This window comes from Lethenteron reissneri, chromosome 52 (genome assembly GCF_015708825.2).
Source record: "Lethenteron reissneri isolate LAM-NWPU_2019-01 chromosome 52, ASM1570882v1, whole genome shotgun sequence".
Taxonomy (NCBI): Eukaryota; Metazoa; Chordata; class Hyperoartia; order Petromyzontiformes; family Petromyzontidae; genus Lethenteron; species Lethenteron reissneri.
Genome location: NC_083830.1, coordinates 9,387,219 through 9,493,625, shown reverse-complemented (window position 1 = coordinate 9,493,625; position 106,407 = coordinate 9,387,219). Strand labels below are relative to the sequence as shown.

Sequence of the window (106,407 nt, the reverse complement as noted above, 5' to 3'; positions counted from 1 at the left end):
CCAATTACATTACGTGCAAAACAAAACGCTGCAAAAAGAAAACAATATATTCCATGCAATATACTGACGGATATGCCTAACAGGGTTATGCGGAAGGGCTGAAAAATGTCCTTTATAAGTGAGTGTACGCCATCATTGATGTTGCTCCCTTGAGTTGTTGCAGGTGTCGGTAAATTTGATGAGATGATTCAAACACCCATTGATAGAGCAGGGCAGGTGAACATCACTGCCCTGATGAAGACAATGAAACCCGATCTACCCTTGTAAGTGTTACCAGGAAGCTACTGGAGCTACTAGGAAGTCACTGGAGCTATAGACTTTTACATCTAGACTGAATAATTATTGCTTTAGAACTGTTTTTGTGTTTCGTTTCCACACCTCCGATTAGCACGGTTGGCTACTTACACGATAGACGAAGATTGCCCAAATTCCATTTGCCAGACTACCAATCGATTGGGGTGTCCCATCCAAGGGATTTGAAAATTAGTAGAGTTTCACACGCGCGCACGCACACGTAGGGTGGAGAATTACAACGACAAAACAAAAACCCAGGGGGTGTAAACCATGCGGAGTTCATCCTCGTAACATTAACGACGAAGGCGGTCAGTAACCGTGTTTATAATTTTTAATTAAGTTCCTCCTAATTTAGGAGGCGCATGCAGAGATGTTCACACTGGGGAGGGGGTACGCATTCCGAGTCGACGGTCATTTGTGAAGAACAAATTTGTGGAAGTGAAGGAGGCTCAAGGGGGTCACGTTGAAACACCAGTCTCGAACACAAGCGGATAAGTGGAGAGGCACCGCAGTCAAATTCATACCCACCGCCGATCATAGTTTTTTTTAATCCTTTATATTAAGTTCACTTGCTTGCTTGCTTGTGCGCTTAGGACCGTGCAAATCTTTCGGTCGTTTTTTAACCCACTTCCCGTGGTCCAATCGAGCTGACATTTTGCACACAGACTCGTTGTGCGTGACAATTTATTTTCGTGAAATTTTTTTTCCAAAATGTTACACTTTTTAGGATTTTTTTTTTATATTTAAATACCAATTGCTTAATGGTGGAAGGCAATCATCTGACCCATAGGTGGCAGCCATCTCAAGCCAGAGGACGAGAGGACTCTAGCCGCCACGCATATAAAGGATTTATAGTGAAAAACTTAGTTTTTACGGGTTAATTTTTTTTCTACTTACACATGGCAAAATAAAACGTTGCCAATGGTCGTGTCGGGAAACTTGACAACACTTCATGGGGTGCATCGTTTTCGTAGCAACGTTTCGAACGCTTCAAATGTTCTCAATAGTGTTTTTTTTGTGCGAAAACGGCAGAGCGAACATATTCACTCGCATGTAAAATTAAAGTGAGCATCATTTTACAGTGTTCACTCGCAATGTAAAATTGAAGCATGATCGTGGGTTTAAAGCGTTCACTAGCATGTAAAATGGCAGAGTGAACGTGGTTTTAGAGCGTTAACTCTCATGGCAAACCGGGGAAAATGCTGCTAAACAAATTCCCGTTTTGCTGCCCCTTTTCAATCAAGCCCAGAGTGAGAGCCTTGGCTAACCCGGTGGGGCCTATGGGGCCTGCCTAAAAAAGCAAGCCCTGAAAAAACGCAGGAGAGCGGGCCAATGTTTGCTTACATCCACACTTGTGTTCATATACAACAACCGCCATTCGCCACAAAGTGGCGGGGACGTCACCACGACGCTTGTGCCAGGCTATGTGCACCTTGAGGCCACGCACATTTGTGTATAGAACGTTAGCTCGGTGGTTATTTAGAATGCACTTTTATGTAATCACCGACGGTTGGCTACGTACGGTGCAAAAGAGGTTCAACATATACAACAGGTAATAGGTGCTCGCTAACAGCACTTGCCCCAGCAGTTGCTCAAATGGTGGATGCCGTAACGTTTTGTTTGCGTATGTCAGGGTAAAAACAAGTCGTGCCTCTGCCAAATTGATGTTTTGTTCTGCCCCTTGTATAAGCCTCCTGTCCTGCTAAGGCTTGCATTTAGGCAAGCCCTTAGGCTCCACACGGTAAGCCGGGCCCTGGGTTCAGGGGTCAATTTGAATTGGTGGCCGTGTAGAACATGCAGACAAACATGCTATCATTATCAGAGCACGTGGTTTGCACGATCATCACAGCAAGTACTGTGTGTGGTTAATGCAGTACTTCATTCCTTGAAAAAGGTTTTCTATTTGGCGTTTGGACATCTTAACACCTCCTGTTTTATTGCCAGAAAGGGTAAAAACACCGATTTTTTTTTCCATACGTGTAGGCCTCTTCGTGTATTGTGGATGTGTTAGCGTAAAGCAAGTTGCAGACAAACCAGGTCAATTCACACACATCGTGTGAATCCCCAAGCTGCCGCGAAAGATCCTGGAGCAAGTAATATATCGGTTATTGTGGTGAGCAAAATGATCTCGAGCGACTAAACACCAAATGACTGCACACGGTATTACTTAAGACACCAATTTAACCATCGACAGGGAACACCGCTTCAAAATAGCCCTTCAAACAGACAACAGGGGAAACACCATACATTATGGGATCCCCAAAAGGCTTTGAAACAAGCCAACATCCTCTCTCTCTCTCCAGCCGATGACAAATCTCACATCAGCTGACAAAAAAAAGCAAGCTAAGATTAACGTGTTGGATATTAATGATACATGCAGAGGTGCGCGCGACGAGTTCGACAACGAAGCATCGTGGGCAGGGTTTTAATTTCTCAACTCAATGTTTTCCCCAGGGCCGCTGTTGGACAGGAGTGAGGCGTATGACGACTTTGCAGTGGCCACAACCGCAGCGAGATGCGTACTCGATGTTGGTGGTGGTGGTGGTTGTGCCGGGTGCGGGGATAGATTACGGGTCGCCGACAAGGGCAGGTCCCAGCTGAAATTCAGCCGGAATCGTGGGGCTTAAACATCACATCGGGGTTTCTTGGCCGAGACCCTTGGCAAAACCACACAAGACAAAGATTCCGCGTATAGCCTTGGAAGTCTGTTGGAGCAAGTGCTGTTAGCGAGCACCTATGAAGGCCTGAACGGCACACAAGGGGGTGAGTGCCCAGCACCACGCCCGGCCGCCTTTGTCTCCCCAGTGGCGATATTTACCACATCGCACCAGATACTCATTTGAGGCAGAGTCGACCTAGGTGAGGCCCAGGACCGGTTCAAATAATCGTCACTGGTGTTGGCCGTGAGCGGAAATCGAACTCGGGTCGCCGGGTTCGTATAGCAGCTCGCTAACCGGTACACGACCGCTCTCCCCACACACACTGCGACCGCCAGGCAGGGCACTTGAATAATAATATCGATCTCAAGTACCCCAGGGGTCTGTGCAATCAAAATGCTTCCCATAGTCGAACAGCCACGCGAGGTTTATACAACGACCGCGCGTCGTGGAAACACGCGCGATTATCCGTGGCGTTCCTTCCTTCGAGAGACACGTCTTGTGTTTTACTCGACCGTGACGAAACACTGAATGATGCATCAACGTAAGTGGAGGATTCCTCCTCGAAAGCAACAGGCGACACCGAAGCACACCGAGCGTGCTCCACCGCGTGACTTCTTGATGCGTCGATCGCAGCTTTTGTGAACGTTCTCACGCTGATAAACAAAGGTAAAAATTGCTCTTGCGCGTCTCTTAAGCCTGCGTACGCTATAAACTATTAACGTGATCGTGTCCTCGCAACCAGTTAGCAGGCTCGGTCAATTCGTGGGATCGGAGATGGTGGGACAGACATCTCTCTGGATTTGTGGGTGACACCCCACCCCCCCAGTCTGCCACCTCAACCAAGAAGCACGTTCTAGACTTGAAGTTTTCGTGACTGCAAGGATCCATATTCTTGGTTCTTTCGGTAAAGTCACGTAGGTAAAGAAAATAAGCACGTTGCAATATTCACAAGCGAACGGATGTATGAGCGTGGCCTTGAGGGACCGATGCCCGACTCTGGTTGGCTGACGAGCTGCCCATTCTGTTTATCGCAATGAACCGCTGTAACAAAGATGAAACTGCATTGAAATAAGATCGCACAGATTGCGATGCTAAATAAAATGGAAATAATGACTGAAAAAAATACTATTTTGCTGGATTACAGAGGGTGGCATCCGCATTGCGATCAGCCTTGGCACGGCAACTTCTGTAACTTCATGCTTTATTTTTTTTAATTTAGAACATTACAATCAAGTTATGTACTTTCATGATTAATGCAAGTGGAATATAATTGTTTCAGCTGGTGTGTATATATATCAGGTATGTGCAACATGTAAAGACTTAATTGGTACTTGAATGGAACATTGGTAAATGTAAAAAGTCACGAGGACTGGGAGATTGAGAAACTTCTGGCCAATTTGATCTCAATCTTGGCACACCAAGGACCAGTAGTAGTGAACATCCCTATGGCAATCAATGATTAAACCATGGATGTTTACTGGATGGAAATTTACGAAGACGTCTATTCCCAGGGAACTGAATGAGAAACACGTGGCACCCCCATGTGCAACCGTGTCGTGATCCGTGCGAGTGACGACATTAACCACGAACAGAAAGAAAAAAAAATCAACTAGCATACATATAGTTTTCAGCTGTTCCAGAACGAACATTTCATATATACGTTTGAAAGGCCAAACACAGCACAAGCTGCCAGGTTCCGATGAAAACGCAAGTAAAATAGCACGCAGTTCGTCAACGCTGCGCGTTCGAATGTGATGAGCAACATCAGCGGAGGTCGAACAGACTGAGCACACCCCATTGCCGTGTTCGCCCTCGAGTGCTGCCGAATCTGTTTCGTGTCAGCCTCCATCCGAGTGTTCCCCGCTGCGATGGATTTGAATCTGGCCTTGACCGGAGGCAACGCTGCTCATCCGTGCGTTGACCGAGCACGAGCTGAAACCCGCGCGTGGTGAAATGGGGTTACCCAGTCTCGTCAATTGTCGCCACCGTTCACGTTGACTGTGCAAAGGTTCCCGCTCCAGTTTGGTTAAAAATTTCGTTAGCGTACACATATTACGGCGAGGAAATTCCCACAGGAACGGTCTTAGGCGACTCCTACAATTTCCACTCTGCGTGGTTTCCAAGTAGGAATTGTGATACTTCCACAGATTCCCGTGTTGAAAAAGCCTTAATTTGTTCGGACGGGATTCTCACGGGGATTCTGCCACGGAACATGTGTGCGAAACAACGGGGTTCTATTGAAATTTCATTACACATCTAACTTCTCCCAGCAATCGGCTATGCCGATCTCGACTAATTATTGCCAAATGCAGCCCACCAGAATGGCGATTACGGCGAATTACGGCCAACTGGAATCTCCACTGAAAACCTTTGTCAGTGATCCAATTCCACCCCGATTACGGTGTGCTTAGGCAAGCAAGGAAGGCCTGTGGGGTCTGGATAGCCGAGTGGAGGCATGGGTTGGTCCTTCACTAAGCTATCAACTAGGCGATTACCTCTGTCCATGTGACCGGGATTTACAGAGCTGCCTTAGATATTGCCAAGGCTACATATACACACAGTTTCCCCGTGTATACGTCAGGACACGTATTTTCTCCATGTATAAGCCTGCCCGAGGATATTCACGTGCCACAGGACCAGCTGGCTGGTACCGGGGTCGACACTGGCTGGCCCAGACTGGGTGACATCGTCATGGAAATGTGTGGCTGATGCGCACGTAATGTGTGGCCCTTCAACCCACCTTGTGTCGGGTCAAAGAGCCAGAGACCCCTTAGAGCCATGTGTGGAACTCTGGGCAAGGTGGACTAGTGGGATTATTGCTCGTGTAACATTTAGTTGTTACTGTATTCACTTTGCAGTGCCTAAAACATGATATAAAGTGCAAATGACCGAATTCAGAAATTTGCTTTGTGGAGCCACGCGGTGAGACCGTCACGTGTTAGTAGCACCTGCAAACACCACCAACCGTGACGACCCGAGGGACACGAACACAGCCTCTGAGCGGTACTGCCTCAATATCCCGATCAACACACCGGTGCCCGTCCACCGTCTCTGCAACTGCTTTGTTCAGCAGGGATCTATCTCGCACCTCGAGCCCGAATGGTGCAACCCCGGCAAGGGTTTGATGTTGGTGTGGATCCCTCGCCAACATCAAACCAAAAAACTCGGGGGCAGAGATGCAAGCACGGCGGAAGGTTCCCCCCCGTCAGTAGTTCTGCTCTGTAGCAACAAAGCACAGGCGCAACTCGACTGCTCCCAGCATCGCACATCTCTCAACTTTATCCCCACCGCGCCGGAGGCGACGGAGACCATCCCACACACAAGCGCACGTTGCTGCCTGGCACGAAAACAAAGACGCCTCGAGGGAGAACGTGACGCGCGACGAAGACAAACACAACAGACGCTGGATGCCGGACGACCTTTTTTTTTCAGAGGGGGCGCCGCGCCCACCCTCCCGTGGGGTGATTGTGACATTTAAAAATTTGTGGGAACGTCCACTGTCAATCCTTGCCACCACGCGGTGGAGTGGCGGCGCAGTCAGCATTTGGCACGAGCAGCACTCACTGCAGGCGGTGGGTGTCTGTGCCGAAAAGTTTAAAATATTTCATTGCCCGTACAAGCCGAGACGCAGTCTACACATATATATATCTTCCACTATATGTATATCGTCAACTCTAGCCGTTTCGACCAATTGGAAGTTTTTGAACGCACGGTTTCCCCGTGCACAGGTTGCCGTTGGCCCGGTGAGTTGCGTTACATAACGGATCTGGTTTCATGGATCAAACACTTATGTCACTGCCACATTAAAAATACTGAATGGGTGCCCCTGTCCTCATGCAATACTGTTCTACCCCCCCCCCACCCCCCGCAAAAGGGCAGCACCTTAAATAAAACTGTGCAAGCTCACAACCTTCGGCATACATTAATATTTCATTTAGAAGGGGACGTGGCTTTCTTGGCGAATTCGGACAGCTCCTCGGCCTTACTCTGGGGCCGGTTCATCGGGGCCATCCCACGCAGAGAATCAGTCCACCCCTGTCCTGGGTCAGGCTGCCTAACTGCAGTTCCGGTTTGTGTGTTGCTTTTATGTCTCTGTGTCGTGCTTGCGTCTTTGTGTCTCCGTGTGCGGAACCGCTGAACGCAGCGAACCTCTCAAGATCTTCGACGGCTTCCTCTGCCCAATTCAGCAAATGCGGGGTTCGGCAAAGAGCGCAGAAGAGTAGCGAGCAGTAAAGGACGACATTGCACAAATTCCGTGCCGATTTTTCCAGTTCCGAGGAGCGGCGGAGAGAGTCCGCTCGCGAATCCGAGTGGCTGACGCGCAAGAGCGCACACGAGCGCACACATTTACTTCGGTCACATCCCAAGTTTCGGAAAATTCAAAGCACGCGAAAATATTTCGGCGGGTAGTGGGGCATCTTGGCGTGGCGGGAGTCAAAACGGCTCTCGTCACAGGTCCGAGGGCAAAGCGCTGCTCCTGCCACTCTTCCGTTCGTAATTGACGAGCCGCTGACCGACGAGATACCTGTTTGGAGAAAAGAAATAAAAGTGAGTGACGAGACACTGACTGAAGGAGAGTGGCAGCCAACCTGTACGGATCGCGTTGCAAAGCCTAAACGTTATGGTGCAATTTAACAGCATATATCAAAAGCTCATACATGTTAAACTTTACGAATGTTTTCACGTCAATCGAGAAATCAGACTTTGTTACTTTAAATATACCAAAACAGGTAATGTTACATTTCAATAAAGCCACCAGTATGTGTGAAAAGTACGTTGAACTTCTTTCGCACCATACATAGCCAACCGTGCTAATCCATTGGCTATGTACGAGGTGCAGTAATCGGTAATCAGTGACCAATTACTTTTAAAAGTAACCCAACACTTTAAATTACTCATTCTTTATTATTTGTTCTTTCGGTAAAGTCACGTAGAAGGGAAATAATAAAATAATAAAAATAAAACAATACAATTCTCACGACGTTTCGATTGCAACACAAGCAATCATCATCAGGTGTGAAAACCACAGCAAGAAAATTAGAAAAAAGTGGCGTTTTTTTTCTTGCTGTGGTTTCCACACCTGATGATGTTTGCTTGTGTTGCAATTGAAACTTCGTGAGAATTTTACTATTTTATATTTTTATTATTTTATTATTTCCCTTCTACGTGACTTTACCGAAAGAACCAAGAATATGAATCCCTGCAGTTACGAAAGCTTAAAATCGATGCTCATTCTTTATTGGGAGAATGGTTAGTGTTGGGGAGTGAAGCACATCACCTCTGCAGTCCATTACTCTAAGAGCGATCGCAATCCTCAACACGGACTGGCTATCTCGAGATGCAGCTCACTGAAGTCTGTACCACCCATTGACCTAACATTCATCACAACGCCCAAATTACTGCCGAGGCGTTGTGTCCACAATGTATGCAGCGCCGAGGTCTGTTCAGTGCCCATTGGTCGCGACGGCGATCGTGACCACTCACTTGTCATTCTTGATGTGCTCGTAGAGACGGCGGAACTGCCGCAGCTGAGCTCCCAGCACGCCGAGCAAGAGGCAGCCTCCGAGCAGGCACGGGTAGACGCGCCGCTCCGCCAGCGTCTGCGTCTCGGCTGACAGGCCTGCAGGGGGCGCGCGGCAGGGGAGGTGGGGCAGCCGAGGCGGGGCAGGGGAGGTGGGGCGCAAACATCAAAGATGCCGTGGGGTTAAACGATGGCAAGGAAGAGCAAGACTTACACGGAGAGTCGGCAGACGTAATCGGCTTGCAGAATCACTCGCAAATGAGCCCCACAGGCTCCAGATGTAGCCACTAGGCACGTGATGAATTGTTTCAAAAATTATCCTTACGCATAAAATACATCCTATTCTGTGCTATAGAAACTGAGCATTTTCGTTTCATGCACGTTCTATGCAACCGTTTCCTTTGATAGACGCTTGGAACGGGGCAGAACGCGAGAGATCGGAACAAGATGGAACGAGTGGGAACAGAAGAGGAGATAGGCAGTGCAAAGAGGCGTTACCATTTTAAAGACAGTAAAGACAAGCCAGACAGGACAGAAAGCCACACAGGAGCCTGTAACCATGAGAAAGACGATACAAACAAGACAAATAAAGCATCCATCCTCGAATTGACTCGTGACTCCGAATCGTGACCAATTCATTGCATTGCAGTGGCGGCGGCGAATCGAGACGTTCCCCTCCCCGTGTGACGACGCGAGAGAGCCCGGCCGCCAAGCCCTCACCGAGCAGTGGCACGAGCCCAAATGAGACGGCGTAGGGCACGCAGAGCGCGAGCAGCAGGGCGGCCGTCACGGGGCCCGTCAGCTCCAGCAGCAGCACGCGCATGTCCAGGTTGCGCAGGCCGTTGGCGTACACCTGCGCGGGGCCCACGCACGCACGCACGCACGCAGGGGGGCGGCAGGTGTGCACACGGGGCGGTCAGCGCCTGCCCCTCGAGGTGGCGGGCGCAGTCAACAGGAAGCCGCCGGGCAACAACAGGGACTGGCGCGCACGACAACGCAGCAGCAGACTACTGCCGCGGTGCGGTGGGCGAGGTCACTCACCCAAATAGTCACCCACCCACTCATTACACACAGCAGCATACTGCTGCGGTGCGGTGAGCGAGATCACTCGCGCAACTAGTCACTCACTTGAAGAGTCACCCACTCGCTCACTCGCCCAACCACTCACTCGTGACACACAGCAGCATACTGCCACAGTGCAATGGCTAGTTCACCCAACAAGGCTTATGTGGAGATTTATAGCGGCCAACTATTCTCAACGCATGTTGATGATAAATTTAGAGGAAAAAACCAGAGGAACCGGAGAAAAGCCCACGCAACCACAGACAGAGAACATGAAAAACTCCAAATATGTAGGTGCCAGGCTATGGATCGAACCCACGACCTCCTGTATACGAGGTAAGGTAGTTCACATCTCGCCGCCGTGGCGCCCCTGGAATGATTGCAAATTCACTGTGTAACAAAACATTTTTTTTTTGTTCCTGGGTAGTAAGTGTTGTTTCCTAATTTCTTATGCCTCAAAAGTACAAAAAGTGGCTATTATTCCCCACAAACTTAGCTTTTGTGACCAGGACAGTGATATTTTGAAATTGATCTATTTTCAATGAAAAAACGTGGTGTGCATTTGTGTCATTCCTTCACATAAAGTCCTGGTCACAAAAGCAAAGTTTGTGAGGAATAATATCCATTTTCTGTACTTTTGAGGCATAAGCAATTAGAAAATAACACTAACTACCCAGGAACAAAAATCGTGTTACAAAGTGAAATCATTCATAATTGTCAATCATTCCAGACAAGATGACTCCACACACTTTGGGCAGACAAGGCAACCGCGCTGTACTTGGTGAAAAGCGCGAAACGGACGCTGAACGAAGGTGCCATTACCTGCTCTATCGCAGCCTTGAGCCGCCACTGGGGGCCCATGAGTGTGATGGCGGCGACGATCTTCGTGTGCAGCACTCCGAGCGCCCAGTCCTGCGCAAAACACAAAGCATCGTCCATAAGAGGCGTTTGTGTTAGATCGCGTAAATATGAACGTGTCGTCAAACCTGCCGCCACCACCCGACACGGCCAATTAGTAAGGGTTGTCACGTAAACAGAACAGAAGTCGTCCTTCCCGCTCTTCTAGAGCAGCGAGCGATTGCGGTGTGGACGCGAGTCGAACTGGAACGTTACAACGCGCTAGCGCGTGCGACCGTCTCACGAGGGCCAAGGGGCACGTGCCTGCAGGGGAAAGAAGAGTGGCGTCTGGTGCAGCGGCACGCGGAGGGGCACCACGACCACCAGCTCGAAGAGCAGCCCGACCAGCAGGGGCACGACGCCCGCCAGCAGGAACGCCGCCAGCAGGGTCTTCAGCACCTGCCACAGCCGCCGCCCGCACGCGGTCAACGTCATGATCGGAATCCAGCGTCACCAGCTGTAACGCCAGCACCAGCTGTAACGCTAGCACCGGTGTCACCAGCTGTAACACTAGCACCAGTGTCAACACCAGCACCTGCGTCACCAGCAGTAACGCTAGCACCAATGTCAACGCCAGCACCTGCGTCACCAGCTGTAACACTAGCACCAATGTCAACGCCAGCACCTGCGTCACCAGCTGTAACACCAGCACCAATGTCAACGCCAGCACCTGCGTCACCAGCTGTAACACTAGCACTAATGTCAACGCCAGCACCTGCGTCACCAGCTGTAACACCAGCACCAATGTCAACGCCAGCACCTGCGTCACCAGCTGTAACACTAGCACTAATGTCAACGCCAGCACCAGCGTCACCAGCTGTAACGCCAGCACCGGCGTCACCAGCAGTAACGCCAGCACCAATGTCAACGCCAGCACCAATGTCAACGCCAGCACCACCAGCAGTAACACCAGCACCTGCGTCACCAGCTGTAACGCCAGCACCAATGTCAACGCCAGCACCACCAGCTGTAACGCCAGCACCGGCGTCACTAGCTGTAACGCCTGCACCAATGTCAACACCAGCTGCAACATGAGCACCAGCGTCAACACCAGCACCAACGTCACCAAGTGCAACACCAGCGCCAATGTCAGCATCAATGGCAGATTCAGCATCGACCTCGTCTTCCAGTCGGCATTTCTTTACACGTTGTAAAATGATTGATCTCCAGCAACGCGGTAAAAGAGGGGGTCCTCGCCACAAATCCGCTCGCGTGATGTCGCGGCGCCTCCCCCCCCCCCACCACCTGCGCGAGGCCGCTCACCATGAGCGTGCGCTCCTTGAGCCGCTGCAGCAGCACGCGCCGGCCTTGCGGGGCCCACGATGCCAGCACGGTGGCGGCGCGCGCCGCCAGCCAGCACGCGTACAGCCCGCACGCTGCCGTGTACAGCTCGTGCAGCTTCAGCCCGCCCGCCCACATGCTCATGATGTAACGGCCTGCCAACACTACAGAACGCGCACGGGACACGCACGGGACACACAGAGGCAACAGTGACGGATAGAGCAAATGCTGTTAAGCGAGCGCCTACGAAGGCCGGCACGGCTTGCGAGGGCCTGGTGTGACTCTAACACCACCAGATACCGCATTTGCCTCTCACAGCGCCTACCACGCCAGGTTACCCATATTCTGTGGTGTCAACCCAGTGAAGGACCAAGATGGGTACTATAGGTGGTACTGGCATTATGCATGTCTAGCAAATCTTACCTGGGATTGTCGAGATCGTGGCCGCAGTGCAATTAACCACATTGGCAATGCTAATACGACACGCACGCGAACGAGTGACCGAGCGCGCACGCTACAACACAATCGTAAAATTATGCGCTTGTGTTAAATTCAACACATGTCCTACACATGGCTGTGAATCTTGGACACTCTTCAACAAGTGATTAGAAGAGAACAGGCTTCTGAGATGCTGTGAATTCCATACGTTCCCATCGTACAAATGGGGTAATTCACGTATGTTGAACTTATTTTGCACCGTACGTAGCCAATCGTGCTAATTGGAGGTGCGTGGAAAGGACAACAAACTAGACTAAAAGATGGGGGTAAAGGAAAATTATGTCAAGTCCAAGTCAATTTAAATTTCGTTCACACACGTGGTGCTTTTCTGGCACAAATCCCGTCCCCGTCCCACGTCTCCCTTCGCTCCGTCATTCCAGCTTCGGTAGGCGGTCGGCAACGCAGCCAAGAGGCGTGCACGACGCTGCCGCCGCCGCCGCCGCGCGACTCACCTGGCACGACGAGGCACGTGAGGCTGGAGGACAGCAGCGTCAGGCAGATGCAGCCAATGAGCAGGAAGATCTGCAGAGCAACACGGCACAAAAGTACTTGTGATACATTCTGCGTCTTAATTATGGACACATTTTGCCGTCCTTTCCCCCACACCTCCGATTAGAACGGTTGGCCACGCACGGTGCGAAAGAAGTTCAACATACGTACATACACGCATATTTGAGGTTCTGCCGACTGCCATCATCGAGCTCATCACAGTAAAACAGAGTTGAAAGTTGTAGCTCTCTTGCATTGTACATGTAGAGCCCTTTGTTAATCCACCGCTGGATGAGGGCTTCCCCATGCCATGTGGTTCGTGTTCGGGTTAGGCATATTACAAGGGGTGCCAAGGTGGCGAGATGTTACCTCGCTTGGTTTGCAGGTCATGTGTTCGATTCTGACACCTGTGTATTTGGAGGGTGCGAGTCTCTCTCCCCGTGGGCACGTGGATTTTTCTCCGGGTCCTCCGTTTTTCCCTCCACATTTAGAATTAACATCACGCGTTTAGAGTATTCGGCTGCAATACATTTCCACGCGACGATAGGCCACTTCGTTGAGCTATCATTTGTGATAGCCAGGTCGCTTCTGAAAAAGAGCGATATAGCTCAGTGGGCATTACCTGGTAAAATACAAATAGTTTACTTTTAAGTTTAACAATGTTTTCTCTACTCCGCTTTTGAATGAGCGGTTGCATGATTGGTTGAGTGAGTGAGTGAGTGGTTTCGAGAACTATTGGCGGGGTGAGTGAGTGGCCAGATCGCTTCTGAAAGAATAAATCGCGGGGTGGGCATTAACCTCTAAATAAAATAGCTTAGTTTAATGAGCCAGTTTATTTCAGGCCACGGGCTTGCGGATTAACGAGAGTGTCCCCGTGCAGTGACCCCGCTGCCGGTCCACCGCAGGGTTACAGCCAGCGCAGCGCTGTCACAAGCGCAGAGCAGCGGCAAACGCACACGCAGGGGGAAGTGCAGGGGCCGCGTGTACGGCTGGAACTCGGTCGGGCCGCCCTGCTGCAGCATGGCCTGGTGCGCCGCGTGCAGCCCCTCCACTATGGGGACGGCGATCCCATTGCGCCCGGCAGCAAGGAGGGGCGGCAGCAGCTCCTCCTCCTCCGCCACCTCCTCCTCGTCGTCGTCTTCATCGTCGTCGTCATCGTCATCCTCCTCTTCCTCCTCCCCGTCGTCATCGTCCTCCTCCTCCTCGCGCGCGTTCTCGGCGTTGTTTTCGTTCTCTTCGTCCTGGTCTCCGAGGAGGTAGGAGTGAAGGTCCCTGTGGGTATTGGAGGCAAGCGGAGTCAATTTGCTTTCATTTCAACTCGACGCGAGCCCGGTACGTAGCAACGAACACAGAACCAGAAGGGGGAGGAGGGCGGGGGCATAAATCTCGCAAGCAAAAGTCCGAGATCGACACAGCCGGGCTTGTTAAAGAGGGGCGGATTGGGCTCCCTCCCCTACCCAGGTGGGGAGCTCCTAGCAGAGAAGCGAAAGTTTATATGAGGGGGGGAAGGTAAGGAAGAAGATAATGAACATAAAAGGGAATAAGGGGAAGAATTAACAAATTTAATTTGAACGCCACGTGACAAACACTCCTTTGCAGCTCTGTGTGCGCTGTGCACTACGGTGTGTGCTGTGCAGTGCGCAATGTGTGCTGTGTGTACTGCGTGTACTCTGTACCGTGTGTACTCTTATGTTTTTTCGGTAAAGTCACGTAGGTAAAAATAAATAATAAAATAAAACTAATTTGAAATTATAATAAAAATAAATTATAAATCACGACGTTTCGGAGGCAACACAAGTCTCCGTCATCAGGTGGGACCGTCACAGGTGATACAGTAAATCTAGCTGTGACGGTCCCACCTGATGACGGAGACTTGTGTTGCCTCCGAAACGTCGTGATTTATAATTTTATTTCTATCATTTTTATTTTTACCTACGTGACTTTACCGAAAAAACCTAAGAGTATGAATCCTTGCAGTCACGAAAGCTTCAAATCTAGAATGTACCGTGTGTGTTGTGCAGTGTAATGTGTGTGCTGTGTGTACTGAATGCGTTCTGTGTACCGTGTGTGCTGTGCAGTGTGTGTTGTGTGCTGTGTGTACTGCGTGCACTCTGTGTGTGCCTTGTGTGCTGGGCAGTGCAATGTGTGTGCTGTGTGTACTGCGTACGTTCTGTGTGCCGTGTGTGCTGTGCAGTGTGTGTTGTGTGCTGTGTGTACTGCGCGCGTTCTGTGTGTACCGTGTGCAGTGCAACGTGTGTGTTGTGTGCTGTGCAGTGCAATGTGTGCTGCGTGTAATGTGTGTGCTCTATACCGTGTGTGCTGGGCAGTGCGCTGTGTGTGCTGTGTGTACTGTGTACGTTCTGTGTGCCGTGTACACTCACAGCAAGTATGCGGCGGTGCGCGTCCACGCTCGGAGAAGCCCCTTGAGCCAGTGCCGCGTGTGGCCCTGCTCCAGCAGCGCCGGCAGCACCACCTGCAGCAGCAGTAGCTCCAGCGACAGCTCGCTCACAGGGGCGTCACTGCACATGCACGCACACGCACGCACGTGAACCACACACACACACGTATAAATACACGGGCACAACAACCGCCATTCACCACTAAGTGGTGGCGACGTCACCGCGGCGCTTGTGCCATGCTAGGTGCACTTTGAGGCCACGTGAAGTGTCGAAGGCTCGCTGGCAGGTCACTGAACAGACCCAGGTGTCATGGGTTGACCAACTGAGATGACTTGAAGATGCACCACCTGTGCTCCCCACTGTGCCAATTTCTGCGTTTTAGCCGCCCGGCGTTGTAAGCGTCACTCCTCTGCCCTCCGTTGTTGCGACTGCCTCACACGAGCACACACAAACATGCACACACAGTAACCACAACTTTACACAAACCACAAACAAACACACACACGAGCAAATACAACAAACTAATCTGGAAGGTGGCTATGAGGATTTGGTAAACCGGCTGCTTTTTACGAGACCAACTCTTGTCTGCATTTCACAACGACTCGCTTTGTCATCTTCAGTCTTTCCCTCGCACCGTCGCGGCACCCATCAAATTAACTTGTCACGCACGTATGTACGTTGAACTTCTTTCGCACCGTACATAGCCAAAACCGTGCCAATCGGAGGTGCGGTTTACGCGTACTTCCCCGACGTTACCTGTACAGGGTGACGTTGTAGGGCAGGAAGCTCGGCAGGGTCCCCTTTATGATGCGGATGGGCAGCCACAGCATGAGCACGACGATGGAGCCGAACACAACCTAAGTGTGGGAGCAGCACACCAGAGAGAGAGAGACACACGAGCTGACACGTGCGGTCCCCGTGACAATCCCGCGGCAAGTCGCGCCGTCGTGATCCCACAACTTCTGTGCGGCCGCTGCACCCTGGCGTTCGCATAACGCCGTCTCGGTTTTGTAGCGAGCGAGTGAGTGTGCAGGTGTTGCAACTGCATCGGGGTTCACGATGAAGTAGGCGGTGGGGGGGGAGGATGGAATAGAAACTATAAACTATTTTTCTTTGACCACGTAAGGCCCACTGAGCAACATAGATCTTTTTCAGAAGCGACCTAGCCACAAATGAGTGGCTTATCACGTGAAGATATACAGCAGCCAAATACTCTTAAACGCACATTGAGAAAAATGAATGCGACCACGGGGAGAGGGACATGCAGACTCCAAATATACAGCAGGCGTCAGGGTCTAAATCGAACAAACGACCTGCTGAATACGAGGCGAGGAAGTAGTTACCATCGCACCACCGGGGCGCCGTCATTAAGGCAGGTGGCCCCATTTGATTTTGTTGCACCAGGGCCAGAGGCAACCACGCTACGCCACCGCGCTGCCGACGCAGGTGCCACTGACCGTGGACAGCAGGAAGCGGCGAGCGTGCCGGAAGAGCGGCAGGTGGATCATCTCCTGCACGGGATTGAAGTCCGGGTCGTTGATGTTGCGCAGGAACCACAGCACGCCCGGCCGCAGCACCTGCGAGAGGCGGGCGGTGAGAAGGACGCAGTGACAGGGGGTCACAGGGCACAGCCGACTTGGTGACGTCACGAGGTCCACCGAACGACCGTCCACCGCATCCGCACCGTCGCCAAGGGACACCATCCCCGCTTCAGCGTCCAAAACTGACCAACTGTGGTGAAATATGGTCAAACAACCCCCCACAACCAACACGGCGTGGCGAGGCCTTCACCTAGCAGTGGATTGACAGAGGAGTGAAATTTGACAAAATTGAGATCAAACATTTCACAAACCAGTGCAAACATTCCTCCACGTGCCGCTATGGTCCCAACACAGCCGTCGCACATCCCCCATCCCACCACACCTCCGATGAGCATGGTTGGCCTCGTACGGTGCAAAAGAAGTTCAACAAACGTAGATGTTGAGGCAGGGCCCTCCCGCACCTCTAAACTCACGAGTCTCCCGCACCTCCGATGAGCATGATCGGCCACGTACGGTGCAAAAGAAGTTCAACAAACGTAGATGTTGAGGCGGGGCCCTCCCGCACCTCTAAACTCACGAGTCTCCCGCACCTCCGATGAGCATGATCGGCCACGTACGGTGCAAAAGAAGTTCAACAAACGTAGATGTTGAGGCGGGGCCCTCCCGCACCTCTAAACTCACGAGTCTCCCGCACCTCCGATGAGCATGATCGGCCACGTACGGTGCAAAAGAAGTTCAACAAACGTAGATGTTGAGGCGGGGCCCTCCCGCACCTCTAAACTCACGAGTCTCCCGCACCTCCGATGAGCATGATCGGCCACGTACGGCGCAAAAGAAGTTCAACATACATACATAAAATACTGTGGCAGGGCCCTCCCTTCCCTCTAAACTCACGAGTCCCCCGCAACCGCCTCCTCCCCGCACCTCTCGCAGCAGCAAGACGAATGAGGCGAAATAGAAGACGTAGACCATGCCGACGAGCCAGTGCAGGAACATCGTGGTTCCGGGCGCAGACTGGAAGCTGGCCTCGCGATCCTTCATGGTGGCGTCGAACATCTCCTGAAAAGGCGCACAGTGGCGGGAGATTGGAATCAGAATCTTTATTTAAGGACTGCAGGAGGAATCCGATGAGCTATGAAGCCATTTTCAAACGATGTCCAGTGTGGGGCGGGTCAGTAAGCTACAGCGGCAAACAATACAAAAACACACGATAGAAGTGAAAAATATAGAAAATTAGTAGCAAGTCACGAAATATAAATAGGTAATAAATACTTAAATATAAGTCCGATTTATCAAGATTTGGCAAGGAAGCAAAAACAGCAAAACAGTCCCAGACCACACCAAGATAACACACAGCAGGAGTCCCTCAATAAAATGGCACATTAACACTGAACTATCGACACACAGGTATCGATCAGATGCAGTCACAAGGCTGACAGCATTGTACACGCGATGCGATGAGCACATGGTAAAGCCGTGCTGGCTCGGCAGAGCCCGAGCACGGCCCGGACGCGCAAGTGGAAACGAGGCGTGAGAGAGCGTGGTCCCACTCTGGGACAAAGTTGTGGCGTCACAGGGTTAGAGCGCCGTAATGTCACACACAGATGACCGAGCGAGCTAAAATTAAAAACACGATGTTTCCAGGTCAAAGATATCCCAGACGTCGTGCCTGATTAGTGCACCTACAATGCTTGCAGTGTCAGATATTATTGGCAAGACATCTCGAAGTGTTAGGCCTCAGGCCTTGGGTCATATAAATTGAATGCGGCCCACAATCCCCAGATTCCTCCATCCCTGCTCCAACACCTCATTTCCACGGCACGCTAAATGAGTGTTTCTCAAACTTTTTTGGCGACTGTATCCCTTTCATTTTGTTTCAACCGAGTACCCCCATGCCTGACCCAACATGGTTCTGAGAAATAATAGTACGACTAATTAACATCAATATTGCAACCAAATAGTCCATTTTGTGAGGTATCCTAACTTGCTAAGTAACTGCAAGCGAATAAAACATTTTCAACGGCCACTCGCGCGCGTGACGTAATGTGTTCGTGCTCGCTGGTTACTCTTGGTAACCGCATTGTTTATAATCAATGAGTCAGACCCGTACCCCGAGACCAAGCTTATAATACCGCGAGATTTCCACTTGCACATCTGAGCCGAGTCAGCAAGGGGCCAGCCAGGCACGGATAATTTTCCGACGGCATTTTACCGAGCAGAGCCGAAACCGAGCCGTGCTCCGCTGCCTCCACAAGACATTTCAATCTCGCTGTGGCGTCAAGACAAGGTGGCTATGAGATGTTAACTACCTCGTCTGGTATGCAGGAGGTCGTGGGTTCGATCCCAACCCTGACGCCTGTATATTTTGGCTACTGCTGTAACTTTCCTCGTGATAAGCCACTTCGCTGAGCTATCATGTGGCCAGGTCGCTTCTGAAACATAATTAAACAGCTCAGTGGGCCTTACCTCGTAAAAGAAAAACGTAGTTTCTAGTTAAGTTTAAGCCGTGCTAGAGGCGGGGCTAATGGTGTGTTCAATGCGTGTGACGTGAGTCAATACGACCGCCCCCTCCTGACCTCACCTTAATCCCTGTCCAGTAAAGGATTCATAAGTTTCTCATTAATTACAGAATTGCTCTTCTGGGGTCGGACGCGAGGTTAGCGTGTGGCAAGGGGTAGGCGTTTCGAGGTGGGAGGCAGGGGGTAGGAGTTTGGAGGTGGGAGTGTGGAGGTGGGGGTGTGGAGGTGATCAGAATGGGATTAGGTCACGTGGCCTCGTACCAAAGAGCAGATGTCAAGCCACCATCCGCAAACGAGAGGGAACGCTCCAATCTCCATCACCACCAGAAGAGACACCTGCAGCGTCAACAAACAAAAAGGGCCCATCTATAGATTCGACATTCATATCACAAGACATCCACCGTGCTCAAAAAGTGGCAGCAAAAAGGATCCGATTGGCCCAATGCAATTTGGGACAATTCGTAGAGTCGTGGAGGGAGCGAATCGTCGTTGTGCGCGTGCGCGCGCGCGCGCGCTGGCGCTGCCACCTTCACGACGATGTAGCAGACGCCGAGCAGTCGGCGCGAGCGCTGGAACCGCACGAGCGACGCCAGGCCCTGGAGGCGCCGTCAGGGAAAAGGGGCGAAGTGAGGGAGCGGGTGGGCGAACGAGCGGGGCGGGCATGCACGGGCAAAAGGTGCGTCGGTGTCAGGAACCAGTGTTGCAACTAGCGAGCGTGCAGGTGGCGCAACTGCACCACGCTTCACGAGCCAGAAGGCCCTCAAAAGTGATTTCCTGCTCAAAACGAGCATCGAGGCAGTGCTCATCTCTTGGTGACAGCCCTGAGCCGGCAATTGAAATTCCACATTCCTATGGTGACGGTGGGGACTATCTTGAGGACTAATAATATGAATTCTAGATTTGAAGCTTTCGTGACTGCAAGGATTCATATTCTTAGGTTTTTTCGGTAAAGTCACGTAGGTAAAAAAATTTAATTAATAAAAGTAAAATAAAAAATAAAATAAAAATCACGACGTTTCGGAGGCAACACAAGCTTCCGTCCTGAAGTCTTGAAAATGGAAGCTTGTGTTGCCTCCGAAACGTCGTGATTTTTATTTTCTTTTTTATTTAACTTTTATTAATTTTAATTTTTTACCTACGTGACTTTACCGAAAAAACCTAAGAATAACTAATATTGACTTCCCCACACAGTTGGTTCCCATTTTACAGTATCTGGAGGGCACGAGAGGCCGAGTGAACCACCAATCTAGGATTTGAAGTCGCAACCTTCCAACCGCGTGCCGCTCGGCTCGACCGATGAGCCGTCTGGCTGGGATCTAAGTGTCAGGTTACGACGAGAGGGGGTGGGGGTCATTGGATAAGGACTCCCCCGCCCCCCTCTAATTTCTTGCACCAGGGCCCATATAAATCATGCTACATCACTGTAAGGAACGCTTGCTTTATGGCAGTGTTCTTCACTCATGTTCAGAGGGGGGGGGGGGCGCTTTCGCCGATAAGACATCAGTCAGTGTGAGGGCCGCCACACATTCAAAACCATTGGGCGTTTGACAGCAGCTTGATGATAATGGGGGATGTTTTCACCATTTGTGTATTGTTGGGGGCTGCACGTTAGGGGGCGCACTAAAGGCCACCCAGGGGCTGCCTGTTGTCTGCGGGCTTTGCAATGAAGAACACTGCCTTATGGGGACACAACATGCAGACTGTCGTAATTGTAATACAAATCTAGAGTTGTTACCAAAGCTGATTAATGAGCCAGTGTCCTTTGCGTGTAAAGTGAAGACCACAGCTTTAACCAAGGACGCCAAAGTTTGACAACAGAAAAAGGTTATTGGTACTGTGCTAATGAAAACCTAAAGACGACACACACAACCGACGCAGACATTGACAAAGACACGGCACTTGCTGCTACGAGAGAGCCAGCGGCGGCTGAGCGAGGATACGTGGCAGAGAATGAGGGTGAACGCCAGCAGCACGTAGCCCACGATGGTGGTGATGAGGCCCTCAAAGTGCGACGCCTCCACCTGCCGGCAAAGCACATTTGCGTCGTGCCACTCAGAGCAGGGTTCCTTTCGTTCGGAGCGATGCCGCCTCCGTTTGCAGGAAGATACGACCGACAAATAAAAAAAACAGATCGTCACAAGCAAACGCACCCTTGGGCTGTGCATTTCGGGCTGTCTAACATGAGTTGCGCCACGGTGCAGAGATGTTAACCACCTCGCCTGGTATACCGGAGGTCGTGGGTTCGATCCCGACTCTGACGCCTGCTGTATATTTGGAGTTTGCGTGTTCTCCCCGTGGTCGTGTGGCTTTTTCTCCGGGTCCTCCGGTTTTGCCCCTCCACATTTAGAATCAACATCACGTGTTTAGAGTATTTGGCTGCTATAAATGTCGACACGATAAGCCACTTCGTTGAGCTATCATTTTAAGCCAGGTCCCTTCTGAAAAAGAGCTAAAAAGCTCAGTGGGCATGACTGGGTAAATAAAATAAAATAAAGTTATGTTTTCAGTTTAGTTTTAAGCACTGATAGTAAAAAAACAGCCTTACAAGTTGTGCGGCAGCCATGGGCTGCTCTAGTGACGTCACTACACTGATGCATTCAATTTAGGCCTCTAATTCACCGCCCGTCCCCCCAAAAGGTTGCAATTGTCATTTCTTAGAGTGGCGACTCAATTTAAAGAATCGAGTCTTGCCTTGATTTTCTGTCTCATTTGTATTGGTGTTTTCTGCCTCATAATTACTGTCTGAATTATTCAATCGGCCAAAATATAACATTTGCAAAAATGGTGCATAAACAGCAAAAAAAACATACATATGTTTGCCATCACAATTCTAAGCACGTATGTATTGTGAATGTAAGAATCGATTGTAATGACCGAATCATTACATGCCTGATCACAACGTCCAATTCACCATCTCGGATGGGTTTATTTTAAAAGTTTACAGAGAAATTAATGAATGTTAATGAACGCTGAGGTGACTTACAAAGTCTTTAAATCCCAGGCCGATCACGGAGAAATGGCCAATGTGGTAAGGACAGAATGCTGTTAACAACAACAAAAGCACACATTAGATTTCGTTCGTATATACACACACACACATACACGACACTTACATTAATGTATAGGCCAACAAAATTCAATGTCAAGCATCTCAAACAAGCGTAGGGCGACGCTAATCACCATTCCATAACAAACCGGTGGTGGAAAATCCACGTTACTATGGTAGGGTGCAATGTATCCGCAAGACATCCCTGCAGCTTTGCCAAAAAACTGGTACTGTACATATGTGGAACTTCTTTCGGATTTTATCGAAGCAGAAAGATGTTGAGCTGAGTCAACTTTCGACCTGGATAAAAACTTTTAACTTTACAATTGAAAGTTTGGTGTTTTAACCACAAATCACCACTTCCACAAGATTGCATAAATAAAGTATTTACATTTACACTGGTACACACTCATCATCGTTTATTTTATTAATTAAACAAAACTTTGCCATTTAGGTTTACTGTATTTTGGGGAAAATAGTTAATACGCAGATAACAGTGTCTCATCCAAATTGTCGTTGCCTTTTAATTGCATCTTTGTTAGTTATAGTGATAACTTCATTTTAAAATTAACATATTTTAAACATCTATGTAAAATTCGGATAGCACGGTCAGCAAACACATTTCGACAAGGAACCTGTTCGCAAGCGCTGCACTCACCGAAGACCAGAATAAACAGAGTGTTGAGCGACACCACCCAAAACACGTGCTCCTGCGAATACAGAGAGAGGAACAAGGTTCAAGTCGACAGGGCCTGTGAATTAAAACCTGACGAAGCTGAACCACCACTCAAAGCACGGATGAGAGCCCAGAGGGAGAGTCACTGCTGTTTGGTCACCGACACAGGAGAGGATAAACTTTGTGTTTATAATGACGTGGTGGGAATCTTTCCCAACATGAGGACGAGCGAGTCGGTCTTACCAGGAATATGAGTGACCCATCAAGCCCCAGAATCTGCAGATAAAAGCAAACAAACAAACGAGTCACAGCAATTTCCTGCTCAAATGAGCATTGAGATGATGCTCGTTTCCTGTGCAAGACCCTGGTGCAGTTATGACAATTTCATATTCCTATGGCAAGGGTAAATCTACCCATGTGGCAACCACTCTTGACTTCCCCACAAAGTGCTTACTAATTTTATCAACCACGGAGGGATGATGGGCCGAGTCAACCGGCCCTGGACCAGGATTTGAACTCACAAAATTTTGATTGAGATTTGCTCGCTCCACCGCTGAGCCAACTTCAATAAAACACTAATCTCAAATTCCTTACACATGTATGTATGTATGTTGAACTGAATAGGAGCAACCTCGGGCCAATTCACTTGGAACGCACCCGGATATTGTGGGATCTTTTAGGATCTTTTATGCTAAGCTGGGTTGAGTGGATACTCCTTGGATGTATGTACGCTGAATTCTTTCGCACCGTACGTAGTGAACCGTGCTAATCGGAGGTGCGGGGGGAGGACAACTGAACACAACAAGCAATTCTAAAGAGATCAGTTTGTCAATGTAGGTGATTTATAAGTGCATCCCTCCCAGTGGCTTCCTAATATCGGAAGGAAGAACGTTCCATAATCAACGTTTTTGGGTTTAGATCGCGTTATAAATGTGTCGTAACCCTCCACCACCCGACACGGCCAATCAGTAAAAAAGTGTCACGTTGACAAAAGACAAATAGTTCACTGCTTTAGCCCACCGGTGTGTTGAAGCGTGAAACCACAACAATTACAATTTGAGTACGATGTTTCGCTGGTAATTGCATCCAGCATCATCGTGGTTTTACGCTTCAACACACCGGTGGGCTAAAGCAGTGAACTATTTGTCTTTTGTCAACGTGACACTTTTTTACTGATTGGCCGTGTCGGGTGGTGGAGGATTACGACACATTTATAAATAACGCGATCTAAACCCAAAAACGTTGATTATGAATAATATTGGTCGCGAAAACCTACGTGTTAAAGAGTGTTCCAGACGGCCACAGAAGTGTGCATCTGAAAGCGCGCGATGCAGTGACTTGTCTTTGTTTGATGGTTAGCCAAAAGCCGCTGTGAGGATGACCGGAGTTTGCGTGATGGCTTATGCTTCTCGACGTCATCAGCAATGATTCAGCCGACTTAATATCACGTCATCTTAGTCACGATTTACATGATCACCTGGCGTAGCACTTTTTACCTATTTTTTGCAAGGAATTTCAAACTCCAAAACCCAATGACAAGACAGCACTCGTCTCCATCAGTAGCCCCGAGCCAGCAGCGGAATTTCCACATTCCTATGACTAATCAAAAGGATGGCCACGGATGATTTTTCATAAAAATGTTACTTATTTTAATCACCCGGATACATGTTTCAATATTCCATATTTAAACGAGTGGGAACAGAGTGACATTCACTCTCTCAAAAAGGACACGTGGTGGTTTTACTTGATGCAGGGACCGTTACTCATTTGTTATTTTAACAGATCTCATTTCTTGCTAATTTTCACTTGTGGGATCTTACTGGCTGCTGAATTAGTTAATGCGTTCGTTCATTCATCTGAAGCAGTTGAAACAAGTTTATTAACCCCCCCCCCCCCCACCAACAACGCCGTCCACCCAGCAGTAAAAATCGGTACACCACGGTAGTTTAATGGCAGGTCCCATGTGGAAGGCGAAAGTGTGGGTACACCCGCCTCTAGCCAGCAAGGAACAAAGAGCTCAAAATATCCTCTCTCTAGAGAACTGCACCTTACCCGTTCCCACGTCAGCTCTTCGGCCGCTCGATCCCACTCCAGGGCGTTCCAGTTCATGTCTTCTGTGCAGCACACAAGGAAAATCCAACGGCGACATGACCATCATCGATTCGCATACTCGGTGCCATCACCTTCCCAGGTCAACAACGAGCTCAAAGGTCACACAAAAATTGGGAAGGCGGCCACCCACCCTGCGCATCGTTATTGGCGTTGTCGCCCGCCTGCTCTTCCTCCTCGTCCCCTTCGTCCACGTTGTCCTCGTCCTCCTCGTCCTCGGCATCGGCCGGCAGAGCCTGGGCGACCCGGGCCTCGTCCGGAGGCTCGGGGTCGAGCTGGCGAGAGAGGACAGCGTGAGTGACGGCACTCGCGGGGCGTGGAAGGCGAGCACGCCGTGCCCGTCGTGGCTCTCGCGCCGATTGGGTGGGCACATCTTAATTCATCGATCACGACTGGAATTGTGCCATTGGTTATTAATCGGTTGCCACGGTGGCGAGATGTTAACGACCTCGCCTGGTATGCAGCAGGTCGTGGGTTCAATCCAAACCCCAACGCCTGTATATTTGGAGTGTGCGCATGTTCTCCCCGTGGTCGTTGTGGATTTTTCTCCGGGTCCTCAGGTTTTTCCCTCCACATTTAACATCAACGTGCATGTAGAGTGTTTGGCTGCTATACATGTCCACGTGATTAGCCACTTCGTTGAGCTATCATTTGTGGCCAGGTCGCTTCTCTATAAAAAGAGCTATATAGCTCAATGGGCCTTACCTGGTAAAATAAAGTTTTCGTTTTTATATTTTTCATTACAATTATAATTGCAATAATAATGTGTTCGACCACCACAATGCAAGTGGTTACAACGCCTCTCTTCCTGTTTTTTCCCCTCGCATTGCCCCACTTTGGAATTCCCTCCCATCGCCTTCCCCCCCCCAAAGCTCTTCCAATAAACTTGCTCAATTCAAGAATGGTGTGTGAACTGTTATCCATCGCAACTTTTACCATGCTTTTCTTGCTGGCTGCTTAACATGTTGGGTCTCTTTGGGCCTGTGCTCAGCAACAGAGTTAAAAACTATAATTTCTCATTCTGTGTCCAATATTGCTGCAGATCTATTTATCATTGGCCCTGGGTGCTGCGGGCGACGGCTAGCGCACTCAACCTGTTGTCCGTCAGGCTGCGGCTGCTGCTGCTGCTGCAGGTGCTGCGGGTGCTGCGGGTGCTGCGGGTGCTGCGGGTGCTGCGGGTGCTGCGGGTGCTGCGGGTGCTGCGGGTGCTGCGGGTGCTGCGGGTGCTGCGGGTGCTGCGGGTGACGGCTAGCGCACTCAACCTGTTGTCCGTCAGGCTGCTGCGGTTGCGGCTGCTGCTGCGGGTGCTGCGGGTGCTGCGCGGCACGTGCGGCGAGGTGGTTCTGCTCGAGCCAGGGAGGCGCGCCACCGTGCATTATCTGCTCACGCAGCCACACGAGGCTGATGAAGGCGCAGAGCGTGCACGTGACCACCAGGCAGCCCTGCAGGCAGTCCACCAGGATGTTCTCCCTGCAGGGGCGGGAAAACATCGGTGAGCGACGGGAGGGGGGAGGGGAAGGTATTGCATAAGAGGCAATTACGTTTCACGTGTCTCAACGGGATTATTTCATCTCCCGGGTAAATAAATTGAGTCACAGAATGACCGCCGGAAGAGGACTTCGCAAAACGCCTTCCGGAGTTGAGCAAATTTGTGCCTCTTGTCCACACAAGGTGGCACACGTGATAAAATGCACTGCAAAGTGTGTTTTTTCCATGGCAACCAGGTGGCAATTTGCCTACGTGGTCATTGTTTTGGGAATGGTGATGAAGTGATGAACCACGGCTACACTCACGTTGACAACATGTCCATGGGAAGGGTGAGCAGCGAGCTCACGCAGCCCGTGAAGAGGCACTTGTATATCCGACCTGCAGACACACCGAGACAAAGATCGCCCGTGTAGCCTTAATAGACTGTTGGGACAAGTGTAGTTAGCGAGCAGCTATGATGGCCGGCACGGCACACAAGGGGGTGGGTGGCCAGCACCACACCCGGCCGCATTTGACTCCCCAATGGCGATGTTTACACACCACACCAGGTATTCATTTGAGGCTGAATAGACTTATGGGAGGTCCAGGACCAGTTCAGATAATAGTCACTGGTGTTGCCTGTGAGCAAGAATCAAACTCGGGCTTGTAGTGCAGCGCGCTAACCGCTACACGACCACTCCTGACAGAGACAAAGACACACACATACACACGCAGCATGAACACTTTCCAGGAGGTTTGCACAGGAGATGTTTTAAAGACTGCTTGTGTAGTATCATGTTGTATTGTGCATGTAGTAGTGTGCACGTGGGATGAAGCTGGATTGCACGTTTTCTGTGGTGCTAGTTTAGTAGCTTGTCATTGTTTTGCATTAAATTTCTCTCTTAAATCCCACTGCGATTGTCTTGTGTGTACGTACATTGAACTTCATTTGCACCGCACGTCGTCAACCGTGCCAATAGAAGGTGCAGGGGAAGGATAAGGTCTGTAAAACACTACGGCCATTTTGGAGACCTTGTTTGTATTGACGGAACGCCCACCTAAGCCTGGATAGGGTTACTTTTCCCTGTCCGTATTCTCATGTGGCTCTCACTCATTTCCCATTCATTTAAACCATTCATCATCATTTACTGTAATCAATTTAGCTTTCACCGATTTCACGCATCACAGGTTTGCCCCCATTGCGTCACTCTCATCTATTTCATACACCTAATCTCCACCATTACATTCATATGTACCATTGTTAATTCTGTGTAAAGCGCCTTACATAAGGCGCTATATAAATTATTATAAGATCAGGTTTGAACCTGGACAGTGCTTGGATGGGTGACCACCACACACCATGCATGGGGGCCTGCCATGCAAAACCAGATTGTCATAGGGCTGCAGGGTTAGGTGGTGGCAGCAGAGGGCAGTGTAGAAAATCCATTGTCGTACTGTGTGGTTCTATGCACCTATGTCTGTGCACCCCACCCTCACCAATTTGCGCTAACCATTGAACAAAGACGCACGCTTTCAGATGCCTTCTGTGGCTGTTCTTCCTTCCGATATCAGGAAGCCACTGGGGCCATGCACTTTCAAATCTAGATCGAAAATGCATTCTTTACAACTGATTATTGTGTTGGGTTTGTTGTCCATCCCCCCGCACCTCCGATTAGCACGGCTGGCTACGTACGGTGCAAAAGAAGTTCAACAAACGTACGTTCTGGCCAGCGTGGTGAAGTATGTTCACATAACCCCACAACATGTATGGCCCACGTAGACTGTTGGGGCTAGTGTTGCATGCGAACACCTATGAGGGCTGGCATGGCGTACGAAGGGGAGGTGTGGTCGGCTCAACGCTTGGCTGTTTTTGTCTACCCAGCGCTGACCTGTGTGGTGAAGCATGTCTCATTAACCCCCATTACCTGCACGGCACGGGGAAGTCCCTCATCCAGCTGTGGATTGACAAAAGGTCTGCACGTGTACACAGTTGTTGCGAGCGTTTGTTCTCGCAGTCGCTGCGTAGGCTTGTGCCGCGAGTTGTGCGACCGAGCATGGCGGCGCGTGCGTGCGTGCGTGCGTGCATGCGTGCGTTCGTACAGGCGGTGAGCGGCACGACCCCGAGCCACGCGAAGGCGACCAGCGTGTAGTGGAACCAGAACCGCAGCGCCGTGCCCACACTGGCCAGCAGGCCCGCCACCACGTCGCCGACTGGCAAGCGCGGCGGCATGTCCGGAGAGTAAACTGCACCAACGCGGGACACACACAAAAACGTCTCGTAACGGGAACAATCTATTTGAATTCGATTCATTGATGCGTTGTCGTAAGGTGGATAATCACCCCTGGACTAACGTGTAAACCGTATCGATTGTCCAGAGGCTACGCTTACTTGGCGTGAACGTGAAGCGGTGCTTGCACAGTTCGCAGTACTCCTTCCTGCTGTGCTTGAGCCATTGTAACAGGCTGCAACCACACGAAGACAGAGAAAGACAAAGATCACCCATGTAGCCTTGAACAAAATGATAGGTCAAGTGCTGTTAGTGACCACCTATGTAGGCCGGAACGGCATATGAGGGGGTGGTGTGGCCTAAACCATGCCCGGATTTTTTTCTCCCCTGCACCAGCCAAGCATCGACTTAGGGGAGACCCAGGAATGGTTATTCGTCACCGATGTTGGCCGTGAGCGGGAATTGAACTCACGTCACGGTGTCAGTAGCACAGTGCGTTAACCATTTCACTTCCCCTCCCCACACACAAACAATAAAGACAGAGATCGTCCCTTTAGCTTTGCAGATTGTTGTGTGCCGAGCGTAGAGACACAGAGGCACACATGAGCTCTCATGAGGTCGACGTGGCTTTAATAACAACAGAGTCAGGTGCAAATGTTTGTGCAGCACACAGAGTTACTGTTGCAGGCTGCAACAGTAACTCTCCGTGTCAAGTGTACATTTTTTGGAGACCAGAAAGAGGCCTCCCGACCTACCGCGTGCAAGTCGTGAAAGTTATGTGACCACACTGCATCATGCTAATTAGTGCGGGTTGGTAAAGGTGGGAAGCGTAGATGTGGGAGCATAGAAATACAGGACAACACTAGATATTGCTGCTCTGCCCTCTGCTGCCCACCACGCAGACCCACAGATGCCCACAACAACCTGCTGTGCATGGCGGTTACTCATACTACTGCTTTTTGTGTTTAGTTTGTTGTCCTTCCCCGCACCTCCGATTAGCTACGTATGGTGCGAAAGAAGTTCAACGTACATATATCCAAGGAGTATCCACTCAACCCAGCTTAGCATAAAAGGTCCCACAAGATCCCACAAGATCCGGGTGCGTTCCAAGTGAATTGGCCCGAGGCTGCTTCTATTCAGTCACTCGGGATAAGTTCTCCAGTACAAAACATTCCCATATCTTGACCAGGCGATCGCACAGAGCCTCGGCCCACACATCTCCTCATCCCCCCCACCACGCTCGGTAAAAACTCCCCAACGCCAAAGGCAGCTCACCAGTCCTGGTGGATGAACTTGATGCTGCCCGTGCACACGCAAGGGTGAAAGAGCGGCTTGTCCACAGTCCCCTCCGACCGGCACACCCGGCAGATATCTGTCGCAAACAACACAGCCACCGCTCATCAAAATGTTGATTCATCCTGAAGAAATCCGATGAGTTATGAAGCTCTTTTCCACAGCTGTCCACCAGGGTCAGAAAGTTGCAAAAACAAATACGATAGGAGTGCAAAGTATAGGAAAGGTAAGCAAATGAATAAACGAAAACTTTACTCTTTTTGTTTTACCCACTGGGCTATTAGTTCTTTTTCAGAACCGACAAAGTGGCTTATCGCGTGGAAATTTATAGCAGCCAAATACTCTAATCCAAATCTGCAATGCGGATGTCAACTTGCCGAGCATTACGGCACCACTTAGCCCACTTGAAAAGTGCTCCATCCCACAATTAGGTAGCCTCGTTAAACACGTTTTCTCTCACCGGGTGTCAATACATCTCAAATTCTGTCAAAACGTGTTTCTAAAATACATCACAGGAGTCCCTCGGTTAAGTTGACGTTTTTTTCGGTTGATGTTTCGCCTCCCATAGGACCCCATAGTTTCGACTACCGTTAACATTCTGACTAACGGCATGTTTACGTTCTGCACACGTGCGCTAATTTCGGCCAATTCGAGCGCTCGTAAGTGGGGCTGATCCAGGCCCTCAGCCAAACAGCTGTGTCCATTTATGAGCGTTCAGACCTCGACTGGCTTTGTTAACATTAAGTTTTCTGTTTTGGCAGTGGAAACAGCTCCATTGCAGACTCATCTAATTCCTATATTCAATTAACAGTTATTTGGGTTAACAGCAGTTTCCGTGGAGCGGATTAAAAAAAAGTTAACCGAGGGACTACTGTATGTTGAAGTGTGTCTCCCTGCTCCTCCTTTTGTGGCCTCGAGACAGTAGTACAATTTCCACATTGGCATTACTGGGCTCAGAAAGACTTTTGAGTTTTCACAAATGTGGACTCTTTTTGTCATCCTCAGCGGGATGATGATGGGCTGAGTTTCCACCCCAAACAGGCCTGAACTTGCACCTTGACAATGTGAGTTAAGCACTAAACATGGCGAGCAATCCTGTACTCCACACTGCATGCTGTAGAACTGGAGTCCCCAACCCCCGGGTCGCGGACCGGTACCGGTCCGCGGCCTGTTAGGAACCGGGCCGCACAGCAGGAGGTGAGCGGTGAGTCCGTGCGTGGCCCGTCCATCGCTAAATTTACCACTTCCGTCCGCGTCTCTTTCCCGCACTGCGTACTTGTCTCAGTTACAGTTTTGGTCAGCCCACAAGTTCTAACCCCTAGCAGCCAAAATGAGTAAAAAACAAACGTCGCTAGAGAGCTTCTTTGAAAAGGGGGAAAGACCCAATGATGACCCCCCCCGTCCGTCCGTGAAAAAATTGTCTTGCACAAAACCGGTCCCTGGTGCCAAAAAGGTTGGGGACCGCTGTTGTAGACTCTATATTCTCTATACTGTAAATACCAAATTCAATGTATTGCGTGCCAAGACTATTTATTTGAAAGGTCACTGTTTGGGATGTTTGGCCAATTGTATTATTCAGAACAACTGCATGTGAGAGGAAAGCAGTGCCTGGAAGAGCCATGTGTTTTATACTGTACAGAACAACAGACACTCTATCATTCAGAAACAGAGCTGCTTTAACATGGAACAATCTTCCACACGCACTTAGCCAGTCTCAACATAGGGTGCCACGGTGGAGAGATGTTAACTACCTCGCCTGGTATACAGGAGGTTGTGGGTACGATCCCGACCCTGACATAAATATATATTTGGAGTTTGCATGTTCTCCCCGTGGTCACGTAGTTTTTTTTCTCCGGGTCCTCCGGTTTTCCCTCCACATTTAGAATCAACGTGTGTTTAGAGTATTTGATTACTATAAATGTCCACGTGATAAGCCACTTAGTTGAGTCATCAATTGTGGCCAGGTCGCTTCTGAAAAACATCTATATATCTCAATAGTTTTTTGGTTTATATAGTTAATATTTTAGTACTGCAATTAAAACACACTTCCACAACACGCACAACTGTTCCAGCTCGAGCACATTCTATGTGAACCACTTAATTATGTATGTATTTATTTATGTGTTTGACTGGATGTGATGTTCATTGTAAAAATGTAGACTGAACAAGTTACAACATATGTAAACGGCTTGTGTACGTGTCGTTACGTGTTCGCTATGTTAAGTGACAATCAACACCCTAAGACACCCTTGAAAACGAGATGTTTCATCTGAAGGGATTATTCGGGTGAAATATTTTCAAGTAAAAAAAATCAGCTGAAATACCGATTGCACTGACGTAACATACGAATTAAGTTAAACTTATTTTGGATATCCCTTTCATGTTCAAATTAGTGATAGATGCCTTGCTAATTATATTTTAAAGCTACAATGGTTGGTTGACACTGTTGGACACGCACATCAACACAAAATCGAAAGGTCGTGAGTTCAAACGTCAAATGGAGGTCAACTCCACCCATCATCCCTCCACAGTCAACATAATGGGGCACCCGCTTTGTGTGGGGATAACTCCAGTGACTTTAAACATACAGGCTGACCCCTGCCACAGCAAAGTGGAATTTCCATCACTGGTTCTGGGTTTTCAACGGAGAAAAGAACCACCCTATGATTATTTGAGCTTTGGGTGACTTTGAGGTCATATAGAGACAACTATATTGGAATGAAAGTAAGAAAACAATGAAGTTGAAACAATTATGTAACAGTTAAGAGTATTTCATCGCAGGTGTGATCTCAAACACAGCATCACAACAATCATAATCTTAACCAAAAACCCATTCGCATGATGCACAACGCTTGCCGTGACTTAAAAGTTTAACGTCGTGCAGTTTCATAAATCCTGCGCGTGTCATGTCACACAAAGAACGGCACAGTTTCACAAATCCGTCCCGAGGTGAACTCGACGGTCTATTGCGTTGTTTGTAAGCGTTCCAAAGTCCCCTCCTGCAGAACACGCAGCCGAATTTTTAAGTTGTTAAATTCCCATTAAGTGGTTTTATGTAAGAATGTACAATGCCCTACAGTTTTGGTGCACAGAGGCATGTGCTCAGTCAGCGGGGCCACTGTGCCAATCAGCTAACCGACCTGTGGTTTATTGTCCAGACCCTGATGAGAATCAACTTCATGAACATGACATGCCAAAAGGCCAATCTTTGAGCCTTATGATGCTGGCGGTCACGTCGAGCCTCTATGCAGGGGTTTGCAAGACCCTGAGGGTTTCCCCCATGATGTCATCGTCATCAGCCACTGCTAATCCACTGCTGGTTGGAAGGCTTCCGCAAGCCTCCGCTATCTCCCACGATCCTGCCGTATATAGTAATACTGTATACTCGACACCTGCACACGAGCTCATTTCATAGTTCCATCTCCATGATGTTGTACGACTCACATATCGTTACCACTTAAAAGTACACATGCCAGACCCTTCCAGTGTAGTCTGCATGCCAATGTATACATCCCTAAGAGTTCTGCAAGCATGCTTGTGAAGTCACACGTGTGCTTACCGTTAGATATTTAACAATTCCATTTGAGTCATATATCGCGGCCAGATTTTAATCGGAGGCGTTATTTTGTGTTTGTTGTGGCAAATTTGTTCTGTCGTATGTTGTCTCATTTGTGCCATCAACCTGAAGGAAAATTGTGCGTACAATGTGCATACATTGCTTTTATCACAGATAAATGAGCTTTACATACATGACATGCAATGCAAGTGGGAAAAAAGTTATTTTGGCAGATGAATTATTATATGCACAATTTCGTTACCACTGTATTGTGGGAGTACACTTACAGGCACACCCACACGCCAAGCTTGACATTATTCTGGTCTATGATTCATCAGAGGCTTACACGGGTACTGGTAGATCTACACAGTTGCGTCAGTGGACTCCTCTGGCAAGGTGAGGATGCATTGGCTGAGTCATGTCGTCTGTGTACACAGCTATTGCACGCCTAAGCAGCTTTTATTTGGCTGGTTAAAAGTGTTTCCATGCTCAAATGGGGAGAGGCGATCATCTGGTGGGACGTCTCTCTATAGAACCACTGTTGACCTTACACAAACTATATTGTTGCACGCCTTGTGAAATATGCGTAGAGGGTGTGCATTGCTGTTGCAACTACATCCTCGGCTTGATTTTGCCTTACTGTACATCCGCAATGAATTGGACAGTTTGGTAACTTTATTTTAACTTTTTTTGTAAGAGATAAGAGGAGTTAGGCACTACAATTGCATTGTTATCCACTACTGTCTACACAGAACAATGGTTCTGGTTAAATTAGTAAAATGACTCCTTGAAGTTTAGATGTGTGTTATGATTACAGATGGGGTTAGAAACAGCATTATGGCAAATGGTTAACGTTATTGTGCCTTTTCACAGCAGTGATCAAGTGTACTTTAGTTGAATGCGTTTCAATATCACAAATATGGTCGCAATGCCATTTCATCTCAATTATGTTTTACAAATGCCAGTTTCATTCAGATCTGGGACAATGGCAAGTATAGGTCCTGTTGTATTGTTGGGACATTACCACAATAGGCTCCAACCCCTTATGCAATGTAGATATTGTCAAGCAATGTCAAGCCAATACCACCAAATGTTCCGACTTGTTCGAACTCCGCCTTCCATCTGAATTATAAATGACGCAATTCAAACTAACTCAGACTCCCACGCTGCAAGGCATTGGGTGTCAATCTTCTCCAGTCTATGGGCACACGCCAGACATTTCACTTGTTTGGGTACCACTTGAATTGGCAATACTGTACTTTCATCATCATTGATAGCCGTGTTGTCCATCTCATGCTGCATTGAGGCCTCATCAAGTCCACGCCATCGCTCGCGAGCCTACGGACGTTGACATTTGTTGATACTCCGACTGATGCTCCTGCTGTTGTGGAGTGACACATGCAGCCAGCTATGGCTGCAGGGTTTAGTGGTACATGTTGTTTATGTCGTTTATTGTGAAAAATTGGTCACAGTTCCTATGATCACTGTTACATTGCTTTTATGGCTTTATTTTGGTGATTTCGAAAACGTTTTTTGGTTTGGCCATGTCTGCTTGTTGTAGTACGGAGTTAGACTGATGGCCTTAATCTACATTGTCTTGTGGTTGTTGTTTGACTTGCATCCCACTGGGATTTTTGCACACAACGTTGGTGTACGGTGCTTTTTCTGCAATATTTTGTTGTCTTTTCTTAGATTTTTTGTTTGCCCATAGTCACATATTCACTTTAAGATGTTTTCTTGTTCATGTTTTTTGTTTGTTGCGGTTGCACCCAATTCAAGAGCCGAATGGCTCACAGGGCTATACCACCAAATAAATGAAACTAAAATGTGGTTGTAAACGTTGGTGCAACGGTTGACGTCTGCGAGTATAATTACGTTGGTTCTGCAATCTTTGTTCAAATGTAATGTTAAGCGTCGGAATAACGCAGTGGGAAACGTTCACTCTGCCATCCCCACAATCCGTCCACACCCATTTAACGGCTCCATCTCCCGTATGTTGGTATTTTGGGACGCGTTTCCATCCCAATCCTTGTGTTTACCTAGGATTTGTCGGTTTGCACCGATACATTTTAAAATGTCAAAATAACACGTCGATTACAATACCGGAGACGGTGTGAAACATCCCACCGTGAAATACTTTGACGTTTAACTTAAACACGAACCAAACGTATTGACAATTATCCGCTACAGCACAACAACAACAACTCACAAACTAAACAACCGTCGTATAAATAATAATACGCTCAGCCGTTCGTAACACTACAAAAAACACACACTTAAACAAAACAAGGCCGCAAATTTAGAGAGCGCCACTTTCCTAGATTGTCCGCCGGGGAAGGGCGATCGAAGCCGGCTGAGCCACGAAGCCGAGACCGGGGGTCTCGACAGGGCCCGTGGAGGCCTCAGGGGGCGGGATTGGGGGGCCAACTCGCTCGCACGAAGCGCGTTAATTTTAAGAGGTGCCTCTAACGATAGTTTGTTTGTTTTACTTTACAATAAACGTGCAGGGGTGGAGTGGAACCCCTTCGAGGGCGCGCCAAGGTGCCGTTGATGCCCGTGAACGACCGTAAGATGTTGCGAGGCGCCGCCGCTGAAGGTGGTCCTCACCTTCGTCGGAGAGCTCCATGTCGAGACGTCGTCGTCACCTCGACGTCGTCGCCATTCAAAAAAAAACACCTCCCTCGACGTTACAAAAACCCACTCCGGCGATAACCGCGACCTCTCTTAAAGCGGTAAACAATACTAGCCGTGAACACAAAGGCCAACGGCCGAGGTGTCCGTGCGGGTCATGTACATGACTGACTGACTAAAACCCCCCCCACCACCACCACTACCACGAACCCCACTCGATCTTCCCAACTCTCCCGAAATGCGCCACGTGCTGGGCAAGCGCGCTTCAAACGCGAGCGCCGAAACAAGACATCGCACAATATAATCCTCGCAGTGGCTCCTGAGCGTTATCTGATGCTACCGATTACATTGTTTAGTAACACACGAAGGGGCAGGACGTGGGGTAGGTGGGGGGGGGGCGAGTTAGAGATATAAGAGAGTGGGCGACGCAACCCGGCAACGGGTGGCGCCGTGGCTTAGATGGTTAAAGCGCCTGTCTAGTAAACAGGAGATCCTGGGTTCGAATCCCAGCGGTGCCTTTTATTTTATTATTATTTTATGCAAAAATAAGCGACGCTTTTGCAACAACTATCGGTTCCGTTTTTGCTTTTGGAAACCCTCCACCATGACGCAATGTTATCTGATTTGATTGTAGTTAAGGCAGCTGTCGTCTGAACTCTTGTTCTGTTTCCATCACAAACGAGAACATATTTTAATCAATCAGTCTTATTGGCTTTCAATAACAATAGTTTCCGAACAGCATTTGTTTACGTAAGCAAAGTTTTCTGGAGTATATCAACGCCAACGTTCGTTAAATGCTGTCATTTGCACAACACCACTCCGTCTAAACTATGTGAGCATTTTAATGCAAAAAAGCAATATAGTACCGTGCTTATTGTATATGATTATTGTATATGATTGTAGCCATTATTAGGCTCAGCGTCAACGTTGAATGAGTTTGTATTGTATCTCATATCGAACCACGAATCCCCTTCTCCGTGGCTTCATGCTAATGATTGGTAACTTACGCCACCTACTGACTAATGTGTTTACTATTTGTTTTGCGTTGTGTCACGTTAAACTGAAACTTTCCATTACATTCTTGAATTGGGGCTTTGTAAGATGTTTTGCAGGGCCGGATTAAGGTTCATCTTCTTGGTTCTTTCGGTGAAGTCACGTAGAATGGAAATAATAAAATAAAACATAATAAAATAATTATCACGACGTTTCGGCCACAACGCAAGCAGCCGTCCTCAGGCCGAAACGTCGTGAGAATTATTTTATTTCTACCTACGTGACTTTACCGAAAGAACCAAGAAGATGAATCTCTGCAGTCACGAAAGTTTTAAAACGGATTAAGGTTGTTTGTAGGTCCTAAACACTTCTATTTCGTAAGCCTCGAGTGATAACTTTATATAGTTGCTACTGCTGCCCCATGTCACTACTATCAACGCTGTCACTTGCTGAAGATGATTTAAAACAGCATAGAACAACGCTTGTCTGCCCTTATTAATCTCTGTAGAGAATTAGATTGTGGGAAAAACACCGTTTTTAACACGCTATTGCTAATTTTTCAATGAAAAAAATCTCCGATGTTAATTTGTCTCACTTGAAAAAAAAACACATTAACATGACTTTGCCTCGTATATACACTGTGCCTTTCCTTGCTATATGAATATACAGTATTTATACAGTATTTATTCAAGAAGATATCTTGGTTATATGTTTTACTATACATACCGTATTGTGCCTTTTGGATAATACGCCCCTGATGTTGTGGTATCGTTCAAATTTGTGATACTGTGCTGGATTGTTTACAATAAATAAATCAATAATCACCGAAGACCTGTGCGTTGAGATTTTGTTAAGTTTAGATTTCCATTGAAAAATGTGACTTCAAGGGGTTTCTTTTTAAATAAATAAGCCCCATGGAGTGCTCATGAAACAAACAGCAGCATTGCCTCCCTTTTGCAAAGGCGGTCCTGGATTACATTAAGCCATTAGAAGTATACTGTAGTAGGCGGATGTTTACATTGCAAACGTGTCACTTTACAATCATCTGGGGCAACCCTTCCAAACCGAGATGTTGCCCCTCAATTTTGTTATCTGGATGAAGCTATGAATTGTCTCCTGAAGCCCGTAATTTGTTTTGCGATACTTCTGCTGGATTGTTCCAATATAAATTCAACGAAGACATGTGCATAGATATGTTGTTCAGTTTAGATTGACATTTTGTTAAAGTGACTTAAACGGTTTTAAATAACCCCGTGGAGTGTTTGGGGTAGATCGCGTAAATATAAACGTGTCGTTAAACCCACCACCTGCCGACACGGTCAATTAGTAAGGGTTTTTCACGTGAACAAAACCTGCCAATTAGTCACTGCTTCAGCACAATCGGTGTATTGTTGGAGAGATAAACCCCGAAGCCCCATTCGTGGTGGCTGGCAGACCTCTAGACATTAGCATACAGTCACGTAAAAAAAAGTAAAATACTTTAATTTTAATTTTTTACCTACGTGACTTTACCGAAAAAACCTAAGAATATGAATCCTTGCAGTCACGAAAGCTTCAAATCTAGAATTAGCACACAGCTCCTACAAATTGTGCTGCCACAAGCAAGAATATAATCTGGGTGAACTATTTCCTTGAATAAATACGCGAGGAACACATATAGATGAGAGAACATACGCTGGGTTAATGTCATCGTCCAAACCTAAAACGTAATGTTTTTGTAGCCAATACAATTATTGTCATGAACGACACGACTTTTGTCATTGAGCTTCCACGTGGCTGGATATGCGACAAAGAGCTTCATAGCTCATCGGATTCCTACAGTATAAATACATATTCTGATGCTGATGGCTAAACCCCAAAAACAAATATGGATCATCCCCTCCAAGTCAGTGGTGCTTGACTGATGTTCAAGACTCATAACGGGGTTGGCAGCCAAGGAATGAAACTCCGACATCAAGGAGATGGAGCAATGAAATCAGTTCATGTGTGGGCGCTGGATGGTTGCATCGCAAGGATCGAGGTCTTCATCCTGTAGTGTATTTGACCACGGCTGATATCAATGATGATCTCTCTAACTCTTCTAAACCGACATTATTGAAGTCGAAACAAATACAAATGCACGTAATTATTTTGTAAGATCATTTGGTTTGTTAATCTACTTTACATTTGCCGAGCCACCCTCGAAAAAAGAGCCGTGTTTTGCCCAATGGGTAATTTACTCGGATAACAATAATAAACTTTTGATTTAAATTTCGATTTAAAGCTTTCGTGACTGCAGGGATTCATAAAGCCCTGTGAGCCGAATGGCCGAATGGCTCACAGGGCTATACATAATAAATGAAACTTAAATAAATGAAACTTAAATAAATGAAACTGAAACTACAAAGTCCCATCACAAGGAAGAAACAAACACAATTTGCCCGTATTGAAAATGGACCTGACAACTCAATTTCGCTGTACAAGAACACGGGACTAACCCGTATGAGTCGACTCGTTAAAGCTTGGTAGTACATGTTATGTATAATGTATATCGTTTATTGTAAAATTTTAATCACAGTTCCTATGATCACTGTTACATTGCTTTTATAGATTTCTTTCGGTGATTTCGACAACGTTTTGGTTTAGCCATATTTGTTTGTTGTAGTACAGAGTTAGACTGATAATTTAATCTAAATTGTATTGTGGTTGTTATTGTTTGATTTGCATCCAACTGGGATTTTTGCACAGAAGAAGATTTCTGGAAGATTTTTTTTATGTTTTTTTCTGTTTGCGCATAGTAACTTTAAGATGTTTCTTGTTCCTGTTTTTGTTTGTTGCGGTTGCACCCGATTCAAGAGCCGAATGGCTCACAGGGCTATACCGCCTAATAAATGAAACTGAAAACGCATCAACCCATCGAGCAGTTGACGGAGCATGGCGAGCACGTGCCTTCCACCAAACGCGAGGACCAATCGGGTGCGGCCAGCTGCGGTGACGTCACGCGTCCTCCCGCGCTCTGATTGGCCGAGCGCGGGTCGAGCGCGAACTTTTAAAATCCCGCCATTTTCTGCGGCGAGGCGTTCGCTGAGGCGGCGGCGGACGGGGGTTGCCTCAAGTTTTGTGTTTTTATCGGTCGATGTCTCGGGTTTAAACTAATAAAACAAATCGAAGTCACGTTTTTAAAGCGAGCTACGTTTTTTAGTTCGTTTGCTGCCGCCATGCCGGCCGTTTATAAAGGTAAGAGTTGCGTCGGTTACTGCGAGGCCTAAGCGCAGGCTTTCCGTGGCCTCCGGAGATAACAAATCGAAAGTTAATAGTTTAACTTGTTTTGTCGTGAGCACAAATAACGAGAACTCTGCACAATCGTTGAAACGTCAATAGGTATGACAAACAACGTTTAGGGAAATTACCTTGCAGCACCATAAATAATCGTACACGTTCAACGATAACCGCTTTACGACGCCCGCTCTGTTGTTTAAGTGTTGCAATGTGAGAGCAAAAGATACAACTTAATTTTTGCTCATAGCGTGTCATTTGTAGATGTGAGGGTGTGGAGCGGTGGTGCAAGATTAGCTCGCCGTACCTGTTATCCCGAACGATATCTGGATCTTTCCTGGTCTAACACCTCCACCAAAAACCCCCTTCAATCTGAGTTGTTTTCACAAACGCGCACTGACTGACCAGTGTGGTGAAATATGGTCACATTCCTTACGAACGACACGACATGGCGAGTAATTCATCTAGCAGTGGATTGCTTGTCACTATCTATCTCTAAATGGCCTTAATCTAAGTTATCTTGTGGTTGTTGTTGTTGTTCGACTTGCATCCCACTGGGATTTTTGCACACAGCGTTGGTGTACGGTGCTTTTTCTACAATATTTTGCTGTCTTTTCTTGGATTTTCTGTTTGCACATGGTCACATATTCATTTTAAGATGTTTTTTTGTTCATGTTTTTGTTTGTTGCGGTTGCACCCGATTCAAGAGCCGAATGGCTCACAGGACTATACCTAATAAATTAACTTGAACTTGTCCGCGTCTCGCTTGTTTGCCTCTGATGTCTCACTCTCTTTACTTATTTATTTCTACATGTGCGTCTCACGTCTTCGTGTCTATATATCAGTGGCTGACTACCAGGGTGTCTGTCTCCGTGTCTATTCGTGTCTCTGTATATGTGCCCGTGTCTCCGTATCTGTCCGTGTGTATTTTTGGTCGGAACCTCCGTCTGGGTCTTATTTGAAACTCATGCACACCACTGGGTCGTGTTTTGTGTTAATCAATGTATAATTCTGACATTGTCATTCTGTATGATTATTTTACAGGTGAAGTACCGGGTTCTTGTAACCTGAACCAAAGGTGAGGCAATATCATCTTTCAATCTGCACGTAGCAAACCAAAATTTAACGTATTTTGTTGTACAGTATTACTGGTGTTAACAAACTGAGCAATTGTACAACACCGGTTGTTGGTGATAAACTAAAAAAACGGACAAACATCTTTCATTTACGTGAAATAAAATCCTATTTAGGTGCAGTCGCATGTAAAACTTCTGGATCAGTGTTTTCAGCAGCATTTGTTAAAGTATGCAAATGCTGGACTGGTTTCGGCCCAATAAACATGCTGCTGGGTTGTCTGGTCTTACAGGGCAATAACGTCCCAACGCAGCAACATTGTTCACAACGCATGTACTGATTATGATGTTAAATGTTGGTGAAACGTTGCCATGTCCGTTCTATGCTTATTGTGATAATAGTTGATTAAGCTTGTCTTCACCAGGCAAACGTTTTAAATATAATCATTAACTTACTGCCATTTTTTTTAACAAATTTGACTTACGATCAGACACTAACTATCCCATGAATTTCGATTTAAAGCATTCGTGACTGCGGGGATTCATAGTCTTGGTTCTTTCGGTAAAGTCATGTGACTTTACGGAAAGAACCAAGAATATGTATCCCAAGAATGTTTATCAGAAACCGCTCAGTTTCAAGATTCCTTTTTTTTTATTAGACAGAACAATTCCTGAAGTTACTGAGGGGAAGCTCCAATCTTCTACCATTTTTGAATTATTCAGGTTTGAGCATCATAAAATGTAGATGTATTCTTTCAAAACGGCGTGAATACGAAATATCTCAAAAACAATAAAAGATAGAAAAATAGTTCTTGCTTTAATTAAATTTGTTTAAAGCTCTATCAAACGAAAAAACCTGCAATCTTGCATTCTTAACGGTTTCTGAATGACATGCACCAGCAGTCACGAAAGCTTTAAATCGAAATGCACCAGCAAGTTTATGGAACACTTAAAATCGAGATTTGGTGGCCTTAAAATGAAAAATCTCAGATTTTCTGATTTTTCCTGTGTCCTAAAAGCTACCTTCGTACCAAATTACAGCTTTTTGCCTTGTCGGGAAGTACCCTTAGAGGTTTTTGAGACATACAGATGAAGGTCTTCATATACATTGTGGGAATGTCGCACGGTTTAAATGCTCAACGTTGGCACTCTTCCACAGCTCGTGTTCAGATGGCGACGCAATCCGTGTGTGCGTGCGCGTGCGCCCACCGACCGAGGGCATAGCGTTGAACGAGGGCGAGTCGATGGAGCATGGCATGTGTGTGACGGTGGTCTCGCCAGACACGGTGCGGGTGCTCTCACGGCCCGAGCCACGCATCTTCACCTTTGACTATGTGGCCAGCATAAGTGCCACTCAGGTACGGTGTCATTGCGTCGTTGAATTTTTAAACATTTTTACACTTCTTAACCTTATTTGGGGTGTTAACATTGCACACGTATAATCCGGTCTCTGAACACATGTAAGCAGAACAATTTTTCCGTTTCGACGGAAACGAATTACCTCGCCTGGTATACAAGAGTTTGGGTTCTATCCCGACCCTGACACCTGTATATTTGGAGTTTGCATGTCTCTCTCCCTTTGGTCATGTGGATTTTTTTCTGGGTCCTCTAGTTTTTGCCTCAACATTTAGCAACATGCATTTAGATTATTTGGCTGCTACTATAAATTCCCATATGATGAGCCACTTCATTGACCTATCATTTGTGGTCAGGTTGCTTCTCAAAATAGCTTATAGCTCAGTGTGGCTTTACGTATTAAGTACAATAGTTTAGTTTTTAGTTTATCATGTGAGCATCAGCAGCTACTGTACGTGTGTATGACTTGCCGTTATATCGGTCTCAACAATTGCTATTTGAACCAAAGCTCTATAGTTGCACTCATTTATATTGTGTCTTGTTTGCATTTTCAGGAAGAGATATTTTCCGTAGTAGCAAAGAACATAATTGAGTCATGCATGAATGGCTACAATGGCACCATCTTTGCCTAGTGAGTATCATACTTGCACAAATCACAGACGTACAAGAATGTATTCATTATAATCCATCAAATACAAATGTTCTAAACCCATTGGTGACATCTCCCTGGTGGGCGCATGTTGCGAAATAGATACCGTGCAGGAGAAGTTACTTCTATAATATTTTAATTACTCGTAACACTTTACTGTAGACTTAATGATTTGTCGCTACTCTCCATTATACACTCGGTCAAAACATTTATGTGTATTGAGTTGAGAAGAACATGCCAGCACTTGTGGTGGTTCTATATGCAGGCAGTTCCGCTATTGTATGTGATGTAAATTCTATACTTAAAAATAATGCTTGCAGCATCTTCCACTGTTTTAAGTTTTAATTTCTAATGGTTGGCTCTTTGCCAAACTTGCCTCCTTTTAAGAGTTAACAGCTACTTTCCAAGAATTCTTTAGTATTTTCTTTTAAGCTAGGATAATGGACCTTGAGGGGTGTTTAACATTGTGTACTATTGCTGTACGTCCATCGTAAAGATTAAAGTATCCTAAAATACAAATAACACTGTAGGTATATAATGGGTGGATGACACCTTAGCTGTCGGTGCATTTAATACGGAGCCAATTCATGTGGAGTCCTCAAATTGGCAAGTAATGTCCATGGATTTCTTAAACGGCACAATTTGAAAGAGAGTGGGCATTTAAAGGGTCTTTTAGCATGATAAGCAAGAGTAGGTCACAGCACCCTTGTAATATCCAAAAACTCAATTTGAAAATGATGGGACAATTTGTAAGATGTATGTCCATGACTTCAGTCACAAGATCTTGTGAAATAAATACAAAGTTCTAATGGATATTTTGTGTATATGAAAATAAAATTAACCTATGTTGGCTGCGCTGCTACATTGGTGCCAATTGAGTTGATTGTTATTTTTTTGATGTGCTTAACAATGACTGCAAAATAACTGTCTTTATCTTGTCTTAACAGTGGCCAGACAGGTTCAGGAAAAACATTTACCATGCTTGGTGAGTTTTAAAGTCTCAAAGCGTATTTGCTGTCCCAATTAAATGTTGCTTAAAACACCTTGAATATAATTTGCATACGTTTGTAATGTAAAGCAGTAAAATGTAAAATTACACTTGACATTTTTTTGAAACTAGCTCTGGGCCTCCTATGAATACATTTCTCCTAGCACAGTCACCCAGAGGTCCCGCATAGGTTTATTAAGGTTGCACTTTTTTGTGTGTGTGCAGGTGCCATGGACCAAGTGGACATTTTTAACCACAACCTCCGTGGGGTGATCCCACGCAGCCTCGAGTTCATTTTTTCGCTAATCTCTCGCGAGAAACAAATGGTGAGAAGCAGATGCTTTAGTCCACTGGCTGTATCCTTGCCACAGAGTAAGTGGCAGCGTAAGAACAATTGCCTATATATATGGATAGTGCTTGACTCGCTATCAATAGGTTGTGTAAATTAAAATCTTGAGTCCGGTGCCAAATCGTGTCATCTGGAGTTGATAAAATGAGCACCGTCCATCGAATAGCTTTTTAGTAGACAGTATTCCCTCGTTATTCACGAACTTGCTATCCGCGATTTTGACTATCCGCGAATTGCATCTGGACCTCTACACGACTGCATCGAGGGAAAGAGCGTGAGAAAGTGAGACAGAATGTGATATGAAAAAGTATCACATTCAGGCCAAACTATCCAGGTTTGCCCTTCTCTAGCACATACCATGCACCCTTCACCACGCACTTCTGTCCCTCGCCACACACCGTCATCTCACCATACCACTTGCGTAAAGGACACAATGGTTGTCCTTGGAAGACATTGGTCAATGCCCAGTGAGACACTGACTTTTTCAGTTTAACAAAAGTATGGCACTTGTATAGCTGTTGCAATAATGCATGTTATTTTCCATATTCACAGGCAGGAGATGCCAAAGAGTTCTTATGCAAGTGTTCATTTCTGGAAATCTACAATGAGCAGGTAATAATTACTTTATTAATGATTCGTTAACTGTCATTCATTTTTCAAGATGGGAATCATTGAAATGAATTAGCTCTTATATAGGATACTTTTTTCACCTGGGCTGTAACACTGGCACAATTTCCTAACCTTGTAAATGGAATAAAATTGTCTCAATGCACACTTCAGAGCTAAAGGTACACTTTAGTAATATCTCGCCAACATTGGTGGCCAGTTATACGACTTAATTTGACTCTTGTGTTGTGCTCTGACGACTTGACTAGGGAACCTCAATAATAAAGCACTGTTAAGGTGGTGTTGCCAATATAATAGTGATGCTGATGGCGATTAGTATTATCAAAGTGATAATTTGTGCTATTGTAATGTGACAATACGTGGTAATGGTGTTTGTGTGATTTCGATGGTGGCTTTGCCCACTGAAGGTGTTTGATCTGCTGGACCCAGCTAGCACCAGTCTCTTCATCCGGGAGAACATACAAAAGGGCGTGTTTGTGGAGGGCGTCATGGAGATGTCTCTTTCCTCGGCTGCAGAAGCCTACCAGGTGGCATGCCAACGCACCCCACCAGTGTCAGTTTCCACCTGCAGTAGCACAACCTCCACAATCTTTAAATTCTCAGATTCCACCAGCCCCACCATAAGTAATGCCTTCACAGTATCACCATTAACAATAAAAACTTTACCACCACTTAAATAGCATACCTACCACTGACACACCCGCCACAATACCAGCACTTTCCATTCCCATTATAAGCACCAAAACATTTAACCAGTGACACACCATCTGTACCTCTCAACACTAGCATATTTATCTCCATTACCTGCACTATCATCACCTTCACCACCAGTAACATTTTCAGTACCTCCAAATGCGAGCGCCAGTATCATCTACATCATAACTACCTTTCCTAACAACACCGTCATCACCGCCTAACACCTGTGCTCCCCCCCACCTTTTCCATCCGTTCCTCGGACAAAGGTGCTGTCCCTGGGCTGGCGCAACCGGCGGGTTGCATCCACGTCAATGAACCGCGAGTCGTCGCGCTCGCACGCCGTCTTCACGCTCACGATCCAGTCGAAGGAGAAGCGCAACGGCATGGTGAACATCCGCTCGTCGCAGCTCAACCTTGTGGACCTCGCGGGCTCGGAGCGGCAGCGCGACACGCAGTCGGACGGCATGCGCCTCAAGGTGTGAATCCCGGCACGAGGCCCGCTCGTCATGCATTTTGACACTCAAGATCGCAAGATGAAGATGTCATCGTGGCCAAAGCCCGTTGATGCCAGCACACCTCACCCAGTGCCTTCTGTCCTCTGGCAGATCCTGCAGCTCCTGCACCGTATAAATTAATCGATCTTTATTTTACGTGCCAATATCGCCCTCAATAAAGCAGGCATCGGTGCACATTACAATGAAACGGGGGGCATATAGCAACAGGAATGAAAAGAGAAACCTATCATGCCCTCAGCGTCTAACACCGACTGAGTAAAGTAAATTGCAACCGTGCACAAAAAGTAAGTAGACGCGGATGTCCGCACCACCGTACAGAATGAGACCACCACAAATAACAAGCTCTTGTATATACGCACCTAGGCAATGCTTCCCATGGTCTGTCCAATATAAGTATAAAGTTTCATTTGAGAGAATAAAGCCCCTGGTGTACTGAACTGTTGGGTAGAATCAAACACTCCTATGATCTATAACTCTGCCATTCTAATTGAGGTAATATAAATTAATATCTGCGATATAACCCAAAAAAACTATATTATGGATGCTGTTTGTTTATTGTCTTTTCAGGAAGCGGGCAGCATCAACCGCTCGCTGAGTTCTCTGGGGAATGTCATCAATGCCCTGGCAGAAATGGCGCATGGGAAAGGGCGGTTCGTTCCCTATAGAGACTCCAAGCTGACTTTCTTGCTCAGGGCAAGTGAACACTCGCCCTCACTCTGTGATGCTGACAACCTAAAATGACTGACTGCACAGAGGGCACCCTCGAACTCCACACACGTCCGATACACAGTGGTCGTGCGCTAAGATGGCACTTGTTGGCACTTTAGTATAGGAATGTACAATATTCAGTGATGCACACAGGTGAATGATTTAGGTTTCGCTTGGTTAAGGGAAAAACAATGCTGTATAAATCCAATAACATTTTAACAGTGACTAAAGGACAGAATTTGTAGTTTCATAGAGCATTGAAGCACCCACCATAATTTCAGTGCTGCCAAGACTTTCAAAATTGCACATTTTCATCAATCACAAGAATCAAATTGGTTTTTTCTCAAAAACATTCTTAGCTTGCACTCCTGGAGATGAATTTCAGGACATTTGATCCCATCGAAGTAGCTAGCCATCCCTGAGAACTGACGACTCAATCCTCCATATTGCTCTTCCATCAGGACTCGCTGGGCGGGAATGCTAAGACCGCGGTCATCGTCAACGTGCACCCGGGCGGACGCTACTTCGGGGAGACGCTCTCCACACTGCAATTCGCGCGTCGCACAAAACTCATCAAAAACAAGGTGACTGATCCGCCCTCCTTTATGCGGTTGGTTCAGTTGCGTCGGGACCGTTTCCTTTAAATTGTGCTGCATCGGTCTCGTGTTTTGTTACAATCAAAGCTGCTCGTCACAGCCTTGCCCTCTCCTCTCACCCTCTGCTGTAAACCGTCCGCTGCACGGCACGTCCCCTGTGATTAGTTGTGTGCTTCACACAGGCTCACCTCTGCCCCCACCCCCTAGGCAATTGGCGGATGTTTCATTCCGGTTTTTCAAGCTTTCCCACGAAGGTTGAAAACGTTAATGTGTAAGCTCTGTCTGTTCCTCTATAATCGTTGGGCGGGGGAGTACACGGCACATCTTATAAAGAGGATCTGATATATGTTGAAACTTGCCTGACAAGTCGGGTATTACTGTTAGGGATTGCCCCTTTTGAAAACTGGCCTAATGGATTTCAGGTTTGCTCAAGACTTGAAGACAAACAGCGTTAATAAGAACTGTTTGAAAATATGAAATTAGTGTTTGTCCTGACCGCTTCCCCATCGGCTTCTGGACTGCTAATTAAATACTTCCGAAGACAATCACATGTTGGAAAGTCTTACAAAATCCATGCGTGCGTATGATAGGTCTTGTTTCCTTTACGTCTACTGGTATTATTTGTCCCTGGAGTGTGAATGAGTAAAACAATAAGATCAACCTTGAAGCAGAATATTCACCCCATGATCCATCAAGTTCTACGTAGCTCGCCAGAGAGGGGCTGCGGAACAGATGTAATACAGTATTCTCTTGTTAGTCGCAAGGGATACATTCCAAAGATGCTTGTGAATATCACATTTTGTAGATGATGATATTGGCCTATGAAAACCTTGAAATAAATACATAAATAGGCTTTCTTTCTCATCACTTTATTTCGTCACTTTATCTCATCACATTTTCTCTCATCACTTTTTCTCTCAATGCAGATTTGCATATAGCCAAAATCGCAGATCGCAAGTTCGTGAATAACGAGGGTTATATCGTACAGTGTGTTCTTCTATATCCGCGTGTTTTCATCATGCAAATTGAATATAACACGATGAATATATGAATACACATTTTTTATAACTCGGATGCCAATTGGATATAACGATAATGAGTCAACAACTACGTCCCTTTAGTAGGAATAAGTTGACGTACCTCCACCTCAGCGAAGCATCACACAAGGCGGGATGCTGCTGGATGCTTCTCGATGCGACTCAGCCTTTGTTCAGCCTGCATACGCATTTCACATGTTCTTGTGGACTGTGATTTACCCTGATATTTATTATAACACGATTTTTTCAAAACGTGGTGTTCTTCAGCAACACAACTGCTGCCACGTTTTAGGAGAACACAGTCCGTGTGCTTGTGAAGATTACGCTGGGGAAGCAGAAGGCTTTATGGTGCGTGTGTGCGCGCGCAGGCGGTGGTGAACGAGGACACGCGGGGGGACCTCTCTCAGCTGCAGGCTGAGATCAAGCGCCTGCGAGAGCAGCTCTCGCTCCAGCAGGAGGGCTTGTCCAGCGGTAAACCTCGCGGGAACTGCTCCTGTTTTGTTAAAATTGTATTGATATTTTCAACAGCATGTAAAACCATAACCTACCTACAAAGGGTCAATGTGACCGATATAGGAGCATCGATCTAGACCAAAATAACAATAGAAATTTATATTGAAATTGGTCAAAATAAATAATATTTCAAGAGCTGCAATGCTTGTGAAATGAGATGGTGGTCCTTAATAAATAACGTCACGAAGCGGTCCTTAAAGAACTGCATGCGGCTCCGAAGCCGCAGATTATAGACCACTGATCTAGAAATCAAATGTTTAATCCAAAGTAAGAAATAGAAGCAAAGGAGACTGAGAAGAGAGAGAGTGATGGGCAGCAATGACACGACCGGGTAAACGTATTAAGCCATCAATGGGTCCACACAAGGGGAGTACTTTCCTGTGAACAGCGGCCCCTGCGAGGGGATACACTCGATGTTTAAGTACATACACCTCATGCATCAGAATCAACCAATGTTCAGGACTGGTCCTATTTACACCCCATGAATAACGATGCCCAGTGGAATTCAGTGGAAATGTCTAAAGCTCAGAGAGCCAAGCTGATACAGTAAAACCTTGGATTGCGAGCATAATTCGTTCCGGAAACATGTTTGTAATCCAAAGCACTCTTATATCAGTTGTGATCACGTGACGCTCGGCAGACAAAGCGTATACACGTGCTACTCGTATTGCAAGACCTCGCTCGTTTACCAAATAAAATATTATTTTAAAATTTTGCTCGTCTTGCAAAACACTCGCAGACCAAGTTACTCGCAATCCAAGGTTTTACTGTGCAGGTGTACCACTTAATTTACATTGATTTTGATGCTGACAAATTCTTTGAATTTTGCTTGTAACAATGAAATTGTTTCAAAATTTTAATACTGCGAGTCCATCACTGTCCAGTAGGTGCCATAGATACTTGCACTTACACCACAAGGGTGCAATAAATTATGTATTCATGAATTCATAGTCTACCCCGAAATTGTGACAATTGTGGGAGGGAATTAAGTGTTACATTCCTACAAAATAGCCAAGTAATGATCCTCGTAATTTGTACCCCAGTCTGTTCGAATAACCTCATGGATTGTGTGTGTATTGACCATTGAGGGGAGCGATAGTGTGGCGGTTAGCGCGCTGCGCTACAAAGCCTGCGAATTCGATCACCAATAACGATGATCTCAACCCGTCCTGGGCCACCCCTAGGTCGACTCGGCCTCAAATGAGTACCTGGTGCGGTGTGTAAACAATCACTGGGGAGACAAAGGCGGCCAGGCATGGTGCTGGCCATCCACCCCCTCGTGTGCCGTGTGCCATCCTTCATAGGTTGCCTGCGAACGGCACTTGCCCAAAAAGTCCTGCTTAGGCTTTACGGGGGATCTTTGTCTTTTATTGACCATTTGCAGCGCCATCGTACAATCCAACACCAGCGTCCGTGGGCTTCGAGCTACCGCGCGACAGTTGGAGGCAGCACTTCCTGGAGGCCATGCAGTTCCGACAGAGCAGTGAGACCGATATGAAGGTGAGTGCAAGAAATTCGCAGCACTACTACACCCCATTGGGAAGAAATGATGTTTCCTTGGATTGTAATGCAAGATAATGTCTATTCATTACACTTATTATGATTTGCTTTATCATAATTCTTCCTTTTATTGGAATTTTGAGAGTTTTCATCATTACTATTATAAGCCTTGTATTTTGCTTTGATTTTATCTATATTTGTACGTGTAGTTTTAATTTTATTTAAAGCACTTTGAGATACTTGAATATGAAATGCGCTTTATAAAAGAGGTTATTATTATTTGATGGAAAATTGCTTTTCACTTCGAGGAATTTTAATACACAAAGCTGACAGCATAGGCTTAATGGAAGACCTAAAATACCATGCAAGCCAACCATGTGTACACACACACACACTGTTAACCATCGGTCTTCATAGGTTAATATGCATTTAATTACATATTGATTTGTCAATTAAAACTAATTATTAGAATTAGAATAGATGCTTGGATGTGTGCATTTGAGAATCGATTATTTGACTATTATGCAACTCATAAACTAATGTCACATTTAAATGAACGATTAACAGAGCAGACAAAACTGAACAAACTAGACGGAAGAAAAAAACTGCAAAGATCAGGAAAAATTTTATTTATTTAATTATTCGTAATCATGGTAATTGATTGATTATTGCTGTCATTTTTTTATTTATACCAGGATGCTTTCCCATTTCTCCTTTGTGAACCCAGGCTCTTCAGGGAAAAATTAAGCACCTGGAGGATCTCTGCGAAAGGAAGGAACGCCGCCTGCAGTCCAACAGGATGATCATTAAGTTCCGCGAGTCCCTCATCGCCCAGCTAGAGCGTACGGCCAAAGGGAGCGGCGTCGAGGCAGAGGGCTGCATCAAGTGTCGGGATGAGAACATCGCCAACATCAAGCAAGAGCTGGCACTGTTCAAGGAAATGGTGAGAGGGTATGGGGGCAGTTCATGAGAGGGGCGGCACAGTTGAGGGAATGGCGTTGCCGGGTGAACCAACAATTCAGGACCAGTTTAGATGACGATGCTGTTAAAATATTCTCGGACCACGCATTAACAAACTTTGTTTTGGGTTTAACACTATACAACGGTGACTGTCATTGGTAACAACGGCCTTAACTTCAGCGGTGATGGAAACCTCCCCTATTTCAACGTCCGTCTCGCAGGTCGAGCACCACCCGGAGGTCTCCAAGTTTGCTCAGGAAAACCACAACCTGCGAGCCGAGCTGAAGCAGCTGCGGGAGCTGGCGGCGGTGCGCGCAGGCCAGGAGCTGTCCGAGCGAATTGCCCTGCAGCTCGACCGCGCCTTCGCCGACGCGATGGCACAGCGCGAGAGTGCCGGTAACCGCTGCTGCGTTTCACCCCGCAGTTTGGCACGCGTGAGGTTTGCGCATTTGTTTGAGTTTGATTTCAAATTTCTGTCCGTTGTCGAGGATTAACCCATGCACAAGAGTTTTTTTTTTTTAAGCACTAAAAATGTCGCGTTTTTCCTAACTGCTTCGGTGGTTGCAGGGCCTGCGGATAATCTGCAGCCGACGTCCGTCTGCACGGATACCGTAACCTCCGCTGGCATGGAGCGCATGAAGGTGGAGCTGCAGAAGATGCAGAACGATGTGGCCTCCGCCCGGCAGGAACTGGAAGAGAACAAGGAGCTCAGCCGGTCGGTGCTGCCTTTCCCCCCCGCCCCCCCACTCATACCCCTTTTGCTTATGGAGCTGCCGTGGTGTATTGGCTAGCACACTGAAGTTTAAATCCAGAGGTCGTCGGTTCGACTTTATTTTCCTGTGCGGCAGTTGAAACAGTGGGCGAGTCTTGATTTGCGTCTTGCCAAATGTTCCTTTCCTTCTGGTTTTAGATTTTTTTAAAATGTGCTCGTAATCCATTTCTAACAGTCGGTAATATATCAGCATATTTGATAATCCTTTTATTGCATAGGAGATGTGAACCTGGCCCATAATGTCTAGAAAAAGGAAGAGGTATTGCAACGGTAATCTAAAGATACAGTACTATTCTTTACAGGAATCACCTGCTATAAGTTGCCACATCATGTCCTGTTCTACTTACATGTAGCCGATTAATTAGGGAACATATTTTATAATAGTATATTATTTCGTCTATACGTTCTTTAAAAAAATTCCGCAAAGATTTGTTGCACAATTTTTAAACAAGAAACGCACGTGGTCTAAACGGACCCTTTGTGATGTAAACACCATATTGTAGGCGCATAGCGCGTACACACGAATATCCCTCCACCACGTGCTCAGCGTCCGTCTGCCAGCCTGCAATTTTGCGTGATCGCGTTAGGTGATTCGCTTTTTAAAAAGTAAGAAGGGTTTAGAAATATGAGTGTAAAACGCCCCATAAATAATTATGGTGCTTCTGGCAAGAAAAAGCAATGGAAGAGTGTTCATCTAGAGGTCAAATTCTAACTTTTAAATCGTTTTGAAGCAGGTGAAAGGCAGTCGATATTACCGGAATACCTGGCCTACTCATGATCTCGGTGAGAACTATTCAAGTTAATGCGGGCTAAACATTTTTTTCGTGTACCCTAGCACAAAGGTGTTTGTGTGTCGTCCATTAGGAAGAAGCAGGGGGAGATGGAGAATGAACTGCAGTCTCTACGCAAGCAGAACCAGCAGCTGGAGACATTAATTAAGGCCACGCAGACCAGCAAGCTGCAGGAGGTCACCCTCCTCAACAGGGTCCATGCAGAGGCCATTAAGGTACCTTATCTTTGTGCCCTTCTCTTTGTTTTCATTTATCTCCCAATTACATCTCATTTATTATATTTGCGCCGTGTCATGCGACACAGACATTACCATTTGTAACTTGCAGTGCTCCACCTTCTATTGGAGAGTGACCCTGGGAAGATGATATCACAACTGAAGTGGACGATTAGCGCTGCATACTTGCCACATTTGCGAATGTGATTTGTAACTTTGATCCTTACCCATGTATCAATAGTTCACTTTTTTGTTAATTATTTGTATTGTTCCAACCACGGGGGGGGGGGGGGCGAGGGGGGTTTGTCGGTGTACAACCACACGTGGGTTGTCGGTGTACAACTTCCGCGGCAGGTGAGTAGTGCATTGCGGCTTGGACAGACAACCAACGCGGACATGTAGGACGATAGCGTTGTGTGGTACGTGTGTCAGATTCCTTTTTTTAGGGGAAGGCAGGGGGGGATAGTTCACTTTTAATGTACAATTTTATTGAGGAACTGTGTGTTGTCTTGGTGTGGTCTAGGACTGTTATCACTGTTGTTTTTCTGCCTTTCCCAAGCTTGTGCTAACAATTTGAACTTGTATACTTTATTATTTATGATGTTATCTTCCTCGCCTGGTTTGCAGGAGATCTGGGGTTCGATCCCAACCCTGACACCTGTATATTTGGAGTGTGCATGCCTCTCTCCATGTGGTCGTGTCGATTTTTTTCTCTGGGTTCTTCAGTTTTTCCCACCCCATTTAGAAACATGCATTTAGATTATTTAAATTATTTGGCTGCTATAAATTTACACATGGATAAGCCACTTCGTTGAGTTCTCATTTGTGGCCAGGTCGCTTCTGAAAAAGAAGCCAACAGCTCAGTGAGCTGTACCTGGTAAAAAAATATAGTTTAGTTTTATTTGTCAAATTTTTTGTGATTCGCTTATCTTTCCTGCACTTTACACTGCTATCATTTTTGAATATTGTTTGTTGTAACGTTCTGACCCGTCCCTACTGTGGGAAAAAAAAGCTTGAAATCTTATCGGATTCCTCCGGTATAAATACATATTCTGATTTTGATTCGATGATTCATAAAGGTCATACGTGGACAACCTTTTTTTACTAACGTGATGGGATCTTTAAGGTCCACCGTGAAGCTCTCACGTACTTTATGGCGAATTAACTCGCATTGTTAAACAGGGCAGCCACTGGCCTCAAGCTGCGTACCTCTTCAGCAAGCAGCCACAATACCCTACCGCTTAGCCGTGTCATCACCTCCTAAACATGATATACTCACTCTTCAGGTGTTTCTCAGAACTACCAAACAACACCGCTGTCAAGTTTTTTTCCCGGATTCTAAGCGAAGCGTGTGGGTTGTCGGTGACCTCACACAGAACCTGACAACGCCGGTGCGAATGGCGCTAACGCGGCGGCTGGACAACGTGTCGCGCACCAGCGTGGACGGGAGCCCAGCACTGATGCAGAGAGCCGAAGTGACGGATGACTTCATCTTCAACGAGGTTGAGCCCGAGCAGGTGTCGACGCAGGCGTATGAGGTGATCGCGGATGAGCTGCGCACAATGCAGGTACGTGTATATGTGTGTATGTTGAATTTCTTTCACACCGTACGTAGCCAGCTGTGCTGATCGGGGGGGGGGGGGGGGTACGTATTGGCACACTGGCATGCAGATACACAAACGTGCATGTGAACCGTGTGTCTTATTGGAGATGTTTTGAGAGCAATGCCTCGATGTCACCTAAATCGTTGCTAATAAGAAAAATGTTGATGTTGGGGAAATCCGCGTCGATGTTGTGGATACCATTTTTGAATCGTTTAATCAGTGACATGCTGCTATATGAACAACTAAAATTTGCAAAGGGATTTCGTGATTTTTCATAGTTTTTCATGTGCAGTTTCACTCGTTTGGAATAAAATAGTGGCTTTTTAGAATGTGGAGTTGTACACTGGGCGCATTGCGAATTTTTGCATTTGTGAATAAGAAGAGTGCGGATTTTCTGAATTTCACCGTAATATAATTGGTATCATTGTGCGAATGGTAAAAAAAAAAACCACACCTTAATAATATGTTTATGCGCACAGGAGCAGTCGACTCGGCTTCAGCAGCAGCTGATCGAGGAGGAGACGCGGGTCCTGGGGCTTCAGCAGAATCTGGACAAGGTGGATTTGCAGCGGGCGCAGCACGAGCAGGCAAGGGGGGCGACACAACGTCAAGCAACACGACATCGCACGCCACTAACAACAACACTTTGGGGAATTTGCCTCCTTAATATTTAATTCTCAAAACCCATGGAGCTGTGAAATGACAGCATCACAGTCTGTGATCCCTTCAGAGTGGACCCTGAAGTGTCGTCCCTTTTTGTGGTAGGGTGTTTCCTTGAGAACTGGAGTTTCTTCCCCCATGCTTTCCTGGGATAAATACGGTGGCGTTTGTCTATGCGATCTGAAAAGCGAATTTAACAAGCCAAAATGTGGATGGAAACGTAGGGGACTGTCGCACGACACAACATAATATGACGATGTGTTACACAATGCACCGGGTCTTTGTACGACACAAGAAGATGCTACCCGGCACCCTGTGACCGCTTGCTGCTAATTCTTGCACTGTGTGTGCCTTGTACCGTGTAGCTGCTTTTGAATGAGCGGAATATCTGGGCCCAAAGGGAGAAATCCTTCTCCGATTCTGTCGCGCTCATGGAGAGGAAGATGCAGGAGACCGAGAGCACCAACAGCGGTAAATCTTCTTGCTTCGGAGATGGCGCCTGGATGAGGGTGGAGGATGTATGTATGTATGTTGACTTCTTTGGCACCGTACGAAGCCAACCATGCTAATCGGCGGTGCGAGGGAAGGACAACAAACGAAACATACAAAATTATCTGCACGAACAACTCTCGCAAAGCAGCTTACATTCATTAAATCATGTTCAGTCACTCGCACTCGCTTGTATCAGAAATGTCACATGATTTCCTGCTCAAATTAGCTCTTCTGTTTACAATTTATTCCACGTTCTTATGGTGGAGGTTAGTCTATCCATAGTACAACCACTGTTGCCTTTCCCACAAAGTGGTACGATTTATATCGACCCCAACAGGATGATGGGCCGAGGCAACACCCAACCAGGATTTGCACTCGCAGGCTTTTCGATTGCGAGCCTGCTTGCTCGACCACTGATCCATCAGGCCGGTTAGAGATTGTCAGCAGCAAGCCAACCGACTGATCGGATTTTGTCTGCGTCCTATCCTCCCCTGCCTGCCTGCGTGCGTGGGGCACATGCAGTGCTGCAGAGCGAGGTGCACGACCTGCGTGTGGTGCTCAAGTCGGCCGATCGTGACCTGGCAGAGGCGCGCAAGGAGGTGGCTGAGATTCGGCGCTGGCGTGACGGCGAGGCGGCGCGGCTCGCCAACCAGCTGCTCGACCTGCAGCTGCAGACGGACGTGGCGAGGTAAGTTCCCGGAGCAACATCATCATCCTCGTCTTAATTAAAAGGAAACCCAGAAATACAAGTGATACAGTAGATCGTGACTTCAAGCTTTCGTGACTGCAGGAATTCATATTGTTTGAGTCTTTTGGTAAAGTCACGCAGATAGAAAAAAGAATAACAAAATAATAAAAATGTAAATTAAGTGAACGAAAAATACTTTTAAAAAATATCACGACGTTTCGATTGCAACACAAGCAATCGTCATCAGGAGAAAAAAGAGGGGGAAAGCTGCTGATGCAGGCTGTTTTATAAGTTTTAAATGGGTGTAGCCCAAGGGTCATAAACGAAGTGGGCGGGGCTCGTGATGATAAAGTGAGAAGTTTGCGTGTAAATGTAAGATCGCAGCGCCGCCGTCACATCGAGGACACGAGCAACGGCGGCTGTGTAAGTGAGACATTTAACCTGTTCGAAAACAACTGGCAACATCAGAAGGTATGATGGAAACATCAAAGCCAGTTATGACTGGTTAATAACGTCCTTCCAATGATTGCTAAGTTTGTACCCATCTTCTTGGTTGAAATTGTGTCCGTGTCTATATCTGGATGGCTTCATGAACGAATCTTTGCTGATAGCCAGTGGGTTTGCAGAGTACCTTCGTTTTGGAGAAATCAATTTCGTGTGAGCCCCACCACATTAAAATAATGATCAGCCACGGCTGAGGTCTTGGTCCTACCGTGTTTCAGATCTACCTTATGTTCACGAACACGGTCCAAGACATGCCGCTTAGTTTCCCCAATGTAACTACTGCCGCAGACAGCTTTGTTTGTAGACGCCGGGGTATTGCATGTCAGGGATCACATCCTTCACAGATGGGATCCGATCACGAATATTATGTACTGTGTTAAATCGAACCTGGATCTTGTGTTTGCTCATGATTTTGGAAATCTTTTTGGTGACCCCTGCTGTGTGATGGTTTTGATTGGGTCCTCAGATGGTTCTTTCCCAACAGTTGGGGTGATAGCTTTACGGATTGTGTAGTCTAAATATCCATTCATCTTGAGGGCTTGGTGTACGTGTTCCAGTTCACTGGCTAGGTGGTCATGGTTGGAAATACATCGAGGTCTATTGTGTAGAGTTTTGATGAGGGAATTCTTCTGGGATGGATGGTGGTGGGAGTCAGGTTTTAGATAGGCATCCGTATGGGTGGCTTTCCTGTAGACAGTGTCCCATTGAGCCATCTGGTCTCTTTTCGATTAAAACATCCAAGAATGGTGAATTTGATGACTGAGTGTATGGAATTGATGTGGTTGAGGAATTGTCCCAGAGCTGGTAGGCCATGTGGCCAGATGACGACCGTGTCATCTAAGGCCACAATACACAGATATCACATGTCCATGCCTGTAGGCAACGCAGTGTTAATCAGGCATTTGTTTCAACGCACCAGTGGCGACATGTTTTATCTGCCTTGACTGGTATACAAGAGGTCGTGGGTTTGATCCCAACCCTGACGCCTGTATATTTCGAGTTTGCATATTCTACCCGTGGTCGCGGTTTTTCCCTCTAAAATTAGAAACATGCGTTCAGAGTATTTGGCTGCTAGAAATTTCCATTTCATAAGCCACTTCATTGAACTATCATTTGTGGCCAGGTCGCTTCTGAAAAAGAGCTATATAACTCAGTGGGCCTTACCTGGTGAAATATAAATATTGTTGTGTAGTTTAGTTTCATCGCATCATGGAGAGACGACAAATGCTCCTTGTACACTTTTAAAAATTTCCCTTGCACGGTATCCATGCTGCGGCTCGCGCCCCCACTGTAAGGCTTTGACGCGACCCACACAGGTTGAGAGCGACCACTCTTCTGTGCTTTGTGTGCACGGCTGCTGCCTTCAGGCGCGAGCAACAGAGCGCACAGGAGGAGAAGATCGCGCTTCAGGACAGCTTGGAGACGCTGCAGGAGGAGCTGCGCTTCAACGAGTACTCCATCGCCGAGTTGCGCGATACCCTGCGCCAGGAGCGGGAGCGCACGACCCAACTAGACTCCGACGCCGCCGTGAGAATCGCGCGCATACCACACGAGTGCGCGTGGGCCTCGTAACGATTCATTAAATCGGATCCATCGTTTGCGCTTACGATAATGCATCCGTTTGCGTGTGTAATGATGGATTACGTCTGGTGTTTCCCTAAGAAACCTATGTTGCCACATTCTCGTAATTTGTTTTTAAGGTGCTTGATTGGCAATTGGAAGGTTGGAAACTTAAATCCCAATTGGGAAGGCTGCTGGGGTTCTAGAATAACCGCGCGTGTGCGTGGGCTTGTAACGATGGCGCACTGAGATCCCTGGATGAATTGCGTGGAATTTCCACTTCTGGCTTGGGAGGCTTCAGTAGCGATGAACGCTCCGCATTATAGCTTTGTTTGGGTCGAGAAATGTGTTCTTTTCTATTTATGATGTATATATCGCCCGTTCCAAGTGACGTAAATCACTTGTTGCTTTCTGACGCCGTGCCTCTTCCTACAGAAACTCATGAAGACGTTGGAATGTCAAGCAGAAAAGAGTAAAAGCCTTTCCCTTCAACTTGAGGACAAGGAGAGTACCCAGAAGTAACGTCTTTCTCTTTCGCAAGTTTATGCTATGTCTGTTCAGAATACTGAACATGTATTTCACCCCACGTGCATCTGTATGCTTGCAGACAATTTATTTTACTTCCATCTCCGTAATGACCTTGAATAAAAATAAACTTTACTAACAGGTACATCCTTTTATCAGTCTAATGCTGGAAAAGAGTGCTGGTCATGGGGGGGGGGGGGGGGTTATTTGACCATCCTTCAACACGCTAGTCATTTCAAGTTGGTGAAAGGATGATCCAGGACTGATTCATGTCACTCGACACCAATGTTAGCCATGGTTAGGAATCAAACCATGGTTGTCAGGCTAAAAGCAGAGTGCTCTAACCACCACCACCACTCCTGTAGAATATAGAGATTTAATAAGCACCAGCTTTTCAGTTTGTTATTTTCAAATCAATTATAACTAGAATTACTATTCTTGGTTCTTTCGGTAAATTCACGTAGATGGAAAACAAAAATTAAAAGCAAAATTACTGTTCACGTGTTTAACATTAGTTTCCCTGCAGAAACCAACGTGTAAAATTTTAAGTCTTCGTTACGCAATAGTCATCATACACTGCTTTGGTTTTACCATGGTTAATGGTGCACCAATGGTGGCTTGTATGTACATTTGCATTTGGCAGAACCGAACACCCCTTAAGGTTGGCGTCCTGTGTTTGAAAGTGCCGGTATTTCAGAATGTACTCGCTTGAACGAATGTTTTTTTTACAGGGAGCTCCTCAAAGTTATTGACGACAACTTCCTTCTAAAGCAGCAGCACTCCGAACTGCTGTCTCAGATGGAGCAGCAGGTCAGTGTAACGACGCGTCAAGCACGTGTGTTTTATATCCTTGTGATGCGCTTACTTTGTCCAGTACGTGCACAACGCTGACTAGCACACACACACATCCGTGCTGATACCACTGCCTTGGATTACTCACCGTCTGTCACCCCTTGGTATTTGAAATGTTCTTTAATGAGCATCGCAGCAGCACGTATTTATGTAGGTGCGGGGAAAGTTTCGCGACATGGGGTATAACGATTCATCGATTTTTCGATTAAAATTCATTAATCAGCAATGCATTTATCTGAGAATCAATTGGGTCCGATTCATATCTGTTGATTTATGATCATTGGTGACCAGGATAAATCAAACCATCAGCTTATTCTGTTTTAAACTCCATCATAAATGGCTGAAACCAAGATGGGAGGCTAGGACTCTGGTGCTTGCTCCGTGCGCTGACACAACATTATACCTCTTCACAGCACCTGACCATCTCTAATCCCCGAGTTTGGACAGTTCATGAAATTGGTGAATAATTACATCCTTATTCTTGGTTCTTTCGGTGAAGTCACGTAGAAGGGAAACAATAAAATAATAAAAATATAAAACAAAATCATGAGCTAACACAAGATTCAGGTTCGATTTAACACAGTATATAAGTTCTTCATCTGATCCCATCTGTGAAGGATGTGATCCCTGACATGCAATACCCCGGCGTCTACAAAAGAAGCTGTGTCTGCGGCAGTAGTTACATTGGGGAAACTAAGCGACATGTCTCGGACCGTGTTCGTGAACATAAGGCAGAATTATATTGTTTTATAATTGTATTATTTAATTGTTTCCCTTCTACGTGACTTTACCGAAAGAACCAAGAATATGAAGTCCTGCAGTGACGAAAGCTTTAAATCAAAATTACATCCTTGTTTCTCTACTGCTGGCCACGGATGGCTGCAGGCAGATGGTTATTGTAATAAACCCTACCTCCTCTGGTCACTTACCCACCTGCTGTTGAAGGCTACAGCTATAGAAATACCATGGATTCTGTCCCCTTCACAGAAACTGGAACTCCACAAAGCAGAAGAAACTCTGAGAGCGAGTACAGCACAAGTGGAGGACCTCCAGCGCAGCAACAAAGCCTACCAGGTTTGCGAAGCCCGCGCAATGGCCCCACGAACTTGACGTCTTCAACACTCACTCCGCAGCGGTTGACGCGCTTTGGTTTATACTATCCTCCAGGTTGTGGGCTCGTTCAGGAGTTCGGTTAGAACCCCTGAAGGTGCGCGCGGCAGTACGTGGCGAAAGCTTCGCAGAAGAAATGCCGAACACGCAGCTCGTGCCGGAACAAAAACGACCCGACCGCGGGCACAGCATGGTGCAAATGTCCCTTTTACCGCGGTGTGACATGTAGGAGTCGACGGACCAGCTGATCATCCGTGTGCAGGAAGAGAGGAGCGCCTCAAATGGGCATGCGCAGCGAGTCGCCGAGCTGGAGAACGAGCTGTGTGAGCTGAAGGCACGTGTTCCGCCACCGCCCATGCCTGCACTGCACGCCTAGGAATGTCTGCCCCCACTCGTCCCCGTGTTCTTGTCTTTTGAGGCTGCCTTGTAGTTGAATGCTTTTGCAAGGCCTTGCCTTGAACATCATTTAACATCGTCAAAAATGTTGATTCTTGGAGGCATTTCCATTCATAATCACACCAGCTGTGACCTACTTTATACCAATGGTGGTGAGTTGTTAACTACTTTGTCTATTACGCAGGAGGTTGTGGGTTCCATCTCAACCCTGACGCCTGTATATTTGGAATTTGCATGTTCTTTCCGTGGTAGTGTGGATTTCTCTCTGAGTTTTCCCTCCACGTTTAGAAACGTGTTTACATTATTTTAATGCTTAAAATTTCCACAAGCCACTTTGAGCTATCATTTGTGATAGACAGTCACGTCTGAAAAAGCTACATTGCTCAGTGGGACTCGCCTGGTAAATTAAAAAAAATGTTTAGTTTAGTAACTGGTCACATTGTGTTGACTTGTTAGGGCGTGTTTCATTGTGTCATTATTTTGTCGTGGCAAGTTATTGCTGTGCTGTGGTTAGGGGGCCTTGTGTTCACGCTTGTTGTGACGTTTGTTGCATTTTGTGCAGGCGACGCTGTTGCGCGTGGAGACTTCCCATGTTCAAAGTGTGGAGGCCGAGGCCAAGCTAAAACAGTCCCTGCTTGAGCTAAATGGATGCATGGAGATGAAGAGTACCGCCTATGAAGTAACGGTTCGTAATAATACAGTACACAATCTGAATATTTATTTATCCTGGAGGAATCCGATGAGCTATGAAGCTCTTTCACAGATGTCCAGTCGACGCGGGTAAGAACGTTGCAACAACAAACGGTACAAAAACACGATAGGAGTGCAAAGTACAAGAAAAGTAAACATCACCCAAACACATACATACAAATACAACTTAACCATTCCCATCCTACCAGACAAAGCCCATTGAGGTATTAACGTATTGTTCAAAAGCGACATGGCCACAAATGATACCGCAACAAAGTGGCTTATCAGAACATCTTCTGCATGGCTGTGCAGTGGCTTTGTTCGCATTTTGCACGTTTTTAAATTGTGTGTGGGCCTGTGTGGTGGGGAGCGGTGGTGTAGCGGTTAGCGCACTGCAAATCCGGCCACCTGAGTTCGATTCTCGCTCACGGCCAACACCAGTGACGATAATCTGAACCAGTCCTGGACCTCTCCTAGGTTGACTCGGCCTCAAATGAGTACCTGGTGCCGTGTGTAAACATCGCCACTGGGGTGACAAAGGCGGCTCGGCGTGGTGTTGGCCACCCACCCCCTCGTGTGCCGTTCCGGCCTTTATAGGTGCTCGCTAACAGCACTTGTCCCAAAAGTCTATTACAGGCTATAGGGGGGATCTTTGTTAATGCCATGCGCACAGGGGAGAACGGTGGCACTGCGCTCTGTACCCGGCGACCCAAGTTCAATTCCCGATCACTGCCAATAACAGTGGCGAACTTTAAACCGGTCTTGGGCTTCCCCTTAAATGAATACCGAGTGTAGTGTAAATATCAGCCCTGGGGAGACAAATGCAGCCAAGCATGGTGTTGGCCACCCACCTCTGTGTGTGCCGGCCCTCATAGGTTCTCGCTCACGGCACTTGCCCCAACAGTCTGTTGAAGGATATATGGGGGATTTTTGTCTTTGAGTGTGGATGCCAACTACTGGCAGCACACAGGTGGCAACATCTGCCAGTCGTCTCAGTTAATCCAAAACACCTGGGTCTGGCTTGTGAACTCCTGCCAGCTAGTCTTCGACGCTTAATATGGCCTCAGTGTATATCTCGTCTAATGCAAGCGTTGTGTGGCGATGACGTCGCTAAGTGGTGAATCGTGGCTGTCGTATTTTGGATTGGTTTGTATCCACGTAGTTGGAGATGCTGAGGGACGACCAAGAATCCGTGAAGAACGAGATGAGGAGTCTGACGGCGAACTTTGAGACGCAATCCTGTCTGCTCGGCTCCGTGCAGCAGGAGGCGGACGATGCGCGCAAAAACGTGGAGAACTTGCAGGCACAGGTATATGCATGCATGTGATTGAGACGTACTCGGGGTGAAAGCCAAAATCGACCGGACCACTGGCAAGATGAGCGCTCCACTTGCAGTCGGAAGGTTGTGACTTCAAATCCCCGTTGGGAGTTTACTCAAGAAATTAATCGATCACTGCTTGGTGGAGAGTCTATATTCTTAATAGTGCAGTGTATCAATAATATTAATGTTACTTTACCGAGTTTTGAGACGCAGGCGGGATCCTCCATCTGGATGTTTGGCCAAATGCACGTTAAGGTGGGATGTATTGTGTGTGTCGGAGAAAACTGGGCTAGATGAAGAGAAATCCACACATTTGAGGGATGATGGTCAAAAAGTCCTAACCCCACATTAGTATACTGTCCTCTTCTGGCCACCTCACGGCCATGGTTTGTTGAGTTTCACAAATCTATGCTTTGACCAAGCCTTGCTTCAAAAGCGCTGGAATTACTAGGGTATCACTTCTTGCACATTAATTTATCTCCTTTCCCCGCACCTCTGCTTAGCACGGTTAACTCCATACGGTATGAAAGAAGCTCAACATACGTACAAGTGTAAAGACGACGTCGACGGATCTGTCTTGAGATGATTTCTTTATTTATCTTTATTTAAGGAGCCACGTGCTCACACTTGAACAGGCGGAGACCCCACTGCAACAGCCCCGAGTCTCCCATGCATCTCCCCCCTTTATGTATACGGTCCAAGGCCACGCCCCCATTCCCGAACCTTCTCACTGGCTTGAGACGCTCGCTCTACCAGCAGACTCTACCGTCCTCTTCCATCACCTGGCCACGCTCCTATTCTCGATCATTCCCGCAGCCACCAGTCCACTCGTACTGCAAGCTGACTTCCCCTGTCATTACTTCCCGTGGCCACTAGTCCATTCACACTGTAGGTTGACTCTACTGTCATTACACAAGTGTACTGTGTTTCCCCGCTGGTTTAGTTTGCTCTGGCTATGACTTGGCTAAGTGTTTGATCCTTGCTCCAGTTTAACACTCGCAGGTGCTTAATATTTATAGAAACGTATTAACAACATGCATTCATATCACATTAATGTGATTGCAGTATTACTCTTTGATCATCAAGATCCTCCTTGCGCTTGCTCTGACCAACCTCTCACCTCTCGTTTTGCGCCACACCCCCTCCATGCCCCCAATCAACCTTCATCCAATGGGGAGGTTGCTGCTCTGATGCCTGAAATTATCCACCCACTTCATTTTTGTCTGACTGAATGCTCATCTTTACCTTTCGTCCCTAACCTTCGTCAGCACAAACAATCATTAATGTGAACTTGGGTCATTCTCGCAGCGGCTTTTGGCCAGCCATTGAACACCGTATTGCGCACTTTCAGGTGCGCTTCTGCGGCCGTCTGGAACACTCTTGCTTCCGATATAGGAAGCCAGTGGAGCTATGCACTTTTAAATCCTCTAGATTGAAAACGAATTTCTTTAGAACTGATTTTTACATTGAGTTTGTTGTCCTTCCCCGTGCCACTGATTAGCACGGGTGGTTACGTACGGTGCGAAAGAAGTTCAACATACAAACATGCAATGTGTCAGACTATGTTGTAGGACAGCGGGGTCCCCAACCTGTGCGCCGCAGCCTACTGATTAATGCCTCCGCAAGCCTGTGGGGAAGAGGTCCGTGGAACTGTGTTAGCAGATATTACCATCTTTTGGTAGTGTCTACCCGTTGCACAACTATATATATTATCAATAAAATATAAAGTGAATTGCTTTTATGGCTTTTAAATTCACATTTTTACAGCACTTTCAGAGTAATGTTAATTTTGTAAAATATGTTAGTAGTGTGTGGTAATACACAAAACATGTCTGAGGGTTGATAGGTCTGGGTGCCTAGCTAGGTCAAGAACCACTATCAACTAAACTATAAGCAAAACTATTTTTTTAAATCCTTTATATTAAGTTCACTTGCTTGCGCGCTTACGACCGTGCAAATCTTTCGGTCTTTTTTAACCCACTTCCCGTGATCCAATCGAGCTGACATTTTGCACACAGACTCGTTGTGCGTGACAATTTATTTTCGTGAAAAATTTTTTCCTAAATTTTCCACTTTTTAGGAAAAAAAATATTTAATATTTAATTTAAAATACCAATGTGATAAAAATGAAACTCTTACTCAAGAAAAACAGAAATGAATAATAAAATAAAACCGATGCCACGCATATAAAGGATTTATAGTGAAAAACTTTGTTTTTACGGGTTAATTTTATTTTACCAGGTAAGGCACACTGAACTATATCGTGCTGTTTCACAAGTGACCTGGCCACAAATGATAGCTCAAAGAAGTGGCTTATCATTTGGACGTTTAAAGCAGGCAAATACTCTAAACGCACGTTGATTATAAATGTGGAGGGAAAAACCCGAGGACCCGGAGAACAATCCACGCGACCATGGGGGGGACCATACAAACTCCAAATATACAGGCGTCATGTTCGGGATCGAATCCACGACCTCCTGTGTACCAGGCAAGGTAGTTAACATCTCGCCACCATGGCACCCGTTAACATTTCGCCACTTTCAATGGAGCAGGTGAAATTGGATGCTTTTCCGCTGTAAATTGCATCGCGTTGCATGTTATTGTTCTCCGATTAAGTCTGATATATTAATGACGAGTTGCGTTTCTGTGATTTACGTATTGCATTTTTGAACAGCTCTTGCACAAGGAAGCAGAGCTGGCACGACTGCAGGCAGAGCTGGAGGAGAAACTCCAATCAGTCTATCACCCTTCTGATCAAAGCTCACCGGTCCCTCCGGCTTCAGATTCGCAGGTGACGCGCTGCTTTATTAAATCCTTTATATTAAGTTCGCGTGCTTGCTTGCTTGCTTAGGACCGTGCAAATCTTTCGGTCGTTTTTTAACCCACTTCACCGTGATCCAATCGAGCTGACATTTTCCACACAGACTCGTTGTGCCAGACAATTATTGTTCGTGAAAAAAAATTCCAAAAATTTTACACTTTTTAGGCAAAAAAAAAATATTTTACATATATTCAAATAGAACGCATTCATGGCTTTGGCTGAACGTCAGAGTGTAAGAGCCCACAGCGTAACCCCTCCACAGGCCGTGGTGGAGTAGCGCAGTTGGTAGCGCCCTCGCTTCCCATGCCAAAGGTCGCGGGATCGATCCCCGCGTCCTCCACAGGCGAATATATTTTTAAATCCTTTATATTAAGTTCGCTGCCACGCATATAAAGGATTTATAGTGAAAAACTTTGTTTTTACGGGTTATACTTATTCTCTTCTTATGTACCCCGACATGGCATGAAATGCCTCGCCATGACGGCTAAAAACACACCACCTCTGTGTGTATGTATGTATGCTGAACTTCTTTCGCACCGTACGTAGCCAACCCCTGCTTATCGGAGGTGTGAAACTTGCCCCATCGTGACAAGTGTCAGCAATGCAACACCCTATGTGTATCCTCGCTTCCCTGTTGCCTGTTAGGATGACCACATTTTCCACCAGTTTGATTTGGTGGTCTCAACAACGATATGGCCACATGTTCAGTTCTTGACCCAGTTGTGTGGATAAGGCTGAGAACATTGTACATACAATGTGACAATCGCGTGGCATGATGGGAGTTGTGCCTTCTTGCCGCTTGTGAGCAGCACACCTTAGGGTTTTTACCGTATATATAATTGAGTCCAGCCTACTCACATTTTCCCGCTGACACGATTTGTATCATATGCAGATACATAGTCTTGGATTTGAATTGTAATGTACCATGTCGTACAAACTAGACTGCAGACGAGACAGAAGAAGGAATAAAATAAACAATTAATCGGATTATGACAATTGATGTTGCGGGAAAAAAGGTGACTTCGTCGCATGCCCTAGCATCGACTTTCCTGTGACTCGCGACCCTCTGATTTCATTGTCAGCTGACGCCATGCTGGAGGAAAACCATGTCGGCGGGATGTCCCGTGCAGAGCCCGGAGCTGGAGGAGTTACACAGCCGCCAGGCCATGCTGTCCGCGCTGGTGCAAGACCTGCAGGCATCTCACCTCGAGGGCGTTGCCGAGATCGCTCTTCTCAAGGTCTTACGCTAGATCTCGATCGACATCTCGCTACGGACAGCTCTAAGGCTGGCGGGTATATCAACGTGCGGACCTGGAAGGCACGTTCGATGCCACCGTCACGAACAAGCACACGAAAGTGGCCGCTCGAAAGATTTGTTTTTTGGGAGCTCTGAAAAATATCTTCTGATGCCCACGGGTTTGCATTGTTCTGTGAGGTTTCCGAATTGATCAATCGTTTTGTGACATGAAGCTGATTGCACAATTGGAGTCAATTGGGGGGGGGATATTTAAAGTAAATGAGCCATTGTTTGACCAAAGTCCATTCTTATTATACCAATGACAGGAAAGCAATCAGCCTCTACTAAACTGTCTTTATGAATAAATATATATAATGTCAATCCACTGCTGGATAAAGGGTTCCCTGTGCCATGTTTGTTGAAGGCGTTGTTTTTGACAACTTCACCATGCAAAGGGCTCTGAATAAATTAATATAGCACTTTGTCGAGACCGCTGCTGATTTACTCATCTGCGCAAAGGCTTGGCTAATAAGGGAGAAATGCCACGTGGACAAGTCATTTGTGCAGATCAATTTGTAGGTATACTTTATTGCACGGTTGGCTACGTATGGTGCGAAAAAAGTTCTACATACAGTTGATCATCGATTATCTGGGGTGCAATTATCCGGCTTGCAACATTGTCCGGCGGTCTCGGGCGTTTCCGGTTGTGTTGAAACAAGAGCTTCATGCTCGTACATCACCCCATGTAGAGTTCGAGATTGGAGTGGTAAGTGCGGTACAGTAATTACAGTAACTTTTGCAGTAGGATATTTATTTTTGTCTAGTATATGTTATTTTAAATAATGATGTAGTGATTATCCGACGTTTTTGAAAATCCAGTGCACCCTCCCCCCTGCTGAAGCCGCCGGATAATCGATGATCGACTGTACATACGTACCAGAGGAATTCACAGTAAAAACAAAACACAACTCATTGATTGGATGAAGAAACTCGTGCTTTTCCGGAGGAAAATCCACTCGCGGTGTTCTATGCTGACGACCGACAACAGGAGCAGCTGGCTGAGAAGGAGAGCCTCCGTGAGACGCTGGATCTCAAGGAGGGGGAGTGCCGCTTGCTCGCTTCCCAGCTCGACGAGATGCGGCGCGAATACGATGCCAGGCAAGCGCGATTGGCTCGGCGGACACTGCACCCATCTCTTGACAAGCCGTTCCAAAACGTGACACCTGAATCGCGGTGTCTACACCGATGATTGGAAGTGCTCGAGTGCGCATGAATCCTGTGGCCTGTTGAGCAGCGGTTCTCAGTGCGGTCCCCCGGTACCACCGGTGGTCCGCGACGGTCCTCCAGGTGGTCCGCTGGGCTGTGATGCAAATTCAGGTTGATCCGAACAATAATTAGAATGTTAATACCTTTTTATTTTGCACATTAATATCCTACTTGTGATATTTAATTTAAAAATGAAGTTCGTTAAACTACCGTAACCCTGAGATGTAAATTCCCCCTCTAAAAAAAAACTAGTTGTGTAAAAAAATAATATATATATCATGTTCCGGCAATATGAATAATTTCATATGACTGGTATTTAGAGAGAAGTGAATGCGTTTTGTCACCCAGGGGTGGGAGGGGCTGGGTAGTCCGTGGAAATGTTTACATCGGCTGAGGTGGTCCGTGGGCCAGAAAAGTTTGAGAAACACCGATGGAGATGCACGGAGTCTGCCAGTCGAGGCACGGAGGCGGCGCTGCTGAAATCCTGAACGTGAACAGCGGGGTGTTGGTGGCCTTGGCTCATTTCTCTTGATGACATTAAGCGTTTGGATTATACAGCTTCGAATTACACGTAATTCGGTTATGGCGAGCTCTAAAAGCCTTATTCGGGAGATGTGTAGGTACAAAGCGAACCATTGTCATCTTTACAGCTAATGAGGTTGTGCTTAATTATCCGCGAAAGGGCATTTTGTAACGGCTTAAATATCTGAATTCTATGATGGTGGGGACTCTGGTGATGAATATAAAAATAATTTCCAACAAAAAACAAATTAAATCCACAAGAAACATTGTGGAAAGTCATGGGACTCGTGAAGAAGCTTAATTCATTAAACCTTTTGGACTGGGATTTACCTAATGGTTTAAAGCGACCTTAAAAGAAGGATCTTATTTGCCTGAAAGTGGATGTGTGCTCCTGCTTAATATAATTACCAGCTTCACTATATTAGAGGTTATCGGTAAAGCACAATTCTTGTACTCTACTTGTTTGGGATTTCTTTAATAATGACAAGTGTTTGTGTGCGGCAGTTTCAATTTCTAACAAATTTCACGTCTTATATGTATGAACTTCTTTCGCACCGTACGTAGCCAACCGTGTTAATCGTAGGTGCGGGGGAAGGACAACAAACTAAACTCAAAGCAGTGTTTAGTTTGTCTTGATATGCATTCTGTTATTTTGCTTAATCTGGCACACACGTTTTACAGTGGATTGCTTGAAGAGTTTCTTTTCCAATCGGAAGGCCTGCGATCGACGTTCGGTCGCTTGTGGGTTCGCGAGAAGGCTGTCAACTTCCATCCCCCGATAGTCGAGGGCGTTTGCGCCCTTGTTTCTTAAGCGTTTGCTTCGCGTCATTTTTTTGTTGTCGTGTGCGCAGCGAAGAGAAACTGAACTCGACTCTGAAGCTGCTGAGCCAACAGGCAGCGGCGTCGCGCAAGGAGGAGAGCACGGTCGCTCAGCTCGAGGTGCGTGCTGCGTCTTGCGTGTCTGACGCTAAACATAGAAATGTCACATGGGGGGGGGGGGGTTGAGCATGGGTGATCGCAGTTGAAGTCCGGTCATGCCACGCAGCGCACGACAAAAAAAAATGTAAGCGACGTGATATTGTGTTGCACGGTCATCGTTGGTGTAAAATTTGAGCCATCTTAAATTTAGGGCACGGTTAGAACAATTTATTTGTTTTACATTTCCTCTATTCCTGTATCCTGGCCAAGTGAGTTCGGCATGAGTGGGTATTGGGGTGATGCGCTTTCTTCTGTTTCCGCAGAATCAAGTTATGGAGAGGACACGGTACCTGCAAGCAGAGTGAGTACAGACGTCGGAATTCTACACTGAAAATATAAATCCTCTAAAGTTCACTTTGAGCATGTGGTATCAGGTAACCCACTTAAAGCAATGTAGAATTCCCACCACTGGCTCAGGGTTGTAAATGGATACGTGCATTGCTCTTGTTTAGCTTTGTGTGTCCGAGGCTCGTTTCACATGAAGCACTGCCACCAAACTCACTGTGATTCAAATCCAGAACTTCTGATGAGAAAAAACCCGTCGCATTGGGAGAAAGTGTCGTGTCGGCTGGAAACCACTAGATATAACAACACACATAGGTGTGATGCTCGCAAACAGCAGGAAGGTGCAACTCCTTTAATACCTTGCGTGCATGTCATGTGACCACTGCACTGCACATACGATGCTCTCGGCCTAGCATAAGCTACCAGCTCAACAGAGCTGAATGTTTAGCCGCATTATTGTTGTTTAGTCCACCTACTGCCGTTTGTTAGCACACCTTTGCTTGTCATGAAATGAACTCCTTAAAAGTGAGTGGCATGTTTTCCCATTTTTACCACAGGATCGATCAGTTAAATGAGCAGCTGGTGCTCATGGAGGATACGCAATTGGAGTTGTTGCGCGTGCACGCGGCTGAAGAGCAACTTTTTCGTGAGAAGGAGGACATCCGCTCTAGCCTGGAGCAGATGCAGGAAGAGAAGGACAGGCTTGTTCAAGTACGTCATCCTGTGGGGCCTCCTGGAAGCAGCGTTCTCCGGCGGCATTTGTTGAAGCTGTGTTAAACAGCTGGGTGGAAAAATCTCTAGGGCCCATGGGCCCACGTACAGAGCCACCGTTGTTTCTTTTGGCCTGCAGCCTTGTGAGGCCCACCACTTTATTTTTTTACTTAGGCAATGTGCGGGCCTGATACACCTCGTGACGCACAGATACACTGTCAACGTAAGCCAAACCGGTTATGAAAATCAGGGGATAGAAAGATGGGAAACGGGCTCGCTCGCTGTCCCAAACCATACGGGGGGGTCCCACTGAAAGGGGAAAGGGTGAGTCCAATCTTCTTTTATTTAAATGGCTCTCACAAAATATATATTGATCACTTCCACCATCTTAACCACACTAATCGTGAATGAGAGAGGAATATTTTTAACCTGGCAACTGAGGGGGAGGGGTAGGAGGGTTTTGGGGGGGGGGGGGAGTCAGAGACTGGTTTTGACTGAGGCAGCTGGTATACCAAGGTTGAGAATTACCATTAATCATTAAAAGCAGCGACTGACCGTCTAATTAATGTGTCCGTCTTTCTGACCTCGAGCAGGAGGTGCAACAGCTGAAAAAGCACAACGAGGAGCTGGCGGTGGAAAATGGCAAGATCTCTGGCCACCAGAACTTGCAGCAGAAGATCCAGTACATGGTCAAGCTGAAGAAGGATTTAACGAAGCTGACGGAGGTCTGTGTTGCCCACCAGTCAGTCTTGATCCTCTGAACATTCAGCTGCATCCCACCAATGCTGAAGAACGTTTCGCTGCTGTGTATGCAGTTTACTTTTTAGTGTGTTATTGTTTTCAACCGGTATGGTACATGTTTGGAGAGATTCGGAGCCAACGTCTACTCGGAAACTCCACAGAAGTGACGTAATAATCGAGACTTGACTAATTCAGTGATATCACCAAAGTGGCATAAAGTATTTTGTTCCGTTCGTGACGCTTCGCTACGCATCTCATGAAGCCCACAGCCTGTGGCAGCGCAGCGTGGTCACACGTCTGCAACTTGAGAGAGCTCTTGAATTTCTTTTGGTTGCATCCTCCTCTGTACGCTCATCGCCGCCTTTGCTCCTCTGTGTTTCTCCGCAGGACATGTCCAAGTTGCAGGTGGAGAACACAATGTTGCGTGAGCAGCTGTTGAAGCACGGCACATACAGGGAGGTGAGGAATGGCGGCAGGTCCATGTCCCCCAGTTGAACGGCGCTCTGCTGGCGCATTCCGTGGGAATGCAAGGAGAGCCACAATGCCTCCTCATAGCCCGGCGTCTGGACGCAAGGAGGAGGCGGCACGACCGGTGGCGGGGTCTCGAGGTTTCGGGAGGCAACGGAGGCTCCCTTGCATTTTCACAGTCGGCAGTTCAAACATGCACCTTTAAAACCTTTAAATCGACAAATGGCGAAACCTGTTACGACGGAAAAAACACCGTAGAACTTTAGAAAAACACAATTAAATTCAACTTCGGCAAATGCTGCTTGGGTCGTAAAAAATAAACTGCCAAGTTGGTAGCCAGTGTGTACTGTGGAGGGGATGCCGCTGTGATGTAATGAAATTGCATATGTTGAACTTCGTTGACACTGTATTTAGCCAAACGTGTTAATCGTAGGTGCGTAATAGATCACACACCGGACTTGCATCCAGCAATTGCCACTTGGTTTCAATTTCCCGGCATGCGACAGTTGAAACAGTACTAGTGCCCTTTTTATTTTTTAAGCCTCTACAGGAAAAAACGAGAATCATTAAAAAGTTGAAATTGTGATTAGAAAAAAATCAGTTCACCAAAACATTATTTTAAGTCGGGTAGCACAAGCACCATAGATCCCTGATAAGTATATTTTTACATATTAATCATTTAATATTTTTTAAAATGTTCTCACTTGATGACTATCATCTCTTTGTGAGTGCATGGGAATACTTTTAATATTAAATATATTTTCAATCAGTATATAATTGGGTTAATTGCCACAGTAATACACGTAAGTTGTACATATTTTCTGTACGGTTTATTTTTGATCAGGTCTGTATAGATAATGTGATCACACTCGGGATCTCTATTTTATATTTTTTGGGCGGGTTTTTTCGAGCAGTATTGTCAACTTGAACATTCCAGTCCGTGTTGCATGTCCTTTGTGGCTGATAACAGAGATGAACACAACTGTGAACAAAATAGCCTTTACCAAAATACACTGAGAATAAACTCAAATTTCTGTGATTTTACTCATGGCAGTGCCTGGAACATAGGATTTGTATTTTGAACTTCTTTCGCACCGTACGTAGCCAACCGTGTTAATCGGAGGTGCGGGGGAAGGACAACAAACGAGACACAAAATAAATTTTCATAATGTAATTTTCTGCCTAAAGATCGTGATTTTTTTTTTTAGGCCATTGATGCCCCAAGAGGATTTTTAATGGAGATTGATTTATGTTTTAGAACATGCATTGGCAACTAGAAATTCCTGAATAAATGAGCTTGCATTTTAATGTACGAGATGTGTTTCCACCATTTGCTACGAAATCTGGTATTTCCTGAATAAATGACCTCCATCCTTGATACTTAACCTCTTTGATTGAACTCAGTGGTGACCGACAGATTCCCAGAAGCTTTATGCCAGAAGAGTGGCTGCCCCCTTGGTTGTGGGATAATGCACAGGTCTCCAACATTTTAGACATTTTTGTTTAACAATAGCACCAAACGCTTAAGAATTCATGTCATATTATAGGCCCTTAAGAAACAATCTCCAGTTGGTGTCTGACATTGTATATACAAGTTTAAGCTGGGAGGAGGTGTGGAGTGCACATATTTTTTGTTCTATCTGTGTTTAAAAAGTTGTTTTTGATTCTTCAAACGCAGCTAGTTGGTTTGTTCCTTTGTAAAAACCAATATGTTTTCATTATTCTTATTAACCTTTGTTTATTGTGTTTAGTACATTTCTCTTTAAATAAATTCTTGTCCTGGACTAAAGTAACTGCTGTCATCTGTTGTGACGTTACACCATTTTAGTATTTGCCATTGAAGGTGTTGTACATTCTATATAGTTTCAGCCCTCTAAGCTTAGCAAAGCCCCCAACACACCGAGTTATTCCTCTAGACTAGGCCCGGGACACTTCCCCCCACCCCTCCTCACCACCGCTAGGTGGCTCTCTTGCATTGCCCAAGCTCTCGGTGTGGAGATAAAAACCACGAGCATTTAATCTACCCGTTGAAATTTGGCCGTGGCCAGTCCGATGTTGAAGGGTTTTGGCGGTGATTCTGCTGCTGCTTTGTTGATGTCGACAAAGAACGGGAGGGGTACGCATCGTGCAAGTGACTGACCCGTGTACAAAGACAAAGATCCCCCGTGTAGCCCTAATACATGGTTAGGGCAAGTGCTGTCAGCGAGTAGCACCTACAGTATGAAGGGCGGCACACGAGGGGGTGGGTGGCCAACACCACGTGTGTACGCGCACGCACGGTCGTCGCGATGCCCAGCCTGTGATGTCGGGGAGCAGGAAAGCGCGAGAGAAAACAAGAGTGAGAAGACGGGCAAAGGGAACAAAGAATTGCAGGAAGAGATTGTTCATTTCGGGTGGGGGGGGGGGGATTAATCGATCGGTCTTTATTTTCTGTGCCAATATCGCCCTCAATCAAGTAGTGCATCGGTGCACATTACAACGGGAACGGTACAGGGGGGGTATACAGCAACTTGGAATGAAAAGGCAAACCCGTCATAACCTCAGCCGCTACCACAGTCCGAGCAGAGTACCACGAATTGCACGAAAAATTTAAGCGGCAAATACAAAAAAAATAAAGCAAAGGAACAGTTTTAAATGTTTTATTTCATGGGATCACGTTTTTGGGTTCTTTGGAATTTTCCCATACCGATCCTCTGCATGCATGGGTGATTAACTGCACGATATCACACTTCATGGGACCTCCTTTGCCAGTACCAAAATTTGAGACTAGGTTTTCCCCTTTTTTCTGGCAACAAAACAGGTGTGAGGTAGTTAAAACACCAAACTGCAACCTTGTATTGTGGTTAATGCAGACACGATTCCTTGTAAAATGTTTCAGTTTGGTGTTTTAACATCTTAACAGCTGTTTCTTTGCCAGAAAAAAAGGGGGAAACCTATTTTGATATCACACTTGTTAAAATCTTTATTTCTTTTGTTTTCTTCTACGTTCTGGGAAATGTAAAAAAAAATGCTTTTTTAATCTTACCCTCAAATGTATTCTATTTTTAAATCCTTTATATTAAGTTCGCTTGCTTGCTTGCGTGCTTGCTTGCTTATGACCGTGCAAACCTTTCGGTCGTTTTTTAACCCACTTCCCGTGATCCAATCGAGCTGACATTTTGCACACAGACTCGTTGTGCGAGACAATTAATGTTCGTGAATTTTTTTTTCCAAAATTTTACACTGTTTAGGGAAAACAAATTAAATATTTAATTACCAATTGTGTAATACTGCAGACAATCATCTGACCCATAGGTGGCAGCCATCTCAAGCCATAGGACGAGAGGACTCTAGCTGCCACGCATATAAAGGATTTATAGTGAAAAACGTTGTTTTTACTGGTTATACTTATTCTACTCTGCACCTCCCGCACCTCCGATTAGCACTTGGCTACGTACGATGAGAAAGAAGTTCACCATACACACGTACGGGGACGATGTGGGGTGGGGTCCTCACCGCCCTTAGCAGGTGTGTGTCCCCATCTCGCTGTCGCGTTATCGTGGGCACCCACCACCTGTCCATCAGTGTTGTGTTCATGGTGGTGTCGGTGAGCACGTGACAAGAACTCGGGGCAATCTGCGCGGCACCCTCCCTGCCCCTATCAGTAAATGGTTCATTTGGCGACGGTCATAATCGGCAGCACTACGCGAGTGTTCAAAAGCACCAGGGGCCGGGCAGGTCTCTACTTCTTGCTGAAGCGGTGGCATCGCGTTGGAAAACGTGGCCCAAATAAAGTCGGAGGTGGCTTGCCAAGCGGAGGGGGAGAGCGGTGGCTCAATTACATTTGTTGGCTTTCTAAGAAATGCAATGTTTAAGACGGTGCCATGGTAACCAATGTGGGATGCTTGAACAAACATCCTTTGTGCCAGTGGCAGCAATTATTGTCCAATCTGGGTGAAGCCGGTTTCCTTTTTTTATGCAAAAACCCACCGAAGGAGGGGGAGCTTCATCAAATGTCCCGAGCTGGACCAGTTGAAAGAGAAATCTTGCGATTCGTTAAAAGCTTTTTCCCGGTCCATTGAAGGATTATTATGAAAGACGCACGAGAGAGTTTCTGTAACAGCAACCTAATTGCTGCACCGTCACCTGCATCGCACTGCTGCGTTGGGGCATCGCGTGTCACCTGCTCTGCAGACGTCGCTCAGCCACGCGGTCATGGTTTTGCATGATTTGTGTACGAGCAAAGCCGCTGCAGCAGTGCACTTTTAAATCTGGGTTGACAACTCATTACTTTAGAATGACGTCACGCGATTTTTGACCCCCCCCTCTTCGTCACACGTCACAAAAAGTCAGACCCCCCCCCCCTCAAATATGACGTCACAAAGCTCTGCCCCCTCCCCCCCCAAAAAAAATAAAACATGCTTCAAATCGTTTTAAATTATTGTCATTGTAGTGCGTATTTAAAGTGGCGCTGCACTGATGTAGGAGAAGCCCCCCCCCCTAGGTGTGTGACGTCATTTATGGACGGCCCCTTAGTTTGTTGTCCTTCCCCTGCACCTACGATTAGCACGGTTGGCTACGTACGGTGCAAAAGAAGTTCAACATACATACGTAATGTGACCTACACTGTAGTGGAGGTCACATTACTCGCACGTTACTTGGAGCACGTGTCACCTATACTGAGCCCCAGTCCCAATGACCTGTGTAATAGTTAATGAACTCTACCAATGTTTGTATCATCAGACTGCTGATTGAAATTGCACAAAGGGATCTTGCTGCATTTGGATGCTGTTTTCATCCCAAATTGCATTGTACCTGTTCAATTGTGTATATATTTTTGTTATTTTAAATGCGTACGCTCTGCTGATTTGCCACTGTACAGCTGTGTTATCTATAATTCTGGTGGGGGGGGGGTATCCTGCGTCCTTTGCTGATTGTCCCTTAAACTGATTTTCGATTAAGCAAAGTTCAAAGGTCAATGGAACCTACACCGTTGAAGGCGGTGGAGACCGCTGCAAGTGACTCCGAGGGCAGCGCTTGGTCGGCAACCTGCAGCTTCGGAGCCGCATCCCCGGCGGCTCTTGGAGGAACCGCTGCTGCCTCGAGGCCGTTCTCTAGGACGGACCGCACCGTCTCGTGTTCGCCACCACTGCGCATTGCGGCTCTTGACATGTTGAGTTGGGGTGTTTTTTTTTTACCGAATTCATCAACAAAACGGTTTGTGTCACTTCTTGTTACGTTGTTTGCCGACACATCGGTTTGAGGGTTTCGACTGCGATCGCGTGGCGCCGGCAAGATGCCACGGGGCTCAGGCCGTGTTCTGATGTTGCAGTCGGTACACATTTGTGTAGCGATGAGGCAGACTTTAGTCGGTACACATTTGTGTAGCGATGAGGCAGACTTGTGCAATGAAAGAATGAGTGCACGTTAATTGTCGTCAGCCACGGTCAGTGACTGAACCGTGGGATGAGGGTGGAGAATGTGTTTGTTGAACTTTTTTCGCACCGTACGTAGCCAACCGTGCTAATCGGATGTAAGGGGGAAGGACAACAAACGAAACACGGAAAGCAGTTCTTAATACATTAATGTTTTCAATCTCGATCATTTAAAAGTGCATAGCTCCGGTGGCTTCCTCGCGTCGGAAGGAAGAGCGTTCCAGACGGCCGCAGATGCGCATCACAAAGCCGTCGCTGTTGCGATGATGACCGGAGTTCTGAAGATGATGGTTTATGCTCCTTGACGAGAGATCAGCGAGGTCACAACACACTCACCACACTGCAGGTCACAACAACACTCACTCACCACACTGCAGGTCACTACAACACCCACTCACCACACTGCAGGTCACAACAACGCTCACTCACCACACTGCAGGTCACAACAACACACTCACCCACTCACCACACTGCAGGTCACAACAACACACTCACTCACCACACTGCAGGTCACAACAACACACCCACTCACCACACCGCAGGTCACTACAACACACCCACTCACCACACTGCAGGTCACAACAACGCTCACACACCACACTGCAGGTCACAACAACACACTCACCCACTCACCACACTGCAGGTCACAACAACACACTCACTCACTCACCACACTGCAGGTCACAACAACACACTCACCCACTCACCACACTGCAGGTCACAACAACACACTCACTCACTCACCAAACCGCAGGTTCACAACAACACACTCACTCACCAAACCGCAGGTCACAACAACACACTCACTCACCACACTGCAGGTCACAACAACACACTCACCCACTCACCACACTGCAGGTCACAACAACACACTCACTCACTCACCACAATGCAGGTCACAACAACAAACTCACTCACCCACTCACCACACTGCAGGTCACAACAACACACTCACCCACTCACCACACTGCAGGTCACAACAACACACTCACTCACTCACCAAACCGCAGGTTCACAACAACACACTCACTCACCAAACCGCAGGTCACAACAACACACTCACTCACCACACTGCAGGTCACAACAACACACTCACCCACTCACCACACTGCAGGTCACAACAACACACTCACTCACCACACCGCAGGTCACTACAACACACTCACCCACTCACCACACTGCAGGTCACAACAACATACTCACTCACCACACTGCAGGTCACAACAACACACTCACCCACTCACCACACTGCAAGTCACAACAACACACTCACTCACTCACCACACTGCAGGTCACAACAACACACTCACTCACTACACTGCAGGTCACAACAACACACTCACCCACTCACCACACTGCAGGTCACAACAACACACTCACTCACCACACTGCAGGTCACAACAACACACTCACCCACTCACCACACTGCAAGTCACAACAACACACCCACTCACCACACTGCAGGTCACAACAACACACTCACCACACTGCAAGTCACAACAACACACTCACCACACTGCAGGTCACAGCAACACACTCGCTCACCACACTGCAGGTCACAACAACACACTCACCACACTGCAGGTCACAACAACTCACTCACTCACCACACTGCAAGTCACAACAACACACTCACTCACCACACTGCAGGTCACAACAACTCACTCACTCACCACACTGCAGGTCACAACAACTCACCCACTCACCACACTGCAAGTCACAACAACACTCACCCACTCACCACACTGCAAGTCACAACAACACACTCACCACACTGCAGGTCACAACAACTCACTCACTCACCACACTGCAAGTCAGAACAACTTACTCACTCACCACACTGCAGGTCACAACAACACACTCACCCACTCACCACACTGCAGGTCACAACAACACACTCACCCACTCACCACACTGCAGGTCACAACAACACACTCACGCACTCACCACACTGCAGGTCACAACAACACACTCACCCACTCACCACACTGCAGGTCACAACAACACACTCACTCACTCACCACACTGCAGGTCACAACAACACACTCACTCACCACACTGCAGGTCACAACAACACACTCACTCACCACACTGCAGGTCACAACAACGTTCACTCACCACACTGCAGGACACAACAACAACACACTCACCACACTGCAGGACACAACACACCCACTCACTCACCACACTGCAGGTCACTACAACACACTCACTCACTCACCACACTGCAGGTCACAACAACACACTCACTCACCACACTGCAGGTCACAACAACACACCCACTCACCACACTGCAGGTCACAACAACACACTCACTCACCACACTGCAGATCACAACAACACACTCACTCACCACACTGCAGGTTACTACAACACACTCACTCACCACACTGCAGGTCACAACAACGTTCACTCACCACACTGCAGTACACAACAACATACCCACTCACCACACTGCAGGACACAACACACCCACTCACTCACCACACTGCAGGTCACTACAACACACTCACCACACTGCAGGTTGCAACAACACACCCACTCACCACACTGCAGGTCTCAACAACACACATAATCGCTACACTGCAGGTCACAACAACACACTCACTCACCACACTGCAGGTCATAACAACACACGTAATCACTACACTGCAGGTCACAACAACACACTCACTCACTCACCACACTGCAGGTCACAACAACACACTCACCACACTGCAGGTCACAACAACACACTCACTCACCACACTGCAGGTCACAACAATACACCCACTCACCACACCGCAGGTCACAACAATACACCCACTCACCACACTGCAGGTCACAACAACACACTCACTCACCACACTGCAGGTCACAACAACTCACTCGCTCACCACACTGCAGGTCACAACAACACACTCACTCACCACACTGCAGGTCACAACAACACACTCACTCACCACACTGCAGGTCACAACAACACACTCACCCACTCACCACACTGCAGGTCACAACAATACACCCACTCACCACACCGCAGGTCACAACAATACACCCACTCACCACACTGCAGGTCACAACAACACACTCACTCACCACACTGCAGGTCACAACAACTCACTCGCTCACCACACTGCAGGTCACAACAACACACTCACTCACCACACTGCAGGTCACAACAACACACTCACTCACCACACTGCAGGTCACAACAACACACTCACCCACTCACCACACTGCAGGTCACAACAACACACTCACCACACTGCAGGTCACTACACAATATGTCAAAACCAATACAGAGCTCAACGCAACCAACAATAGTTCATGAACTCTTGGAAGTGCTTGCACAAAGGATAGTAACATCTCATCCTGTGTTCTTGGAATCTGTGTCGTTCACCCTCCGCCACCCGACACGGCCAATGATCAAAGTTGTCGCCTGATGGAACTAAAGGCGACACTCGTTTGACTTGCACCAACTGACCCGAACATTTATTTTACGAATCGACGTAGGAGGTTCTCGCTGTATCGAACGGAGCTTGACGATGATGACGATGACGACAGAGATGACGACCCATATTGGGTTTGTGGGGTTAGGCCACACGCAGTTACGTTGCCCGACGTTGATTGTCGTTGCCATAAGACGACCACGTGGTCGAAGCCAAGAACAAGCATATGGGATTATGGGTCATTGTATTGGCTTCGGAAATCCGCAAACTTCAAGTTGCCCGCTTGACGATGTTGGTCTGGAAAAGCCACGCGGCTTTGTGGACTAAATATTCATTGATATGTTTAGGGGCCGTCCATAAATGACGTCACGCGATTTTGGACGATTTTTGACCCCCCCCCCCTCCTTCGTCACACGGCGTCACAAAGTCTGACCCCCCTCAAATATGACGTCACAAAGCTCTGCCCCCCCCCCCCCAAAAAAAATAAAACATATTTCAAACCGCTTTAAACAATTGTCATTGTATTGCGTATTTAATGTGGCGCTGCACTCTGATGTTGTAGGAGAAAACATTTTTTCAAAAGTATTTAATCAAGTAGAAAGTGTTGTCTATATTTATGTAAAGTTGCGCATTTTGATGTGACGTCACATTTCTCAAACCCCCCTCCCTCGTCACATCGTCACAAATGTGTGACCCCCCCCCCCCCCCCCACTAGGTGCGTGACGTCATTTATGGACGACCCCTTAGTCCACCAGGGTTTACTGCGCTTCAGCGCGCGCGAGGTTCACTCGCGGTCACAACGTAATCAACTGAGTAAAGAATGCGTCTTGTTCGTGGCCTTCACCCCCGTGACCCCGGGCGCCCTCTCGCAGTGCACTGATGCTCAGCGGCGACCTTCGGTCAACCCCGTGACCTTCATCCGTGCAGGCAGGGCAACGTGTTTATTATTATTATCGCGTGCGAGACAATGCCGCCGCTTCACTTTTAATCTGCTCGAGGCCAAACCCAGCTGACGTTGCAGAAACCGCATCAGGAACACATTGTCCTGCGGAGGGAGCTGGTAGGAACGTTGGGTTGCTCGGTCAATGGCCAGGGTCAACGGCGGCGTGGTGTATTCCGCAAATGTGGCCGACTGTGAGGGCGGGCACAAGCCGGCGTGAGTAGGTTAAACGTTGAGTTTTATAAGGGCACCACGGGGTGACCAGCCCCTCCCCACCCAGCCCCACCCCTCCCTCCCACCCCCACCCTCCCCACCCAGCCCAGCCCCTCCCCACCCTTCCCACCCTTCCCACCCACCCAGCCACACCCACCCCTCCCATATTTGGAATGCACGACGGACAAAACAATCCCCTGTGGGCTGGTGTAACCAGAGGTTCCTACCAGTATTAATGTTTATATACTGCAGGAGGAATCCGATGAGCTATAAAGCTTTTTTTCCCCACAGATGTCCAATCGGGGACACGGGGTCAGAACGTTACAGCAAACTAGACAACAACTCGATGGCAGTGCAACGGATAGGAAATGTAAACAAATCACTTTATAAGGGGCCGTCCATAAATGACGTCACGCACCTAGGCGGGTGGGGTCAGACATTTGTGACGATGTGTGACGAGGGGGGAGGGGGTTTGAGAAATGTGACGTCACATCAAAATGCGCAACTTTAAATAAATATAAACAACACGTTCTACTTAATTAAATAGACTTTTTAATAAATGTTTTCTCCTACAACATCAGAGTGCAGCGCCACATTAAATACGCACTGCAATGACAATAGTTTAAAGCGATTTGAACCATGTTTTATTTTTTTGGGAGGGGGGGCAGAGCTTTGTGACGTCATATTGAGGGAGGGTCTGACTTTTTGTCACGAGGGGGGGAGGTCAAAAATCGTCCAAAATCGCGTGACGTCATTTATGGACGGCCCCTTGCGTCGATCACGTCTCGTTGAAATAATTCCAATATCCAGCTGTCGTCTTTTCTCTCGCTTAGCCAAGGAGGACCTGTAGTATCGTGTCGATTAATAATAGTACAGCGATATCTTCATCTTGGTTCTTTCGGTAAAGTCACGTAGAAGGGAAATAATAAAATAATAAAAATAAACCAATTAAATTATTCGAATTCTTTTTATTATTTTATTATTTCCCTTCTACGTGACTTTACCAAAAGAACCAAGATGATGAATTCCTGCAGTCACGAAAGTTTTAAATCGAAATTTAACCGCCAGTACAGCGATACTCTTGTTGAATTGTCACTTCTGTTACAATACCTGTGAACATTCACACGTAACAAGGACAATATTTGAGTCCTCTAATCTTGCTTAAAGCAGACGCGACATTGCTTAGCCTGCCTATAATGTTGCCAATAAAACCAGTTTAACACGTCGGCTTTCGCGAGCAATATTATCCATGATAACGTTGTTTTGGGGGGTTAGATCGCGTAAATATAAACGCGTCGTTAGACGCCGCAACCACCCGACACGGCCAATCAGTAGGGTTTGTCACGAAAACGTGCAAATCTGTTACGGCTTCAGCACACCGGCCGTTAGATCTGGCGTGACATAACTCATGCTCAACACCAAGGCCCCCGCATTCTTAGTTGCGGCTCGGCTCAGACTTGGCTCAAAAGTCGTGCTCGGCTTGAGCCGGCTCTGAGCAACCGATCCCAGCCTTGGCCGAGCCGCGCAAGCGACTTTTCAAACAACAGAGCGGCTCGCGTCTCTGTGGGTCCCAAGCCGTGTCGGAGCCAAGCCAAAATGACCCGCATGGAGTCGGTCCCTTTAATTTTCCCAAAAATTTATATTGCCCTTTGGCTGGACGTCCGTCCCAGCAGGGCGTCCGCTATCTCAACACTTTTCTCTAACGACCTCCACCCCCCCCCCCACCACCTCCGTTCCACTTTCGGCCGCACCTGCGATCGTTATCGGCGCTTGCAAAAAGCCGCACGTCCAAAGAGCGCTCTTTCTCAAAGCACCTCCCTCCCCTCTCCCCCTGAAGCTCACGGAGGGCACCGAGATCTCGTCTCTGCCGTCCAAGGAACGCTCATTCATCACCGACGGTAGAACCACGATTCCGTCGCCTCCGATGAGCACGGTTGGCTACGTACGGTGTGAAAGAAGTACGTGCATCCTCCAGCCTCATCCAACGGTTCATTCATTGATCACATTCATCTCCTGTCCTTAGCTTTCAGAGAGTAACGCAGACTGGACATCAAACAGGTTATCTTATTGGCATGGATATCCTCGATTCAAGCGACTGGCTCTAATAAAAATTAACCCGTAAAAACAAAGTTTTTCACTATAAATCCTTTATATGCGTGGCGGCAAGAGTCCTCGTCCTCTGGCTTGAGATGGCTGCCACCTATGGGTCAGATGATTGCCTGCCACCATTAAGCAATTGGTAATTAAATATAATTAATTTTTTCCTAAAAAGTGTAAAATTTTGGAAATTTTTATTCACGAAAATAAATTATCACGCACAACGAGTCTGTGTGCAAAATGTCAGCTCGATTGGATCACGGGAAGTGGGTTAAAAAACGACCGAAAGATTTGCACGGTCGTAAGCGCGCAAGCAAGCAAGCAAGTGAACTTAATATAAAGAATTTAAAAAGGGTTCTTTCTGGATTTGAAGTTTTTGTGACTGCAAGGATACATACTCTTTGGTTCTTTCGGCAAAGTCACGTAGGAAAAAATAATAACCCCTCAAATATGACGTCACAAAGCTGCCCCCCCCCCAAAACCATATTTCCATTTTGAAAATATAACAATTCTATATTTATTTAAAGTTGCGCATTTTGATGTGACGTCACATTTTCACCCCCCCCCCCCTCGTCAGTCACAAATGTCTGACCCCCCCCCCCTAGGTGCGTGACGTCATTTATGGACGCCCCCAAAGTGGTTTCTTACTCAAATGGGCTTTGGGAGGTCTTATTTTATTTTTTATTTTCTTTACCTACGTGACTTCACCGAAAGAACCAAGAGTAAAAGAGGGTTTGTTCAATTTCGATGTAAAGCTTTCGTGACTGCAGGGATTCATCTTCTTGGTTCTTTCGGTAAAGTCACGTAGAAGGGAAATAATAAAATAAAAACATAATAAAATGCAATTCTCACGAAGTTTCGGCCACAACGCAAGCATCCGTCCTCAGGTGAAGAACAGGGCTGTCGGAAAGACAGCGTCCGAATGAACACCACCAAGCTTGGCAGCGTATATTTGTATATTTAAGCTGGGTTAGAGGAGAGCGCCTTGACAAAGGAATTTACATAACAGAGGAATTTAGCATATTTATGGCAAATGCAGATATGGGATTAGTTACTACTTGTGGAATGTGGCCGAAACGTCGTGAGAATTGCATTTTATTGTTTTATTTTTATTATTTTATTATTTCCCTTTACGTGAATTTACCGAAAGAGCCAAGAAGAGGGTTTTTTCATTTATGAGAATTTCGGCAGCGCTTCCCTCCTGTTCAGCCAGCGGTGGCAATTCCACACACGCTCGGGACAACCATCTTCGACCCCGGAGGGATGGGCTCGGTCCACCGCCACCGAGGACGATTCGACCCTCGCAACGTTCCGAACGCCGAGCCACCGGGCGCGTTGCTTGGGGTGGTGGTGGTGGAGGTGGTCGTGAGCCGCTCGTGTGGAACCGGACCGCGCGTGGCACCGCGTGCGTGGACGTGTGGGACAGGAAGAGCTTCACAGCTCATCGGTTTCCTCCTGTGGTCTAAATACAAAATATATAATTCTGATTCTTCATTGTTCTCTCAATGGCCATCGTAAACGCCACGTGGTGTTGAGCCGGCTGATGAACGCCGGTCATCTTAGGCACCTATCAATGGATTGATAAAATGTTTTTGAAAAAACTTACCGTTGTTAAATCCCAACAGGGCTGCTGTCGTGGTCTAGCAAGTTGTCGCAGTGGAGTTGCAATCCAGAGGCCTCTGGCTGGACTTGACGATGACCCAGTTGAAACGATGGGACACGTTTCTTAAATGACACTGGGCCTCTGTCCAACCAGCGGTATAAATATGTACATCAATGATAGGATGTAAACTGCTTCAAAGCATCACGATGAACACGATTATGACGCTAAACAAACTTTAATGTTACTTTCGTCGTCAATTTTCATCATTCCACAAAGCTTTAAAAAAGTTACTATTGACCACTTAAAGACTGCACCGTCACACATTACACTTCTCAATTCTTGGTCATTTCAATTCTCTTCTGATTTGAAACGTGTCAACCTTGGGTTATATTCTTGTACTGTTAGCGGTGCACAAATATCGAATTAGCTTTGCAGATACATCACAGTTATGTGTGGACGATGCAATCTTATTTTGTGGCAGTGATATTCAAAATGAAATAAACCGCATTTACATGCCGCGCGAATTACCAAATCATCTACGCAACATAATCCTACACTTAAAATCACATTCTACATCGTGGATAATAACACCCTGCATCCTCTTTGTAAATGTCGGAATCTGCAAACTCTCTTTTTAAAATAAGGAGCCAATGCACGCCTCCATCCCAGATCTGTCCGTCCACGTGGCCTCGGAGTGCACCTAGCCTGGCACAAGCGCCGTGGTGACGTCAGCGCCATTTAAGTGGGTTTTTTTTCACACATCCCATCAGCCGCACGCACGGTCTCCCGGCAGTTGTTTTTTTTCAGTGCCATTGGTTTAATGCAAAGCAACCTCTGCAGCCGTCGTTATTTAAGGTTAGAATTGGGTTGTTATTGCTATCCGCACGATGTTACAAATCGGTCTTCGATTACTCGGTTCTAAAATATCGACCACTGGCCACCAAAGGAGCCCGACTCTTACTCTTGCAGTCACGAAAGCTTCAAATCTAGAGCCCGACTCTGCTGATGGGGCACTGCGTGCCGATTAAGGTCAAGGTTGACTTGTACCAAACCAATGCCGATGACATTACGCACTCCCAGAATGCCGCGTGGTTAACCGGATGTGTAGAAGAAAAAAAATCCCACTCGTTATCTTCATCACTGAGGAACAGACATAAGAAGGGGGTAGGAACCTCCTGGTTACACCAGCCCACAGGGGATTATTGTGTCCGTCGTGCAGGAAGGGGCTGGGTGGGGAGGGGAGGGGCTGGCTGGGGAGGGTGGGGAGGGTGGGGAGGGGCTGGGTGGGGAGGGTGGGACTGGGTGGGGGGGGCATATTTGCGGAATACACCACGCCGCCGTTGACCCTGGCCATTGACCGAGCAACCCAACGTTCCTACCAGCTCCCTCCGCAGGAATGTGTTATTGTCTGCCCATTCACAATGGACACAAACATCGCTCGGCACTCGCCTGCCGTTGACTTCTTGACTATCAGACACTGCCCAGGACGTAGAGGACATCACTAATGACCTGACCGTTAACTAGAAATATACAAGTGACCAGCACTACTACCTTGAATGTTTTTGAAACAACTCCCACGGCCATCACAGCCACGACTGCAGCGAGCAGTATACGAAGGCTCGTTCGTGATGTTACTGATAAGCTGTTCGCAAAACGCTACCGGAGCGAGAAAGTGGAATAAAAGTGAAACTTCCAAAGCGTTAAGCGGTTAAAACGTGGGTTGCAGAGAGCTACATGGCTCTTTTTCAGAAGCGGTCTGGCTATCACAAATGATAGCCAGACTGGCTTTTCTCGTGGAAATTTATCGCAGCCAAATACTCTAAACGCATTTTTATTTTAAATGTGGAGGGAAAAACCGTAGAAAAATCCACGCAATTACGGGGAAAACACACAAACTCCAAATATACAGCAGGTGTCAGGGTTGGGATTGAACCCACAACCTCCTGCATACCAGGGGAGGTAGTGAATTAAGCAGAATTAAGGCAATTAAAGAGTGAAAAACCACACGAACCCAATGAATACTCGCCGGCACGAGCATGAGCGCTGCTACGGAAACATTCGGTGGGGAATGAAGAGCTTGGTCCAACGACTGCACCGTTGCGTGTAGATGTCACATTGCGTGTTGATGTCACGTTGCGTGTAGATGTCACGTTGCGTGTAGATGTCATGTCGCGTGTGTGATGTCACGTGTGTGATGTCACCTTGCGTGTGTGATGTCATGTGTGTGATGTCACGTGTGTGATGTCACCTTGCGTGTGTGATGTCATGTGTGTGATGTCACGTGTGTGATGTCACCTTGCGTGTGTGATGTCACGTGTGTGATGTCACCTTGCGTGTGTGATGTCAAGTGTGATGTCACGTATGATGTCACGTTGCGTGTGTGATGTCACGTTGCGTGTGTGATGTCACGTGTGTGATGCCACCTTGCGTGTGTGATGTCACCTTGCGTGTGTGATGTCATGTGTGTGATGTCACGTGTGTGATGTCACCTTGCGTGTGTGATGTCACTTTGTGTGTAGATGTCACGTTGCGTGTGTGATATCACGTTGCATGTTGATGTCACGCGAAAATAAAATGTATCGCTCAAAAATGCCCATCACGTGACATGTGGTTCTGCGCTAAATCTGGCTGAATTCCAGCACTGATCAGTAATAAACTCCTTGCATTTTTTTTTAAACAACGGTTTTATCAACAACTTCGTTTAACTCGCGGTCGCGAAGTGCGTCAATGGCGCCTGCTTCTTGTGCGAGCCGATGCCACAGTTTAGGGACCGCGGCGTTTTAGACCTACACAAATATATATATAAGTAATAAGCCGTCCATACAAAAATTTAAATTGCTTTAAAGGAGGCAATTGATTGATGAATTGATGCCCATTTTCATACATGCATGCATTGTCACCGGATCTGAGTATGTGTGCAAAATGTGGAATTGATTGCACAACAGGAAGCAGATTAACTTTTGATTACAGGATTTTAACACGACAAACGCGAGTGAAGTTAAATAAAACCGTTGAAAAAAACGGAGGAGCAGTGAATTTGGTCCGAAAAAATATGAGAAGTTTTTGCCTTTTGCTATTCCAAAATGTTTGCTTGTCAACGAGTAAAAACTTCTGTTTAACCGCCATGCGACGAACACTACTCTGATATGCAGAGTGGTCGGATAAGTGCCGTTCCCCGCTGCGCTGACCAGGGATCACTTGAAGGGATCTTGCCAATAGTCTCTGTGATATCCGCTTCCACGGACTGTCCTCTAAACACCAAGGGGTACACAACTGCTTCGATTAAATATCCGAATGGGATTCGTCTCATTTCACGCGACACAATTTTGATTACGCCGCCGGGGGCGCAAGCTCGGTAGACCGATCGTCGTAGCGGAAAGGGGTCGCGAGAAGCGCCGCTGCCCGCCACCGAAACCCCTGAACGACGACGCGGGGCGCGCGATCAGACGTGCAGCCCGAAGACGCGATCGGTGAGCACGCAGGGCAGCAGCGACACCAAGAAGGCGCGGATCTTCCAGTGCAGTTCGGCCGGGTGGTAGTGCGAATAGGGCCAGCGGGACACCAGCGCGTCCTTCACGGCCCACAGCGCCGGCTCCACACCCATGGCGCCGGCGGCCCGGAGCGAGCGCGCCACGAGCGCCAGGCGGTCACGCTGGCCGGGCCTCAACGCGTCGGCCATCGCGGACAGCGTGGAGTCCAGGCGGGCCGGGCTCAGCAGCTCCGTGGCTCCGGTCAGGTTGCCGGGCTCCACCTCGCAGACCGTCACGCCCGCCTGGCGCACACACAGACAAAGGCACCCGTCCCCGTGTGGCCTTGCAAACTGTTTTTGGGGCGGGTGAACCGAACTAAACTTCTGTTGTTATTTTACCAGGTAAGGCCCACTGAGTTATCGGGCTCTCTTTCAGAAGCGACCTGGATATGGAAAATGATGGCTCGGCGAAGTGGCTTATCACGTGGAAATTTATAGCAGCCAAATACTCCAAATATAGTCTTTTTAGGCTATCTGCGAATCGAATTTAGAACTCTACACAACTGCATCGAGAGAGAGAAAAATAAAGTGACGAGATAAAGCGATGGGAGATAAAGTGATGAGATAAAGTGATGGGAGTGATGAGATCATTACAGTAATTTTCACGTATTTAATAGCTTCTATATGTATTTCTTTAAGGTAATTTCTTAAACATTCCATAGGCCAATATCATTATCCGCAAAATTTGCCATTCACGAGCATATCCGGAACGTATCCCTCGCGTATAACGAGCGAACACTGTCCATGCTTTGTCAGGTACTCATTGAGGCCAAGTCGACCTAGGGGAGGCCCAGGACCCGGATTAGATATTCACCACTCACGTTGTCTGTGAGCGGAAATCAAACACGGGTCGCTGGGTTCTTAGTGCGGTGCGCTAACCACTGCGCTACCGCTCCCCTCGAAGCACACAAACGCATTGTACCCTATGCACACATGCGCACACACACACACGCACGCACACACACGCACATACACGCACACACACACACACACACGCTTGCGGTACGCACCGGGTCGCATACCATGGGGTGAAACTGGATTAATTGGCACAGTTGCACCATTTCTCGTGCTGCTGTCTGAAATCAAAACCGCACACTTTTGACGATTTTAAGTTACTGGGAAGAGGGGTAGACCTCGACATCGTCATTTAGCTCCTGAACGTAAGTGGCGATGCGTATTGCCATTCGCAAGAATAAAATAGATGTGGAAAGGTCGCGTGACATGCGAGGCATGATGGGGAGCAGCGATGTCGTGGTCTCAACCTCTCGCGTATTACGTATTCTCATCACTACTCCCATTTGTTTCCAGTCCAGAATTCGATTTTCTGGTCCCGACAAGTTTCTCACGGTTTACAGGGAGCACGCCAATCGTGTATGCGCGTATGTATGTACGTGGAACTTCTTTCGCGCCGTACGTAGCCAACCGTGCTTAATCGGAGATGCGGGAGGACAACCAACGATGGGTCTCCGTGCGAGTCTATGGGTTTCTGTGCGAGTCTATGGGTCTCTGTGTGAGTCTATGGGTCTCTGTGTGAGTCTATGGGTCTCTGTGTGAGTCTATGGGTCTCTGTGTGAGTCTATGGGTTTCTCTGTGAGTCGATGGGTCTCTCTGAGTCTATGGGTGTCTCTGTGATGCTGTACGTGTGTATGCTGAACTTCTTTTGCGCCATATGTCGCCAACCGTGCTATTCGGAGTTGCGGTGTTCATGTCACCCATGGCCACTCTTCAGGACGCGGCACGCCGCGCCACCGCGCGTACACTCACATGCACGCTCGCCCTCACGCGCGCTCGCCCTCACGCGCGCTCACACGTGCACTCGCACGCTCTCACACGCACACTCGTTCTCACGCGCACGGTCACGCTCACGTAAGGCGCCCAGCCTCAGCTCACCGAGCGCAGCTTAATGCGGAGGCAGTCGCTGAAGGCGGCGACCGCTGCCTTTGAGACGCACTCGGACGCCCAGGAGGCCACGGGCATGCGCGCCAGCATGCTGGTCACGTTCACCACGCGGCCTGCAACGTCACACGCAGGATCACACACACACGCACACAACAACAATAACCGCCATTCACCACTATGTGATGGTGACGCCACCACGGCATTTGTGCCAGGCCAGGTGCACTTTAAGGCCACGTGAAGTGTCCAACGCCCACTGACAGGTCACGGGACAGGCCCAGGTGCCATGGGTTGGCTGACTGAGATGACTGGCTGATGCACCACCTGTGCCCCCGACTGTACCAACTTGCTGTATTTTAGCCACCCGGTGTTATGCTCGTTGTTGTGAGCGGCTCTCCTTTGCCTTCCATTGTTACTGGAGGGCGACTGCCTCCAACTGCGCAGCAGCGTCCTTCACGAGCCTCCTCCACAGAGGCTGATCTTGACACCGCTGGTACCAGTCAACAGCAAGTCCACTCAGCTCCACGTCTTCTTGTACCACATCACTCCATCTCTTCTCTAGCCCGTGCCGCGCCCGTTTAGCCCCCTTTGTCCGGCCGAACAACAGCTGATTTGGAATGCAGTGGCTGAGCATGCTGGCTACATGACCCAGCCAATGCAGCTTTGCCTGCCGGAAGAGCTCACCGATGGGACTTTGCCCAGATCTTTCGAGGATTTGTGAGCTCCTCACACAATCCAGCCTGGTTAAACCCAGGATGGATTGTAGGCAGGCCAGCCTAAATGTTTATAACCGGCTAACCCACTCGACTGATTTGGAGTGAAACCTCTGCTGTCACAACGGAGGTGGTCATAGGCACATGCACAAGGACGCACAAGGATGCACAAAGAGACAAAGATCCCCCGTGTAGCCTGAACAGACTGTTGGGGCAAATGCTGTTAGCGAGCACCTATGAAGGTCAGCACGGCACACGAGGGGGCGGGTGGCCAGTACCACGCCCGGCCGCCTTTGTCTCCCCAGTGGCGATGTTTACACATCGCACCAGGTACTCATTTGAGGCTGAGTCGACCTAGGGGAGGCCCAGGACCGGTTCTGATAATCGTCACCGGTGTTGGCTGTGAGCGGGAATCGAACCCAAGTTGCCAGGTTTTGTAGCGCAGCGTAGCGCTAACCGCTACACTACCGCTCCGCACGACACAGACACATGCACACCAAGAATCCAACTTGGGTGGCCAGAGTTACTCTGTGACAATGGAAATGGGCCAACGGAATCGTTGGTCACTCCCGAGTTTCAGGCAGCGCAGTTCCAAAGTCCAGCTCAGATAACAAAATGGTCTGCACAAGACAGTCTCCATTCAGATTCTTGACGATGTCTATGTTATTTATTTTACACAAACCCTGCGGGCGTTGTATTCCGACCGTGGCTGCACTGTCAATAGGCCCCCACGACCTGGTACGGTGCAGGGGAGACCCTCGTCCAGCAGTGGAATGACAGAGAGAGCCGTGCGTGTACGTGTTGGCGCGCACGTACGTGCCAACACGTGTGCACGCGTGCTGTGTGTGTGTAGCGCTCTGCCCTACACACCAGGCCACCCAAGTTTCAATTCCCGCTCACGGCCAACACCAGTGACGAATATCTGACCTGGTCCTGGGCCCTCCCCTAGGTCGACTCAGCCTCAAATGAGTACCCGGCCCGGTGTACAAAACCGTGTGCCGTTCTGTCCGTCGCTAGTTGCTACATGCTAGCAGCACTCGGGGGGGGGGGGGGGTGTTGGATCTGCTTCGTCTGTCGCCGCTCGCTCACCCTGGGCCTCGCGCACGAGCGGCAGGAACGCCTGCGTGACGCGCACGGTGCCCCACACGTTGACGTCCGCGACGTCGCGGTAGAGGCCCACGGGCACCTGCTCGGCGTCGCCAAGCGCCGTCACGCCCGCGTTGTTCACCACTCCCCACAGGCCTGCGGCGGCAGTACGCGGAGACAGGGCGACGTCGCTTCCCGTTAGCGGGCAAACCTTGTTCGATTTGTGCACAATGCAAACGATGCGGAAGTCCCAAAAGCACGCTGAATTGAACATCTATCATTGGGGGAAGTGCTGCGAGCGAGCACCTATTAACCCTTTTCCGTTCCGAGACGCCTGCAAGTTGGAGGGTGGTGGGTGTGCCGTTCACCGCTGAATCCTGGAACGCGCGAGCGGTTCGGTGTTAATTTTATTCAGAGAGGCGTAGCGCAGATGTTTTTAAAGGCATTCTACTCACCGTAGAGAACTGTAGTGACACGACCGCAGTCCACGAGAGCTGGCGCCAAACTCTGCCACTCGCACTCCTACACGGCCTTTTACTCCCAATTCCATTCTGAATCGATTCTGTTCCGATGACGTACACGTACGTACGTCATCGTAACGGAATCAGAAGAAAAAGACGCACGTACGGGTACGTGATGACGTACACGTACGTACGTCATCGGAACGGGAACGGGTTAAGTCCGACAGCGGCGTGCTGGGTGGTTGGCGTGGCCAGCACCAATGCCATTGTCTTTACACAGCGCCAGGTGCTCAGTTTAAGACTGAGTCGACCTAGAATTGGCTTGTTTTTTTATGGTTTCAATGGAGCCGTTATTAACCATTTTTGTTTACACGTCCATTTCTACTTCATTCTAATGTGCTTCAAAAGCACCGTAAATAACATAAGCCGTAAACGGGACTAATTGTTATCTTAATTGAAATAACGGGATGTTGATACAAATAAAGTGGATATAGCGGTGGTGGGGGGGAATCCCACCCCTGAATTAGCCCGGTAACTAAATCACACGCTGCACGCAAACCTTTATCTCCTCTCGGCCGACCGAGGAGAGACTTTGAACCGCCTGCGCCAGTCCGTTGGGTGCACCCAACTTATCCCACGTCCTCCCCTTACCGGTCCAAGGCTATGAACTCGTTCAAGAGCGTGGCTCCCCCTCTACTCGTGGCAAGGCCGCGCTTACGGCCGGCCCCCACAACACCCGCGCCCACCGAGCTCCCCCAATCGGACGGGGCAGCCCGCGTAAAGCGTCGAGCCGCGGAGGCAACAACAGCAGCGGCAGCGAGAGAGTCGGTGGTTTGCTTGCGCTGTCATAGACAGGTTCGAGAAATGACTCGAGACGGCTCGAGGTACGAATAGCCGGTGCGGCGGTGGTGGCTATGCACGTGGCTGCCTGCAATCCGGCACTGTAGAGGCAGCGGCGAGGGTTGCTGGATCACCCGCACAAATGTTGTGGCAACTCCCTTCCCGTGGGCGTCGAGGAGGTGCCGTACCCCTGGCTCTTGCCAGACGGCGTACGACGAAAATGTGGACACCATCTGTTCCGTCGGTATGGGATCGAGTGCTTCTCCCTCGCACGCGCGGTTTTTCTCCAGGTGCTCCAGTTTCCTCCCACGTGTATAAACACTCATTAATCGTCCAATAACACCTTCATATATAGAGGACCGCTGAGCTTGGGCAGTTGTTGGCGCCGGCACACCACGGCATTGCTGCTGCTGCCTTCCCGCTCATCCGTGGTTCCTCACCTCACGCCTCTGAGTCGTTCCCTCTCTCTTCAAGAGTACTGTGGCGGTGGCGGCGCGTTCCAAGTTGATTAAAACATTTGCATTATTGTTAGCACCGACAACGCATTTGCGCGGGACACAAGGCCAGGGTGGAGGGTGGGTGTGTGGGGGGTGGGTTGGCGTGACGTCATCGCGCAGACGCGCGGCGGCCCGCGCTCTCGCGCACTCACTCGCGCCAGCCAGCCAAACTTTTTTTTCCAAATCTACGATCGCCTCCAAAAGTTTTTTTTTTTACGAGAAGCCTACAAATGCGCGCACGTGTCCACCCGGTTCCACTCGTGTCCACGCGCCCGCCCCGTTGCACGGCGTGTCCTGACGTGCGCGTGCGTGGCGGCCGCGTGTGCGTGCGTGGCGGCTGCGTGCGCACCCTTGATGTGCTGCTGCTGCAGGTACTGCTGCACGAGCTCCTTGGCGCGCGCCACCTGCTCGTCGCTGCGCACGTCCATCTGCAGCACGCGCAGCCGCTCCGAGGCCTGGCTCTCCAGCTCCCGCGCGCCCTCCCCGCCGTCGTCCTGCACGCACGCACGCAAGAAATACTCTAATTCACATGCGGTCACGCACGCGCACAGGCGTAGGCATTAGTAGGCTCTGCGAGTGCAGGCGAGACACGGGGCAGCCGCCCAGCCCCGAGTCGCAGCCCGTCACCGGCACCGCCACTCGCCACTCGCCTGCACCACAAGACAAAGACAAAAGATCCCTCCCCTTTTTAGCCTTAACAGACTGTCGGGGCAAGTGCTGTTAGCGAGCATCTATGAAGGACGGAATGGTACACGAGGGGGTGGGTGGCCAGCACCACGCCCAGCCGCTTTTGTCTTCCCAGTGGTGATGTTTACACACCGCACCGGGTACTCATTTGAAAATGAGTCGACCTAGGGGAGGGGCCCAGGACCGGTTCAAAATAATCGTTACCAGTGTTGGTGGCCGTGAGCGGGAATCAAACTCTGGTCGTGGGATTTGTAGCGCAGCTTACTGACCGCTACACCACCGCTACCCACACACTCCACAATGCACGCACCGACACACTGTACGTGTGCGTGCACGCGTACAGTTTGCTAGCCAGTGCACCCCACCAGCACCCTAAGCTAATCACACCACCACCACCGACCACATCCTGGGCACGATGGCAGCCTCCTCAGAAATACTTTCAGACGACATTTCACAACGGATTTGGTTCGGCGCCAAGAGTTTGTGAATTTATTTTGCGATTTGCCAAAAATGCGGCGTCACATTTGATCAGCGAGGAGACGTCTCTTGAGTTGGACAGGGTACGTGTCGTGTGCTCAGGCAGCGGGAGGCGGGTGAGGAAGTTCTTAGACTGCGGGAACAGCAAAGCAAGGAGCGGCGACTTCCGGCTGATCAGAGGCCGATTGAGAGGAGCGAGGAAGCAGTGGTCACCAGAGCTGAGCAGAGAGGAAAAGGCGATGGGGTCAGAAAAAAGTCGGCCGGGTCAAAAAGAGGATCTTCAAAACGACCGCAGGCTCTGAAACAAAATACCGCAGTGGACAACACGTCTCCTTCGACTCTCCGCGTAAAAAGAGACTTTATATTCGTTACGCATCACGTCGGCCAAACGGCCTTCCTTCTGGGAGTGGATAACTTCCGCAGGATTGATGCAACGCAAGCGAAACCCTTGGACCCGTTTCGACGTTCAGCGTCGTCTCATCGGCAGAGCCAGGCGGGCTCGCACGAACCAATGCCGGTGAAACCGGCAGGTTTGTTCATCGGCGAGGAACCCTCCCCCTCTCCATTAGATAACTTGTGAGCACACACACACACACCTTGTGCGCACACACGCGCACACACATGTACGCACGCACACACGCACCTTGCGAGCACACACGCGCACACACATGTACGCACGCACACATGTACGCACGCACACACGCACCTTGCGCGCACACACGCACCTTGCGCGCACACACGCACACACCTTGCGAGCACACGCGCACACACGCACACACACATCTATGCACGTACACACGCACCTTGCGAGCACACACACACCTTGCGAGCACACATACACGCACCTTGTGCAGACACGCGGCAAGCACGGAGAAGCCGTGCGAGTGCAGGCGAGCCACGAGCAGCCGGCCCAGCCCCGAGTCGCAGCCCGTCACCAGCACCGCCTTGCCACTCGCCTGCACCACAAGGCAAAGGCAAAAGATACCCCCACCCCCGTGTAGCCTTAACAGACTGTTGGGACAAGTGCTGTTAGCGAGCATCTATGAAGGCCGGCACGGCGCACGAGGGGCGCGAGTGGGTAGCCAGCACCACGCCCGACCGCCTTTGTCTCCCCAGTGGCACCGTTTTTACACACCGCACCAGGAACTCATTTGAGGCCGAGCCGACCTAGGGGAAGGGCCCAGGAATGGTTTAGACAATCGTCACTGGTGTTGGCCGTGAGCGGGAATCGAACGCGGGTCTCCGGGTTTGTAGCGCGGCGCGCTAACCGATACCCCACCGCTCCCCACTTGCACCACACACACACACGTGTACACATACGAGACACATGTACAGATAAAGGTGCAGCCCTGCAATTGCTCGCTCGCGCTACTGCTGTTTTCTCATGCCGCGCCACTAGACGGAGCTCTACGGGCCCCCTCCTAGTGAAGGCTACTTTGGGGCCTTCTCTTTCACCCTGGCTACACGCCTTGGAAGAGATGTGGAGTACTGCTCCCACACTTTACCTCCACCTCACCAGACCTCCTACGGTGTGCCCATTCACACTGCTGGGTGGACAGAGGCAGGGGGAGGCAGTTAGGTTTGCCCGCCATCCACCGCCACATCCACCCTTCTCCCCGACCACGACTCAACCCACCACTCCATCCTCCTCGTCCACTATGACCAGGGCACCATCTCGCATCCCCAACCCATCGCCGTGTCTGCTATCATCACCAACCACCACCACATGCCCAACCACCATCTCACCACCATGTCCACCACAACATCTGCCATCATCACCAACCACCACAACCGCCAACCACCACGTTCCCCATCCACCATCTCACATCCCTCACCACCATGTCCACCACAACATCTGCCATCATCACCAACCACCACAACCACCAACCACCACAACTGCCACGTTCCCCATCAACCATCTCACATCACCCCCATTCCACTAGGGATGGATCAAGGCGTGGGGGCTTCAGGGGCTGCAGCCCAGAGGCCCTCCACCACCTGGAGGGGCTTCCAGAGATGAAGTGAAAAGTTATTTCGTTTGTGAATGCTGAATTTTATTTGTTGTTAGCCTTGTAAAAGTAAATTTTAGTTTTTCTATAACTTTGTTTGGTCGACAACATATGAATCCAGCCCTGGGCACATCCACCATCCTTATCCATCATCACCACCACCATCACCACCATCATCATCATCTCCGTCTACCCACCACATCCACCACCCTTATCCATCATCGCCATCATCATCATCACCATCATCACCGCCATCACCATCATCCCCGTCTACCCACCACGTCCACCACCATTATTCATCATCATCATTATAGCCATCATCGCCATCATCACCATCATCATCACCACCACCACCATCATCACCACCACCATCATCACCACCACCACCACCATCATCACCACCACCACCACCATCATAACCACCACCACCATCATCACCACCACCATCATCACCACCACCACCATCATCACCACCACCATCATCACCACCACCACCATCATCACCATCACCACTACCACCACCACCATCATCACCACCACCACCATCATCACCACCACCACCACCATCATCACCATCACCATCATCATCACCACCATCATCATCATCACCACCATCACCACCACCACCATCATCATCACCACCATCATCATCATCACCACCATCACCACCACCATCATCATCATAACCACCATCACCACCACCATCATCATCATCACCACCATCACCACCACCACCATCATCATCATCACCACCATCACCACCACCATCATCATCATCACCACCATCACCACCACCACCACCATCATCACCACCACCACCATCATCACCACCACCACCATCATCACCACCACCACCATCATCACCATCACCACCACCACCATCATCACCACCACCATCATCATCACCACCATCATCATCACCACCATCATCACCACCATCATCACCATCACCACCACCACCATCATCACCACCACCATCACCATCACCATCATCATCACACCATCATCATCCACCACCATCATCATCACCACCATCATCAACCCATCATCAACCACCATCACCACCACCATCATCATCATCACCACCATCACCACCATCATCACCACCATCACCACCGTCACCATCACCACCACCATCACCCCCCCCCCGCCCCGAGCTGCTCACCGCGAGGCTCCCCCGCGGCACGGCCGCCCTGGCGAGGCTGAGGGCGAAGACGCCGTACGCCGCCACGATGGCGAGCGCCGCGCGGCTCCCGAGCAGCGCCTCGAGCAGCGCGGGCAGCCACATGCCGAGAGCCGCGGTCAGCAGCAGCGACAGCAGCAGCATGGAGAGCGCAGAGGTGGTGGAGGTGGTGGAGGAGGTGGAGGTGGTGGACGAGGACATGGCGAGAGAGAGGGAGAGATGGGGAGACGACAACGGCGACGGTGCAGAGAGAGTTGACTTGTGAACAACTTTTATTGCCGCCAGCAGCAGCAAGAGCGCGCTGGAGGAGATTTCGATACGAAACACAAAAAGTCACCAGCAGCAGCAGCAGCACAAACACGATATATAAACACACACGTGCCACGCACAACACCAACAACACGAAGAGTAGCGAGCAGCAGAGAAGACGGAGAGACACGAAGAGAGACAGAAGCAGACAGAAAGAGAGAGACAGAGAGACCCACAGAGAGAGACAGAACGAGAGAGACCCACAGAGAGAGACCCGCAGCGAGCGAGTGAGTGGGCAGGTGCGGGCGAGTATCGATTCGAATCGACTTGGCCGCGCTCGCGTGCGACTCCAGCGGTCTCGATTCGATTCCTGTAAAGTTCACGCGGGGGTGGGGGAGTGGGTCAGCAGAGCACAGCGTGGGAGAGGGGGAGACCCCCCAACCCACACACACAGACACACACACACACACAGAGACACAGACACACACAGAGACACAGACACACAGACACACAGTGACACACAGTGACACACAGTGACACACACAGACACACACACAGACACACAGTGACACACACAGACACACACACAGACACACACACAGCCACACAGACACACACACAGACACACACACAGACACAGAGACACAGACACACAGACACAGACACACACAGAGACACAGACACACAGACACACAGTGACACACAGACACACAGTGACACACACAGACACACACACAGACACACAGTGACACACACAGACACACACACAGACACACACACAGCCACACAGACACACACACAGACACACACACAGACACAACAACAACCGCCATTCGCCACTAAGTGGCGGTGACGTCACCACGACGCTTGTGCCAGGCCAAGTGCACCTTGAGGCCACGTGAAATGTCGAACGCCCGCTGGCAGGTCACGGGGCAGACCCAGCAGGTGCCACGGGTCGACTGACCGAGATGACCGAGATGACTGGCTGATGCACCACCTGTGCCCCCTACTGTACCAACTTGCTGTGCTTTAGCCACCCGGCGCTCCGCTCGTTGTTGTGAGCGTCGCTCCTCCGCCCTCCGTTGTTGCTGGAGGGCGACTGCCTCCAACTGCCCAGTAGCGTCCTTCACGAGCCTCCTCCACTGAGGCCGATCTTGACACCGCTGGTACCAGTCATCGGCAAGTCCACTCAGCTCCACGTCCTCCTGTACCACATCACTCCATCTCTTCTCTAGCCCGTGCCGCGCCCGTTTAGCCCCCTCGATCCGGCCGAACAAAAGCTGTTTAGGCATGCGGGCTACATGACCCAGCCAACGCAGCCTTGCCTGCCGGAGGAGCTCACCGATGGGACTTTGACCAGATATTTTAAGGATTTGTGAGCTCCTCACACAATCCAGCCTGGTTAAACCCAGGATGGATCGTAGGCAGGCCAGCCTAAATGTTTTCAACCGGCGAAGATGCTCCATTAGGGGGGTCCACGTTTCGCAAGCGTAGAGAAGGGAGGGAATGACTGTGGCCGAGAAGACCTGAAGCTTCGTGCGGAGCGACAAACCAGGTAGCTTCCACACAGCGTTACGCAAACCGATGAAAAGATATTGCCGCTCGACTGATTCAGAGTGAGACCTCTGCTGTTAAACTGGAACCGGTCATAAGCACACTGCCCAGGTATGGAAAACTCTCCACTCTCTCCACTACTGCCCCATCACCGATTGGGAGTTGTGGGGGTGGAGTGTCCGATGGTACAAAATACCCAGGCAAGTGCTTAGTTTTGGTGGGGCTGATGGTAAGGCCCCACCTCTTAGTGGCACGCTCCAGTCTCAGCAGCAGCGTCTCCAACTCCTCTTCTGAATGAGCAGCTATTACCAAATCATCGGCATACATAACGTGGTTGACCAATAGGGAGCCATCCCTTGATCGCACCCGGGCGTCGATCAGCCTTCCATTATATCTGTACCAAATGGAAATTCCCCCGGTACAGCTATTGAAGGCTTCATGAACTACGTGGTCAAAATAGATGTTAAATAATGTGGGAGCCAGCGGACATCCCTGTCGCACCCCAAGGTGTACAGGGAAAGGCTCCGACTCCCGGCCACGTAGTTTTACCCGGGCCCGCTCACCATCATGAAGGTCCTTAATGATCGTGAGCAGAGGGTCAGGGACTCCGAAAGCACGAAGAACAGCCCAGAGCCCAGGCCTACTGATGGTATCATAGGCCTTAACCAGGTCAATAAAGCAGAGATGTAGGTCTTGTTGGAATTCCCTACACCTCTGCTGTAGCAGACGGACAGAAAATATGGCATCTGTGCAGGACCGCCCTTTCCTGAAACCGCATTGGGGCTCCGCAAGCCTCTCCTCAGCGTGCCTAGCAAGGCGATGTTGAATAATCCTTGCCAGGACCTTTCCCGGCACACTGAGGAGTGAGATGCCCCTGTAGTTGTTACCGTCTGTGCGGTCCCCCTTCTTAAAGACACACAAACACACAGACACACACACAGAGACACAGTGACACACACAGACACACAACAACAACAACCGCCATTCGCCACTAAGTGGCGGTGACGTCACCACGACGCTTGTGCCAGGCCATGTGCACCTTGAGGCCACGTGAAGTGTCGAACGCCCGCTGGCAGGAGATCACGGGGCAGACCCAGGTGCCACGGGTCGACTGACTGAGATGACCGAGATGACTGGCTGATTCACCACCTGTGCCTCCTACTGTACCAACTTGCTGTGCTTTAGCCACCCGGCGCTCCGCTCGTTGTTGTGAGCGTCGCTCCTCCGCTCTCCGTTGTTGTTGGAAGGCGAAAGCCTCCAACTGCCCAGTATCGTCCTTCACGAGCCTCCCCCAACACATACACACAGACACACACAGACACTCACAGAGACAGAGAGACACACACACAGACACACACACTAGGGCTGAACGATTTGGGGAAAATGTCGAATTGCGATTTTTCTGACAGATATTGCGATTTGGTTTGCGATTACAGTTTTTAAAGTCAAGCTTCGGTTCAATATTCACTCTGTAATCTATTTAAAACATGTGATAGAGCATTACCAAATTATACCATCAAAATATGAACTGCTCTGTATATTACAATGCAACGATGAGAACTTAAAAGATATGAATTGCTTCCAACGTGTATTTATTAAAATGTTTTAATATAAATAGAACAATCAAACATAGAACAATTGTTAAGTTAAATAAAAAAAGTTATAATAAAACAAAATTAAGCAATTCCAGTAAGAAAGTAACAGGACTTTTCAAATCGCAAAAAGCAGCCTTTGCGATTTGCTAATCGCATTGTTTCAAATTGCGATTTCGATTTGAGATAAATACATCGTTCAGCCCCCCCCCCCCCGCCGTTCACCACTAAGTGGCGGTGACGGCATTAGGGGGCTTGTGCCAGGCTAGGTGCACTTTGAGGCTATTGTGTAGTGGCGAAGGCTCGCTGCTGGCAAGAGCTCATGGGGCTGACCCAGGGAGGCATGGGTTGACTGACTGAGATGACTGGCAGATGCACCGCCTGTGCTCCCCACCGTGTCAGCTAGGTGCGTTTTACACGCCCGGCGCTCCGCTCGTTGATGTGAGCGTCGCTCCTCTGCCCTTCGTTGTTACTGGAGGGCGACTGCCTCCAACTTGCCCAGTAGCAGCGTCCTTCACGAGCTCCCTCCGCAAGAGGCCGATCTTGACACCGCTGGTACCATCGGCAAGTCCACTCAGCTCCACGTCCTCCCGTACCACATCACTCCATCTCTTCTCTAGCCCGTGTCACTTACTCACCCACTCACCCATCACTCCATTTCTTCTCTAGCCCGTGTCACTCACTCACCCACTCACCCATCACTCCATCTCTTCTCTAGCCCGTGTCACTTACTCACCCACTCACCCATCACTCCATTTCTTCTCTAGCCCGTGTCACTCACTCACCCACTCACCCATCACTCCATCTCTTCTCTAGCCCGTGTCACTTACTCACCCACTCACCCATCACTCCATTTCTTCTCTAGCCCGTGTCACTCACTCACCCACTCACCCACTCACCCATCACTCCATCTCTTCTCTAGCCCGTGTCACTTACTCACCCACTCACCCATCACTCCATTTCTTCTCTAGCCCGTCACTCACTCACCCACTCACCCACTCACCCATCACTCCATCTCTTCTCTAGCCCGTGTCACTTACTCACCCACTCACCCATCACTCCATTTCTTCTCTATCCCGTGTCACTCACTCACCCACTCACCCATCACTCCATCTCTTCTCTAGCCCGTGTCACTCACTCACCCACTCACCCATCACTCCATTTCTTCTCTAGCCCGTGTCACTTACTCACCCACTCACCCATCACTCCATTTCTTCTCTAGCCCGTGTCACTCACTCACCCACTCACCCACTCACCCATCACTCCATCTCTTCTCTAGCCCGTGTCACTTACTCACCCACTCACCCATCACTCCATTTCTTCTCTAGCCCGTGTCACTCACTCACCCACTCACCCATCACTCCATCTCTTCTCTAGCCCGTGTCACTCACTCACCCACTCACCCATCACTCCATTTCTTCTCTAGCCCGTGTCACTTACTCACCCACTCACCCATCACTCCATTTCTTCTCTAGCCCGTGTCACTCACTCACCCACTCACCCACTCACCCATCACTCCATCTCTTCTCTAGCCCGTGTCACTTACTCACCCACTCACCCATCACTCCATCTCTTCTCTAGCCCGTGTCACTCACTCACCCACTCACCCACTCACCCACTCACCCACTCACCCATCACTCCATCTCTTCTCTAGCCCGTGTCACTTACTCACCCACTCACCCATCACTCCATTTCTTCTCTAGCCCGTGTCACTCACTCACCCACTCACCCATCACTCCATTTCTTCTCTAGCCCGTGTCACTCACTCACCCACTCACCCACTCACCCATCACTCCATCTCTTCTCTAGCCCGTGTCACTTACTCACCCACTCACCCATCACTCCATTTCTTCTCTAGCCCGTGTCACTCACTCACCCACTCACCCATCACTCCATCTCTTCTCTAGCCCGTGTCACTCACTCACCCACTCACCCATCACTCCATTTCTTCTCTAGCCCGTGTCACTTACTCACCCACTCACCCATCACTCCATTTCTTCTCTAGCCCGTGTCACTCACTCACCCACTCACCCACTCACCCATCACTCCATCTCTTCTCTAGCCCGTGTCACTTACTCACCCACTCACCCATCACTCCATTTCTTCTCTAGCCCGTGTCACTCACTCACCCACTCACCCACTCACCCACTCACCCACTCACCCATCACTCCATCTCTTCTCTAGCCCGTGTCACTTACTCACCCACTCACCCATCACTCCATTTCTTCTCTAGCCCGTGTCACTCACTCACCCACTCACCCATCACTCCATTTCTTCTCTAGCCCGTGTCACTCACTCACCCACTCACCCACTCACCCATCACTCCATCTCTTCTCTAGCCCGTGTCACTTACTCACCCACTCACCCATCACTCCATTTCTTCTCTAGCCCGTGTCACTCACTCACCCACTCACCCATCACTCCATCTCTTCTCTAGCCCGTGTAACTCACTCACCTACTCACCCATCACTCCATCTCTTCTCTAGCCCGTGTCACTTACTCACCCACTCACCCATCACTCCATCTCTTCTCTAGCCCGTGTAACTCACTCACCTACTCACCCATCACTCCATCTCTTCTCTAGCCCGTGTCACTTACTCACCCACTCACCCATCACTCCATCTCTTCTCTAGCCCGTGTCACTTACCCACTCACCCATCACTCCATTCTTCTCTAGCCCGTGTCACTCACTCACCCACTCACCCATCACTCCATTTCTTTTCTAGCCCGTGTCACTTACTCACC

General features: G+C 48.2%; 3 protein-coding genes and 1 non-coding gene across 6 annotated transcripts; 2 read left to right on the top strand and 2 right to left on the bottom strand.

The window, feature by feature from the left end:
* Nucleotides 1-610: 610 nt before the first annotated feature.
* Nucleotides 611-36,569, bottom strand: LOC133355785 (E3 ubiquitin-protein ligase MARCHF6-like). Of its 3 annotated transcripts, none has more exons than XM_061573137.1 (27): nt 36,144-36,569; nt 29,963-30,059; nt 28,849-28,922; nt 28,560-28,703; nt 26,786-26,858; nt 26,255-26,462; nt 25,126-25,267; nt 24,936-24,994; nt 23,127-23,159; nt 22,866-22,917; nt 22,145-22,203; nt 21,102-21,182; nt 19,689-19,757; nt 19,423-19,497; nt 17,567-17,701; nt 16,559-16,678; nt 15,858-15,958; nt 15,449-15,529; nt 15,084-15,221; nt 13,659-13,974; nt 12,666-12,735; nt 11,698-11,879; nt 10,699-10,833; nt 10,360-10,449; nt 9,196-9,328; nt 8,439-8,574; nt 611-7,479 (listed from the first exon to the last, which is right to left on the bottom strand). In XM_061573137.1, the coding sequence occupies exons 1-27, from the start codon at nt 36,160-36,162 to the stop codon at nt 7,404-7,406; spliced, it is 2,898 nt and encodes a 965-aa protein (XP_061429121.1). In that variant the 5' UTR covers nt 36,163-36,569; the 3' UTR covers nt 611-7,403. The 3 variants fall into 3 exon arrangements, with proteins under 3 accessions (XP_061429121.1, XP_061429120.1, XP_061429122.1); XM_061573136.1 differs by having other exon boundaries at nt 24,936-24,997; nt 36,144-36,568; XM_061573138.1 differs by lacking the exon at nt 15,449-15,529 and having other exon boundaries at nt 24,936-24,997; nt 36,144-36,567.
* Nucleotides 36,570-36,611: 42 nt separating this feature from the next.
* TRNAT-AGU (transfer RNA threonine (anticodon AGU)) lies at nt 36,612-36,685 on the top strand. The gene has a single exon. It is a non-coding gene; the product is annotated as a tRNA-Thr (tRNA).
* Nucleotides 36,686-40,194: 3,509 nt separating this feature from the next.
* On the top strand, nt 40,195-74,970 carry KIF15 (kinesin family member 15). The gene is made up of 36 exons (XM_061573116.1): nt 40,195-40,376; nt 41,460-41,493; nt 42,648-42,846; nt 43,399-43,475; nt 44,441-44,478; nt 44,707-44,807; nt 45,383-45,442; nt 45,865-45,984; nt 46,420-46,629; nt 47,236-47,361; nt 47,838-47,960; nt 49,378-49,480; nt 50,907-51,022; nt 51,750-51,965; nt 52,204-52,378; nt 52,550-52,697; nt 53,619-53,760; nt 55,137-55,328; nt 55,844-55,951; nt 56,390-56,495; nt 57,039-57,204; nt 59,076-59,235; nt 59,704-59,786; nt 60,525-60,603; nt 61,633-61,719; nt 61,985-62,089; nt 62,714-62,836; nt 64,004-64,150; nt 66,837-66,953; nt 68,066-68,221; nt 69,269-69,378; nt 70,860-70,947; nt 71,250-71,287; nt 71,829-71,982; nt 72,576-72,707; nt 73,111-74,970. The coding sequence occupies exons 1-36, from the start codon at nt 40,358-40,360 to the stop codon at nt 73,216-73,218; spliced, it is 4,266 nt and encodes a 1,421-aa protein (XP_061429100.1). The 5' UTR covers nt 40,195-40,357; the 3' UTR covers nt 73,219-74,970.
* Nucleotides 74,971-87,141: 12,171 nt separating this feature from the next.
* On the bottom strand, nt 87,142-100,845 carry LOC133355819 (D-beta-hydroxybutyrate dehydrogenase, mitochondrial-like). Its single transcript, XM_061573216.1, has 6 exons — nt 100,250-100,845; nt 97,921-98,031; nt 96,261-96,405; nt 94,117-94,269; nt 92,309-92,430; nt 87,142-90,661 (listed from the first exon to the last, which is right to left on the bottom strand). The coding sequence occupies exons 1-6, from the start codon at nt 100,466-100,468 to the stop codon at nt 90,332-90,334; spliced, it is 1,080 nt and encodes a 359-aa protein (XP_061429200.1). The 5' UTR covers nt 100,469-100,845; the 3' UTR covers nt 87,142-90,331.
* Nucleotides 100,846-106,407: the final 5,562 nt, after the last annotated feature.

Coding starts and splice junctions, on each gene's coding strand:
- LOC133355785 (XM_061573136.1), bottom strand. Junction 16,679..17,566: donor TCGTCTTGCTGCTGCGAGAG/GTGCGGGGAGGA, acceptor CGCCTCTCGCAG/GTGCTGCGGCCGGGCGTGCT. Junction 10,450..10,698: donor CACTCTTCTTTCCCCTGCAG/GCACGTGCCCCT, acceptor TGTTTTGCGCAG/GACTGGGCGCTCGGAGTGCT.
- LOC133355819 (XM_061573216.1), bottom strand. CDS start 100,468: ATGTCCTCGTCCACCACCTCCACCTCCTCCACCACCTCCACCACCTCT. Junction 94,270..96,260: donor GCAGCAGCAGCACATCAAGG/GTGCGCACGCAG, acceptor CTGCCGCCGCAG/GCCTGTGGGGAGTGGTGAAC. Junction 90,662..92,308: donor TCCGCATTAAGCTGCGCTCG/GTGAGCTGAGGC, acceptor TGTGTGCGCCAG/GCGGGCGTGACGGTCTGCGA.
- KIF15 (XM_061573116.1), top strand. Junction 49,481..50,906: donor GCAGGAGGGCTTGTCCAGCG/GTAAACCTCGCG, acceptor GACCATTTGCAG/CGCCATCGTACAATCCAACA. Junction 52,379..52,549: donor GGCACAGCGCGAGAGTGCCG/GTAACCGCTGCT, acceptor CGGTGGTTGCAG/GGCCTGCGGATAATCTGCAG.